The sequence below is a fragment of the Salmo trutta genome, chromosome 10 (assembly GCF_901001165.1).
Source record: "Salmo trutta chromosome 10, fSalTru1.1, whole genome shotgun sequence".
NCBI classification, from domain to species: Eukaryota; Metazoa; Chordata; class Actinopteri; order Salmoniformes; family Salmonidae; genus Salmo; species Salmo trutta.
Genome location: NC_042966.1, coordinates 15,182,839 through 15,292,188, shown reverse-complemented (window position 1 = coordinate 15,292,188; position 109,350 = coordinate 15,182,839). Strand labels below are relative to the sequence as shown.

Here is a 109,350-nt window from a genome sequence, read left to right as displayed (position 1 = left end):
ATTTCTCAGAACAAGAATAGACTGATGAGTTTCAGAAGAAAGTTCTTTGTTTCTGGCCATTTTGAGCCTGTAATCGAACCCACAAATGCTGATGCTCCAGATACTCAACTATTCTAAAGAAGGCCAGTTTTATTGCTTCTTTAATCAGCACAACAGTTTTCAGCTGTGCTAACATAATTGCAAAAGGGTTTTCTAATGATCAATTAGCCTTTTCAAATTATAAACTTGGATTAGCTAACACAACGTGCCATTGGAACACAGGAGTGATGGTTGCTGATATTGGGCTTCTGTACACCTATGTAGATATTCCATTAAAAATCTGCCGTTTCCAGCTACAATAGTCATTTACAACATTAACAATGTCTACACTGTATTTCTGATCAATTTGATGTTATTTTAACGTACAAAAAAGTGATTTTCTTTCAGAAATAAGGACATTTCTAAGTGACCCCAAACTTTTGAACGGTAGTATATATATATATATATATATATATATATATATATATATATATATATATATATATATATATACTACCGTTCAAAAGTCTACAAATCCACTATATATATATATTTAAAAATATATATATGAATATTAATAATATTAATAACAACAGATTAAAATACTTTTGGCCAAGAGATCCGTGGAATAAGTTTAAAGTGTGTAATACAATACAATACAATTTATATTAAATATCTACAATTACAATTCTTACATCTACAATTCTTAACATTGGGCAACATGGGCCTGGGAGACTTACAGGGATATTGGTATCCACAGTACTACATCAATTATCAATTTATAAACTCAATACTATTCCCCAAAATGTATTTGACATAAATGCACTGTAATTTAAGCTTTAAAACTGCAAAGTGTTCTCTCTGCCTTATAGTAAAATGTGCAGATTTGCAGGATATTATACTATATGGCCAAAAGTATGTGGGCACCTGCTCTTCAAACATCTCATTCCAAAATTATGGGTATGAATATGGAGTTGGTCCCCCATTTGCTGCTACAACAGACTCCACTCTTCTGGGAAGGCTTTCCACTAGATGTTGGAACATTACTGTGGGGACTTGCTTCCATTCAACCACAAGAGCATTAGTGAAGTCGGGCGCTGATGTTGGGAGATAGGCCTGGCTCGCAGTCGGCATTCCAATTCATCCCAAAGGTGTTTGATGAGGTTGAGGTCAGGGCTCTGTGCAGGCCAGTCAAGTTCTTCCACTCCGATCTCGATCAACCATTTCTGTACGGACCTCGCTTTGTGCAATTGTCATGCTGAAAAAGGAAAGGGCTGTCCCCAAATTGTTGCCACAAATTTGGAAGCACAGAATTGTCTGGAATGCCATTGTATGCTGTAGCGTTAAGATTTCCCTTCACTGGAACAAAGGGGCCTAGACCGAACCATGAAAAATAGCCCCAGAGCATTATTCCTCCTCCACCAAACTTTACAGGCAGGTAGCGTTCTCCTGGCACCCGCCAAACACAGATTCATCTGTCAGACTGCCAGATGGTGAAGCGTGATTCATCACGCTTTTCCACTGCTCCAGAGTCCAATGGCGGCGAGCTTTACACCACTCCAACGCTTGACATTGCGCATGGTGATCTTAGGCTTGTGTGCGGCTGCTCAGCCATGGAAACCCATTTCATAAAGCTCCCGACAAACATTTATTGTGCTGATGTTGCTTCCAGAGGCAGTTTGGAACTCGGTAGTGAGTGTTGCAACCGAGGACAGACAATATTTGCGCATTACGCGCTTCAGCACTCAGCGGTCCCATTCTGTGAGCTTGTATGGCCTACCACTTCGCGGCTGAGCCTTTGTTTCTCCTAGACGTTTCCACTTCACAATAACAGCACTTACAATTGACCAGGGCAGCTCTAGCAGGGCAGAAATTTGAAAAACGGACTTGTTGGAAAGGCAGCATCCTATGACAGTGCCACGTTGAAAGTCACCGAGCTCTTCAGTACGGGACATTCTACTGCCAATGTTTGTCTATGGAGAGTGAATAGCTGTGCTCGATTTTCTACTAATCCACTCATTTGAAGGGGTGTTCACATACCTTTGTATATATAGTGTATGTTTAAAGTTGCAACAACAAAAGATCTCTCTGCCTCAAGAAAAAATGTAGAGAATTGCAGGAAATTGCCTTGAAAACTGCTACATTTTCTCTCCAAATGCCAAGATTCAGGCTTTTTAAACGTTCTTTCACCGGGCCCGAGACTTGAGGCACGTTCCTCTGCCCAGGCGTTGCTGATACCTGCCAGACCTTACAACACCTGGATAGGTGTTTTAAGTATCAGCTAACCACATCATATGTTATAGCGATATGTCAGTCGATGACACAGTCGATGACACAGTCGATTTTACGTAGCATGCAACCATTGGTTTCTGCACGCAACGTCAAAGCAGGGGAACGTGACCACGGTTTGTCCAGCCATGCACTGCTGGCGTCATAGTAAAAATCCTCGTAGGCTATTTATTTTGCACTTGAGTTGTGTTCTGATTATGAGGGGGTTCCTGATGAGTCCCCCACCCCAAAAAGTTTGAGAATCCCTGGTCTAGCCCACAGGCCAGTGTTTGCTTTTGGTGAATCTACTTTATTGATTTTCAAGATTTTAGCATTTTGCTCTTTACAAGAAAAGAAAACAACTAAAGTTGGATTTCCAAAGGCCTGACTCCTAGGTCTCATTCTTAAACTCCGCTCCCCTGAAATACTTTATTCTCTCTATCATTCTGACCTCTATTCTCCATTCTCATCAATTCCTTCATCCATCTTTCTCTCTCTCTCTCTCTCTCTCCCTCTCTCTCTCCCTTTCCTTAAATCTCCCTATCGCAAGTCTCTCCGCACTGACACACGCACGCATGCGCCGTAACTGGGTTACAGCTTCAAATAGCACTGGCTGACAATGGGGAGAACCCAGAGTTCATTCTCCCCACTCTCTCTCTCTTTCTCGCTCTGTTTCTCTCCCTTTTCCCCTCACCCTCTCTTTCTTCAGTAATTCTCTGAGGTTCGCTGGCTAGGATCCTCTTTCTCTCTTTCTCAGTTATTCTCTGGAACCAGCCCCTCGCTGAAGCTCTATTCAGACGTTACATACGGAACACTCCATTTTAGAACATTTCATTCACAGAACAAGAACATCCCCCCCTTAAAATCCATTCTTTTCTATAATTCTATTTCAATTCATATCCAGACACACACAGCTTCAGAATGGAATCACAATGAGAGAGTTAGGCCAATGTCAAGCTGCCTCTCAGGACATCCCATACTTTCACAATGAACTCTCACTATAAGTAGTAGTTCTATTGACTCTGGAAATGCATTGACCTGTTATTGGTCCAAGTAGCCTACGCAGGAGTCACGCGTGTGTGCGTGCGTGTGTGCCGTGACTCGTGCGCGTGTATATACATATGCGTGCGTGTGACAGAGAGTAGAAGAGTGATCGAAGACTGAAACACCCCCTCAAGGTCATTCCCCCCCAGCTTATACACCATGTACATTACTCTACCTTACTAAAACACACACCCGCACACACCTGACTCACACACGCAGATTATCAGGCACGTGCACGTGCACACAGACCTGCTGCGAGGATGATAAAAAATATATGTTAATATGTTAATATATTCTCTTACATAATGTAATTCAAACACTAACCCTCACACGTTCTACTATTCACAGATTAGGGGGAGAGAGGGATAAAGAGGGACAGAGAGAGAGAGCGAGAGGCAAGGAAGGAAGGAAGGAAGGAAGGAAGGAAGGAAGGAAGGAAGGAAGGAAGGAAGGAAGGAAGGAAGGAAGGAAGGAAGGAAGGAAGGAGCGTGAATGAAAAAGTAGACACCTCTTCTCCTGTCCTCTCCCCATTTCTCCTCCTCTATCCCCCTGTCCTTTCCTCCAGCAATAAACAACTGTGACAACAATAAGCCAAAACCAGCCCATTAGGATTTAACTACAGCCTCCAAACCAAAGTGGAATTCCATCAGTTCTACCTGACCACATATTTCTCTTCAACCCACTGTCTGTCTGCTAACTGGTACCACTCTGTTCTGTTGAGTGACGAGAGAAAGAGACAGAGAGAGAGAGAGAGAGAGAGAGAGAGAGAGAGAGAGAGAGAGAGAGAGAATGCCAGAGAGAGCCATGCTTGGTCCAGACCGCAGCAAGGTGTCAGAACATGCATTGTAAAGAGCTGTGTGTGTGTGTGTGTGTGTGTGTGTGTGTGTGTGTGTGTGTGTGTGTGTGTGTGTGTGTGTGTGTGTGTGTGTGTGTGTGTGCTCGCAGCAGGGGTGTCCTCGGTGCTGGTATGAAGAGTAACAGCCAACATCATCTATCATAGAGACCAAACCGCAGCGGTAAATCAATACCCGGGCTGCGGTTGGCTTTCTATCAACAAGTCACCAGGGCCGTTAACCGCTAACACAAACCAGCTGTAATAAATTATAATAACCTAACGGAAAGGTTTATAAGCAAGTTCCAATAATCCGTTTAAAGCATTTGGTATCTATACAATATCTACCAACTCTGAAAGTGTCAATCTGGTGCTCAGAATCTCTAGCTGTTCTAAAATGATGGTAATGATGCACAAAGCTACACTCGTGGAGATGCTGATGCTGCCAGTGTGTGTGCCTCTGAGCTACCTGCGTAAAGGACATCGATTACATCCATTTCAACCATATGAACCATGCAGCGCTGCGTAATAAACACTGGAGAGAGAGAGAGAGAGAGAGAGAGAGAGAGAGAGAGAGAGAGAGAGAGAGAGAGAGAGAGAGAGAGAGAGAGAGAGAGAGAGAGGAGAGAGAGAGAGAGAGAGCAAAACCTACGCACAGTAGATGACATCTGGCCGCGCGGAAATACGCACATACTTTCGAACTGACTTTGCCGCGTGCGTTCTTTACTGGTGGATGAGTACCCGGTGTCCCTGCCTTAATCTCTCGTAGATGTAGTTTAAACAGTGCGTGCTCACCTCGGGTCCCGTTCGTGTCCCGTTCCAGTCTCGTGCTGTCCCGGTTAAAAAAGAACGAGGGAGAGGAGAGGGAGAAGAGGAGAGGCGTTCAATCCAACCTTCCATCCAGTGCTGCGGCCGCGGCACTCTGCTCTCGCGATAGCTGGCCTGTTATCCCGAGCTCACTTACAGTGAGTGACGTCAGACTGTGGGAATGAATAGCTCCTTGCCGCTCTCTACCGGTCCATGAGCGGGACTGCCTTGGTGATAACGTACCAATTACGTCATGGCAATAGCTACTGTAGCAGAGCAGACCTGAATTTTAATGTGTTGAGGGGATAGTGATCAATTGCAAATAAGCAGAGTTCATCAGCCAGAATTTTCTGTACAGGGAATGGTTTATTGGATAAAATACAGAGCTTACTAGAAACATCAGGTGTGTCTACAGTATCTAGGCTACATGTTCAACTGTCCAGGTTATTGTCATATCATCCTCATCACTTTCTTCTTCACCTTCATCATCACATCACCTTATCTACTTGGATTGTTACTACTTGACTTGTGGTTTAGATTTTGGGGGTTATTTGTGTATTTGTATTATACGGTGTTTGCGAGACATTCTACTTTACTGCAGGAGCTAGTGACAGAAGGATTTCCGTGCATCTGCCATAACACCTGCAAATCTGTGTACGCCGCCAATAAACGTTGAGTTGATTTGACTTGATCATCACCATCATCTTCTGTCTCTTTTCTCTTCAGGCATTTATGTTTCACGCAAGTAAATCAAATCAAGTTGTATTTGTCACATGCGGCGACATCTGTGTGTGTCTACAGTACATCAGTGTGTGTCTATATCAGTGTGTGTCTACAGTACATCAGTGTGTGTCTATATCAGTGTGTGTCTACAGTACATCAGTGTGTGTCTATATCAGTGTGTGTCTACAGTACATCAGTGTGTGTCTATATCAGTGTGTGTCTATATCAGTGTGTGTCTACAGTACATCAGTGAGTGTCTACAGTACATCAGTGTGTGTCTACAGTACATCAGTGTGTGTCTATATCAGTGTGTGTCTACAGTACATCAGTGTGTGTCTATATCAGTGTGTGTCTACAGTACATCAGTGTGTGTCTATATCAGTGTGCGTCTACAGTACATCAGTGTGTGTCTATATCAGTGTGTGTCTATATCAGTGTGTGTCTACAGTACATCAGTGAGTGTCTACAGTACATCAGTGTGTGTCTACAGTACATCAGTGTGTCTACAGTACATCAGTGTGTGTCTACAGTACATCAGTGTGTGTATACAGTACATCAGTGTGTGTGTGTGTGTGTGTGTGTGTGTGTGTGTGTGTGTGTGTGTGTGTGTGCGTGCGTGTGTGTGTGTGTGTGCACATGCGCGAGTGTGTGTGTGTGTCTACAGATTGTCCGTCTCGCCGTCGAAGGGCAGCATGTTGTCCAACTGCATGTGGATGTGTGAGTTGTCCTCCGGGTTGCACACCCAGCCGATGGGGGTGCGGTTGAACGAGGGGCGGGACCTAATGTCCGCCTGCAGGGAAGGGAGAGGCTCCAGCTCCAATGGGGCGAATAGGATCTCAGGAGGCTCGAAGGACATGTGGCCTCCCGCCTTCTCGGAGCCGCCATAGGGCAGGGCCGACCTGTCAATCAAATATTAATATCATAACGTACAAAATACATGTCTACATAGTAATAAATGCAGTAACCTGCTGAAGGTCTTGAATCTGGTTATATTCGACAGGTGTGTATGTGCGTGCGTGTTTGTGTGCATATGTGTGTTGGTGTGAATGTGTGTGCGGTACCTGTTGAAGCTCTTAAACTTGGGCATGTCGTGGGGGGGGTGTGGTCCAGCCATGCAGTGGTGCATGGTGGCAGTCAGAGACTCGTCTCCCCTCATGGCCCGTTCCCATGGAGACACATAAGTACGCACATACTGCTGCCTCCTCTTCTCTTTCTCCGCCTCCTTATCCAACACCTCCTCCTCTACTGTGGGGGAGATGAACATGACATCATCGTACTGTTTTCGCTTGTGTATAAGTTTCCCTGCTGTTGACATCAGAACACGCTTCAATACATATGAATGTCAAATAGTTTTACATACTTGAGGTGTGCTTGATTTATACTGAACAAAAATGTAAACGCAACATGTAAAGTGTTGGTCACATTTTTCATGAGCTGAAATAAAAGATCCCAGAAATTGTCCATAGCACAAAAAGCTTTTTCTCTAAAATGTTGTGCACAAATTTGTTTACATCCCAGATAGTAAGCATTTCTCCTTTGCCAAGATAATCCATGACAGGTGTGGCATATAAAGAAGCTGATTAAACAGCATGATCATTACACAGGTGCTCCTTGTGCTGGGGACAATAAAAGGCCACCATGAAATATGCAGTTTTGTCACACAACACTATGTCTCAAGTTTTGAGGGAGTGTGCAATTGGCATGCTGAATGCAGGAATGTCCAACAGAGTTGTTGCAAGATCATTTAATGTTAATTTCTCTACCATAAGCCGCCTCCAACATTGTTTTAGAGAATTTGGCAGTACATCCAACAGGCTTCACAACTGCAGACCACGTGTAACCACGCCAGCCTCATTCTGCTGCGCCCCTGCCCATTCATGTGAAATCCATAGATTAGGGCCTAATGAATTTATCTAAATTGACTGATTTCCTTCTATGAACTGCAAAATAATTTAAATCTTTTAAATAGTTGAATGTTGCATTCATATTTTTGTTCATTAAAACTTGATACAATGGAACTAATTGAGAAGTCCTAAAAGTGCATAGTCCTACCGTGCTCAGGTTCAGGCTCGGGTGGTGGGGCCATCATTTCACACCCCAGCGACGGAACTAGGCTCTGGAGATTCTGCTAGAGGAGACAGGACACACACACACAGCCAGATCAGCACACTCACACACACATGTACACTTACACCACCCCTCACCCCCTCTCCCCCACCATATTCTCGTTGGTGACGATGAAGCGCTCCACCCTCTGTTGTCTCCTCCTGAACATTTTGGATCCCTTGTTGGTCATAAGAGACAATTCCTCCAGCATGGTGTCTTTAGGAGTCTTGATCTTAGTGCCCAGATCAAACTCTGATGCCTCGGGGTCCGATTCTTCATCTGTAGAAGGGGGAAACACAATGTCATTGAATGAGATGACATGTACTGTAATTTACATATCCCTGATTGCATTGATTCCAATGCTAAGTTCACACAGCATCACAGTCCCACCTTTACTATGTAAAGTGATTTGAGCACTGGAAACGGGCTATATTAATCCATTCAATTATCAATCAATATTATCTTCCCAGACCCATATCACCACTAACTCTTTCACCCCCCGTCCTCTAGTCTAAACTCCCAAACCCTAAGCACTGTTAATCTGAAAGTGCAGATAGCTGCGAATAACATGGCAAAAATTCCAACTTCACCAATCTGAGAGCAAGGTGGAAATATTCAAATGTTACATGATCCTTCTGTCTCTCCATCTCCCTATTCCCTATATCTCTTTCTTTCTCTCTCTCTCTCTCTCTCTCTGATAAAAGTGTCAAATGTGTTTTACAGATAGCTGGCTGGTCTGCTCTCGTCCCCGTAAAACGTTCTCCTCATCATCCACTACACACTCTCTGATATCACTCATAATACCTGGAGCCCAGCCACACAATATACACACACACACACAAAGCTGGGAGCTGGCAAAGCAATCCTGTGCTGAGAGCTGTAGCTTGCAGTACCTTGTAAATCAGGACTCTGTGTGTGTGTGTGTGTGTGTGTGTGTGTGTGTGTGTGTGTGTGTGTGTGTGTGTGTGTGTGTGTGTGCGTGCGTGCGTGCGTACGTGCGTGCGTGCGTGCGTGTGTGCGCGCGTGGGTGTGTGTGCGTGTGCATGCGTCATACCGTCCTGGGTGATGTTGGTCAGATCAGTAATGATCTTGTTGGCCTTCTTCCTTTTTGGGGGGGCGGGAGTTGAGAGAGGCATGGCTAGAGCCTGCACCAATCAGAAACACACAGTTCAAATCAACAGCCAATCACAGAGCGATCGGTGACATCCACCAATCCCAATCAGACTGATAATGATAATGATAATGATGATGATGATGATGATACATGACTGACCTGATAAGGAAAGGTTTTAGGTTTCTAGGGAGCCACGAATCTGAGGCTCTGGGCCTGTGGGTCTAAATTCCATACTCTAGCTGGTGTAATTGGTTTAATCTGCTGTAATTGAAGCTCCTGTTGGAATCCAACACCCTGTAGCTATTATTACTTCATGTTCCACAGCAGCTCTGTTGAGTGCTACTGTCACCACACACACACACACACACACACACACACACACACACACACAGGGCAATTCCACAGTGACAGAGTAATTTTGGGACTAAGATTTTTCACTTTAAAATGTATGCCAAACTATTTGACCAATAAGGAGAGTGATGGAGTGCTGCATCAGATGACCTAGCCCCCACAATCACCTGACCTCAACCCAATTGAGAAGGTTTGGGATGAGTTGGACCGCAGAGTGAAGGAAAAGCAGCCAACAAGTGCTCAGCATATGTGGGAACACCTTCAAGACTGTTGGAAAAGCATTCCTTGTGAAGCTGGTTGAGAGAATGCCAAGACCGTGCAAAGCTGTCATCAAGGCAAAGGGTGGCTACTTTTAAGAATCTCAAATATAAAATACATTTTGATTTGTTTAACACTTTTTTAGTTACTGCATGATTCCATATGTGTTATTTCATAGTTTTGATGTCTTCACTGTTATTCTACAATGTAGAAAATAGTAAAAATAAAGAAAAACCCTTCTATGAGTAGCTGTGTCCAAACTTTTGACTGGTACTGTATATAAAATGGATTGCCTATATTGTACACAATAAAGACAATCAATTACAGGTCAACATCTAAATATTGCTCCCACTGAGGTGGGAGAACGCCAGGCTTATGGAGCTCCTGCTGGGTTAGCGTTGGGAAAAGTCCCCCAACTTCAGGAGAACGTGAGCCTGAATGTCTGGTTACCCCAAGCAGAAGGGACTCCTGTCCCGCTCGCTATTCCTGTTTTAGCTGCAGATAAATCTCACCGGAGGACAGCAAACATAATCAATCAGCACATTCCCAAACATCCCAATTCCCAAAACACTCCGCTCCTCCTCTACAACTCATAATCTCTCTTTCCATTTCTTTTTTTTGCAGACGCCTTTATCCAGAGCTATTTACAGGAGGAATTAGGGTTATATAGATCGATTTTTCACCTAGTCAGCTGGGGATTCAAACCAGCGACCTTTCAGTTACTGGTCCAACGCTCTTAACCACTAGGCTACCTGCCGCCCATCAACCTCCCATTCCTAACTCACTCTGGTCTGATGGACATGGAATGGTTTCGGAACAAGCAGGCCAACAGCATAGTTTGCATTCACTGACCATGTAGTCGTTCAACTTAGTACCCGGTGATTTAACACGGGGCTGTCAAAGGTGTATCGAGTAAGTGTTGAAGAGTTTATCAGTCTGCCAGCGTTGCGTAATCCGTACAGCTACTAGCCGATGTGAGTTGAAACGATGCCGTTGATACGTTTATTCATTCATTTTATGATGTGATATGATATGCTGCTGTATGGCGGATGACACATGATTCACACTGGCGGGGACTTCTCTCCCTGGCACGGCACAGCCTAGCACAGTGCAGGCCCTGCATGGCATAAACCCATGTTCAATCAACTCTCCAATTGGTATATAGCTCATTTCACTTCCTGCCCGGTAGCTTGTCCCTACCCTGGTGACATTTAGACCTGTATCAGTCCTGCATCCTTTCCCTATTATCACAACTATATACGCCACAGACATGTACTGCTTGTGTGTGTGTTAAAGACTGTGTGTGTGTGGGATTGCGTGGGAAGTGATGTCACAAACTCAGCCTTACCTCAGTAGAATCCTCAGGAATTAGAGAAGAAGGAAAGAAGGAGAAGAGTTGAAAGTATTCAAGAGAGTGTCCAAGTGCCTCCCCTCCTCTACACCCAAGAGGGAGTGAAACCCTAGCACAGTAAGGAGCTGGGCTATGGAGGCCTGGGTGGGTGGGTGGGTGGGTGGGTGGAGGTTAAGGGTTCAGGGGGGCTAGGAGCTTCTTAAGGGTCTACGAGGAGACTGATACTATCTCTCAGATGCTCCTGAGGTCTATGTATAGACCAGGAGAGAGAGAGTGAGAGAGCGAGAGAGAGAGAGAGAGAGAGAGAGGGAGAGAGAGAGAGAGATTTTAAGGGGTGTGTGTGAAAAGGGAGGGAGGAATAAAGTAATAGAGGATAGAGAAAGATAATTACTTATCCCTCTTCCCTCCGCTCCCTGAGCAGTGTGTTTCTCACCATACTGAAGTGTCCAGTCCATCCTTCAGACAGGATTTACACCTTTAACAGGGGTCTGTGTCCCCATATCAATCAGATCTCTGTTACACAACTGACCACCAAGAGAGCGAGAGGGGGGGGGGCATAGAGAGTGAGAGGGGGGAGAGAGACGGGGACATAGAGAGTGAGGGGGGGGAGAGACGGGGACATATAGAGTGAGAGGGGGGAGGGGGGAGAGAGACGGGGACATAGAGAGTGAGAGGGGGGAGAGAGACGGGGACATAGAGAGCGAGAGGGGGGGACATAGAGAGTGAGGGGGGGGAGACAGGGACATAGAGAGTGAGAGAGTGAGAGGGGGGAGAGAGACGGGGACATAGAGAGCGAGAGGGGGGGACATAGAGAGTGAGGGGGGAGATAGAGAGCGAATTGATTCTTCTGATGTCTGTTTAGAGTCCAGCACTCAGCACTCAACCAGATGACTGGAGATTAACAGGACTAAAAATAGGAGGGGCGCTCGTGATAGTTAGTGTATGAAGATTGAAAAAGGGCCTAACGCCAAGGGAGCCACAGGACTGAGTTCAGTACCAGTTATTACCACAAGTGGATGAAGGTAGAGACTGTCCCATATGATCATAATACAACTCTTACCCAGTCCTTCATATTCAAAATAAAATCAAATGTTATTGGTCACATACACATGGCTAGTAGATGTTAATGCGGGTGTAGAGAAATGCTTGTGCTTCTAGTTCCGACCATGCAGTAATATCTAACAAGTAATCTAACAATTTCACAACAACTACCTTATACACACAACTGTAAAGGAATGAATAATAATATGTACATACAAATATATGGATGAGCAATGGCCGAACGGCATAGGCAAGATGCAGTAGATGGTATAGAATACAGTATATACATATGAGATGAGTAATGTAGGGTATGTAAACATTATATAAAGTGCCATTGTTTAAAGTGACTAGTGATATATTTATTACAACCAATTTTTAATTATTAAGTGGCAAGAGATTTGAGTCAGTATGTTGACAGCAGCCACTCAGTGTTAGTGATGGCTGTTTAACAGTCTGATGGCCTTGAGATAGAAGCTGTTTTTCAGTCTCTCGGTCCCAGCTTTGATGCACCTGTACTGACCTCGCCTTCTGGATGATAGCGGGGTGAACAGACAGTGGCTCGGGTGATTCTTGTCCTTGATGATCTTTTTGGCCTTCCTGTGACATCGGGTGGTGTAGGTGTCCTGGAGGGCAGGTAGTTTGCCCCCGGTGATGCGCTGTGCAGACCACACTACCCTCTGGAGAGCCTTACAGTTGTGGGCGGAGCAGTTGCCGTACCAGGCGGTGATACAGCCCGACAGGATGCTCTCGATTGTGCATCTGTAAAAGTTTGTGAGGGTTTTAGGTGACAAGCCAAATTTCTTCAGGCTCCTTCAGCCTTCTTCACCACACTGTCCGTGTGGGTGGACCATTTCAGTTTGTCCGTGATGTGTACGCCGAAGAACTTAAAACTTTCCACCTTCTCCACTACTGTCCCGTCGATTTGGATAGGGGGGTGCTCCCTCTGCTGTTTCCTGAAGTCCATGATCATCTCCTTTGTTTTGTTGATGTTGAGTGTGAGGTTATTTTCCTGACACCACACTCCGAGGGCCCTCACCTCCTCCCTGTAGGCCGTCTCGTCGTTGTTGGTAATCAAGCCTACCACTGTAGTGTCGTCTGTAACTTGATGATTGAGTTGTAGGCGTGCAGGGCCACGCAGTCATAGGTGAACAGGGAGTACTGGAGAGGGTTGAGAACGCACCCTTGTGGGGCCCCAGTGTTGAGGATCAGCGGGGTGGAGATGTTGTTTCCTACCCTCACCACCTGGGGGCATCCCGTCAGAAGGTCCAGGACCCAGTTGCACAGGGCCGGGTCGAGACCCAGGGTCTCGAACTTAATGGTGAGTTTGGAGGGTACTATGGTGTTAAATGCTGAGCTGTAGACGATGAACAGCATTCTTACATCGGTATTCCTCTTGTCCAGATGGGTTAGGGCAGTGTGCAGTGTGATTGCGATTGCGTCGTCTGTGGACCTATTGGGGCGGTAAGCAAATTGGAGTGGGTCTAGGGTATCAGGTAGGGTGGAGGTGATATGATCCTTGACTAGTCTCTCAAAGCACTTCATGATGACGGAAGTGAGTGCTACAGAGCGGTAGTCGTTTAGCTCAGTTACCTTAGCTTTTTTGGGAACAGGAAGAATGGTGGCCCTCTTGAAGCATGTGGGAACAGCAGACTGGGATAGGGATTGATTGAATATGTCCGTAAACACACCAGCCAGCTGGTCTGCGCATGCTCTGAGGACGCGGCTAGGGATGCCGTCTGGGCCTGCAACCTTGCGAGGGTTAACACCTTTAAATGTTTTACTCACGTTGGCTGCAGTGAAGGAGAGCCCGCAGGTTTTGGTAGCGGGCCGTGTCAGTGGCACTGTATTGTCCTCAAAGCGAGCAAAGAAGCTGTTTAGTTTGTCTGGGAGCAAGACATCGGGGTCCACGACGGTGGCATGATGTTGGTGACATAGGTAGAGACAGACAGACAGACAACTGGAGAGTTTCACATCTAGTTTTATTTCTCTGAACCACAGAATAACAACTTAACAGCTCGCATATCAACAATCAGACAAATCATCACCACTACCTCCTACCCTTCCACCCCTCACCTCCCTTCCTTATAACAATAAAGGATGCACTTTATGAAGTGGGGAAAACATTTAACAAATGCATCTTGATGTACTACTGTGCAATACTCTTGACACAATCATATGAAGCCCCCCCCCCCAAATAAAACAGGATATTTTATAATATTCAGAATAAGAATATAATCACAATAATCATGACAATATAGTTGTAGCGGAGTCAGATCTCTATTTCAGATTCAGGCCTTTATGTGACCAACTGGGGTTTGAACCGGGGCCGTCTTCGCTCCACGAGACTGTGTTAGCCCGCCAAGCTAAAGCCACAACGGCAGCACACATCAGGCATATAGTCCATCCTAGTCTTTAACAGATCGGCATATTACGGAACAGTTTGTCTCTTAGAGAGGACTCTTATTTCCTCTCCTCTAATCTATCTCTCCTCTCCATCCTCCCTCACTCTCTCGTTCCACAGGCTTGTCTTTAGCACATCCTCCGTGTATCAGTTTATCACTCAACTTCATTCCTTATTTTCACCTCTATTCCGTCGACCCCATCGCTTTAAATAAACCTTATTAAACTTCACATCGTGTCCCATTTTCTCTCCCTGTCCACGTCTTTCTCATTTTAGATCACCCTTTTCCTTTCCGATTGTCATTAAATACTTATGTTACATTCATATATTTATACATATCAACTATATCAACAACGCGTATCAACTATACATCAAACAATATTTACGAAGAGAAATAGAGCTGGTCAAATGATCATAAGAAGAAAAGTGATGAAATGGGTGGTGTGATCCAAGAGTTGCAATAGTGCCCAAACAGGAAATCAATAAAAGCCTGCAATGCACCATACTAACATCTCCTTTGACGTGACAAAGACCAAAAACCAAAATCACAACAGAATGTGGGGGGATTTATATTCCTGTCACTTCGTGTCAATCCATGACCTGCAATCTCAGTGCATGGTGGATCCGGGGCGCCAGACGCTGGGTTGCAGACCCAGGTTAGAGGTGCTGAATCTGGGGCGAGGCACTCTGGAGGGCGTGGTGGAGGCGGGGCGAGGTGGGGTGTGGGCAAGAGGACTGAGATCAGGGGCACTCTTAAACTGCTTGTTACCCTGTTGAGGGGCATGGGGCTCGGAAGGGTAGGGGTGAGGGTTAGGGACATGGGCAGAGGGGAAGCTAGGGAGCTGAGGGAGGGGGCCTGTGGGGGCTGGAGGAGGAGGGACCCACTGGGGCTGAGGCTGGCAGGGGGTGTTAGAGGGGGATTGGTAGCAGGAAGTGGCTGTGGGCAGAGGGGAAATGATATCAGACCTCCACAGCGGTTCTCCCAGTGTGGTCGCTGACCGTGGGACAATGATCATAGGGGAGGGGCCTGTGGGAGGTGGCGTGGAGAAGCGCTTGATCTCATACACACGTGGCGTCTTATTTGGCCCGTAGGAGCCGCCCATCATGCGCGGCTGCTGTTGATAGGCCTGTGCTTGCTGGGGAGTCCCGCCCCCGTAACTGAAGAGGGAGGAGTTTAGCTGGTAGGGCTGGCGACTCATAAAGTCCAGAGCCTTGATGCCTTGAGCCTTCTGACCCCCAGGAGCGGCTTTATGCCCCGCTGGGCTCCCACCCTGCCCTGCTACCCCCACCCTCTGGCGCTGGGCCTGGGGAGGGCAGGAGGGGGAGAGGAGGGGGTTGTAGCTGATGGGAGGGGGGGCTCTGCAGCTGGAGGAGTATCTGAATTGAGAGGGGAGGGAGGGGGTGGGAGAGAGCTGGCAGGGGTGGCCGGGAGAGGGTTGGGGTGAGGAGGGGGTGCTCTCCACCACATAGCGATCCATCCTGCTCTGCCTACGGGCGAACAGCTGACCCCCCTTCCCCGCTAACTGGGGTACCTGTGGAGGGCTCTGCGTTTTAGGGGCCACAGGAGGGGGCTTGGGGCCTCTCCGGGCCTGCATGAAGTTACAGGCCTCGGCCCCCAGCCTCAACCAGTCCTCTTCAGGGCCAGACTCACCTCCAGTCTCCACACCTCCCACTCCTCCACTAGGCCCCATGGAGCCGGGACCGGGACCGGGGCGTGGACCCATCCTGGTTGGTGCGTCCGGGTTTTGGAGCAGCTCGAGCAGGGCCGGGTTGGGAGACACGTCCTTCTTGTTCTCCACAGACGGACGGAACATGGGCTTCTTGTTGCTGCGGCGACGTGCCTCCGCAAGTATGCCTGTTCTGGAGGCGGGGACGGCGATACGCTGCTCACGGGAGGACAGTGAATCAGAGGATGGGGGCTGGGCAGTGGAGGGGGTCGCTATGGCAACATAGGGGTTGAAGGTCAGGGGAGGAGGGAGTTGGGTCTGAGGAAGGGGGGGTGGGTGAGAGTAAGGTGTGGGATAGGAAGGAGAGAATGATTGATTAAGAGAAGGAGGAGCAGAAAAGGGCTGGGCAGCCACAGCAGAGGATGGATAGACTGGGGCGTCAGGAGGAGGGGAGAAAGGTTGTCGAGGAGGAGCAGAGAAGTGTTGAGTGGGGGCAGGAGGAGGTGGAGAGAAAGGTTGAGGAGCAGTCAAGGAGCAGAAGTGTTGGGTGGGTTGAGGAGGATGATTAGGAAGAGAATGGGAGGCAGAAGAGGGAGAGAAGGTGGCAATATGGACAGAGGGAGGAGTGAAAGGTTGAGAGGTAGGAGAGAAGGGAGCTGAGGCCAGAGAGGGAGGAGATAGAACAGGAGGAGGAGAGAGGACAGAGGGAGGAGGAGAGAGGATGGCTGCAGCAGGTCTAGGGGGGATGTAGAGAGAGGTACTGGAGACCGCTCTCCTTGCCTGGGGCCCCCCTGAAGGGCGAGGAGGGGCAATGGTCACCATGGATACCGCAGCGGTGGGTTTGGAAACCATTGTTACGGCAGGAATGGGCTGGACGGGTCGAAAGATGACAGGGGTGGCTGGAGGGCGAGATGGGGCGAGGCCTGAGGTGAAGGGGCATGCCGTGCGGTTATGGATCCCTCCAGGCGGGTTAGGGTTAGGGTTTAGGTCAGGCTGGAGGATAGGTGTGTGAGAGGGGAGGGTCAGAACCACACTGGCCCGACTCACCCCTACAGGGCCCCCATTTGACAAACCTGCGGCCGGGGAGGAGTTAGGGGCGGGGTTAGGGGCGGGGTTATAGGCGACATGGGTGGCCATTTTCCTTTGCTGCTCATACTGCTCCGTCTCTTTCCCCTGATAGGCAATGGAGTCCAGCCCTGGGCTCTGATAGGCAGGGGCATTCGTCACAGAGCCCTGATTGATTGACACATTAATCTCTGGGCTCTGATAAGCCGAGGAATCCAACCCTGAGCTGTGATTGGTTGGTGTTTGGGACCTTGAGTTATAGGTGGATGGACAGGCGGAGCTCCTCCTATCCAGCAGGTCTAGGTATCCGCTGTCCCAGGTGGGGTCAAAGGTTCCAGCGAAGCCCTCTTCATCCACCTCTGAACCCGATAGGAAGGAAATCCCTTCCTCCTCCTCTCCCTCCGTCTCTCCCCCAGTCTCAGGACCCACCTCCCCCTCCGCGCGGCCGAAACAGGTGAGGGTGTACTTCTTGGCACGCTGGCGTCTCTTCTTGAACATGAGAACTCCTTTAGAGTTGGAGTACGGAGCGTCGGTGAGCAGGGAGGCGATGGAACGACATTTAGTACGAGCCTCTTTCACCTGCTTCTCTACCGCACTCTCTCCTCTCTGCAGCTCTGGGAGACATGGGGAGGGATGTGAGGAGGGGGGAGGAGAGGGAGAGAGAGTAAGAGAGAACAGAGGATTAAATACAGGAGTGTCAATTGGGTATGGCAGTCACCATATCATAGCTCAACACCAATGATTTAAAATAGGCTATTAAAATCATTCCAATCTTGATTAAAATGCAAATGCAGTTTAGTGGTATTTGTTTGTATGTCTGGCTTTATATAGAGCAGAGATCTATAATTAATGACGAGATACTCATGTCTCTGCCCTAACAATGGGAGTCATTTTCGGGAAGGCAAGCGACAAGCTTAGGTCAAAATAAGCCCATAGAAACAGACTGGGTTTATTTTGGACAGATTTTGACGAGAATGAAACCTCTTGCTTCGCTTCTTTCTCTCTATGGAGAGCGCATCGATGCAGCTGCAGGGAACAGCGGGACTTTTTCTCAACACATTGCAGAGGTGAAGATGGCTGTAGTAGATGGCTTTGGTTAGGTAACTGCCAAAGCCATCTGACTTAACATGAAACTAAACTGGAGTTTTAATCCCGGCGCTGAGCTAGCGCATCAAATTTTAAGTACCTTTTTGACAGGTGAGTTAACTAACAGCAACAAGGTGATAATGGCTTGAGTCAATTTTGCTTGTTTCTGCTGTTCTACAAAATGTACAAACTCTAAAATGCAATTTGGAGATAAGCAGTAAATGCAGTCCCTTTTTTTTAAGAAATCCCTGTCACTTTGCCATAACCAAGGTTTAGCTGAAATGATGCCCCTGATTAAATAAGTAACTGAAATGAATAAGAACGGTCTGGTTAGAATTATGTCTGTGATCAACAGAATGACATCATAGCATCTGGAATGTCACTCAAATCCATGTTGACACCATGATAGGTGACACCATCAACAAGTAGGGAGGGGCTCAACCCTGACAGACAGGAGAGTGTGCTGGGGGGCTCAAAGCTCTAAATTCCCCCTACTCCCCAGTTGAGCAGTGACCTGTTAGACTGTCGGTCAGTATCCACATCCCTGTCTGCCAGGGCGTAACTTTGTGTTACATATTCGGTGGTCAGGGTTAATGGATACCGGGGTCAACACCTTTCTAGGGGGGTTCGGGGACCTGCCCCCCCAGGAGACTTAAAAAAATAGCTGTGAAATGGTTGTTCCTGGTGAATTTTGAAGAGAAAATACAAAATATTCATGATAATATGGTCAATATATCCCAATCTCATCTGAAATACCAATAATGTCCCTATTACTTTTTAACTGTTGGTCTAACTCTAAGGCTGTGTTTACACAGTCTGCCCAATTCCGATTTTTTGCCAATAATTGGGAAAACTATCAAAATCAGTTCCGAGAGTCACCACCATACCCCTTTAAATGCCATAACCGCTTATGCTTATTTGTGTACCCTTCACCACGCTTGGCATGTCATTTTGTTTGTAGAATGACTGTGAGAAAGTCAGTTCTGGCAACTTTTCCTTCAAAATGAATGTCCAGAAATGAGCCTAACAACATATTGGTCTATATTATCAGGCTGCTGTATTACTTAGCAATAGGCATTATCACCTGTAGCCTAACTGATGCTGCATAGTGCCAATAAATACATAGACTGAAGCATGGAGTTCCCCGTCTGTATTTGTGCTAATCATTAGCGAGATCAGCGCTTCCCAAACCTTGTTCAGTCATGCCCCCCTTTCATCATGGGGGAACATCCTTTGCACACCTGTCTGGGCACACGCACGTGCATGCACACACACAGTCTATCGGGTTCTCCCCCTTACTTCACCCGCCTCACATACGCGCAAGGAATGTCCACACAACAACCTTGTAAAAGGTGTGTGTGTGTGTTGTTCTAGGTCGTCAAGAACAACTTACTCATTACTCTTAGCTGTGTACGTGTGTATTATGAGAAAGGGCAGGTCACCTGTCCCCTCAATCAATAGTCTGTCACTATTGTCTTTGTCCAAGATGTAACCTTGCCTGAAACCTGAAGACTTGCATTAGCGCCTCAAACTAATGCCTAGGCTTTAGCTCAGCAGGCTAAAACCATGCTTGGGATGAAAATCAGTGAGTCACAACCAACTGCTATAGTTCAGGGTGAGGTAGACAGCTGTGAGACATTCATGTAGTCATCTAAGCAGGTCAGACATACAGTACGAATGTCTAGCTTCATGGGAAGAATGTTGTTTTTCACATAAAGTATCCTTGAAACCTTATTTACAGATTCAAATAATATAAATAGGGTATATATCATTGATCATGTAAATAGGGTATATATCATTCATCATGTAAATAGGGTACATATCATTGGTCATATAAATAGGGTACATATCATTCATCATGTAAATAGGGTACATATCATTGATCATGTAAATAGGGTATATATCATTGATGATATAAATAGGGTACATATCATTGATCATATAAATAGGGTATATATCATTCATCATGTAAATAGGGTACATATCATTGGTCATATAAATAGGGTACATATCATTCATCATGTAAATAGGGTACATATCATTGATCATGTAAATAGGGTATATATCATTGATCATGTAAATAGGGTATATATCATTGATCATGTAAATAGGGTATATATCATTGATCATATAAATAGGGTACATATCATTCATCATGTAAATAGGGTATATATCATTGATCATGTAAATAGGGTACATATCATTGATCATGTTTGCTGCCCCCTCCCCCATTGCACATTCAGCTGTGTGGATCACTAAATGTGAGGTCAGTTGTGTCCGTATGTCCATCAACGCTAGATGGGAATGCTAGCTGCCCAACTATAAATACTCTGGAGGAGACCAGGGCTTAGAATACTGACTGGAGAGACTAAGGGGCAGAAATAGGAGATGAAAATAGGAGATGAAGGCTTTGATTCATAGGATAGACAGCAACTGGAAATATCTCTTCCTCTCTTCCTCCCCCCTTCCTCCCTCTCTCTCTCTCTCTCTCTAACAACCCCCTCCTAGCTGACCACAAGGTGAGAGGCTGAACTTACAGCAGAACAACACCAGAGGGGGTCTTATCACAGCTCAGACACCTTTACTCCCACACACACTCAACACTCAGACAACCCACAGGCTTCGCAGAGACCGTTCAAAGCAGCCCGAAGGGTTCACGTGTAGGCCGTAGTGTGTATAGTGTGTAGGGTATCTGGTATAGTGCACTCACTGGCTTGCCTGGCCTTGTCCTTGTACGTAGTAGATAGATCATCACTGAGTGGGGTCAGCTGGGCGCCCACCATGGGAACCATCTGTCGGCTGGAACCCAGCATCATGGCTCCTTTAGCCCGCTCTGGAGACACCAGGGGTGAGCAGGCCAGAACCAAACTCCCCCCTGCCTCCTGGAAACCACTGTCTCCCTCTCCCTCCGCCTCTCTTCCCCCCGTCGGGTCCCCCTGCTCAGGATGTGGGACGGGCTGGGCTGGGTGGGTCCACTCTGGCTGGGACTGGGGGGGTTGGGGTTGGTAGACCACCTCCCTCCGTGGTACTCCAGGTTGAATCCCCCCTGTTCCCAATCCTGTTGGCTGCTCCCACTGTTGGATCACCCCGTTTCCAAATGTGGGTAGTTGCTCCCAGGGCCCCTGCAGGGAAACCCCTCCATCTGGAGCGCTCTCATACCTGGAGGAAGAGAGAGAGAGAGGGATTGGATAGGTGAAGATGTCATAGTACAAACCAGGAAGCAAGGTTGGGGATGATTATTGTCTCGTACCCGCTCAACTCCGAGGTCTCCTCCTCCTGCTGCTGGCGACCTGGAGAGCGTGTATGTGGAGGTGTGCGTCGCTGACGGCGGTGTGTGTGTGTGTGTGTGTCCGCGTCACTGTCCGTCTCTCCATAGTAGGCCTCACTGTCAGGGGGGGAGGTGATGGTGAGGCAGGCTGGCCCGTCAGTGGGGGAGAGAACGGGGTGTGTGGATGTGTATGTGTGTGTAGCTATATGTGTAGGTGTACGACCTGACACGGCCACAGTGTGGACCCCAGACCTAGACCTGGAGACAGAGAGAAATGGAGAAAGATAGTCAGGCTGTGTGTGTGTGTGTGTGTGTTCATGTCTGTATCTGCTTTGCTTATTATATACTTGTATCAGTCTAGTGTATGTGTGTATTTGCTTGTGTGTGTGTGTGTGCATGCGTGCGTCTGTGTGTGTGCTCTGACCTCTTGATCCTGAGGTTGAGTGTGTGCCGGTGGGAGTCGATGAGGGTCATGGCCTGAGCGTGGCTGAGCTCGGCACACACACGGTCGCCAATGGCAACCAACTCATCCTCCTCCCTCAGGCCAGCCCTGCATGCCTTACTGCGCCGTCGCACCTGCAACACACAACACACAAATTAACATATACACACACACACACACAGCCTCAATCCAGCAGCATGGAATCACAGGGGGGGACAACTCAGTTATGAGGTTATGGGGTGTGAGGTCATCATCGCTTCTGGGATATGAGGAGGGGGAGGGGGGCTGAAGGGTGGTACAATTTAGGCAATGATGTCATAAACCTATCTTTACTGAAGGGGGGTTGGGGGGTGGAAGCAGAGCTCTATAGACATGGAGAGAGAGAGAGGGGGGGGTGAAGAGAAGGGGTGAAGGGAGGGGGGGAAGAAGGAGAGAGAGAAATGAGGAGGATAGAGAGAGCCGGTTAAGAGAGACACAGGGAGAGAGATGGGGTGTGGAAGGAAAGGGGGGAGAGAGAAAGAGAGAGGGAGGGAAAGAAAGAGCAGGTGACAGACGACAGATAGCAGAGACATGTCATGCTAAACAGCCGAATATCTAAAGGACAAAGGACTCTCAAACCAACCACACACAAGCACGGTTAGTTCTACAAAGTTAGGTCACCTGTCGAGTGCAGTTTCTTCACACAAAATCTGGTACTACACAGACCATCCAATAAGACACCTCTACCCCATTGACACACACACACACACACACACACACACACACACACACACACACACACACACACACACACACACACACACACACACACACACACACACACACACACACACACACACACACACACACACACACACATCCAGCCACTGCAGGAGAACACAGTGAGAGAGGGGGTATTAGACAGATGCACCCCCCCTTTCTCCTTCCATACACACATTGCAGGCCCTGGGCAGAGGGCATGCCTCACATTCACCATGTGTTCCCCATACACCCCAAAATAAACCCCGGCAGTAGGACCAGCCACATTTCTAGACGGACCCACGGAGCAGCTAACCGGGGATGTAGCCTTTTAACACACTTTATATGGTGAATGTCGACCTCAAATTAGCATGGTTAGCATTAGCATTTACGTTACTCACCGCCTTTCACCTCTACCGGTCAACAACACCAGACAGTGTGTGTGTGTGTGTGTGTGTGTGTGTGTGTGTGTGTGTGTGTGTGTGTGTGTGTGTGTGTGTGTGTGTGAGTATGTGGAGGGCAGACGTGCCTCAGATAAGCCCAGCTAGGAGTAGAGAGGTCCGTAGGATCAGAATAGCTCATTTAAGAGGAGCTGGAGCAGGCCATGGAAAAAAAAGGCCTCTCTCTCTCTCACACACACACACCACTACAGATAAAACTAGAGGTGACCTTGTCTGGCAATGGCAACAGAACCGTGATTAGCTGCTCATCAGGACCTTGTTTAGCTGAAAGGTGTGATGGAGAAAAGGCCTGCATTTCCTTTATCTCTCCCATGGGGAGGGTTGGCCACCCCTGGTTTATAGAATAGAATAAAATAGAACCCAGTACGAACATCTATGCCAAGCAGAGTCAGGTCATGGCCCAGCGTTTCACGATATCTTTTCTGGTTAGATTAAATGCATTCTGCCCCGTCAACACCAATGTGTCTGCGTGTGTGTGTGTGTGTTTCTGTGCGTCCACTTAGAGAGCATGCCCTCAATTCCTGTGCTCGTGTTTTACTAGCATACGACACCGACAGAGACAACACAATAATTCCTGATCACACACCATCTCAAACACACACACACACACGTTAATACATAGAGATGAAACACACTTAAACACCAAGAAAGGTCATAGATCATGTGTCCATTAGGGTCAGCCCATGACCCACAGTCCCTAAAATCCAATCACCATGACAACCAAACAGACCAAACAAACAGACCAAACAGAGTTTTTTATGAAGGGTTACGTAGCCACAGCTAAGTAATGATAATAATGATGCCTTACAGAACTTGCCCAGCAGCTCAACGTGCTTTACATTACATGGGGGGAAGGGAGAACTTGCCGGCTTCTACCAATGTGTAGCACCCACCTGGCTGATGCCACAGCAGTCTTTTTGTGCCAGAGGGTTCAAGTTATGGTACCAGTAATGACCAGGCAGCGCACGACATGGAGAGGGCAGAACTCTGACGGCCCGAGACCACCATCTATATAGACCACCACCCGCTGTTCCCTAACCCTCTCCTGCAACTGTTACTCCATGATCTGCCCCCGTCCTCCACTCTTTTCCACACATACTCATCCCATCCTGTCTCCACAGCCCACCGTATAACAGACACATAACCTGTTGTTCCACCTACCCCGCTCTATCACACACACAAGTCGTACCTTGGACACCTGCAGTGGTGCTTGATGCTCTGCTCCTCCTTGCAGTCTGAAGCCCCATGGAGCCCCTCCTGAGAGAGAGACCACCACCTCCTCTGCTACCATCACTACTCAGTAACACACACACACACTAAATCACACTGCACACCGAGTGTATGTCTCTCTGCTTCTTCCAACTGCTCTGTGTATGTGCTGTCTCACTGGTCTGACATACTTCCTCTGTGACCCAGCCCACTCCACCCAGAGAGAGGGGGGGTTGAGAGGGAAGGGGGTAGAGAGAAAGAGAGAGAGAGAGCGAGAGAGAGAGAGAGAGAGAGAGCGAGAGAGAGAGGGGGGGGACTGGTTTCCGTCTGCTAACAGTGGAATGCTGTGTTGGCTGTCAGGGGGGGGCACAGGGGGTGAGAAGGTGTGTGTGTGTGTGTGTGTGTGTGTGTGTGTGTGTGTGTGTGTGTGTGTGTGTGTGTGTGTGTGTGTGTTTTATATCCACCACACGTGTCATGTCACTCTGCAGGATGCTGATAGATCCTCCCAAAATAACCCGCTGACCCCATCACACATACTGCTCTGACCCCCGAACCAGCCCTCTTCGAGGCTTTCTGTCCAACTGCCCTGAGTGAAGAGGACAGAGTGGAAAGGAGAGGAGAGGGTGAGGGGTATTTTAAGAGCAAAACAAAAGGCCTATATATTGTGATCCACATTCACAGTGTCATAGCGGGTCAGTGTTGCTAGGGGACGCTATTACACTGCTGTTATGATAACACCAGAGATGTGTGTCTGAAGCGATACCAGTTTTGGTAATTCAGTAGCCTACTGATCATATTTTTTACCGTCACGTCAGCAACTCGTGGCCACATTCAACTGGCCACACGTTTTTCGGATTTAAAAACCTGCGGTAAAATGCTATGTGATTAACCAGGTTTCCATCCAAACTTTTTCATGCGAGTAAATGCATGTCGGATGAAACAAATGTTATGACAGGCCAGGCCTGATGGAAACTTTCAAAATGTTCGGTAAACTTTCAAAATGTCGACAAAACAAAATACGCTAGACAAGGTGGAATCTTTTTGTGTCGGTAAAACGAATTATGCGAGAAATGTCGGTGGATATAATAACAATCACATCGAATTAAACTTGGAGTGACACGATGACGTGTGGTCCTCGCACTACGACTTGTCAGGACATTTTTTATTTATTTTTTATTTCACCTTTATTTAACCAGGTAGGCAAGTTGAGAACAAGTTCTCATTTACAACTGCGACCTGGCCAAGATAAAGCAAAGCAGTTCGACAACATACAACAACACAGAGTTACACATGGAGTAAACAACATACAGTCAATAATACAGTAGAAAAAAAAAAATAAGACTATATACAATGTGAGCAAATGATGTGAGATAAGGGAGGTAAAAGCAAAAAAATGCCATGGTGGCAAAGTAAATAAAGTATAGCAAGAAAAACACTGGAATGGTAGATTTGTAGTTTGAAGAAAGTTCAAAGTTCAAATATAAATAATATGGTGCAAAGGAGCAAAATAAATAAAATAAATAAATACAGTAGGGGAAGAGGTAGTAGTTTGGGCTAAATTATAGATGGGCTATGTACAGGTGCAGAGATCTGTGAGCTGCTCTGACAGATGGTGCTTAAAGCTAGTGAGGGAGATAAGTGTTTCCAATTTCAGAGATTTTTGTAGTTCGTTCCAGTCGTTGGCAGCAGAGAACTGGAAGGAGAGACGACCAAAGGAGGAGTTGGCTTTAGGGGTGACCAGAGAGATATACCTGCTGGAGCGCGTGCTACAGGTGGGTGCTGCTATGGTGACCAGTGAGCAGAGATAAGGGGGGACTTTACCTAGCAGGGTCTTGTAGATGACCTGGAGCCAATGTGTTTGGCGACGATTATGAAGTGAAGGCCAGCCAACGAGAGCATACAGATCGCAGTGGTGGGTTGTATATGGGGCTTTGGTGACAAAACGGATGGCACTGTGATAGACTGCATCCAGCTTGTTGAGTAGGGTATTGGAGGCTATTTTGTAAATGACATCGCCGAAGTCGAGGATTGGTAGGATGGTCAGTTTTACGAGGGTATGTTTGGCAGCATGAGTGAAGGATGCTTTGTTGCGAAATAGGAAGCCAATTCTAGATTTCACTTTGGATTGGAGATGATTGATGTGAGTCTGGAAGGAGAGTTTACAGTCTAACCAGACACCTAGGTATTTGTAGTTGTCCACAAATTCTAAGTTAGAACCGTCCAGAGAAGTGATGCTGGACAGGCGGGCAGGTGCAGGCAGCGATCGGTTGAAGAGCATGCATTTAGTTTTACTTGTGTTTAGGAGCAGTTGGAGGCCACGGAAGGAGAGTTGAATGGCATTGAAGCTCGTCTGGAGGGTTGTTAACACAGTGTCCAAAGAAGGGCCAGAAGTATACAGAATGGTGTCGTCTGCGTAGAGGTGGATCAGAGATTCACCAGCAGCAAGAGCGACATCATTTATGTATACAGAGAAAAGAGTTGGCCCAAGAATTGAACCCTGTGGTACCCCCATAGAGACTGCCAGAGGTCCAGACAGTAGGCCCTCCGATTTTACACACTGAACTCTGTCAGATAAGTAGTTGGTGAACCAGGCGACGCAATCGTTTGAGAAACCAAGGCTACTAAGTCTGCCGATGAGGATGTGGTGATTAACAGAGTCAAAAGCTTTGGCCAGGTCAATGAATACGGCAGCACAGTATTGTTTCTTATCGATGGCGGTTACGATGTCGTTTAGGACCTTGAGCGTGGCTGAGGTGCACCCATGACCAGCTCTGAAACCAGATTGCATAGCGGAGAGGGTGCGGTGGGATTCGAAATAGTCGGTAATCTGTTTGTTGACTTGGCTTTCGAAGACCTTAGAAAGGCAGGGTAGGATGGATATAGGTCTGTAGCAATTTGGGTCAAGAGTGTCACCTCCTTTGAAGAGGGGGATGACAGCAGCTGCTTTCCAATCTATGGGAATCTCAGACGACACGAAAGAGAGGTTGAACAGGCTAGTAATAGGGGTTGCAATAATTTCGGCAGATAATTTTAGAAAGAAAGGGTCCAGATTGTCAAGCCCAGCTGATTTGTAGGGGTCCAGATTTTGCAGCTCTTTCAGAACATCAGCTGAATGGATTTGGGAGAAGGAGAAATAGGGGAGGTTTGGGCGAGTAGCTGTGGGGGGTGCAGTGCTGTTGAATGCAGTAGGGGTAGTTAGGTGGAAAGCATGGCCAGCCGTAGAAAAATGCTTATTGAAATTCTCAATTATAATGGGCTTATCGGTGGTGACAGAGTTTCCTATCCTCAGTGCAGTGGGCAGTTGGGAGGAGGTGTTCTTATTCTCCATGGACTTTACAATGTCCCAGAACTTTTTAGAGTTGGAGTTGCACGAAGCAAATTTTTGTTTGAAAAAGCTAGCCTTGGCGTTTCTAACTGCCTGTGTGTATTGGTTTCTAACTTCCCTAAAAAGTTGCATATCGCGGGGGCAGTTCGATGCTAATGCAGAACGCCACAGGATATTTTTGTGTTGGTTAAGGGCAGTCAGGTCTGGGGAGAACCAAGGGCTATATCTGTTCCTGGTTCTAAATTTCTTGAAAGGGGCATGCTTATTTAAGATGGAGAGGAAGGCATTTTTAAAATATAACCAGGCATCCTCTACTGACGGGATGAGGTCAATATCCTTCCAGGATACCAGGGCCAGGTCGATTAGAAAGGCTTGCTCGTTGAAATGTTTTTGGGAGCGTTTGACAGTGATGAGTGGAGGTCATTTGACCGCTGACCCATTACGGGTGCAGGCAATGAGGCAGTGATCGCTGAGATCTTGGTTGAAAACAGCAGAGGTGTAATTAGAGGGCACATTGGTTAGGATGATATCTATGAGGGTGCCAGAGTTTGCGGCTTTGGGGTTGTACCTGGTGGGTTCATTAATAATTTGTGTGAGATTGAGGGCATCAAGCTTGGATTGTAGAATGGCTGGGGTGTTAAGCATGTCCCAGTTTAGGTCGCCTAGTAGCACGAGCTCTGAAGATAGATGGGGGGCAATCAGTTCACATATGGTGTCCAGAGCACAGCTAGGGGCCGAGGGGGGTCTATAGCAGGCGGCAACGGTGAGAGACTTGTTTTTGGAGAGATGGATTTTTAGAAGTAGAAGTTCAAATTGTTTGGGTACAGACCTGGATAGCAGGACAGAACTCTGCAGGCTATCTCTGCAGTAGATTGCAACACCGCCCCCTTTGGTCGTTCTATCTTGTCTGAAAACGTTGTAGTTAGGGATGATGATTTCACAGTTTTTGGTGGACTTCCTAAGCCAAGATTCAGACACAGCTAGGACATCCGGGTTGGCAGAGTGTGCTAAAGCAGTGAATAAAACAAACTTAGGGAGGAGGCTTCTAATGTTAACATGCATGAAACCAAGGCTATTACGGTTACAGAAGTCATCAAAAGAGAGCGCCTGGGGAGTAGGAGTGGAGCCAGGCACTGCAGGGCCTGGATTCACCTCTACATCCCCAGAGGAGCAGAGAAGAATAAGTATGAGGGTACGGCTAAAAGCTATGAGAATTGGTCGTCTGTGACGTCCAGAATAGAGAGAAAAAGGAGCAGGTTTCTGGGGGCGATAAAATAGCTTCAAGGTATAATGTACAGACAAAGGTATGGTGGGATGTGAGTACAGAGGAGGTAAACCTAGGCATTTAGTGATTATGAGAGAGATATTGTCTCTAGAAACATCATTGAAACCAGAAGATGTCATAGCATGTGTGGGTGGAGGAACTGAGAGGTTGGATAAGGTATAATGAGCAGGGCTAGAGGCTCTACAGTGAAATAAGCCAATAAACACTAACCAGAACAGCAATGGACAAGGCATATTGACATTAAGGAGAGGCATGCTTAGCCGAGTGATCAGAGGGTCCAGTGAGATTCAGACAGCTAGCCGGGCCATAGGTAGCAAGCTGGTGGAAGATGGGAGGGAGGTCTGTTTTTAGCCACCTCGTGCGTTTCCGTCTGTGGGTTAGTGGGGTTCCGTGTGGAAGGGGGGACCTGTCCAAGTTGGCAAAATAGTTAGTTATAGTGGCCCAAGAAAAGTGTCCGATAGACCTATTCAGATCGCAGCCGAAAAGACAGCTAACGATTAGCCGGCCGCAGATGGGCGATCAGGTTACGTCGCGACGGAGGGGCCAGTTGGATAACTCCCTCGGGCAGATAACGTCGGTGGTCCAGTCGTGAAGACCCGATGGGGCTCCGCATCGGCAGTAAAACGGGTCAGGATAGGTGAGTTGTAGCCCAGGAGACACTTCAGCTGGCTAGCTCAGGAACAGCCCACGAGTGGCTGACGGAACTCCTCAGCTGGCTAGCTGGCCAGCTCCGCAATAATGTGTGTTAATTCCGTGACCGACGTTGCCAATAGTCACTCAGGTAGCAGCTAGTTAGCTGCAAGATCCAGGTGTAAATGTCCAGAGCCTGCGGTAGAAATCGGGGAAAGGAGAGAGAATAGGTCCGATATGCTCTGGTCTGAGTCGCGCTGTACAAAAACTGGCGATAGCTTTTCGAGCTAATGGACAGCTGAGGACGGCTAACCGTGGCTAGCTGAACTTCAACGTTAGCCAGTGAAAAAAAATCATGCTGATTAAGATGAACTGTGCAAGTTGATGAGCTTGACGCTCCTTTCCAATAAATATCGAGGGTCTTATTCTGGTGACATGATCATCAATGCTGGGCTGCCGTTTGACAAATAAAAATAATCTCATCATGTAGACTTTACTGTACAGTTCGTGTATCTGCGCGCTGTTGGCTAGAGCGCCAATACCTGAGGCTCATTCTTTTCTTTTATATTTCGTTTTTCCGTTTTTTATTAATTCCATATACTAACTTATACATGCGAACAACAACTTACAGACTCACACAAACACACATGCTCACACTCCCATCCCTAGTGCCTGCACTATTGTTTGCCACTTGGCCTTAAATTGTATCAATTTATTTTTCTCGGTCGCCCATGCTATTTCAATAATAAATTATTCGATTTTTCCATTGTGTTAGTGATGACGGATTGATTCATTTCCACGTTTTCGGTCCCCCAAAAAATAAAGAGAATCGTCCCCATATTTATGCCATGTCTTGAAATATGCAGACAAACAGATTGAAATATACTGATCAAAAATATAAACGCAACAATTTCTAAGATTTTACTAAGTTACTGTTCATATGAGGAAATCAGTCAATTTAAATAAATTCATTAGACCCTAATCTGTGGATTTCACATGACTGGGAATACAGAATGGCCTACCTTAAAAGAAAAGTAGGGGCATTGATCAGAAAACCAGTCAGTATCTGGTGTTACCACCATTTGCCTCATCCAGCGCGACACATCTCCTTCGCATAGAGTTGATCAGGGTGATGATTGTGGCCTGTGGAATGTTGTCCCACTCCTCTTCAATGGCTGTGCAAAGTTGCTGGATATTGGCGGGAACTGGGACAGTCTGTCGTACACGTCGATCCAGAGCATCCCAAACATGCTCAATGGGTGACATGTCTGGTGAGTATACAGGCCATAGAACAACGGGACATTTTCAGCTTCCAGGAATTGTGTTCAGATCTTGCGACATGGGGCCGTGCATTATCATGCTGAAATATGAGATGATGGCGGTGGATGAATGGCTCGACAACGGGCCTCAGGATCTGCAATTGTGTTCGTTGTCTGTACCTTATGCCTGCCCATACCATAACCCCACTGCCACCATATGGCACTCTGTTCACAATGTTGACATCAGAAAACCGCTCGCTGCTTTCCTTCCTCCATCAGGCTCATTCTTGATCTACACAAGCAATAAGAGCGCATGTTTGATTCTACAGTCAAAACCAGGTAAAATAAAAATCTACTTTAGCTGGGGAGCAGCAATTTTCTCTGTGGTCAAAGAAGGGCACTTATCGTTACCGTCCTGTGCAGTTCCTCTAGTAATGTGACAGAGGGCAGTGCAGGTCAGATGAGGAGTGGATTGTCTAGCACTGCCACTCTCTCCCCCACACCTCCATTAGGAGAACTGGGTTAAGGTTAGGAAAAGGGTTAGGGCTAGCTAAAACGCAAAAGAAATTGTCCCTGAAGCGACTCGAACATTTCTAGCTCCAACCAAGCCTGCCATGAGAACAGCAGTGGTAGAAAAAGTACCCAATTGTCATTTGAGTAAAAGTAAAGATACCTCAAAAGAAAATGACTCAAGTAAAAATGAGTCACCCAGTAAAATCTTACTTGAGTAAAATTGTTGAAGTATTTGGTTATAAATATACTTAAATATCAAAAGTAAATGTAATTGCTCAAATATACTTAAGTATATTAAGCAAACCAGGCGGCACCATTTTCTAGTTTTTTTAAAAATGTATTTACGTATAGCCAGGGGCACGCTCCAACACTCAGACATCATTTACAATCGAAGCACGTGTTTAGTGAGTCTGCCAGATCAGAGGCAGTAGGGATGACCAGGTTTGTAAGTACTTTAAAGTATTTTTTACTTAAGTACTTTACACCACTGGAGAACAGTCTTGCTTTCCACTAATGTGATTCTGAGCTCATCACTCTTAGTCCTCAGCAGATGTCTGTCCAGCATACTCATTTAGCACCATGTCCAGAATTTTTTTGTGTTATTACATACAGCCAAAATAACTTTTGGATATCAGAGCGGCAGTAACTCACCAGCACTACGACCAGGAATATGACTTTCCCGAATTGGATCCTTTGTTTGTACCCTCCAGGGCAATTGAACTTATTGCAGAGGCTGCTCCAAAACACTGGCGGCGGAGAAGAGGTATTCGGAGTGGACTTCTAGTCCAATTCAGGAGGTGTGAACACCATCCACCGCTTCCAAGCATATTACTTGCAAATGTTCAGTGTCTGAATAATAAAGTAGACGAGCTCAAGGCGAAGATCTCCTTCCAGAGAGACATCAGGGATTGTAACATACTCTGTTTCCCGGAAACATGGCTCTCTCGGGATATACTGTCCCCATCGTACAGCCATCTGAGCTCTCAGTACATAGTGCAGACAGGAACAAAGAACTCTCTGGGAAGAGGAAAGCCGGGGGTGTATGTTTCATGATTAACTACTCATGGTGATTGTGATAACATACAGAAACTCAAGTCCTTTTGTTCACCCAACCTAGAATACCTCACAATCAAATGCCGACCGTATTACCTCCCAAGAGAATTCTCTTTGGTTATAGTCACAGCCGTGTATATTCCCCCTCAAGCCGATACTACGACGGCCCTCATAGAACTACACTGGACTTTATGCAAACTGGAAACCACATATCCTGAGGCAGCATATATTGTAGCTGGGGATTTTAACAAAATAAATGTGAGGAATAGCGCTACCGAAGTTCTACCAAACACATTGACTGTAGTACTCGCTCTGGAACAACATTGGACCACTGCTACTCAACTTTTCGAAATGTCCTCCCTTCGGCAAATCTGATCACGACTCCATTTTGCTCCTCCCTTCCTATGGACAAAAACTCAAACAGGAAGTGCCCGTGCTATGGTCTATTCAACGCTGGTCTGACCAATCGGAATCCATGCTTCATGGTTGTTTTGATCACGCGGACTGGGATATGTTCCAGGTAGCCTCTGAGAATAACATTGACGAATACACGTATACGGTGACTGAGTTCATCAGGAACTGTATGCAGTGGTGGAAAAAGTACCCCATTTTCATACTTGAGTAAAAGTAGACATTCCTTAAAAGAAAATGACAAAAAAAGTGAAAGTCACCCAGTAAATAGTACTTGAGTAAAAGTCTAAAAGTATTTGGTTTTAAATGTACTTAAGTATCAAAAGTAAAAGTATAAATAATTTAAAATTCCTTATATTAAGCAAACCAGAAGACACGATTTTCTTGTTTTTTAAATTTACGGATAGCCAGGGGCACAGTTCAACACTCAGACATAATTTACAAACTAAGCATTTGTGTTTAATGAGTCTGCCAGATCAGAAGCAGTGGGGATGACATGGGATGTTCTCTTGATATGTGCGTGAATTAGACACATTTACTGTCCTGCTAAGCATTCAAAATGTAAAGAGTACTTTTGGGTGTCAGGGAAAATGTAAGGAGTAAAAAGTACATTATTTCTTTAGGAATGTAGTGGAGTTAAAGTAAAAGTAGTGAAAAATATTAATAGTAAAGTAAAGTACAGATACCCCCAAAAACTACATAAGTAAGTTAGTACTTTCAAGTATTTTTACTTAATTACTTTACACCACTGTGTATAAGACATATTGTACCCACTGTGACTATTAAAACCTACACAAACCAGAAACCGTGGATAGATGGCAGCATTTGCGCAAAACTGAAAGCGCGAACCACCGCATTAATATGGCCAAATACAAACTGTGTAGTTATTCCCTCCATAAGGCAACAGGCAAATTGTCACTACGGAGACAAAGTGGAGTTGCAATTCAATGGCTTAGACACGAGACATATGTGGAAGGGTCTACAGTCAACCACGGACTACAAAGGGAAAACAAGCCATATCACGGATACCGGCGTCTTGCTTCCAGACAAGCTAAACACCTTCTTTGCCTGCTTTGAGGATAACACAGTGCCACCGACGCGGCCGGCTACCAAGGACTGTGGGCTCTCCTTCTCTGTGGCCAACGTGAGTAAGACATTTAAGCGTGTTAACCCCTGCAAGGCTACCGGCTCAGACGACATCCCTAACCGCGTCCTCAGAGCATACGCAGACCAGATGGCTGGAGTGTTTACTGACATATTCAATCTCTCTCTATCCCAGTCTGCTGTCCCCACTTGCTTCAAGATGTCCACCATTGTTCCTGTACCCAATAAAGCAAAGGTAACTGAACTAAATGAGTGCTACAAGCCCGTAGCACTCACTTCTGTCATTATGAAGTGCTTTGAGAGGCTAGTTAAGGATCATATCACTACCTTACCTGACACCCTAGACCCATTTCAATTTGCTTACCGCCCCAATAGATCCACAGATGATGCAATCGCCATCACACTGCACACTGCCCTATCCCATTTGAACAAGAGGAATACATATCATCAACGACATAAACCACACAAGCCCCGGCCTGTTCACCCCGCTATCATCCAGAAGGCGAGGTCAGTACAGGTGCATCAAAGCTGGGACCGAGAGACTGAAAAACAGCTTTTATCTCAAGCCATTAGACTGTTAAATAGCCATCACTAGCCAGCTTCCACCAAGTTACGCAACCCTGCACCTTAGAGGTTGCTGCCCTATATACATAGACTTGGAATCACTGGCCACTTTAATAATGGAACACTTGTCAATTTAATAATGTTTACATACTGCTTTACCCATCTCATATGTATATACTGTATTCTATTCTACTGTATTTTAGTCAATGCCATTCCGACATTGCTCGATCTAATATTTATATATTTCTTAATTCCATTATTTTACTTTTAGATTTGTGTGTATTGTTGGGAATTATTAGATACTATTGCACAGGGGGTCCCTATTGTAAACTGGATCTCTTTCCTCCATTGGAAAAGCCCATAAGACTGTCCAACCTCAGCTACTCCAAGCTGTCCTACTTTAGCTACCTACAGTATGATTGGTAAAGTGGGACAACAACAACAAAAAATGGACAACTTTATTATGTATTACATCACAATTTGGGACAGTGTATTATTTGACAGTTTTATAACCTTAACATCAAAAAAAGAAAAAAAGCTATGTCACTGATCTTGCCATGTGCTTTGCGGGGTGAGCTTCCTGTTTAAGGCTTGCTCTGCCCTCTCTATGATGTAACACCAGTTATGTGATTTTGGTCATGTGGTTTCTCTGCAAGGGCTTAATAACAATAGTTTAGATTTTCTCTTGTCAGACCAAGAAATAAACACCTCAGGATATATTTTTTTGAAGTTGTATAGCCATCTCTCTGTAAAGTTGTCAAGAAAGGAATATATACAGATGGGTCTATGAATGTACCTGAAGTAAGCCCCAAATACGCCAAGCTCGGTTAGACAGGGGCTGAGTTTGAGTGGCGTCCGCACTCTCAGGAGGAAGTTGTGAACAGGCCGGGCTGAACCTTGTCCATCAGAATATAAACCAGCCATACTCAACTGGCGGACTGCAGTCCGGATCTGCAACCAGAACAGGGTCAATACCAATTTATTTACAAATGTTTACTTTGTCAGGCTTTCAATATAATGCTGTTGAGAGCTGCAATAATAGAATGCACAAGGTGCAATTTCGAAATTTGGTAGTGCATGGGCAGTTTGGTAGTGCATGGGCAGTTTGGTAGTGCATGGGCAGTTTGGTAGTGCATGGGCAGTTTGGTAGTGCATGGGCAGTTTGGTAGTGCATGGGCAGTGGTCGTTTACTGACAGATGTGAAGGCTGGTAAATTAGGCTAACTAGCTATCTAAATCTTATTATGGCCAGATTATGTGCCCGTGGGGGCCCCAATTGATTGTGTTGAGTCACTCAGGTATTATACACACATAAGACATGACAACATGTGGAGAATTTCAGGAGATTAGCTTTAAAATTGCAAAAAGTTATCTCCGCCTCATGGCAAAATGTGTAGAATTGCAAGAAATTATCTTAAAAACAGAAACATTTTCTTTCCACCAACAACAGGGGTGTGAACAGTTTGGGGTTGAGAGGTTGGGGTTTGTTACTATGACGATAAATTACAACATCCATCCGTACCTTTTCCACCTAGGACCTTTTCCGATAGTAGTTGAGTAGGCTACCCCTGATATAGGCCATCCTCTCAGTGCTCTAGTTCACACCCTTCACACCCTCCACTAGTAACTGACTGATCTCAGCTACAAAGATGTTGTTGCCTACAGGAGAGGAATTCATCAGCAGACAGGCCAGAGCTTGACTGAGGGCACATTCAAGCAGAACAATTTTGTCTAGTCAGTGACCATCATTGGTCACCGCCTTTTAAAGTGTGAACTTTACAAAAACCATGTGATGAAAGGTCATGCAGTTTTTTGATGAAGTTGCCTTCAAGTCACAGCAGATGCTGCTCACCTACTTCTTTGTGTGGTTTTCCGGCAGACAAGACACTTTGTTGTACAGTTGAAGTCGGAAGTCTACAGACACCTTAGCCAAATACATCAAAATCAGTTTTTCACAATTCCTGACATTTAATCCTAGTAAAAATTCCGTCTTAGGTCAGTTAGGATCACCACTTTATTGTAAGAATGTGACATGTCTGAATAATAGTAGAAAGAATGATTTATTTCAGCTTTTATTTCTTTCATCACATTCCCAGTGGGTCAGAAGTTTACATACACTCAATTAGTATTTGGCAGCATTGCCTTTAAATTGTTTAAATTGTTCAAATGTTTCGGGTAGCCTTCCACAAGCTTCACACAATAAGTTGGGTGAATTTTGGCCCATTCCTCCTGACAGAGCTGGTGTAACTGAGTCAGGTTTGTAGGCCTCTTGGCTCGCACAGACACTTTTTCAGTTCTGCCCACAAATCTTATATAGGATTGAGGTCAGGGCTTTGTGATGGCCACTCCAATACCTTGACTTTGTTGTCCTTAAGCCATTTTGCCACAACTTTGGAAGTATGCTTGGGGTCATTGTCCATTTGGAAGACCCATTTGCGACCAAGCTTTAACTTCCCGACTGATGTCTTGAGATGTTGCTTCAATATATCCACATCATTTTCCTTGCCATCTATTTTGTGAAGTGCACCAGTCCCTCCTGCAGCAAAGCACCCCCACAACATGATGTTGCCACCCCAATGCTTCACGGTTGGGATGGTGTTCTTCAGCTTGAAAGCTTCCCCCTTTTTCCTCCAAACATAACGATGGTCATTATGGCCAAACAGTTCTATTTTGGTTTCATCAGACCAGAGGACATTTCTCCAAAAAGTACGATCTTTGTCCTCATGTGCAGTTGCAAACCGTAGTCTGGCTTTTTTATGGAGGTTTTGGAGCATTGTCTTCTTCCTTGCTGAGCAGCCTTTCAGGTTATGTCGATATAGGACTCGTTTTACTGTGGATATAGATACTTTTGTACCTGTTTCCTCCAGCATCTTCACAAGGTCCTTTGCTGTTGTTCTGGGACTGATTTGCACTTTTCGCACCAAAGTATGTTCATCTCTAGGAGACAGAACGCGTCTCCTTCCTGAGCGGTCCCATGGTGTTTATACTTGCGTACTATTGTTTGTACAGATGAACGTTGTACCTTCAGCCGTTTGGAAATTGCTCCCAAGGATGAACCAGACTTGTGGAGGTCTACAATTTTTGCTCCCAAATGATTGCCAACACATCGACTGTCTAACTCATGGACATTCTACTCTTGACCACTGCTAGACGCCTTTTCGTCACGGGTATAAGGCCCCCTTCTGTCCATGACTCTATCTTGCTTCTCCCGCCTACAAACAAAAACTCAAGATGGATGTTCCGGTGGTCAGGTCTGTACAGCGTTGGTCCGACTGGAATGTTCCATGTCGCCTCTGGAGATAATATCAATGAATGCGTTGACTCAGTCACCTGATTCATAAAAAAATGCATAGATGACATGATACTGATAATGTCTTTAAAAAAAATTCCCAAATCAAAAACCATGGATTGATAGCAGCCTTGTAGGAAAACTGAAAGAGCGAGATGCTGATTATAAACAGGGCAAGGCGACCTGGGAACAATAGTTTGGTTAAACAGTATAAATACAACCTACGCAGATCGATCAAGATGGCGAAACACGTATAGGGACAAAGTGGAGGAGCAATTTAGCGGGTTGGACACAAGGCGTATGTGGCTACTAACGATCACGGATTACAAAAAGAAAGCCAGCCACATCGCTGTCACCAACGCCACCCTACTGGAGGAGATAAACACGTTTTTCTCACGATTCGAGCACAATGACCCTGAGCTGGCGAGGAGAGCCCCCAATGACAACGCGGGTTGCACACTCACAGTCTCCACAGTGGACGTATGTAAGTCATTCAAACGTGTTAACCCTCGTAAGGCTGCCGGCCAAGACGGCATCCCTAGCCGTGCCCTCAGAGCATGTGCAGACCAGCTGGCTATTGTGTTCTTGGACATTTTCAATCTCTCCCTAGCTCAGGCCACTATACACACCTGCTTCAAGATGTCCATTATCATACCTGTGCCAAAGAAAGGGAAAGTAACTGAACTGAATGACTACCGACCAGTAGCACTCACTTCCGTCATCATGAAGTGCTTCGAGAGGCTAGTCAAAGACCATACAGTGAGGGAAAAAAGTATTTGACCCTCTGCTGATTTTGTACGAAATTATCAGTCTATAAATTTAATGGTAGGTTTATTTGAACAGTGAGAGACAGAATAACAACAAAAAAATCCAAAAAAAACGCATGTCAAAAATGTTATAAATTGATTTGCATTTTAATGAGGGAAATAAGTATTTGACCCCCTCTCAATCAGAAAGATTTCTGGCTCCCAGGTGTCTTTTATACAGGTAACGAGCTGAGATTAGGAGCACACTCTTAAAGGGAGTGCTCCTAATCTCAGCTTGTTACCTGTATAAAAGACACCTGTCCACAGAAGCAATCAATCAATCAGGTTCCAAACTCCCCACCATGGCAGAGACCAAAGAGCTCTCCAAGGATGTCAGGGACAAGATTGTAGACCTACACAAGGCTGGAATGGGCTACAAGACCATCGCCAAGCAGCTTGGTGAGAAGGTGACAACAGTTGGTGCGATTATTCGCAAATGGAAGAAACACAAAAGAACTGTCAATCTCCCTCGGCCTGGGGCTCCATGCAAGATCTCACCTCGTGGAGTTGCAATGATCATGAGAACGGTGAGGAATCAGCCCAGAACTACATGGGAGGATCTTGTCAATGATCTCAAGGCAGCTGGGACCATAGTCACCAAGAAAACAATTGGTAACACACTACGCCGTGAAGGACTGAAATCCTGCAGTGCCCGCAAGGGCCCCCTGCTCAAGAAAGCACATATACATGCCCGTCTGAAGTTTGCCAATGAACATCTGAATGATTCAGAGGACAACTGGATGAAAGTGTTGTGGTCAGATGAGACCAAAATGGAGCTCTTTGGCATCAACTCAACCCGCCGTGTTTGGAGGAGGAGGAATGCTGCCTATGACCCCAAGGACACCATCCCCACCGTCAAACATGGAGGTGGAAACATTATGCTTTGGGGATGTTTTTCTGCTAAGGGGACAGGATAACTTCACTCCATCAAAGGGACGATGGACGGGACCATGTACCGTCAAATCTTGGGTGAGAACCTCCTTCCCTCAGCCAGGGCATTGAAAATGGGTCGTGGATGGGTATTCCAGCATGACAATGACCAAAAACACACGGCCAAGGCAACAAAGGAGTGGCTCAAGAAGAAGCACATTAAGGTCCTGGAGTGGCCTAGCCAGTCTCCAGACCTTAATCCCATAGAAAATCTGTGGAGGGAGCTGAAGGTTCGAGTTGCCAAACGTCAGCCTCGAAACCTTAATGACTTGGAGAAGATCTGCAAAGAGGAGTGAGACAAAATCCCTCCTGAGATGTGTACAAACCTGGTGGCCAACTACAAGAAACGTCTGACCTCTGTGATTGCCAACAAGGGTTTTGCCACCAAGTACTAAGTCATGTTTTGCAGAGGGGTCAAATACTTATTTCCCTCATTAAAATGCAAATAATTTTATAACATTTTTGACGTGTTTTTCTGGATTTTTTTGTTGTTATTCTGTCTCTCACTGTTCAAATAAACCTACCATTAAAATGATAGACTGATCATTTCTTTGTCAGTGGGCAAACGTACAAAATCAGCAGGGGATCAAATACTTTTTTCCCTCACTGTACGACCTCCTCTCTCCCCGATCCTCTCCAATTCGCCTACCGCCCTGGCAGATCCACGGACAACGCAGTTGCTATTGCACTGCACACTTCCCTTACCTACCTGGACAAAAGGAATGCATATATGTGGATGCTGTTTATCGACTACAGTTCAGCCTTCAATACCATAGTTCCCTATAAGCTCATTACAAAGCTCACAGCCCTGGGTCTGAACTCCTCCCTTATGCAACTGGGTCCTGGACTTCCTGATGGGCGTCCCCCAGGTGGTGAAGATAGGCAACATTAACTCCTTGACACTGATTCTCAACACGGGTGCCCCACAATGGTGCCTCCTCAGTCACCTCCTGTATTCCCTGTATACACACGACTGCATGGCCTCACACAGTTCCAACTCCATCAGAAAAGCTGAAATGGTTTAAACACACGGACACCGTGGTGAAGAAGGCACGACAGCGAGCCTTCAACTTCAGGAGGCTGAAGAAATTTGGCCTGTCCCCGAGGGCCCTCAATGTCTACAGGAACACCATTGAGAACATACTGTCAGGCTGCATCACAGCCTGGTACGGCAACTCCATTGCCGTGAACTGCAAGCGCTTCAGAGGGTGATACGTGCAGCCGAACGCACCACTGGGTGCACACTGCCTGCCCTACTACAACACCAGGTGCTGCAGGAAGCCCAAGATCTTCAGGGACCCCAGCCACGCCCTGTTCTTCCCACTTCAATAATTCAGACACGGGCAGTACAGGAGCTTCATGGACAAAGCTGTAAGACTGGCCAATAGTTTCTACCCTCAGACCATCAGGCTGCCAAATAGCCACCACTAGTCAGCTACCTGCTCCCCACTCCCCCTATGTACATTTCCGCCCACACCCCCTCAACGGTAATTTACCTTACATGCTGCTCCTCCTATGGACCTTTTCCCCCCACCTCCCCAAATTACTTTTACTCTGCCCCCACCCCAATGACATTCATCCCTATTGCAGTTGTTAATATGTATATTGTGGATTTTGTAAAATTATAATTTTAGTTTTTACTTCATTTGGTCCCCACATCCCCTCAATGGTCATGCTGCTCCCCCCTATGGTCATTCCCCAACACCCCCTAAACAGTCTTTACTCTGCCTCCACCCCAATGGACATGTATATATTCATCACTGCTAGTTATGATGTATACTGAACAAAAATATAAACGCAATATGCAATAATTTCAAAGATTTGATTGAGTTACAGTTTATATAAGGAAATCAGTCAATTGAAATAAATTAGGCCATAATCTATGAATTTCACATTACTGGGCAGGGGCGCAGCCATTGGTGGGCCAGGCTGAGCCAATCAGAATGAGTTTTTCCCCACAAAATTGCTTTATTACAGACAGAAATACTCCTCACATTCATCAGTTTCCATGTGGCTGGTCTCAGACGATCCCGCAGGTGAAGAAGCCGGAAGTGGCGGTCCTGGGATGGCGTGGTTACATGTGGTCTGCGGTTGTGAGGCCGGTTGGACATACTGCCAAATTCTCTAAAATGAAGTTGGAGGAGCTTATGGTAGAGAAATTAACATTCAATTATCTGGCAACGGCTCTGGTGGACATTCCTGCAGTCAGCATGCCAATTGCACACTCCCTCACAACTTGAGACATCTGTAGCATTGTGTTGTGTGATAAAACTGCACATTTTAGAGTGGCCTTTTATTTTACCCAGCACAAGGTGCACTTGTGTAATGATCATGCTGTTTAATCAGCTTCTTGATATGCCACACCTGTCAGGTGGATGGATTATCGTGTCAAATGAGAAATACTCACTAACAGGGATGTAAACAAATTTGTGCACAACATTTTAGATTGGATTGGCCAAAAGAGAAATAAGATGTTTTGCATATTTTATTTCAGCTCATATATTTTTGTTCAGTATATGTAGTGCTGTTTCTATTGTTGTTGTTTTTTACCATCCTGAGCCTAAGATTTTCACACCTGCAACCCTGTATATGTGACTACTAAACACCCTGAATCTAAACCTCTGAACACTCAATGCCACCCCAGTTATCACTATTTTCAGCGGCTCTCTGTTTCGGAGAGCAAAGCAGAACACAGCTCTCGCCACAAAACGTAGTACCATCTCCATCTGTGCAGCAGACACACAAATCACCTTCTGGATACTTTGACAAAACTCCACTTTATCCATGAATCGTACTCCCACTGGGCCAGAGTAATCTCCGGCATTTTCCTGATCATTGGGGTGAGGCTCAGAAGTCTTCACCTCACCTGTTGCACAGTTCAATTTCCGAGAGTTCACTATCCTTCGACTGCTCGGGGTTTTTGGGACCTTAACATGTAATTATCTCTCATGTATTTGACTAAAAGGAGAAAGTATTTGGTTCGCAGATGTCAGTTTGGGTTTGAACCTCGCGCCCTTCTCCATGCCTCGCGTCATCTCACCCAATACTGCAAGTCACACTCCACCTGCTCATCTGTGCTAACACTTCCTTGTCACCTGAGTAGGCCTACCAAACATGTGACCAGTGACGTATGACTCCACATGAGTGTCCCTACTGTACAAAACAAGTTACACCTTTCCTAGACAGACAACAGATACATATTCAATTCGGAAATAAGCAGGCCTAAAAATATTTTACTCTTTTTGTTAAGTAGATAATAGGGACAGCACCATGATGAAGTACAATAAAGCTCTGAGACCGAAACAATAAAATGTTAGATACGATTTTTAGGGAGATTGATAACTGCAATACTAAACTTTACGTTCCATACACTGTTAAAGGTGTAATAAACCACTGATTTACATAATTCCCAACCTTAACCTCCCTGTTGTTATTGAGCGCTCAGCTGACGCAGTGTCCGGATGTGGACGTGGCAGACAGCTATCCACGACAGTTCCGGTGCGAATGTCCGCTTGGAGAGAAACCAGAGAGGAAAGGATTAGCGAAACACCCCAGGACGGACATCGGCAATAGTTTGACGGCCACTGGCCTTAGGAACCGGTTGTGAGCAGGGACAACCGATCTCTTGGCTAACTCGTTATTTTATCCAGTTTTGAGGTGAGTGTCGAGTTGTACCTTGAAGTATTTCAATTCCTTTAAAGTAAACATATATTAGACATCGTTGGTAGAATAGCTAGCAAACTTGGTAGCTAGCTACATGCTAACTTAGCTAGCTACCTAACGTCAGCAGGATACTAGCTATACGCTCCATTATTTAGCTGATTTAGTTGCTGTGAGTGCTGATTCTTGTCATGAATCAACTCCGTGTATGTAGGCCCAAAGTCGTCAACTGACATGAAGGTTAGCTAGCTAGCTAGTGGTGTTTTACTCAAGACCGTGTATAGAAGCTGATTGTTTCTCTGATCACAATAATGAATATTGAGTTAGCTACCGTAGCCCGGTGAAATGCGACATTGGTTGGCTAGCTAACTAGAACTAGCCTTAGTTACCCGCGCTAGTTAACGTAATGAGACTGCTTGTCTCTAGGTGGTAGTCAACGTTAGTTCACGGGATAACAACCTAAAATACCTCTCTCTTGTCCATTGAAGTTGAACACACTTTAATGGGCTGAATCGATCAAGCAAATGAGCATTTTGAACGATAACTAGTTGCTAAACAGACGTAAGCTATCCAATGAACTTGAGCTAGTCAGCCAGCGGTAGCTCAGCACGTTTGACAGTTTCTTGCTAACGCCGATACGTCGAAGTCATTCGACAGGCCCGTTACGCTAGCTCGCTAACGTTAACTGTTAATAGCTACAGTACACAGATCCAACGGTATTGTATTTCTAGCCGTAGCACCTGTTACCTTGAATTATTTAAAGAGCTGTGTTGAATGAACCCGTGTTTTGTCATCATATAATATTGCTACACCAGAGGTGGCTAGTTAGCTAAGGTAACCAGTGCAGTGGCTAGTCCTTAATCATGACTCTCAGTGCCATTACACTACACACAAGTCATTGGATGAAGGCTCCTTAAATGAATCACGTCCAATCTTTAATATTGACAATAAAAAAAAAAAGAATCTAAAAACAATAGGTTAAATTGATGCACACCTTTTTTTTTATATGGTTAGGGTTCCCACACAGACATATATTTCCATGTTACAGGATTGTTTAGGAAAAACAGATACAAGACGGAGTGGACTGCATGTGCTAGTTAATAACGTTAGCTATCTGCTTCATCCGAACACCTGTGTGTGTAAATGGCAGACTGTTGTCACCGAAAAATACTGTCGGCTGAAACTGTTAAAACAGTGTACACTAAGTGTGTATTTTGCATTTGTGAAATTATTTTGATAGGGATTTATGTTTCTGGAACCATATCGCAATTGAGAATCGAACATGTAAGGTTCTTGGACTAAGGAGTGACTTTAAGGCACCTTTTAGACCAATATTGGGCTAACCAGTGGCTAGCTAGCTAATAGATGCAAATTCCATTGGATGAGGCCAGCAAGTCAATGTGTTAATATCCAGGTCAGGTCTTGGCAGACTAGGTTAATGCCTTTAACCAGATTTTTAACCTCCTAGGTGTAAAGTTCCCTGTTTAGGGGACCTGTGTGGTTCTGGTACCGGTTCTGACTGTCATTTTTGCTTATAAATCGATCTGTGGACACCACAGCTTGCATTGAGCGACAGCCCTGGTTCCCACAGACACAGTAGTATATTTTTTTGTGCCTGTGTGACGTAGGATGTGAAATCAAAAACACTGGGATGTCCCTCCTACCATTTCATTTGCTCTTCCGACTGTCCAACTCCTGGCTGAACCTTACGTCACAACCACTGACAAAGCACATGCCTGCAATCCATACACCATAGTGCAGCAGGAGAGTGGTTTCATCACTATAGCACATTCAGAGATCGATTTGTAGCCAAGTTGAGGTCCAAAAGGCTCCTTAACAGCTTCTACTCCCAAGCCATAAGACTGCTGAACAATTAATCAAATGGCCACCCGGACTATTTACATTGACCCCCCCCTGTTTATAAACTGCTGCTGCTCACCGTTTATTATCTATGCATAGTCACTTTACTTAGTACTTAGATTATTTAGTACATATTTTCTTGACTCTGTTTTCTTAACTGCATTGTTGGTTTAAGGGCTTGTAAGTATTTGGCACATGTGACAAAGAATTTTATTTGATAAAAATAAGTCATAGATTTTAAACAAACACTTTCTGTTTGTCAGAGATGGACGAGATTAATATTAGGTGAAAGGTGAGTTCCTGGACGAGTTCAGGAAGCCAAGCAAGAGCTAGCTCTGTGTGACGTTCAGAGATCAGGGCAGATGTTTTGATCAAGAGAGACATTTAGAGAATATGCACATTTTCTCTAACACTGAACATGCAAATATGTATTTTACAGTTATAAGGAAGGGGAAAGCTTATAGTTGGTTTTATTTGCTTATGCTATATTTAGAAGGAATGTCATTTCAAGCCTTATTCATACAGTTTTTTTTCAATAGGAAATGCGTCATAAAATATTTCTTATTTTGATCATTTTTCTACTGTGTACCTGAGCTTGTGTCCTCCAAAAGTGGCTACACCTCAGCAATTCAAAACTATTTTAACCAGAAAGGTGAGAGTAACTTTATTGGAGTATGCAGCATTACTAGTTATTCTTTATGGCCCTCTCATGAGAAATAATTTGATACATTTAGATTACATGTAACTACATTTGATGTTTTAAAGTTGCACTATGCAGAAATCGCTCCTCCATTTCCTGGTTTCAAAAATTCAAGTAGTTCCCCTAATTTCAGTTTATTTGACAAAACAAGCAGTCATAAACAGCTGTGAGATATATTTTCCATAACCACAAACATTATGTTCTCAGCTGTTTGAAGCTGGTGGACAACACCGAATGTAAAATACAAAGTTTGAGAACAGGGAAGCATAGAAATAGCCCACATAGAACATATCTAACACTTAGACTGGCTTTCAATGAGAATGACAGATCTAGAACTCACATTTCTATGTGAATTTGGTTGGGTTGCCCAAAAACGTACATATTGCCGCATTAAAAGAAAGATGTGTTGTGAGGTAGCTAAGTGAATGGGTGCTCAATAGCTAGCTAACAGGCTTTTTGACAAGTGTGTGGTGTAGCTGTGTACCGAGGACAGGACACTAGTCTATCCATTATATGGCTGTCAGCTTGGTTATAGCCAGTCACATGATGTTTGATTGAGCCTTGTGTGTCAACAAGGTCTGTTGATTGATCCTACTTGTGCTGTATAGCTAGGGTTGTATTTCGCTCACATAAAGAGAAATTAGATGTGGTGTGTTTTTAAAGAAGGTGAATTGGGGAAAAACCTGACCTATTTGCCAAAATCAGATTGCCTTGTCAGGCCTGTAGTAGGGTGATGTAGGCGGGGCCAAGTGTGTACTAAGTATGGCTGGGCGATATGGCCTAAAAATCATATTTTCAACCTTATGGGCAATTTACGATACATATCTGAATTATTTTCATGTTTTCTCTAAGCTTTGTTGTAACAATTTAAAGGTCAAACACATGGCTGTCTGTGTGTAAATGGGATGGGGGACAGTCGCAGCAGAAGGAGCACAGGAGACGTGACCAAAAAGACATGAGAAAAGGGGGACATATATGCAAAAAGAGAGAACGTTTTCTGGTTGTGTAGGTTTGGGACTGTGGCTATTTAGCTAATGGTGCTGAGCAATTTAGTGCTTTTTGAGGTCTGTTTCGGTTCGATTATATACAATTTTAAAAATCAGTTATATTTTTTTAAACATTAAATGCATTATGAAATAATGACACTAAAATGATTTTAGAGCTTTTTCATGGAAATTCCAAAGCCCAAAATAGTGACTATTCAATTGGCAAAACAGAACATATTCCATTGTCTCTGTCTGGTTCACATTGGGTAGACATCAATAGGAAATTACTATAAAATAATTAAATATTTCAGTTGTGTATATTATCGGTTTTTATTTTGAATTCCTTAAAGTAATCATCTCTGTCTGGCTGGCTGGCTGCTACTACCTGCAATCTGTTATGTCTGTGCTCCCTGTACTGTCTTGGGTCATCCTATTTAGCAAGGCTAGCCTGCCTTAGAATGCTGCAGAGCTGTCTCCCAATCATTTGACTAGTTCTTCAAAGTAGATAAGGCTTTCACAAGCACTCTCTATCCTTCTCATCATACATTCCGGTCTCATGCAATCGGTCTGTGTTTATCTAAACTAACGTAGCAAGCATACAAGTGTATCCCTCCAGAGATCTGTATATAATGACGAGATGCTCATGTCTCCGCCCTAACAATGAGAGTTGTTGTCCCAAAGGCAGGAAGGCAGGCGACAAGCTTAGATCCAAAATAAGCCCATAGAAAAGCATTGGGCTTATTTTGGACAGATTTCGCCAAGAGTGAAACCTCTCGCATTGCTTCTTCCTCTCTGATCCGTCTCTGCCCGAGCCAGAAACGGGTGCAGTGGAGTATGGTCGTTGTAGTTAATTACCACGTTTCTGCACTAAACTAGGTTAAATATTTGCTTAATGAAAACGCCTTTCAGCCCAGCGTCCAACATATTTCTTGACTTGATTTCTCTTGAGAATGATTCAATGTCTCTCTAGAGAAACGGTGTTGGCTCACTAAAAACCTGACCTAAATGGAATTCAAGTATTTGAACAGATGTCGGTCAATTAGTAGTTTAAATGTTTTTTATTTTTGTACCTTTTATTTAACTAGGCAAGTCGGTTAAGAACAAATTCTTATTTACAGTGACGGCCAAACCCGGATGACGCCGGGCCAATTGTGCTCCGCCCTATGGGACTCCCAATCACGGCCTAATAACTGGGGGGAAAAGAAACATTTTGGTTAATCGCTCAGCACTAGTTGCTAAACAAGACCTGCATTTCATAACTCTTAGTGTCTTTCTCTCCACTGCAGTGATCTAACACATGATAGGTGGATGCTCTCTAGGAATTGGCTCTCAGCTGTCCAGATCGTTCACATCAGCACTGAAAGAGAGAGAGATGAGGACACTTGAGATGGAGCCCATGTTTTAGGTGTTGGCCCGGAGCCCTGCAGTACAGTACTATACTGACTCCAGTACACACGGGCTGGCCTGGTTGGGTTAGGTGTTGGCCCGGAGCCCTGCAGTACAGTACTATACTGACTCCAGTACACACGGGCTGGCCTGGTTGGGTTAGGTGTTGGCCCGGAGCCCTGCAGTACAGTACTATACTGACTCCAGTACACATGGGCTGGCCTGGTTAGGTTAGGTGTTGGCCCGGAGCCCTGCAGTACAGTACTATACTGACTCCAGTACACACGGGCTGGCCTGGTTGGGTTAGGTGTTGGCCCGGAGCCCTGCAGTACAGTACTATACTGACTCCAGTACACACGGGCCGGCCTGGTTGGGTTAGGTGTTGGCCCGGAGCCCTGCAGTACAGTACTATACTGACTCCAGTACACACGGGCCGGCCTGGTTGGGTTAGGTGTTGGCCCGGAGCCCTGCAGTACAGTACTATACTGACTCCAGTACACACGGGCCGGCCTGGTTGGGTTAGGTGTTGGCCCGGAGCCCTGCAGTACAGTACTATACTGACTCCAGTACACACGGGCTGGCCTGGTTGTGCTGAGTGGGCATATTTTCCCTCTAGGGGAACCTTTATGGATTCTACATCAACCTTCTTTTTTTTCCCACCTCGACTTTAAATTCTTCAGCTCAGATAGCCAGGGTTCACTTCCAACTACAGGGCACAAAGCAGGGCACTCCCTGGAACTTGAAAAGATCCACGTTGTCCCAGACTGGTGTTGTTAGGGCAGTGAAGTCAAAGGTATAAATCAAACCCTGCTTGGGGTGCTAAATGCATGTTAACCTCTCCCAGCTCCAGGTATGAACTGAGAATGAATGTGAACCAGCAGACTCCCATGGCGTCTCCGTACGGCCCACCCCAGCCTGGCTATGGCCAGCCCAGCTACGCTCCCCTGGGAGGGAGCTACCCTGGCCCCTACGGACCCTACAGCGGGCCCGCTACAGCCTACCAGCCTGGGGCTTCACCGCAAGGTAGTCTCTCTCTTTCCTTAACCCTAACTCACCTCTTCTGTCTCGCAAGGGACTCTGTCTCTGTTTCTCTCCCTCCGCCCACGAGCTAGCTTACATTCTGCAAGGTAAAACTTGTCTCTGTCCCTCTTTCTCTGAACCCATCGCAAAGTCCACCCCCTGCCTTTCCCACCATCGTTTTCTGGCAGCTCGTGTGTGTTTGGATGTAGTTGATTGTAGTGTGACTGCATCAACAACCATAGGGATTCTAGTTGCTCCTACTCCTGTGTGTGTGTGTGTGTGTGTGTGTGTGTGTGTGTGTGGACCTGCGTGAATAAACATATTATGCGTGTATGTGTTCCTCCATTCCCCCTGGCTTTCTGCATTTCTATTCCTGCCTCTGTGTGTGTGTGTGTGTGTGTGTGTGTGTGTGTGGACCTGCGTGAATAAACATATTATGCGTGTATGTGTTCCTCCATTCCCCCTGGCTTTCTGCATTTCTATTCCTGCCTCTGTGTGTGTGTGTGTGTGTGTGTGTGTGTGTGTGTGTGGACCTGCGTGAATAAACATATTATGCGTGTATGTGTTCCTCCATTCCCCCTGGCTTTCTGCATTTCTATTCCTGCCTCTGTGTGTGTGTGTGTGTGTGTGTGTGGACCTGCGTGAATAAACATATTATGCGTGTATGTGTTCCTCCATTCCCCCTGGCTTTCTGCATTTCTATTCCTGCCTCTGTGTGTGTGTGTGTGTGTGTGTGTGGACCTGCGTGAATAAACATATTATGCGTGTATGTGTTCCTCCATTCCCCCTGGCTTTCTGCATTTCTATTCCTGCCTCTGTACACGGTGTCTCCCTCCTTTCTTGTCTTTCAGGTTACTCTCCCTATGCCAGTTTTCCTTCTAAGGCTGTGGCAGCTAACCCTGTCTCTGACCTGTCCTCTCCTCTTGACTTAGGTAACTGCTCTCTCTCTTTCTCTCTCTCTCTCTCTCTCTCTCTCTCTCTCCGCCGCCCCTCTCCCCTACCTACATGCTTCTACAGCCTGCTGATCATTTGGTTGAGAGCAATGGTTCCCATGGCCCACTTGAAGTTCAAAATCTAAGGTGTAGGTTTCTCACGTGAGAAGACTTTAGCTTCAGGATGACTCATTTGACCAACGAGTGGCGTGAATCTATGCAGGTTTTTCTGTCTGGGAGTAGGCCTGATCATATCTTTAACGTTGATGACGTAATGGTCGTCCTAGCCGATCACAACGTTCTGAATGCCATCCGCTGTGCTTCAAACCTGTGGTCATTTGCAGGCAGGTGCCTAACGCCCCCCCCCCGCTCACTCTCTCAGGACCTGCCAGAGGCCCCCCTACCTCTGCCCCCCGTCCAGTCTCCACCCCCCAGGCGTACTCCCAGTATCCCCAGGGAGACTCTCAGAACGGACCACCACCTATGGATCACTCTATGGCCCAGCCAGCTCACAGGTCAGACCACACACACACAGTGTATATACTAGACAGCGTTTTGTGTGTGTGTGTGTGTGTGTGAAGGTGTGTATGTGACAAGTTGTTTGTGTGTCCAGGTCGCCAGTGTCTCAGCCTTATAGCCAAGGTGCTATGAACTTGTCCGGGCCACACCCCTCCTACTCCCAGCAGTACGGTGCTCCACCCCCCATGCAACAGGTTACCAATCAGATGTCAGGGATGCAGATCGGGTCCGGTCCCCCCACCTCTGTTGGGCCGGGATATGGTAAGAAATGGATTGATTGAATTTCGTGCCAAACTTTGCACCTGCTAAACACAATCCTAGTTACCTGAATTAATTTTCTTTCTCCAGCTCACCATCCCAGCTCCCAGCCTCCAATCAGTGCTGCATACTCCTCTGCAGCCCCACCCTCCTATACGCAAGCTCCTCCCCCATTGTCTGCTGCCCCCTCCCAGCCTCCCCCTCCCAGTGAACCTGCAGCCCCCCAGCCTTACTATGGTGGCCCCCCTCCCCCCCAACAACAACCATTCCCCTCTGCCCACCATCTCTCCCAACCCTTCGTCTCCTCCTCTCCATACTTGGGCCCTCCCCCTCCCAGCCAACCTCAGGCCCCTCCAGTCTCCCAACAGCAGTCCTTCCCACCTGGCCCCTCTGCTCAGCAACCCTTCCCCAACTCCGCCCCTCCTCCAGTCTCCCAGGCCTCCTATTCTGGCCCCCCTCCTCCCACCCAGCACTCTTTCCCTCCCTCCTCCCAATCTGGCCCCTTCCCACCTATCTCCATACCCCCTGCCCAGTACCCAGGTCCCCAGTCCCCGTCCCAACCCGGACCCCCTCCCTTCCACTCTGGGCCCTCTCCTCGAGGCCCCATTCCACCCCCCTCCATGTCCCAGCAGCAGGCCAACCACCTTCCCCCCGGCCCCATGCAGCAACAGCACCCTCCTCAGCCTGGCATGCAGGGAGGATACCCAACCCAGCAGAATGGTGAGTACACCATGTTCAAACCCCTGTTCAACTTCTGCTAGACCACTAGCTTGATTTTGGCAAGTCTGGAGTTTTTGTAATAAAATGTATTTGGCAGTCAGAGTGGAAATGAAATGTCATTCTAGTCAAATCAATCAAATCTAATGTTATTTGTCACGTTCTTTGGAAAACAACAGGTTTAGACGAACAGTGAAATGTTTACTTACAGGACCATTTCCAACAATGCGGAGTTAAAGATATAAAATAAAACATAGAAATAGTGACACTATGAATAAATACATGGTGAATAACACTAGAGTAAACATGGCTGTATACAGGGAGTACCAGTACCAAGTCAATGTGCTGGAGTACTAGGTAATTAAAGTATATATGGTAGGGGTAAAGTGACTAGGAACATAATTACAAATCATTTGTAGACTGCAAATTGACCGCAAGAAGCCCAAACAGATATGTTCCCTAAATCATAATCATATTAAACCTTTCTTACATTTGTATACAATCACATCTCTCTATTGTGCATGGGAATACTTGAACAGATTTCTTAAATTAAAATCACTTGGAGCTGATTTCCTGGTGTTTTTAGTCTTTGTTCAACAATAATAAAATGAATAAATATTTATTATTTTTGCACAAAATTGGGGAGCCAAATAAACCACCCGCGGGCCAAACGTTTGGCCCTTCCTCTGACAACGCCTGGTATAGAGGTCCTGGATGGCAGTTAGCTTGGCCCCAGTGATGGTCTGGGCCTTACTCACCACCCCCTGTAGCGCCTTGCGGTCGGGTGCCTTGCAGTTGCTGTACCAAGTGGTGACGCAGCCCTTCGAGATGCTCTCAATGGTGCAGCTGTAGAATGTTTTGAGGATCTGATGACCCATGCCAAATGTTTTCAGCCTCCTGAGGGTGAAGAGGTGCTGTTGTGCCCTCTTCACAACTGTGTGTGTGGACCATGTTAGTTCCTTAGTTATGTTGACACGGAGGAACTTGAAGCTCAGAGGGAGGTGTTAAGTCCCAGGGTCCTGAGCTTAAGGATGAGTTTGGAGGGGACTATGGTGTTGAACGCTGAGCTGTAGTCAATGAACAGCATTTACGTAGGTATTCCTTTTGTCTATGCGGGTGAGGGCAGTGTGGAGTGCAATATCATCTGTGGCTCTGTTGGGACGGTATGCGAATTAGAGAGTGGGTCCAGGGTGTCTGGGACGTCACATCTGCCAGCTAATGAACGTAAGCCCACCCTGTAGAGTTTCTAATCGATCAATACTTTCCTCAGGTGCGTTTGGGCAGCCTAGAGGGCCCCAGCCCGGCTATGCAGGCCCGCAGTATTCCGGGCAACAGAACTACGGAGCAGGCCCTGCCCCTGCACCAGCTCCCCCTGCACAGAAGAGACTGGACCCTGATTCCATCCCCAGCCCGGTAAGGCACACACACACAACCCATCCTGGTAACACGTGCTCACTTTGTCTTGTGATAGTGTATTGGTGATAATGATGTTAGGTATTGGACTGTATGTTGTGTGTGTGTGTGCACGCAGTCTAACAGTTTAACCCAGTCTGTTGAGCATGTGCATCAAACACAGATGATCTGCTTGCCTTCTCTCTGATGACTGACTAATCTATAACCAATAATCACAGAATCAGTCGGGGAGCTAATAATCCTGCTACTGAGTTATTTACATCCTCTTCTCTCTGTCCCCTGTTTTCTTTTGGTTTTGTTTGATTTGATCATTTGCTGGACAAATCTCTGTTGTGAATGTAAAGCAAGCGTCTGAGCTGCCGGCTGTGCAGAAATCGAGACATAGAATAGACCCAGACGCTATCCCCAGCCCAGTAAGTCCTGTCTACCTCCTAACCCCTATGCCCTTCCCCTTAACCCATTATCCTTAGTGCTGAGCGATTAACTGAAATTTGTTTATTTACGTTTTTTAAATAACTAATTGACTGACATTGGTTCAATTATTTGAATTCCATTTGTTTTATATTTTTTTCTGAGCTCAATGTGCAATATCTCTATAAAGATTTCATGTTGTCCAACTCATCATAGTTAAGCGCGGAAAACGTAATTAACTACAATGACCAGAATCCAATGTGCCTCCAGCTGCCTGTTCTCATTGGTTCTTGCCCCAGGCAAGCCTGTGGGTCCAGCAGAAAGACAGGGAGAGGAAGAGCAATAGACACGAGGGATAGAGAGCAGTTGCTTAGGTATCTCTACCCGACAATGCATCTAATTGATTGATGGTTCTTATTTAGCGGTCTTACAAATATTCACTATGCTGTCCAACTCATCCCAAACCGTCTCAATTGGGTTGAGGTCAGGTGATTGTGGAGACCAGGTCATCTGACACAGCACTCGCCTTCTTGGTCAAATAGCCCTTACACAGCCTGGAGGTGTGTTGGGTCATTGTCCTGTTAAAAAAACAAATGATAGTCCAACTACGCGCCAACCAGATGAGATGGCGTATCGCTGCAGAATGCTGTGGTAGCCATGCTGGTTATGTGTGCCTTGAATTCTAAATAAATCACTGACAGTGTCACCAGCAAAGCACCATTACACCTCCTCCTCCATGCTTCACGGTGGGAACCACCCATGTGGAGATCATCTGTTAACCTACTATGCGTCTCACAAAGACACAGCAGCTGGAACCAAAAATCTCAAATTTGGACTCATCAGACCAAAGGACAGATTTCCACCAGTCTAATGTAAATTGCTCGTGTTTCTTGGCCCAAGCAAGTGTCTTCTTCTTATTGGTGTCCTTTAGTAGTGGATTCTTTGCAGCAATTCGACCATGAAGGAAGGCCTGATTCACACAGTCTCCTCTGAACAGTTGATGTTGAGATGTATCTGTTACTTGAACTCTGAAGCATTTATTTGGGCTGCAATTTCTGAGGCTGGTAACTAATGAACTTATCCTCTGCAGCAGAGGTAACTCTGGGTCTTTCTTTCCTGTGGCGGTCCTCATGAGAGCCAGTTTCATCATAGCACTTGATGTTTTTGCGACTGCACTTGAAGAAACTTTCAAAGTTTGACATTTTCCGAATTGACTGACCTTCATGTCTTAAAGTAATGATGGACTGTCGTTTCTCTTTGCTTATTTGAGCTATTCTTGCCACAATATGGACTTGGTGTTTTACCAAATAGGGCTATTTTGTCACAACACAACTGATTGCCTCAAATGCATTAAGAAGGAAAGAAATTCCACAAATGTACTTTTAACAAGGCACACCTGTTAATTGAAATGCATTCCAGGTGACTACCTCATGAAGCTGGTTCAGAGAATGTCTTGATGACAGCTTGACACTCTCGGCAAAGGGTGGCTACTTTGAAGAATCTGAAATATAAAATATATTTTAATTTGTTTAACACTTCTTTTTTGGTTACTACATGATTCCATGTGTTATTTCATATTTGTTTTATGTTTTCACTATTCTACAATGTAAAAAATAAAGGAAAACCCTTGAATGAGTAGGTGTGTCCATACTTTTGACTGGTACTGTATATACACAAGTAAGCTGCCCCAGGTCAACTTTAAGTCATGTCATTGTGAAGTGGAAACGTTTAGGAGCAACAATGGCTCAGCCACGAAGTGGTAGGCCACACAAGCTCACAGAACGGGACCGCCAAGTGCTGAAGCACGTAGCGTGTAAAAATTCCCTGTCCTTGGGTGCAACACTCATTACCGAGTTCCAAACTGCCTCTGGAAGCAACGTCAGCACAATAACTGTTAGTAGGGAGCTTCATAAAATGGGTTTCCATGGCCGAGCAGCCGTACACAAGCCTAAGATCACCATGCGCAATGCCATGCGTCGGCTGGAGTGGTGTAAAGCTCGCTGCCGTTGGACTCTGGAGCAGAGGAACCGCCTTCTCTGGAGTAATGAATCACACTTCGCCATCTGGCAATCCGACTGACGAATCTGGGTTTTTTCACATGCCAGGAGAGTGCTACCTGCCTCAATGCATAGTGCCAACTGTAAAGTTTGGTGAAGGAGGAATAATGGTCTGGGGCTCTTTTTCATGGTTTGGGCTAGGCCCCTTAGTTCCAGTGAAGGGAAATCTTATCGCTACAGCATACAATGACATTCTAGACGATTTTGTACTTCCAACTTAGTGGCAGCAGTTTGGGGAAGGTCCTTTTACTGGTTCAGCATGACACTGCCCATGTACAAAGCGAGGTACATACAGAAATGTTTTGTCGAATGGTGTGGAAGAACTTGACTGGCCTGCTCCGAGCCCTGACCTCAACCCCATCGAACACCTTTGAATTGGAATGCCGACTGCGAGCCAGACCTAATGGCCAAACATTAGTACCCGACCTCACTAATGCTCTGGTGGCTGAATGGACGCAAGTCCCTGCAGTAATGGTCCAACATCTAGTGGAAAGCCTTCCCAGAAGAGTGGAGGCTGTTATAGCAGCAAGGGGGGACTCCATATTAATGCCCATGATTTTAGATTGAGATGTACGGCAAGCAGGTGTCCACATACTTTTGGTCATGTAGTGTAGATGGCTGGCTGCTACTACCAGAGCACAGATGATATTGATGACTTGGAATGAACTACTAAGTCTTCAAATAAAGTGACAGAAAGGTAATCCCCCGTTGAATAAAGTAATGTGAGAAAAAAAATGCTTATTAATAAGTGACAAATGTAATGGGCAGTCTGCTCTCATTGGAGTTTCATGAAATAGTCATCATTCTAAAAACAAATGTGTAATTTACAGTGCATTCGGAAAGTATTCAGACCTTGACTTTTTCCACATTCTGTTACGATAAGGCCTTATATTCTAAAATGGATTAAATTGTTTTTTTTCCCCCCTCATCATTCTGCACACAATACCCCATAATGACAAAGCAAAAACACATTTTTAGACTTTTTTTGAAAATGTATAAAATGAAGTGGAATATTACATTTGCATAACTATTCAGACTTTTTACTCCGTACTTTGTTGAAGCACCTTTGGCAGCGATTACAACCTTGAGTCTTCTTGGGTATGACGCTACAAGCTTGGCACACCTGTATCTGGGGAGTTTCTCTAATTCTTCTCTGCAGAAGCTCTCAGGTTGGATATGGGGAGCATCGCTGCACAGCTATTTTCAGGTCTCTCCAGAGATGTTTGGTTGGATTCAAGGCTGGGCTCTGGCTGGGCCACTCAAGGACATTCAGAGACTTGTCGCAAAGCCACTCCTGCTTTGTCTTGACTGTGTGTTTAGTGTCGTTGCCCTGTTGGAAAGTGAACCTTTGCCCCAGTCTGAGGTCCTGAGCGCTCTGGAGCAGGTTCATCAAGGATCTCTGTACTTTGCTCCGTTCATCTTTCCCTCGATCCTGTCTCTCAGTCCCTGCCGCTGAAAAACATCCCCACAGCATGATTCTGCCACCAGCATGCTTCACCTAAGGGATGGTGCCAGGTTTCCTCCAGATGTGAATCTTGGCATTCAGGCCAAAAAGTTCAATCTTGGTATCATCAGACCAGAGAATCTTGTTTCTCATGGTCTGAGAGTCCTTTAGGTGCCTTTTGGCAAAGTTCAAGCAGGCTGTCATGTGCCTTTTACTGAGGAGTGGCTTTCGTCTGGCCACTCTACCATAAAGGCCTGATTTGGTGGAGTGCTGCGGAGATGGCTGTCCTTCTGGAAGGTTCTCCTCTGTGGAGATAGAGCTCCAGAGTTCCTGTCAGTGACCGTCGGGTTCTTGATCACCTCCCTGACCAAGGCCCTTCTCCCCCCGATTGCTCAGTTTGGCCGGGCAGCCAGCTCTAGGAAGAGTTCCGAACGTCTTCCATTTAAGAATGATGGAGGCCACTGTGTTCTTGGGGACCTTCAATGCTGCAGAAATGTTTTGGTACCCTTACCCCAGATCTTTGCCTCAACACAATCCTGTCTCGGAACTCTACGGCCAATTCCTTCAACCTGGCTTGGTTTTTGCTCTGACATTCACTGTCAACTGTGGGACCTTATATAGACAGGTGTGTGCCTTTCCAAATCATGTCCAATCAATTGAATTCTACAATCAAGTTGTAGAAACATCTCAAGGATGATCAATGGAAACAGGATGCATGTGAGCTCAATTTTAAGTCTCATAGCAAAGACTCTGAATACTTATGTAAGGTATTTCTGTTTTGATTTTTGTATACATTTGCAGAAATGTCGACCTGTAACACTTTTTTTAATGTAACAAAAGGGAAGAGGTCTGAATACTTTCCGAATGCGCTGTACACAACCAAAATATTTTATTTAAGGAAAGTAATGTGAATAAGTGATTTGTTGGAGCCTAATAAGTTGTTTTACCATCAATTGTTTTATGCTATGCTGTTACAGCATTGAACCCACATAATGCATTATTTTTGAGGGGGAACTAAAATTAAAAACCGTGATTTTTATTTTTTAAATGAAACAACCTCAAAGCACACAGCTCAGCACTACCCTGTCTATATCCTAACTTACACCCTATCTCTAGCCCAGCAATCTCCTGTGTGTCTCTTCTCTCTAACTGCTACACCCTAACCTTTGAACCCAGACCCTCTGGAGCCTACCAATGTTTCTATGTCTGACCAACAGGTCATTGGTGTGTTCTGACCCCCCCCCCAACCTCTTCTCTTCCTCCTCGCATGCCAGCCTGCAGTGTCTCTCACACGACTCACCCATAATTCCTTGCTTTCTGAAATTTGCCCACAATTCCTAGCACCCTGAAATTAGCCCAAATTCCTTGCATTTTTTGGGTTCACAATCATGCTACATTTGCATATTAAGCCCTCCCTAGTAGTGTTGCTGTGTCATTGTGTTTATATTATAGAATGGCATTACTGGTTTTTGGTTCATCTTCTCTGTTCTCTTTGGGAGATCAGTTTTTTTTACTCTCCTGCAGGAGAATAGGTTTGTGTGTGGTGGATAGATTCTTCCCCTGCATGTCTTTTATACTCCACCCTCTGTCAAATTAACATTAGTGTGTCTGTAAAACTCGCTTTCTCTTTCTACCTCAGATTCAGGTGATTGAGGATGACCGGGTCAACAAGAGCAGTGAGCCGTTCACCACTGGGGTCAAAGGTCAGGCTCCACCCCTGGTCACCACCAACTTCCAGGTGAAAGACCAGGGCAATGCCAGCCCGCGGTTCATCCGCTGTACAGCCTACAACATGCCCTGCACCGCCGACATGGCCAAACAGTCCCAAGTCCCCTTGGCCGCTGTAATCAAACCCCTGGCCATGCTGCCCCCCGACGAGGTGAGACACACACACACACACACACACACACACCCCTTATCTCCTCTGGTCTGTTCGCCTCCTCTCAAAACACTCTCTGACCTCTTGCTCGCTCTCTCGTTTCTGTTCATTTTTCGCAAGAATTGGAGGCCACTGCCGTTTCTGGGTTGGAACTACGGTATGAGATGTTTAACAGACCCCCTCTCTGTCTCTCAGACCCCTCCGTACATTGTGGACCATGGGGACGGCGGTCCTATCCGCTGTAACCGCTGTAAGGCCTACATGTGTCCCTACATGCAGTTCATCGAGGGCGGACGCCGCTTCCAGTGTGGCTTCTGCAGCTGCGTCACAGAGGGTACGTGTGCGCGGGTGATATTGTGTGTGTCTGGCGTCAATGTTTATTTTTTTTGTTATAACACCCCCTCTTTCTCTCTCCATAGTGCCTCCCCACTACTTCCAGCATCTGGACCACACAGGGAAGAGGGTGGACTGCTACGATCGGCCAGAGCTCTCTCAGGGCAGCTACGAGTTTGTGGCCACCGTCGACTACTGTAAGGTAGGTGTCTACTTTTAGAGAAGACTGGAGGCCCGTAGCGTTGCGCTATTTCGGACCAGGAGATTTTCATGAAGAGCCCGATTCTGTCTGTCGTCACAATGACCAGGTTTGGCACATAGCAGAGATTCTCGACCAAAGAAAAGCTGTGCCCTTATGTAACGTGCCAACTGTCTCGTCTAAATACTTCTCTCTTTCACGCTCTCTCTCTCTCTCTCTCTCTCTCTCTCTCTCTCTCTCTCTCTCTCTCTCTCTCTCTCTCTCTCTCTCTCTCTCGCTCTCTCGCTCTCTCGCTCTCTCTCTCTCGCTCTCTCCTCCTTTCTCTCTCTCTCTCTCTCTCAGAACAATAAGCTCCCCCAGCCCCCGTCGTTCATATTCTTCATCGATGTGTCTTACAACGCCGTGAAGAGCGGCATGGTTAACATCGTCTGTCAGGAGCTCAAGGCTCTACTGGACTACCTGCCCAGGTACACACACACACACACACACACACACACTATTCACCCATGTAAACACACACCCACTAGCTAATTAATTACATTTGCTCTCTCCTCACCCTCCAGGGAGAATCCAGAGGCAGACTCGGTGGTGCGTGTGGGTTTTGTGACCTACAACAAGGTGTTACACTTCTACAACGTCAAGTCCAGCCTGGCCCAGCCCCAGATGATGGTGGTCAGTGACGTCAGTGACATGTTCCTCCCTCTGCTCGACGGCTTCCTGGTCAGCGTCAACGACAGCCGGATGGTCATCGAGAGGTACGCAACACATACATCTACACCAGGCCTCCAGACTAAGGTTCCTGTCGTGGCACCAGCCCGTGATCTGATCTCACAGCACCAATGTTCTGTGGAACGGTAGGAAGTCACAATATCGGTTGCGATAGAATCACAGAGTGTCACAGAGCACAATAAGATTGTGTCCCCGGTCCTTGTACCTCCGGTCTGGAGTCCATCACTATCAACAGATATGACAACAATCATAACATTCAGTTTAATGTCTAAGTGGCCATAAACCTGTACACAAATGATCGTCTCAAATAGAACACTGGAAATCATGTGTATTACGTGAAGTGAAAACGGATCTAAATATGCTAAGCATTGTGTAAATTACTCTTAACTGAATATTAACTTATTCCATTACATGAATCATCTTATAAAGATCTTATAATTCAGTGTTTTTATTAAGGACTGTAATCAACAACTGAGATGGTATTTAAGAAATAAGTTTTTTCTTCGAACATGTGTGATTCAAAATATTTTTATGCGCATCCTAATCCAGTGGTTGTCATGTATTTCGGATTGACAGTTAGGCTATTGTTATATTTTTCTGTTAAAATAGGTTCAATAGAGATTCATTTGCCTACATCTTTATGTGCACTAATATCATTGGTTACTTTTGGGGGGGGGGGGGCTAATTCACCGCCTACGTGGAAACTCAAAACACATTTTCTAGATCGCTAACTCGAAGTTTAAAACCCACTGCTAGTAGGCATGTGTTAATCTAACAGCAAAATGCAATGTCCTAAAATAAAAAACTGCAGTTGTAGCCTACTACCAGAAACCTGTGCAAATGCAATGGCCGATCTCAAAGCCATATCAAATATCAGGGTTGTAAAATAGTTGCTGTTTAGCTCAATAGTCAAAGTTGAGAAAGTGGTACCTACATAAAGCTCAGAACCTCCTGTCTTCAGCGTCATACAGGATAGCTGTGTTTTACTCTGCAATTGGATTTTGAAATGTTATACAATCAGAATGCTTTTTATTTTTTTCTTCTCTCTCCCGCGAAAGGCAGTGAGAGTGGTTCGCTCGTCACAGCGTCAGCGAAACGAGTCGGGAGGGGCAGCCGCAGGGCATGAACTTTCATTAGATGAATCATCAGGATAATGCACTTTACTGTCTGACCAAATCATGGCTTAAGCCTCCCCAAAAAACAGCAAGATTGAGATATATCACATTTTTATCTAATCACACAGCCAAGCAACAGGTCACTGTCTGGAGCCCTGGTATTCACCCATTAACATTTATATCCATCACATGTATTAAAGCAGACGTCTCATCTGTCCAGACTTCGCAACTGGTTTAAGTTGTGTAGACTCATTTTGTGTGTGTGTGTGTGTGTGTGTGTGTGTGTGTGTCAGTTTGCTAGACCAGATTCCAGAGATGTTTGCAGACACCAGGGAGACTGAGACGGTGTTTGGACCAGTCATTCAGGCAGGACTGGAGGCACTGAAGGCTGCAGACTGTGCTGGGAAGCTGTTTGTGTTCCACTCTACTCTGCCCATCGCTGAGGCTCCTGGGAAACTGAAGAATAGAGAGGACAAGAAACTAGTGGGAACAGACAAGGAGAAGGTACCAACAAATACACTGATACACTCATACACATATATTCTCATACACACTAACAAGGACAAGATAAACTGATATGGCAACTGTGTGGCAGATAGTGTTGCAATTAGACACAGAACACATAAAGAACCCTCATTCTGGAGAAAGTGTTCAATCTGCTTTTGGTTGGGTCATTGACTCTGTCTATGCGTCTCTCTCTCTCTCCAGTCTCTGTTCCAGCCCCAGTCTGGTTTCTATAGTAACCTCTCTAAGGAGTGTGTAGCACAGGGCTGCTGTGTAGACCTCTTCCTGTTTCCCAACCAGTACGTCGACGTGGCAACGCTTGGCGTGGTGCCCGTCTCCACCGGGGGTTCCGTCTACAAATACACCTACTTCCAGGTGAGAGAGACACCTCTCTCTTGATTGATGGATGGTATCAATAATATGCATATCCTTGCTTCAGGTCCTGAGCTACAGACAGTTAGATTTGGGTCATTTTAGGTGAAAGTTGGGGGGGAAAGGGGTGGATCCTTAAGAGGTTTTAAGACAATTGAAGATAATGTCACGCATCAGATTGTCAATTTAATCTCATCTTTAGGCTACATCTATTATAGGCCTGTGTGTGAAATTAGTTTGGATATGGTTTCCGTTTAGTTTCAGTGGACCATTGACAGATGGCAGCCAACTATCGGGGTGAAGGGCAGGCAGGGGGGTAAATGGCTATGTCCTCCTAAAACTGCTTAGAACACATCTGTGTTATTGAAATTCTAGCAACGACCGTGTTGAATCAACTTATTTAGGACAAGTCATGGGGGAGACATGACTTTGAAAATTAGAGTAATTCTTAACCTCAATGATGCTCCCTGAGCTTCTAGTGTTAATCCACAGATAAAAGGTGAAACCTGGTTAGTTTTTAGTTAGTTGTCTGTAGGGCTGTTGTGGTGACGGTGTTACCGCCACACCGGCAGACATGACCACAGTCAAATTTCCACGTGACTGGGCCTCGCAGTGCTTGAGGCTTCATTACAGACCCGGGTTGGATCCCAGGCTGTGTCGCAGCCAGCCGTGACCGGGAGACTCACAAGGCGGCACACAACTGGCCCAGCGTCGTCCGGGTTAGGGGAGGGTTTGGCTGGCCGGGATGTCCTTGTCCCATCTCTCTCTAGCGACTCCTCGTGCCGGGCTGGCCACATGCACAGGGATTTCGGTCGCCAGGTGTACGGTGTTTCCTCCAACACGTTGGTGTGGCTGATTTTTTTCCAGGTTTAGTGAGCAGTGTGTCAAGAAGCAGTGCTGCTTGGCAGGGTCGTGTTTCGGAGGACGCATGGCTCTCGACCTTCTCCTCTGTAACTACCATTTGGATATCACAAAATTGGGGAGAAAAAGGGGTAAAATATTTTTTTTTAAATGTGATATCCCCCCAAAAATATATAATTCTAATTAAAATCATGTTACCTGTAAAATCACAGTCATCTCCTCTTATGCACTCTGGATGTGTTGGTAGTACCCATCTTGATAACGACCAGCTAATGGACTGGTACTCAGGGCTCTATTGTCCCTCTAACCACTCTGACATCAATGCAAATGCTATTGAAATTCACATCGAACTATTATCAAAACAGTATCATGATTTTAAAATGCAGTTAGCCTACTTTTTTTTTTTTGACCTGACTGTGAATATCAAATTGAAGAAAATAGTTCAACAACAGGTTGAAACTGAGCGAACAACATGGTCGTTGTGGATGTTTCAAAGTCAAACACAACTAAATGGACAACGCTTTCTAAGGTGACGATTAATTCAAAGCATTCAAGATGTTGCATTTAGAACCGTATGCATATCAGAGCTTTAGGCCTATATGAGCCCAAGCCCACTTACTTTTTGTCTTCATTAAAATAATGATCGTGCAGTTATGCAATACAGTGCGTTCGGAAAGTATTCAGACCCCTTTTCCCACATTTTGTTACGTTACAGCCTTATTCTAAAATGGATAAAAAAAATAATATAATAATAATAATAATCCTCATCAATCTACACACAATACCCCATAATGACAAAGCAAAAAACGTTTTTTAGATCTTTTTACCAAGTTATAAAAAATAATATACCTTATTTACGTACGTTTTCAGACCCTTTGCTATGAGACTTGAAATTGAGCTCAGGTGCATCCTGTTTACATTGATCATCCTTGATTTTCTTTAAATTGTTCCAATCAAGTTTTAGAAAGTATTTAGTCCATTTTAGAATAAGGCTGTAAAAAGTGGTCTGAATACTTTCTGAATGCAATGTATATGTCCATTGCCTAATGGCCTACACATGGTGGAAAAACATGTCAAACAAATTGGTCTAGCCTATACTCACATTAAACAAATTCTAGCAATCTGACTATTATTATGCATACTGGATGGACTGGTTACCTCATGCTACACTCCAAACTTTCTATCCATGAATCTGGGAGAGAACGTAGGCCTAGGCGATGCTGTTGGTTCATTGATTGTGCAGGGCGGCTTACAGAGTTGGCCTACAATAATTCGATTTTGAATAGCCTAGTAATAGGGCATTTTTATATCTTCATAATTAATATGCGGACTAACTTCAGCTATACAGAATCTCACCTCCGTTCGTTTCCATGTCCTCTTTCCTTCATTCCTTTCTCGAGCGTGCAGAGAGAGGGCCTGTCAGCAGTTTATTTATGTTTCGTTGTGAAAACGTGTTAGTATTGATGCTTCCGAACAGATTTCAGTTGCTTTCCCAAATTTAAGCACTGGATGTCTTCAGGAACATGGTTGGAGAGCCCTTGGCATACATATTTTGTGCGGTATATTACCTGTCACGCAGCGAGAGGCTGCAGGCTCCTCAAACAGTGGTCGATGCGTGAACTGAAATAAGTTTTCTTATAAGCCCAGACATTTCTATATGCAATCCTGTGTGAAAGCAGAGTTTTGGTGGTTGCTACTAAAAGAGGATCCCAGCTGCTACTCTATTTATTTCTCAGCTGCTCCGCTATAAAACCAGAGTACCCAACTGCGTGAAAGCAGCCTCCATTTGCTATTCCAGTGCATACAGATGACATGTATAGTTTTCACCTGCCCCGTTCCTGCCCATTTTGATAATTTGGCTTTTCTAAATTGAAACAAATGTTACATATTAGTAAAGACAAGATTACGTTTGAGAATAGTCTGTTGGGTGAAACTATGATCACTTGAGAGAACAGCGTTTGCGGTCTGAGTCAAGGAACAGAGCGCAAGCTTATTTGTCAATAGCCTATTGTTGCAGCATGCACCCATACAGTATTTATGTTTTGGTTTCTAAGACATTCTAAGGTTTGTAGAGGTCGGCCGATTATGATTTTTCAACGCCGATACCGATTATTGGAGGGCCAAAAAAAGCCGATACCGTTTTTTATGTATGTATGTATGTATGTATGTATGTAATAATGACAATTACAACAATACTGAATGAACACTTTTATTTTAACTTGCATAAATAAAATCTATTTAGTCTCATAAATAATGAAACATGCTCAATTTGGTTTAAATAATGCAAAAACACAGTGTTGGAGGAGAAAGTAAAAGTGCAATGTGCCATGTAAAAAGGCTAACGTTTAAGTTCCTTGCTCTGAACATATGAAATCTGCTGGTTCAATATTCCCAGTTCTTCAATATTCCCAGTTAAGAAGTTTTAGGTTGTAGTTATTATAGGAATTATGACGCATCGACTATTTCTCTCTCTACCATTTATATTTCATATACCTTTGACTATTGGATGTTCTAATAGGCACTTTAGTATTGCCAGCCTAATTTCATGAGTTGAGAGGCTTGAAGTCATAAACAGCACTGTGAAGCAAGCATTGCTAAGAGTTGCTGGCAAAACGCTTTAAAGCTTGAATGAATGCTTACGAGCCTGTTGCCGCCCACCACCGCTCAGTCAGACTGCTCTATCAAGTATCATATCATAGACTTAATTATAATATAATAAACACAGAAATACGAGCCTTTGATCATTAATATGGCCAAATCCGGAAACTATCATTTCGAAAACAAAACGTTTATTCTTTCAGTGAAATACGAATCTGTTACGTATTTTATCGAGCGGGTGGCAACGCTAAGTCAAAATATTGCTGTTACATTGAAGGTCGTGCAATGTTATGTCATAATTATGTAAAATTCTGGCAAATTAGTTCACAGTTCGCAACTAGCCAGGCGGCCCAAACTGTTCCATATACCCTGACTCTGCTTGCACTGAACGCAAGAGAAGTGACACAATTTCCTTAGTTAATATTGTCTGCTAACATGAATTTCTTTTAACTAAATATACAGTTTTAAAAAAAAATATATACTTCTGTGTATTGATTTGAAGAAAGGCGTTGATGTTTATGATTAGGTACGATTGTGCTTTTTCCACGAATGCACTTTTTGTTAATTCATCACCCGTTTGGCGAAGTTGAAGTAGGCTGTGATTCAATGATAAATTAACAGGCACCACATTGATTATATGCAACGCAGGACAAGCTAGTTAACCTAGTAATATCATCAACCATGTGTAGTTAACTAGTGATTATGTGAAGATTGATTGTTTTTTACAAGATAAGTTTAATGCTAGCAGGCAACTTACCTTGGCTCCTTGCAGCCACAAGGTCCTTTTGATGCTGCACTCGCGTAACAGGTGCTCAGTCTGCCACGCAATTTCCTCGTGGATTGCAATGTAATCGGCCATAATCGGTGTCCAAAAGGGCCGATTACCGATTTGTTGTGAACTTGAAATCGGCCATGCCGATTAATCGGTTGACCTCTAGTTTGTATCATTCACAACTCAATCTAGCATATAGTACCTGTTTCAAATTATCACTTTTATGGTCAACATAGGCACTTCATATGTGCACTCGCTCCGGAATAGGGAAAAATATCATCATGTTTCTTTAGACGTGCCTAAAATACATGGATTTATTGTGATGGACTTTTATGTAGATTTCCAAAGGCGTGCGTCAGCGGCTTGTGTGCATGGAGGTCTGGAGATGCTAAATATGTTAATTAATGGTCAATTACCATGAGACTGGCGGTCATTTTCGAGACAATAACCGGCTGACAAAATTTTGTGACCGCCGTAGCCCTAAGTTATCTACGATTTAATCACTCCTCGTTCATCTTTCAAATACCCACGTGGGTTTGTATGCTCCTGAATACCAATGATTAGATGGGAGAGGTGGGACTTGCAGTGTGCGTCTCAAATGGAACCAAGTTCTATTTTACCACAAGGTTGTTGACGCGCACGAGCGGTGTGGATGAAATGATTGAATAATATTTGAATACATTTTATTTTACAACTCTCGTGCACGCAACGCGGCGGGGCTCGTTTGGGTGTAACCGCGTCCACCCTTCACCTGTTACCTGCCTTCACTCACTGTCTGTGTGGTTTTTCAGGCCGAGACGGACCGTGAGCGGTTCCTGAATGATCTGCGGCGAGACGTTCAGAAGCCGATGGGCTTCGATGCTGTCATGAGGGTCCGAACCAGCACAGGTAAGTGTCTTGCTCTTTCTCACTTGCTCTCTCTCGCTCATACTGTCTCACACACTCACAATTGTTCTAATATTATTTTTTTCGGGGGGGGGGGCTAGATCAGCTGTAACCTAACAACTGTGGAAAAAGTTAAGGGGTCTGAATACTTTCTGAAGGCAGTGTGTGTGTGTGTGTGTGTGTGTGTGTGTGTGTGTGTGTGTGTGTACACACACACACTTTGTTTTCCTTTATGTTCCCCTAACCCAACAACCCTTCCCCTAATTGCAGTAAACTAGGCTTCAACTTCCAGCTTATCCATACTATATATGTTTTACGGACACAATGTAATAGTTATCTTTTTTTTATCCTTCAACTACCCTCAACCCCTCCCATCGCTGAAGAACATCTCGTTTTCATTTCTATTTTTTGCAATATATTTTTTACTGTGCTGTTTCATAAAAGTTCTGAACCTATATGCATTTTACGGACCCAGTACAATTTACATTTTAGTTATCTTGTTTTTAGTCCCACCCTTCAGCTCCAATCAACTCCTCCCATATATTTCTGAACACCATCCAGTTTTGATTTCTATTTGCCAAATATTTTTCAACTGTACTGTGATGTTTCACAAAAGTAAATTTAATGAAACATTTTTGCTAGAAGTATTATTGATCGATTGACTATGACTTTTTAAATCACCCAGCAGTGCTATTTACAGAGTTAGCTCCATATAAATGTTGCAATTCTTCAGCCATTCTTGAACCTGCGACCAAAAATAAGCTACATATGGACAGTACCAAAACAAATGATTTCAGGATTCTCTTCGCAGCAAGATCTGCAGAGCTGGGCAGATTGTATTCCCCATATCTATAACATTCTGTTGGTTGCAAGAATTCAGTATAAGTTAATTTAAAAAATTATATTTTTTGAATCCGGTGTTTTGTGTATCAGCTCATAAACCATGTGCCATGGAATTGGTACGTCAAATCTCTTACCAACTATTTTGCGATCTATAAGGCACAGCTGTCCAATTTTTTTGGTCCTTAAATGAAACTGGTATACTTTATTTATTTTTTAACAATTTTGGTCTTTAGTGCAGGGCCGACAGACGAGTTCCTAACTTTTTCCCCCTTCCACTTGCATCTTCCATTTTTGCGGTAATGCTGCAATTAGTTGGTAGTAATTTTGGATGGAGCAGACATTTCTATTTATTTGTGTTAGCTGCATGTGACAACTCCACCAGTCCTATTTATATCATTTACAAAGATATTATACCTTTTTTGTAAAAAAAATGTTTTATTATCAATTAGTATGTTTTGAGTTTAACCATAATATATGTATTATTTGATGGACTAAACAAATAACTGAATGTGAGAGGTTGTAATCTGAATAAAGGGTCAAAATGGCAGACTTGGCACAGAGTAACGGTTGGAGTTCTACCCTGTTACTGTCATTTTGAGCTTTGGATAGGTTAAGCAAAGCTTCTATTTAATTGAGATATTTCAAGTGTCTTTTTCATGCATTTCTAATTCAAGCCTGTTTTTATGAACTGATTCTTGAACAAGGTGTTAGACATTCTTTCTAATCTGCTAGAGAACCAGTTGGGTTTAAGTATACCTTCTGTATGACTGACACCTTTAGTGAGAGGTCTAATGCTTTAATATTTAATCATTTCTGCCCTCTGAATTCATATTCATTATATTAATAGGCCAGTTTTAATTGTATCTAGCTTGCCGTCCCAAATAAAATATATATATTTTTGTGTGTGTGTGTGTGTGTGTGTGTGTGTGTGTGTGTGTGTGTGTGTGTGTGTGTGTGTGTGTGTGTGTGTGTGTGTGTGTGTGTGTATGAGATCATAATTTGGTTGTAACCCAGAGGTTAGAAACAGTATCTAGATCATCTATGATGCTGTGGAGGGATCCAAATTGTGGATTAAAAAGAGAACATGAATCATCAGCGTACATTGACACCTTTTGTTTTTAATAGCTAACATTTCGCTGGCCATAATAAATGGATATGCTGATTAGTGGAAAACCTTGCACTACTCTTCTTGACAGTTGAATACTTTCTGAGAAGTAGCCATTATTTACTATTTTACACCTAGGGTAACTATACATAACTTTAACCCATTTGTATGAGATTCTCCAAAACTTAAATATACCAGGCATTTGTATATAAATTCCAGTCGTAGTTTATCAAAAGCCTTTTCAAGTCCCCTATGAACACCAGGCCTGGTTTCCCAGATTTTTCATAATGTTCTATTGTTTCCAGTACTTGTCTTATATTATCTCCAATGTATCGTCCATGTAAAAAACCTGGCTGATTAGAATAAATAATATCCGACAATACCCTTTTTTAATTATATGCGCTATGCATCACAACTAGGGGTGTGGCGGTTACAAAGTCGTCAGCCGTGGATTGTCTAGCAAGTAACTGTCGGTCTCACGGTAATTGACCGTTAATTAACACATTTATCATCTCCTGGCTTCCACGCACAGCCAACAAGCCACTCATGCACACCTTTTGGAACATCTACATTTGAAAAGTGTAATAAATCCATGTAATATAGCCTACACCTTCACAATATATCCAGTATTTATTACAGACAGGTCTAAAGAAGCATGATATGAAGAAAATGTAGTCTATTTCAGAAGAACAGAATAGCATACTCTGAATTGTTAGGCACCGATCTGGCTATGTCATATGGCTGTGGACTACACTAGTTCATTTAGCAGACACTATTTGGTTAGAATTCTGTGGCTTTCTTTTATAGTAGGAAGAATACAATTGAACAAAGCTGAATAAAATAGAAAGGATATTTTCTCCAAACGATTTGGAGTGCGCACATGCGGCTATTCTGTGTTGAGCGTTAACAAATAAATAGTTATTTGTATATGCTTAATGTAGTTAATGTAACTTTAGTTGTTCTCCAAACAACTAAATGAGCTCTGCTTTGTTTTTTGCGCCGGCTGTACACACATCAGTCACTCATTTACAATTTGACAAGCACTTGATAATGCCTAGAATTTCACGGTGGCATCCCCTTTGTGTGGCTGCAATGCACCCTAAAAAAATCCATACCTTTTGCGTTGTGCCCTTCTCAATGCGCTGCGAATCACCTCTCACTCATATGGCTATCCATCACGTGATTGGGTCTTTCTCACAGGCTACAAGTGAAGACCCACACATTTTACATTTACATTTTAGTCATTTAGCAGACGCCCTTATCCAGAGCGACTTACAGTAGAGTGCATACATTTTATTACATTTTTTTTTAAATACTGGTCCCCCGTGGGAATCGAACCCACAACCCTGGCGTTGCAAGCGCCATGCTCTACCAACTGCACGCTTCCTTATCCAATTCCGAGGTGCATATTGAAAATATTGGAAGAACTGTCCACATTTTCTTTTCGTTAGACAACTTGATGAGTAGGCCTAACGAACAGCATGTCAATCTACTGTCCCCCATAGTAGAAAAGTCGACATTCTATGCGAGAAATAAATATTCCAAACATAGTCTGGAACCGTTGTGGGTTGCAATAGAGCCCAAATGAATACAACCACTAGAATCAAAACTTTTTTTATGCAATGTGGCTGATGCAACAGATCTGACCGTTTAGCTTAAAATGTTGATCAACTATTAGGCTATTTCTTCACATTATAAGTGCAGCAATGCTATAACCCATTATCTAAAGTGACCGCAAATGCAATTATCCATGTGATGCTTTTATTATAAAGGGGGGGGAAATACATGTAATCTATGCACTTAAATAGCGAATGGAGGAAGCTTTTCCCATGGTTCATTTTCATGCCAGCCAGGTAGGCTATACTCCTGTTGTAAAAGAAGCAATGTGCTTATTATACGGAAAGTTGAGAAATTAATATAGTAGGCCTAGCCTATAGAAAACTGATAGGATCCTCACTCTGTTTTCTCTCGCAATTGCATAGCCTATATAAATGTTGCGCAACATGAGCTCTTGTGCTCTCAGTAAGGGTTTGATTAGATTTTGCATTGATGTCAGTGACTAGAGGGTCAATAGAGCCCTAGCTTGTTTTGGTAGGCTACTAATGACCAGCATCAGAGCTTGGAGAAGCCTAATTATCGTGACTAAACGGTCACGTGGAATTTGACTACCTTCATGACTCGTGACCGCCGATGTGGCGGTAGTACGGTCACCGCAACAGCCTTAGTCACAACACTGAAGTGTAAGGGGCCTCCAAGTCTTTATTTACCACTTGGTTTCTGTTTCAGTAATAATGAAATCAGACCTTGTTGAGTATCTGATCATCTACTATTTTTATAGGAGTGGTTAAAACATGCTTACAACGGTCCTCTGAGTACATCAACAAAGGATTGGTATACCTCCACTGGTATGCCATCCAGCCCCAGACTTAAAGGCTTTAATTGCATCTAAGTTCATCCTCTATAATTTGGCCTTCACATGAGTCTTTCTGTACATTTTACATTATTAATAGAAGAAATAAAATTGATACAGTTAACTTTGTTTTGTGGAGATGGAGGAGACTGAAAAGAAAACGTATGCTTAAAGTACTTTGCTTTCTCTTTCCAAATATTGTTTGGTGAATTTCATGAAATGTTTGGTGGCATTTCTATGATGACAACTTTATTCTATGTCTCTCTGGAACAATTTGTATTGCCGTCTGTCTGTACACACACTCACTCTTCACCTAGTGGTGTTATTCACTGCCGTCATAACATCCTCTCCTCCTCCAGGTATCAGAGCGACGGATTTCTTCGGCTCGTTCTTTATGAGCAATACGACAGACGTGGAGCTGGCAGGACTGGACTGTGACAAGACTGTTACCGTGGAATTCCGCCACGACGACAAGCTCAGCGAGGACACCGGGGCGCTCATGCAGTGCGCGGTGTTGTACACCAGCTGTAGTGGTCAGCGGCGTCTGCGGGTCCACAACATGGCGGTCAACTGCTGCTCCCAGCTCGCCGACCTCTACCGGAACTGCGAGACGGACACAATCATCAACTTCTTCTCCAAGTATGGTCAGTATCACACGCTCACTATCCGTCTGTCCCCCTATGCCTCCGTCTATACAGCCGTGAAATTGGATAGTATGTTTCGAGATTACGTTACCAAGAGAAAGAATGTATAAAGATCAGCAGGGGTCCAATCACCGAACACCTACATCTACGTTCGATGTGAGATACTGTAGATGTGATTGATACCAGTAGGATTCAAACCAACTTAAGGGCTTTTCTTTATGTCCGGAAATGGAAACCAACGGTCCTTTTTCTCTGTGTCTGTGTGTAGCGTACCGCAGCATATTGAACACCCCCACCAAGACAGTGAGAGACACCATGGTGAACCAGTGTGCCCAGATTCTGGCCTGCTACCGCAAGAACTGTGCCAGTCCCTCATCTGCCGGACAGGTCAGTGACACATGCACGATACACACATTCCCCCCCCAACACCATTCACAAACACTGTACACATACATACACAAACACTATACATTCACCTCATTACCACCCACACACTGCACCTTCTATGCCAGTCAGATCGGTCACTCTCACACACCCCACCCACCCCAAAAACTTACACACTCAATCCCTTCCCCTCTCCTTTTGTAGCTGATCCTACCAGAGTGTATGAAGCTGCTGCCGGTCTATCTGAACTGTGTGTTGAAGAGCGACGTGCTGCAGCCGGGAGCTGACGTCTCATTGGACGACAGAGCCTACCTGAGACAGCTGCTCAGCTGTATGGACGTATCAGAGAGCCACATCTTCTTCTATCCCCGCCTACTGCCCCTGGTGAGAGACCCTGCTCTCCAACTCGCTCTCTTTCTGTCTCTCGAATTCACTTCAATCAGCCTCATTTGGCATGACAAGGCACCATCTTACTTTGCTGAAGCAAACATGTAAGAACATATTACGTCAATGTGAAATCAGTTTAAATCGTGTGTTAATCGAGTACCTTTCCATCTCAGGTGAAGTTGGATGGAGGGTCGTTGCCAATGGCAGTGCGTAACTCAGAGGAGCGCCTGTCGAAGGGCGGAGTCTACCTCCTGGAGACAGGGCTCCACCTCTTCCTGTGGGTGGGAGCCAATGCTCAGCAGGAGCTGCTTAGCAACATCTTTGGAACGCCCACCTTCAGCCAGATAGACCCCAACATGGTGAGACACACACACACACAGACTTCAACTTCTTACAAATCATTGTCTTGATTTTAAGTGTGTGGGTGTGTTGCTATCTCCTAAACGTGTGTGTTGTGTTCCAGACGAGTCTGCCGGAGCTGGACAACCCATTCTCCCAGAGACTCAGAGAGATCATCGACTCCTTCAGATCACAACGGTCACGATACATGAAGGTCAGACTCCACTACCTCTCTTTGTCTCTGTCTCTCTCTGTCTCTCTCTCGCTCTTCTCTTTCGTTCCCTCTGTATCTTTCCGTCTCTATTTCTGTCTTGTCAGGGTTCAATACTGCGACCAAAACAGTCACGTTGCAACCGTTTGACTTGTCAGTGCAACACACATTTTTAATTGGCATGCATTACACCTTTTGTGAGACTAACTACCTACCACATGGACACACTTCATACGTGTGTTTGTTTGGATAAAGCTGTCTATTTAATGCATGACAACTGAAATCTCTTAACTCATTTCTACCAGCATGTCATCTGTACAACTAGAGGCAAAAAAACTCTAGATCACCTTTACTCCACACACAGAGATGCATACAAAGATCTCCCTCATTTGGCAAATCTGACCATAACTCTATCCTCCTGATTCCTGCTTACAAGCAAAAACTCAAAGGAAGTACCAGCGACGCTGAATCATCAAACAGGCAGTGTCAATACAGGACTAAGTTCGAATCGTACTACACCGGCTCTGATGCTCGACGGAGGTGGCAGGGCTTGCAAACTATCACAGATTACAAAGGGGAAACCATCTTGCGAGCTGCTCAGTGACGTGAGCCTAACAAACAAGCTAAATGCCTTTTTTATGCTCGCTTCGAGGCAAGCAACAACAACCCATGTATGAGAGCACCAGCTGTTCCGGGCGACGGTGTGATCACGCTCTCTGTAGCCTATGCAAGTAAAACTTTTAAACAGGTTAACAGACGGATTACCCTGATGCGTACTCAGAGCATGCGCTGACCAGCTGGCAAGTGTCTTGACTGACATTTTCAACTTCTCCCTGACCCAGTCTGTAATACCTACATATTTCAAGCAGACCACCATCGTCCCTGTAACCAAGGTAACCTGTCTAGATTGCTTTCGCCCAGTAGCCCTCGCATCTGTAGCCATGAAATGTTTTGAAAGGCTGGCCATCCCTTACATCAACACCATCATCCCAGACACCTGAGACCCAGTCCAGTTCACGAACCACCGATGACGCAATGTCTGTTACACTCCACACTGCCCTTTTCCACCTGGACAAATGGAACACCTACGTGAGAATGCTGTTCATTGACTACTCAGCGTTCAACAGCGTAGTGTCCTCCAAGCTAAGGACCCTGGGACTGAACACCGCCCTCTGCAACTGGATCCTGGACTTCCTGACGGGTCGCCCCCAGGTGGTGAGGGTAGGCAACCTCACCTCTGCCACGCTGACCCTCAGCACAGGGGCCACACAGGGGTATGTGCTTTGTCTCCTCCTGTACTCCCTGTTCACCCATGACTGCGTGGACACGCACAACTCAAATACCATTAAGTTTGCCAACATTCACGACGGTGGGAGGCCTGATTGACGATGATGAGAGCCTATAGGGAGGATGGCAGTGTGGTGCCAGGACAACAACCTCTCCCTTAATGTCAGCCAGACAAAATAGATGATCGTGAACTATACGAAACGGCGGGCCGAGCACGACCCCATTCACATCGACACAGCTGTGGTGGAGCTGGTCGAGAGCTTCAAGTTCCTGTGTCCACATCACTAAGGACCTTTCATGGTCCAAACACACCAACGCCATCGTGAAGAGGGCACGACAATGCCGCTTCCCCCTCAGGAGGCTGAAAAGATTTGGCATGGGCCCTCAGATCCTCAAACAGTTCTACAGCTGCACCATTGTAAGCTTCTTGACAGGCTGCGTCACCGCTTGGTATGGCAGCTGCTTGGCGACCGACCTCAAGGCGCTGCAGAGGATGGTGTGTACGGTCCTGTACATCACTCGGGCCAAGTCTGGGACCAAAATACTCCTGAACAGCTTCTACTCCACCCAAGCCATAAGACTGTTGAACAGTTAATCAAATGGTTACCTGGACTGTTGGCCTTGACTATCTTTTTTGCACTGACTCTATACACACTCACTGGACTTGACCCACACACACATACTACTCTGACACATACGCTCACACACACATGCACATTTTGTATTACTTTTTAACTCTGCATTGTTGGGAAAGGGATCATAAGTAAGCATTTCACTGTAGAGTCTACACCTGTTATGTCCGGTGCATGTGACAAATAAATTAGATTTAGATTTTTAGTCAGGCAATGCTCGCATTATTCTAACAGATTCAAATCATGTGAGTGTCAATGCATAATGCTGTTAAGTCCTATTTAAAACGAGCATTATTCTTAGTGGGAATGCATACAATTTGAAGGGGGGGTTTTCTTATTTTTTTCTGTAGGCTATTACAACATTTAAATATAAAATGTAGGACCTTAAATTACAAATCAATGACTCAAATGTATTTATAAATCCCTTTTCTACATCAGCAGTTGTCACAACTAAGTGCTCGAAAAAGTCCTAAAGTCCTTGACTTTGACTTGCCAATGTCAGTATGAACCCTGTATAGGCTAGTTGCCCAGCCCGCAAATGAAAAATAAAATCACAGGCTATTGAGATGATGCACGCATCATTCGCTTTCCTGTAAGATTTTTAAAATGTATTCTGGCCAGTAGTTTTGTTGGCACTGGCCCGGGTGGGTCACTAGTAAATTTGAATGAATGTTAGGCCCTACTCGCACACGCAGGGCTCATGTCTACTACGTTGTGAAGCCGTTAGCGATGCTGCTAATGATCGCCTGACCGTTTTCAGGTAGATGGGGAAAAGCAATTAAAAGGTAACTACAAAGTAGCCTATGCATTCCTGGCAGATTCATGATTATTTGCATCATCCAGTCACCATTTGTTTTGAAAACGCCACAAGTGCCCTACAGAAACATCACTTCGCTGAATTAAAGGGTAACTACACTGAAATGGCTACATTTCTCAGCTTTTTCCCCAGACCTACAAAATGGTCCCCTGATGTGGTTTAAGCATTGTTGTGGACTTGGAACATCCAATTTTGTGGTTTTTCTATTAAAGTGAGATTTGAAAGTGAAAACATTAAGGAAAAAAAGAGGACAATCGGTCCTCCTCCCTAGTTTTACATTTTTTTTCGAAAAAGGAGATCCCTGGTTGTAGTACAGAAGCATAAGGTTGTGTGTGTGTTAACATCTCTTTCTCTCTCCACACGTGTCTGTAGTTGATGGTGGTGAAGCAGGAGGACAAGGCGGAGCTAATCTTTAAGCACTTCCTGTGTGAGGACAAGAGCACCAGCGGAGGACCTTCCTACGTCGACTTCCTGTGTCACATGCACAAGGAGATCCGCCAGCTACTCAGCTAGGACCCTGATTTCTGATCCTTCAAACCTGACCCCGGCACCTCTCAACCCCCCCCGATGCGCTTTCTTTTATTTACCTAATAAACTTAACCCCTCCCCCTCTGTCAGCGAGAGGCCGGAGACACATACACAGCCTCGTGGCAGATTCCGTGTGTGTGTCCTCATACGACTCTACTATTCCTAACGTCAGGCTCTAAAACAGCTGGAGCTGATCCACTGGCCAATGGAGGTGTGTGTGTGTATTTTGTGAGAGTGTGTGTGTGTGAGGGAGAGAGTTGCTGTTGATTGTAGTAGGTGTTCTGTCTAACACTAGCACTGAAAGGCTGTTGTGGGTGTACCGGCCGCTGGTAGAAACTCTCTTTTTGTATGATTCAGACCCAGTAGAGCTGAAGATGACAAACTATACATGACATGAAATAAATGTTTTTTTTTTTTTTCCATCTCTAGAATTATTTTTCTATTTGTCTTATTCTCTCTCCCTCAGACATGGCCTCGTGTGTGTGTGTGTGTGTGTGTGTGTGTGTGCGCACGCTCTGACTTACAAACACTATTGAGGCAATAGGAGAGAGAGAGGAGTATATAGAGAGAATCTGTGATTTGAGGTTAAACTCCCAATAAAAGTCTATGCATCTAATCATCCAGAGGCGAGGGGTTTGAATGTTCAACCAGCGTGGGGGTCCCACTATGACTCACACAGTATAGACTGTTTGGTTGAGGTGTGTGTCATGTTGTTAACGTGTGTATCAGCTCGACACCATTCTCTGACATGATGCCTGTTTGTCTTCCTGTCTGTATTGTCCTGTTGTGAAGGGAAGGAGTGACTGGCTGTGCTTCTCAAAAATGAGGTCAGCCAGAGAACGAGTGATGAGAATAATGGTGGGTCGCATGGTCATGTTCAGTAGGCACGAAACAGGAGAAAACGATTTGAAACGGGGAAGTACTTTTGTTTTGGTTTCCGTTGCAGAATGTTTTTGCTACGTTGTACCCTGCTGAACACGACCCTGCGCTCCACATACAGCTGTGTCTGAGTTGTCCCACACTGTGGACTGTCTGCTATAGAACCTCAGTTCATATTTACACATATAACCTACGTCTATAACCTGTACAGAATTAAATCCTCCGTTTTAAACACCTGCGTCAAATGCTGTGGTTTGTCAGTCCTATCCGTCGCTGCCGCTCACACAAAAGCAGTCCCGCTTTTTGTTTCCCGTCTAGGTGTGCAGCTTAGTCTGTGTGTGTGGCGGTTCTGGAGGCAGATCCTGGTGAATTTCTCTAAACGAAAGGAAAAGAGGGATCCGTCGATACAATACTGACTTTCGCATTTATTTTCATTCTCATGTCTTAACACAGTGTTGGCGTGCTGCCCTCTTCTCTGACCCATCTCTCTGTTGAATGGACCTTCTTTCTGACTGACTGATCTTAAGTTTTCCTTTTCTGTTTTTTTTGTCAGTGCCTCCTGGACTGTTAATAAAGTTATTGAATCACCATGCCATGCTTCTCGCATGCCTGCTCTCATTGGCTTGTCGGTGCTATGGTTACAGTAAGGGAATTTTTTCCTAGCCAAACTGGTTGTCACTCATAAATTGCACCTGATTAAGACTGATCAAAAGTTGTGCACTATATACAGTTGCAGCCAAATATATTGACACCCTTGAGCTTTTCTTAAATAATTCCCTATTCTAAAGTGTTGGTTTCCACACCTTTTATTGGATTTTCAACATTGCAGAACCAAATTTATTTTTGTCTGCTTAAGGTATTGGTAACCCGGAGATAGTATTTGGTTGCACAGCCTTTGGCCAAGAACTGCAGACAAATGTTTCTTGTAACATCAATGAGCTTGATGTGCCTTACTACTGGCAATTTGTCCCACTCTTCAGCAGCAAACTGTTCTAGGGATGCCCTCCACCAACTGCTGTTTTCAGCTCTCGCCATAGATGTGATTTACATCTGGACTCTTGGCTGGCCACTCTAGAACAGTCCAGCGTTACTTCTTGAACCATTCCTGGGTACTTTTTGATGTGTGTTTGGGGTTGTCCTGCTGGAAAACCCAGAGCCTTCAATGGAGACACATGTTTTTGGACACAGGGTTGAACATTGGACTCAACACCAGATATTCTGCTGATTTTCAAGATGCCTTGCTCACGTTTAAGGCCCCCAGTACCAGAAAATCAACCCCACAGTATTACCAAACCACCCCCATGTTTGTTTGTTTGTTTGTTTGTGTGTGTGTGTGTGGGGGGGGGGGGGGGGGGGGGGTTCAGAAGTTCAGCAGGAGGGGCTTCCTATGTCTACCAACGACCAAATTTTTTATTTTTTTATTTCACCTTTATTTAACCAGGTAGGCAAGTTGAGAACAAGTTCTCATTTACAATTGCGACCTGGCCAAGATAAAGCAAAGCAGTTCGACAACATACAAAAACACAGAGTTACACATCGAGTAAAACAACATACAATCAATGATGCAGTAGAAAAAAAATAAGACTATATACAATTTGAGCAAATGAGATGAGATAAGGGAGGTAAAGGCAAAAAAGGCCATGGTGGCAAAGTAAATAAAGTATAGCAAGTAAAACACTGGAATGGTAGATTTGTACTTTGAAGAAAGTTCAAAGTTAAAATATAAATAATATGGTGCAAAGGAGCAAAATAAATAAATACAGTAGGGGAAGAGGTAGTAGTTTGGTCTAAATTATAGATGGGCTATGTACAGGTGCAGTGATCTGGGAGCTGCTCTGATAGCTGGTGCTTAAAGCTAGTGAGGGAGATAAGTGTTTCCAGTTTCAGAGATTTTTGTAGTTCGTTCCAGTCATTGGCAGCAGAGAACTGGAAGGAGAGACGACCAAAGGAGGAGTTGGCTTTAGGGGTAACCAGAGAGATATACCTGCTGGAGCGCGTGCTACAGGTGGGTGCTGCTATGGTGACCAGTGAGCGGAGATAAGGGGGGACTTTACCTAGCAGGGTCTTGTAGATGACCTGGAGCCAATGTGTTTGGCGACGATTATGAAGCGAAGGCCAGCCAACGAGAGCATACAGGTCGCAGTGGTGGGTAGTATATGGGGCTTTGGTGACAAAACGGATGGCACTGTGATAGACTGCATCCAGCTTGTTGAGTAGGGTATTGGAGGCTATTTTGTAAATGACATCGCCGAAGTCGAGGATTGGTAGGATGGTCAGTTTTACGAGGGTATGTTTGGCAGCATGAGTGAAGGATGCTTTGTTGCGAAATAGGAAGCCAATTCTAGATTTAACTTTGGATTGGAGATGATTGATGTGAGTCTGGAAGGAGAGTTTACAATCTAACCAGACACCTAGGTATTTGTAGTTGTCCACAAATTCTAAGTTAGAACCGTCCAGAGAAGTGATGCTGGACAGGCGGGCAGGTGCAGGCAGCGATCGGTTGAAGAGCATGCATTTAGTTTTACTTGTGTTTAGGAGCAGTTTGAGGCCACGGAAGGAGAGTTGAATGGCATTGAAGCTCGTCTGGAGGGTTGTTAACACAGTGTCCAAAGAAGGGCCAGAAGTATATAGAATGGTGTCGTCTGCGTAGAGGTGGATCAGAGATTCACCAGCAGCAAGAGCGACATCATTTATGTATACAGAGAAAAGAGTTGGCCCAAGAATTGAACCCTGTGGTACCCCCATAGACTGCCAGAGGTCCGGACAGCAGGCCCTCCGATTTGACACACTGAACTCTGTCAGAGAAGTAGTTGGTGAACCAGGCGACGCAATCGTTTGAGAAACCAAGGCTACTGAGTCTGCCGATGAGGATGTGGTGATTAACAGAGTCAAAAGCTTTGGCCAGGTCAATGAATACGGCAGCACAGTATTGTTTCTTATCGATGGCGGTTACGATGTCGTTTAGCACCTTGAGCGTGGCTGAGGTGCACCCATGACCAGCTCTGAAACCAGATTGCATAGCGGAGAGGGTGCGGTGGGATTCGAAATGGTCGGTAATCTGTTTGTTGACTTGGCTTTCGAAGACCTTAGAAAGGCAGGGTAGGATGGATATAGGTCTGTAGCAATTTGGGTCAAGAGTGTCACCTCCTTTGAAGAGGGGGATGACAGCAGCTGCTTTCCAATCTATGGGAATCTCAGACGACACGAAAGAGAGGTTGAACAGGCTAGTAATAGGGGTTTCAATAATTTCGGCAGATAATTTTAGAAAGAAAGGGTCCAGATTGTCAAGCCCAGCTGATTTGTAGGGGTCCAGCTCTTTCAGAACATCAGCGGAATGGATTTGGGAGAAGGAGAAATGCGGGAGGCTTGGGCGAGTAGCTGTGGGGGGTGCAGTGCTGTTGAATGCAGTAGGGGTAGTTAGGTGGAAAGCATGGCCAGCCGTACAAAAGTGCTTATTGAAATTCTCAATTATAGTGGGCTTATCGGTGGTGACAGAGTTTCCTATCCTCAGTGCAGTGGGCAGTTGGGAGGAGGTGTTCTTATTCTCCATGGACTTTACAATGTCCCAGAACTTTTTGGAGTTTGAGTTGCAGGAAGCAAATTTCTGTTTGAAAAAGCTAGCCTTGGCGTTTCTAACTGCCTGTGTGTATTGGTTTCTAACTTCCCTGAAAAGTTGCATATCGCGGGGGCAGTTCGATGCTAATGCAGAACGCCACAGGATATTTTTGTGTTGGTTAAGGGCAGTCAGGTCTGGAGAGAACCAAGGGCTATATCTGTTCCTGGTTCTAAATTTCTTGAAAGGGGCATGCTTATTTAAGATGGTGAGGAAGGCATTTAAAAAAAATAACCAGGCATCCTCTACTGACGGGATGAGTTCAATATCCTTCCAGGATACCAGGGCCAGGTCGATTAGAAAGGCTTGCTCGTTGAAATGTTTCAGGGAGCGTTTGACAGTGATGAGTGGAGGTCGTTTGACCGCTGACCCATTACGGGTGCAGGCAATGAGGCAGTGATCGCTGAGATCTTGGTTGAAAACAGCAGAGGTGTATATTGAGGGCACGTTGGTTAGGATGATATCTATGAGGGTGCCAGTGTTTGCGGCTTTGGGGTTGTACCTGGTGGGTTCATTAATAATTTGTGTGAGATTGAGGGCATCAAGCTTGGATTGTAGGATGGCTGGGGTGTTAAGCATGTCCCAGTTTAGGTCACCTAGTAGCACGAGGTCTGAAGATAGATGGGGGGCAATCAGTTCACATTCATTTGGTGTCCAGAGCACAGCTAGGGGCCGAGGGGGTCTATAGCAGGCGGCAACGGTGAGAGACTTGTTTTTGGAGAGGTGAATTTTTAAAAGTAGAAGTTCATATTGTTTGGGTACAGACCTGGATAGCAGGACAGAACTCTGCAGGCTATCTCTGCAGTAGATTGCAACACCGCCCCCTTTGGTCGTTCTATCTTGTCTGAAAACGTTGTAGTTAGGGATGAAGATTTGAGTTTTTGGTGGACTTCCTAAGCCAAGTTTCAGACACAGCTAGGACATCCGGGTTGGCAGAATGAATGAAACATTCAAGAAAATAACACCCTCCCTACAATCAAGCACAGGGAAGAAGGTTTGATAATGTTGAGTTTCTTTGCGGTCTCTGGTACTGGGGGCTTTGAGCATATGCAAGACATCATGAAAACAGCAGATTACCAAGGTGTTTTGGAGTGAAATGTTCCACCCGGTGTCCAAAAACGGTGTCTGTTGAAGGATGGAGTGGCCAGCGAAGAGTCCAGATCTAAATCACATCTATGGCGAGAGCTGAAAAAATCAGTTGGTTTTGGACACCCCGCAAACATTCAAGAATTAGAGCAGTTTGCTGCTGAAGACTGGGACAAATTGCTAGTAGAAAGGTGCAACAAGCTCATTGATGGCTACAAGAAGCATTTGTCTGCAGTTATTTTTGCCAAAAGCTGTGCAACCATGTACTAGCTACAGGGGAGCCAATGATTTTGTCCATGCCAATTGTCTTAAGTTTACCATTTTAATTTAGAAAATAAAATGGTTCTGTGAAGTTTTTTTTTTTCAAGTTATTTGAAAAGAAATACGGAATTATTTTATAAAAGTGTCAATCGGTGAGCTCCAAAAGTATTGAGACTGACCATTTTTGTTGTTTTGGCTTTGTACTCCAGCACTTGGGATTTGAAATGATACAATGACTGAGGTTAAAGTGCAGACTGACAGCTTTCATTTTCATCCATATCTGGTGAACCTTTTAAAAATTACAACACTTTTGTACATAATCCCCCCCTATTTTAGGGGATCAAAAAAAAGACAAATTCACTTGTGTTTGAGTAGTCAAAAGTGTATTATTTGGTCCCATATTCCAAGCATGCAATGATTACATCAAGCTTGTGACTCTACACATTTTTGGGATGCATTTGCTGTTTTGGTTGTCTTTCAGATTATTTTTTATATCCAATAGAAATGAATGGGAAATAATGTATTGTTATTTTGGATTCCATGTGTGTTATGTCATAGTTTTGATGTCTTCACTATTATTCTGCAATGTAGAAAATAGTCAAAATAAAGAAAAACCCTTGAAAAGAACAAAAGGGGGATACCTAGTCAGTTGTCCAACTGAATGTATTCAACTGAAATGTGTCTTCCCCATTTCAACCAATCCCTCTGAATGAGTAGGTGTGTCAACTTTTGAATGGTACTCTACAAAGAAGTGAATTTGTCCCAATACCTTTGGTCCCCTAAAATGCGGGGACTATGTACAAAAAGTGCCGTCATCTCAAAACGGTTCGTCCGATATGGATGAAAATACCCTAAAATGAAAGCTGACAGTCTTAGCTTTAGCCTTGTATTCATTGTATCATATCCAAAGTGCTGGAGTACAGAGCCAAAACAACCTAAAATGTCTCACTGTCCCAGTACCTTTTGGAGCCCACTGTATTTGGCTGCAACTGTATAGGGATCCTAGTAGGTAACGGCTGGGTGAAAGGTCAGGCAGAGCACTGCTACTAAAGCCAACACTAGTCCAGGACCAGGTGGAGCTAATAAACAATGTTACAGAACAATAGTAAAACTCTTGCTTCGTTAAAAGCATGTACTTTAATCCGATTATCATTCATTTATCATCACATTATCAGTCGGGTCTAGTGTGGTTCAAAGCACATATGTGAATATAGGTTTAGGGGTTACGTTATCTTTGTCATCTCCCTGAAGTCTCAGGTGTTCCTCCAGGGAGGCTATTCTACCTGACACGGGGACACTGACGAGTCCACCCAGCCTAGCCTAAACCCTGGATAGAAGGGCTCAGTGAACGTGGAGTGGAACGTGTGCAGGTGGGTCAGTGTGTTAGAGGAGACACTGTAGAAGGACAGAGTGCCAGTCTAGATACACTCCTACTATTTTTAAGAGAGAGGAGACGGTTATGGCAGTGCTCTTGTCATTGTGCCATGTAGTGTAGCTGTCATTAGAGCAGTTCAGACTCCAGGACACAGGGCTTCATCCAAAACCAGCAGTCATGTCCCTCCTCTCCTGCTGATCCCACTCCACTCTGTCTCCCGATAGCAGCGCCCAGTCAGACCCTCTCTACACAGCAGCTTCCTCCAGTAGTCAAATCTCCCTGGGCGATCAGGAAACGGCTGCTCTTTCCCTCGCGTCACCTTCCTGTTCTCCGCAGACAGCGAGAGCTCTCTGTGTGCTGTGTTTGGGTCCAGTCTGAGGTCACAGGTATCTGGGAAAAAAATATGAAACTCATAGTAGAATATCACATACCCATACTGTACATACTCACATCTCTGTGGTCCTGGTCTGATCCTGAACTCAGCGCAGTACGCCACACTGTCAGAGAGAGAGGCAGTAAAACAGGGCTGGGATTCACAGTCTCACTCAATCCCAAACTGAGTTAATGGCTTTTTTTTCTTTTTTCTTTACACATTCATTCTTTCCTAAGTTTCCTCAGTTTACAGTGTGGATCTTCCATTACAGAAGAGAGAAGCTTCACTCCTGAGTCTCCTGTGTGATTGTAGCTCAGGTCCAGCTCTCTCAGGTGTGAGGGGTTGGAATTGAGAGAGGACGCTGGAAAAGCACATCCTTCCTCTGTGAAAGTACAAAGTGAAAACCTTTAAACAAAAAGAGAAAAACTTTTAACATTTTAGCTGCCTCTAAAAGTGGTGACAAGCAAATATTACATTTATATACTTGTTTTCTTATCAGTATAACCAGACTGTTTATAAAACACTCACCTAACTATCTCCAGTTTACTGTCTGGACTGCCCAGTGTTTACAGTTTACTGTCTGGACTGCTTAGTGTTTACAGTTTACTGTCTGGACTGCCCAGTGTTTACAGTTTACAGTCTGGACTTCCCAGTGTTTACAGTTTACAGTCTGGACTGCCCAGTGTTTACAGTTTACAGTGTGGACTTGCCAGTCCAGAAGAGAGCAGCTTCACCCCTGAATCCTACAGGTCATTGTCACTCATGCCCAGCTCTCTCTGGTGTGAGGAGTTTGTACTAAGAGCTGTTGCCAATGCTTCACAGCATCTCTCTGTGAGTTTGCGTCGATTCAGCCTAAGAAATATAATGGATAAACTCAACTCTTAACCTGACTAAACCGAAAGAGTGAGAAGAGTGTGTGCAGTGTCTGTTGATGTGATCCGAGGTATTGCTGTTGATTTTGTACTCACAGGGCTGTTCTGGAGGCTTTGATTACCGGCAGCAGCCTCAGAAGACCCTCCTCTGATCTGGAGTATTTCTTTAGGTCAAACTCACCCAGTTCCTCTTCTGAAGTCAGCAACACAAAGACCAGTGCTGACCACTGTGCAGGTGAGAGTTTGGCTCTAGATAGACTTGAGCCCAGGTGGCTTTGGATCTCCTCCACTAGAGAATGGTCATGTAGTTCATTCAGACAGTGGAATAGATTGATGCATCTTTCTGGAAAGGGATTCTCCTTGAAATTATCTTTGATGTGCTTGACTGTTTCCTTGTTGGTCTGTGATCCGCATATCCTCTGAGTTAGCAAGTCTCGTAGGAGAATCTGATTGGACTCCAGTGAGAGGCCCAGAAGGAATCGGAGGAACGGGTCCAGGTGTCCATTCACTCTGTATGGCCTTTTCCACTGCTGCTTTGTAAAAGCTGGTTGAAGATGAATCTCTGAATGGAACATTTTTAAAAAAGGATTGCTGTTTGGCTAATAGATTCACATTGTCACTGAAGAATATGAGAAACACATACAGAGCAGCCATAAACTCCTGAATACTGAGATGGACAAAGCAGAAAACATTTCCCTGGCTCAGGGTCAGTTCCTCACTGAAGATCTCAGTGCACACTCCTGAGTACACAGACGCCTCCCTGACGTTTATGCCACACTCTTTCACGTCTTCCTCATAGAAGATCAGGTTGCCTTTCTCCAGCTGTTGGAAAGCCAGTTTTCCCAGGGACTTGATGCTCTTTCTCATCGAGTCAGGGCCAAGGTTTCCTCTTCTGTGAAGCATATGACACGTCTTTCTCTTGAAATACCAGGAAATGTGAGTACATCTGTGTCAGGTTCTTGGGCGTCTCTCCACTCTCTGCTTTTACCAGATTTTTCTCCAGAATGGTGGCTGCGATCCAACAGAATACAGGTATGTGGCACATGATGTAGAGGCTTCTTGATGTCTTTATGTGTGTGATAATTCTGCTGACCAGGTTCTCATCACTGATTCTCTTCCTGAAGTACTCCTCTTTTTGTGGGTCATTGAACCCTCTTACCTCTGTCATTCTCCTCTGTCTGATTGTCTGCTGCAAGTCGGGAGGTTATCCAAAGTTGAGCAGAGGGAAGCAGATTCCCCTTGATGAGGTTTGTTAGCAGTACGTCCACTGAGGTTCTATCAAACAATACGTCATTGTTGTGGAAGTCTAGAGGAAGTCAACACTCATCAGGCCATCGAACACAAAACCTGATACTTCTTAAAAATCAGTAGAGAAGCTCTATAAAACTCGTTTTTTTCTTGCTCATCAAATTCAGCTCTCGAAAAGAAAGAGGAAATATCAACTGTAGATCTTGATTGGCTTTTCCTTCAGCACAGTCCAGAATGAACTTCTGCACTGAGACGTTTTTCCCGATGTCAGCAACTCCCTTTTGTCAGAACAGTTCTGATAGGTTGATCGTGTCCAGGTGAAGGTTGAAAGATGTCATTGCATTTGATTGATGTTTCTTGTGTTGCTGGTCTCCTGGATGCTGTCTCACCTCATGTTCATTACTGAGCTTTGTACGTCTGTGTAGACCAGTGGCGATTTTTGCATGTACATCTTGTTGGGGCAAATTCCCCAACACATGGTTTGATGCATGCTAGCAAAGCCACTACACAACACTAAACAATTAATGAATTGCACTATAACGGTGACAAACGGTGCCCACAAACGGTGCCCACAAACTGTTAGGGCCCACATAAAGCTGTCCCAACAGCAGAGTCCCAACAGCAGAGCTTTCTTTTCAGCACCATGGATTGAATCCTTACCACCGCTACACCTGGCTATCAGCGGAGCCTTGTCTGGCAGCGAAATAGTTCATTCAGCCTCATTTACTGCCTTTTAAAAAAACATACCTGGTATGGCTGACTTGCTTAAACAAATGTGGCTTCTACTGACAATTGAGATGTACTAACTATGGCATAAGGGAACGATGAGCGGATAAGAGGCAATCCGTAATTTTGATTAAGACATTAACGAGCGAGCTAAGATATATTGACTACGTCTAACTATTTTTTTCAGCACTTTTGAAATGTACAGCAACATAATTCAGAACATGGGCCATTCTTACAGTATTCTCCCTGTACACCAAGTCAGAACCGTAGGATAAATAAAGTGGGCATATGAGCAGACAGTGAAAGCTCTTACAATATTAAATGATGACATTTCTCTAAAACAGGCTATAGGCTACATTTGCACCACCAAGTCAGAACAGTAGGCTAAGTTATGAGGGGGAAGGGGACCAAATTATTAGGGTGAGGCACATGGGCTACTAACAGCTTACTACACAACATACATTTAGTATTACTTTCTTAGCTACAGTATATATATCTCCCTGGCATATTACATCATTTATGCAGCAGCATACAAGACATTTCTGGACCCACCTAAAATGTCTTGTATGCTGCTGCATAAATGATGTAATATGCCAGGGAGATATGTATACTGTAGCTAAGAAAGTAATATGGCAGTCCTTCTTGTAGGCAAATTTTGTCATCAAAGTCTGGCATTGTCTGGATTTATGGCGCTTTTAAGACAACTGGGAACTCTAAAAAAACAAGGTTGAATCATGACGTAAGTGATCTTCAGATCGGAGCTCTTAAAAGAGGCCTGAGTTCCCGACTTGGAATTCCGAGTTGGATGACCGTTCAAAATGTATTTTCCCAGTCGGAGCTCGTTTTCTTCCTAGTTCCCAGTTGTCTTGAACTCACTGAAGTCTGAGATTTCAGAGTTTCCAGTTGTTTTGAACACAGCTAAAGTCATAATGGATTGATAGCACAGACAATGTATCCAACCTTTTCTGGCCCATGTTTCTGTTGCATGTGAATGTTTATCCTTTTAAGCTTGGAAAGAGACCCTTAAACCCAGACTTGGACCACACACCCTCTCCACTGAATAGCAGGCTAATGATTGCTTTGCAACGCTTGCAGTTAGCCACTGATTCCTTCCAAACCACTCATTGTTGAATTTGCGATGGCCGATGAGCACCGATACGTTTTATCTATAATTTCTCTTCATCTGACAAAGATTGAAAAGGATTTGCTAGTAGATTGTTGACTTGATTCATGACGATGACAGTTAGCCTAGCTTTCTAACTAAGATTTTTGACATGATCAGTCCAATCAAAGCTGCGGTAGATATAGTGGGATTTGACGTAATTTTATCTGTGGCCAATGACCTTGAGCCTTCTTGGATAGGCACTTCTAATGTAAATTATGGCAGTACCCAAGGGGCTTGAATTTTCGAGCTCTCCCCGTAGATTTTGTGGTGACGTAGTCTCCCCATGAGTGACAGAACACAGAGCCAATCACAGCGCAACTAGAGAACATGACCAACCCCTATGCTCCGTATTTTCCGCTGGTTTCCCCCACCACCACAGAAAGCACTGAGCTAGGCTGAAACACCTGCATTTTGTAGCTGCCTTACTCAAGAAAGCAAAAAAGAGACCATGTTAGTATGCAGCTTTATTAACTCAATTATTTTTTTCTGACATTGTTTGCAAACTGATATGTGACAGGTATTAATGCCAAAATAACATGCAAAACAGGCTTCAAACACACGGTAGAACCACCTTTTCAGATTGAGTTTGAGTTTTAGTTGGCACCTCTCCATGTATGTAAAATGTGTATGTAAAATGTGTGTACATGTAGCCGAAAAGCTGTAAAAAATTAAAATAAAAAAGCTGTGTCCTCCCTGATGGGTTAAAATATATATTTTTAAATAATAATAATACAAAAGTTGGCACCTCTCGATTCGCTCATCTGGTAAAATAAACAAGTGACAAACACAGTATACAAAGGTTCCTGTGTATGTACAATAGATGGTTCTGTGCATTATCCTGTAAATATTCCGCTCAAACTGAAACTGTTTCGAGACTGCAGTATAATAATGCATGTTTAGGGTTGTTTGATCTTTACATTTGACATTTTAGTCATTTAGCTCTTATCCAGAGCGACTTACAGTAGTGAATGCATACATTTCATACATTTTTTATTTTAATTATTATTATTTTTATTTTTTTTCCTGTACTGGTCCCCCGTGGGAATCGAACCCACAGCCCTGGTGTTGCAAACACCATGCTCTACCAACTGAGCCACACGGGACCACACATCTTGCGCTCTCTAAATACAGGTTGCTGGACAACGTTGCAATCTTGTGGTTCTTCATACCAAAATCAACTTCAGTCCCAAAGCGTTTCCCTGATCTTACCACTGCCGATCAACCTTCTCTACACAGATCTACAGTAAGACTGCAGGAACAGGTTGTAACATGGTGAGACGGGCAGGTGATGAGAAGAGAGACAGAGAGGTAGAGAGAGGAAAGAACAAGATAAATGAGTTGAAATACTTAACGCAAGGGGATTTACATTTTTAGAACTCATCAATACTTTAGAAGGATGTAGGCTACTGACCGTCTATGGAGTTTGACTCTGATGTTGAAGTGAATTGGACCATCAATATAGCAGCCGGGATGTGAAGGGGCCACAACATGGCCGCCAGTCTGAGATTTACAGGTGAGGTTGACCGGAGAGGCAGGAACCGGAATTGAGGCAGCTGCTCCGTCAATCTCAGCCTTTACAGAGAGCGAAAGATCAATTTTATTCTCAACTCCTACACAGATTTTTCCAGCATATTTCTTTTCTCAAGCAATACTAAGCAGTGCAGGAGTGAAAGAATACGGTATACCCACCTTGGTGATCTGCCATTCCCTTCTGATTCATCTTCATGATTTCCATGGAGATCGTCATAGCTCCATCGTGGCCGTGGGAGTTCACCATGGTACCCACGGTGTCTTGCCTGTCGGCGTTCTCCAGATGGCCCTTGGGGATGAGATGAGAGCCATCTGGTACGTTCTGAGTCAGGTACCAGTGAAATGTCCAACCAGCTCCTTCAGAGTAGCCAGTCGCAGCTCGGGGACAGGAGCAGGTGTCGCCATCGTAGAGCACAGTAAGTTCCACTTCAGACACGGACATGTTTAAAACACGTTGAACTGAAACGTTGTGTATATTCACACGGCTTCTCTGCAGAAATGGAACAGTTATTTCTCGGTCTAGATTCTGAAATGTCCCTCACTCCTTTACTTTGCATCACTACATCTCCCTCTCTCTCTCTCTCTCTCTCTCTCTCGCTCTCTCTCACCCTCTCTCACCCTCTCTCACCCTCTCTCTCACCCTCTCTCTCACCCCTCTCTCACGCTCTCTCTCACCCTCTCTCACCCTCTCTCACCCTCTCTCTCACGCTCTCTCTCACCCTCTCTCTCTCTCTCTCTCACCCCTCTCTCTCCTCTCTCTCTCTCTCTCTCTCTCTCGCTCTCTCTCACCCTCTCTCTCTCTCTCTCTCTCCTCTCTCTCTCTCGCTCTCTCTCACCCTCTCTCTCTCTCTCTCTCTCTCTCTCGCTCTCTCTCACCCTCTCTCTCACCCTCTCTCTCTCTCTCTCTCTCTCTCGCTCTCTCTCACCCTCTCTCTCTCTCTCTCTCTCCTCTCTCTCTCTCTCTCTCTCTCGCTCTCTCTCACCCTCTCTCTCTCTCTCTCACCCTCTCTCTCTCTCTCTATTAGTCATCTCTTTGTTTTCTGTCTCATGCAAATGTCATTTCGTGCCAGTGTACCAGTCAGTGAAACAGTTTCCTGTATGATGGGCTTGGTGGCGTGCTGCAGATGAAAACAGGGAGCTGTCTGTCTGTGGTTTGATGTTCGTTGCTAAAAAACTGTCATTTCCCCAGACTCTACCATGTTTTGTTGAGTCATGGGTGTCTTTTTCATGTCCTCACATGCCCGCAGATCCAAACAGCTCTACCTTCTTACCTCAGTTAAGCTAGTATCCCTCTGATAACTTCCCAACTGGGCAATTCAACGTCTATTCCACGTTGGTTCAACGTAATTTAATTGAAATGACGTGGAAACAACATTGAGTCAACCAGTGGACCCAGTGGGTCCTTTGGGCTGCTGTGGCAGAATAGAACACAACCTGTGTCAAATCGTACTCTGAGGACCTGAGATTAGTAGAACTGTCTCACATTATCGAAACCACAAATGTCATTCCTTGTACACAGGAATTCAAATGCTATTTACACAAGAAAGTGGCAAAGGATCCATTTATCCATATTGTGGTTTGCACAAACACTGATTTTGTTTCTTTTTGGCTCATTTAATTGAAATCAATTATAGTCAAACAAACAATTATACACTGAGTGTACAAAACATTATGAACACCTTCCTAATATTGAGTTGTACCCCCTTTTCCCTTCAGAACAGGTCAATTATTCGGGGCATGGACTCTACAAGGTGTCTAAAGTGTTCCACAGGGATGCTGGCCCCTATTGACTCCAATGCTTCCCACAGTCAAGTTGGCTGGATGTCCTTTGGGTGGTGGACCATTATTGATGCATATGGGAAACTGTTGAGCATCAAAAACAGCAGCGTTGCAGTTCTTGACGCAAACCAGTCCGCTTGGCACCTACTACCAGACCCCATTCAAAAGCAGTTAAATGTTTGTCATGCCCATTCACCATCTGAATGGCACACATACACAATCCATGTCTCATTTGTCTCAAGGTTGAAAAATCCTTCTTTAACCTGTCTCCTCCCCTTCATCTACACTGATTGAAGTGGATTTAACAGGTGACATCAATAAGAGATCATAGCTTTCACCTGGTCAGTCTGTCATGGAAAGAGCAGGTGTTCCTAATGTTTTGTACACTCAGTGTAAGGGACGTTATTGTTACTCAGAAATGATTTTATGTGGAATTTATTACCACTGTGCAGCACCTTTAAACACACACACACACACACACACACAGCTCAGTTAGAGAGAGTGGGAGAGAGGTAGTTTCATGTTGACAGTTGAGTATTTATTATAAGCAGACAGACAAACCGACACCCCTCCTGCTGTTACACTACATTTGGCACAGTGAAATAGTGTGACCAGGAACAATTTTACCCGGGGGTGCACATAGCATCACTACATCGCCTCTAACAGGCCTGCTATATGAACCACCTCTGTATTTAACACTGTACACTATACACAATTATTCTTAGAGAGTGTGTGTGGATGTGCGTGTGTGCGCGTCTGTGTGCGTACATAAAGTAGTGCACTATATAGGGAAGGGTGCGATTCCCTCCACTAGCTACTGTTGACAGTTTACAAAACAGAACATAAAATGGAAAAAGCTGTAGAAAAGCAGCAGGAACTAAAAGTGGTTTTGGCTGAGAGAAATGGCTTCTGGGAGTAGGGGGGGGGGGGTACTATGGGAACGAAAGTCACAAACGCACACACACCGTACACAAATATAGAGACACACACACACACACCGTACACAAATATATAGAGAGACACACACACCGTACACAAATATAGAGAAAGACACACACACACACCGTACACAAATATATAGAGAGACACACACACACCGTACACAAATATAGAGAAAGACACACACACACACCGTACACAAATATATAGAGAGACACACACACCGTACACAAATATAGAGAAAGACACACACACACACCTTACACAAATATAAAGACACACACACACACACCGTACACAAATAGAGACACACACACACACACACACACACACACACACACGGAGTGTGAGGTAGTCTGTACTACATTGAGGACTACTCGTCTCTGATTGGGTGAAAGTAGTTGAAATGAACCAGTGGGACGCTGACGCATAAGCAAATGAAAAACTGTACAATCAAATACATCTCCAGTCAAGAAAAGAAACAATACATCTCCAGTCAAGAAAAGAAACAATACATATCCAGCCAAGAAAAGAAACAATACATATCCAGCCAAGAAATAAACACACCGATAAAATATATATAATCAGGGTCAGGCGGTGCGTTTGTTTCACATTGGAGTTTGCCATTTTGGGACTATTCTATTGGTTCCTTTGTACCAGACAAACCAAATAAAGCACAACACAGGTATTTTACGAATGTATTTGACAGATGTACTTGACCCAAGGTATAGTTTTTCTCACTACAGTGGACAGTAGTAATAATAGTAACCAGTAGCACCGGTCCATGCTTCAGACTTCTCTACAGACACAACACTTTGTAACCAATCAACACAGGCTTTATACACACACCTAAACCGTAGAGTTCTCAAGTCTGTATCTCTGCACAGAAAGAGAAGCCTTTAAAGTCCTCCTGGTTGATCTGTCTGATAACAGCCTCGTCTGTGGGAGTCAACACTGGGTCTTCTCTGGTGAAGTCCTGGTCAAAGTTATTCACATCACGCTTCGTCTTCTACACAGAGAGAAGGAGAGAGAGAGAGAGAGAGAGAGAGAGAGAGAGAGAAGGCGGAGTCATCCAGGAGACACGTGTTTGTGTGTGTGCATGTGCGTGTGTTTGTGACTTACAATGCGTGGTTTGAAGGGGGGTTTGAGTCGTCTCTGCTCCAGCAGGGTCCAGTCGATGTCTTTGAAGAATGAGTGTTTCTTAATGGCCTCGTCGCAGCCCTGAGACAACACACACCCTAACCTCTGGGCTGGAGCCTTTGTCATAAACTACACACACACACACACACACACACACACACACACACACACACACACACACACACACACACACACACACACACACACAGACACACAGACACACAGACACACACAAACACAGTGAGAGAGAGATCAGTACAGGCACAAAGATGCTAGAGAAAGACAGAAAGAGAGAGAAAGAGAGAAATACAGAAAAACAGAAAGGGAGATATCCGTTCACACAGATGTAAGAGGGATGGATGGAGGGATGCGATAGATAAAGGTGTATAATGATGGAGGGATGGTGCGTACAGCTCTGAGGATGGATACAGCCTCCTTGCTGAGCCAGACGGGGTAGAGGACGTCGTCATGGAGGATAGACTCAAACAGGTCGTCTTCGTTGTCGGCTTCAAACGGAGGCTGGCCAGCCAACATCTCATACATTAACACTCCCAGAGCCCACCAGTCCACTGATGGACCATACTCCAACTCCTGCAAGATCTACACACACACACACACACACACACACACACACACACACACACACACACACACACACACACACACACACACACACACACACACACATCGTTATCTTTAACATCTGAGGCGCTAAAAACACCATAGGGGACAGAAATGTGTGTAACACTGGCTCAGCTCACCTCAGGGGCTATGTAGTCAGGCGTGCCACAGAATGTGGTGGTGGTGACTCCATTGATGATGCCCTCCTTACACATGCCAAAGTCTGCCAGCTTACAGTGTCCCTCTGCATCCAACAATATGTTATCTAACTTCAGATCTCTGAGAGAGGGAGAGAGAGGACATGGTTGCCACCAACAACAACAAAAAAACGTAACACTGGTACAACAGCAGCAGTTGCCATGATATAATTCTCATGTTGTGCCGGCACGTGTGGGCTGCGGTTCAAGGTCAGGGGTTAAAGGTCAGCTGTTACCTGTAAATGACCCCGTTGCGGTGCAGGAACATGAGTGCAGAGGTAACTTCAGCGGCGTAGAAGCGCGAGCGAGCCTCGTCAAACTTCCTGGAGCGTTGGATCTGAAACATCAGGTCTCCTCCGTTCACGTACTCCATCACGAAGAACAGACGGTCCTGGAGAAGCAGGGAGAGGGTTGGGGTGTGTGTGTGTGTGTGTGTGTGTGTGTGTGTGTGTGTGTGTGTGTGTGTGTGTGTGTGTGTGTGTGTGTGTGTGTGTGTGTGTGTGTGTGTGTGTGTGTGTGTGTGGATGCATGTGTGGATGCATGTGTGGATGCATGTGTGGATGCATGTGTGGATGCATGTGTGGATGCATGTGTGTGTTTAGTGTGTACCCGGGTCTGGAAGCAGCAGTAGAGCTGACAGAGGTAGGGGTGTGTGCGTGCCAGGGCCAGGATGCGCTTCTCCGTCAGGGTGCAGTCCACATCGTCATCCTGCTGGATCACATCCTTCTTCAACACCTTCACGGCAAACACCTCCTCACTGCCTTTCAGCTCTGCTAACATCACCTGCAGAGGGAGGGGGGGAGAGAGAGAGGAGAGGGGCGAGAGGGAGGGGGGGAGCGAGAGAGAAAAAGAGAGAGACTTACGCCTCCTCACAACCCTTAAACATCAGTTCCGTCCCCATGTCCATTCTCCATCCCTTCCTCCTCTTTCCCTCCTCCTAGGGCTGTTACGGTGGCCAGTTGAGTCACGGGAACTAGGGTTCTCCAAAACTGCACTCTGATGCTGCTAATGGTCATTAATAGCCTACCGAACTAACTCGCTAATGGTACTCAGCGCTCTATTGTCCCTCTAATCACACTGACATCAATGCAAATACAATCATCAGAGTTTGAGCGGAATAGGATCACCTGTTGAGCAGCAAGAGCCAGCTCCTCGTAGCTGGTTGATGGAATTCAATTAATGTTCCTATAAGCGTGTTGTGCAACATTTATATAGGCTATGCTATGTAATTGTGTGACAAAACAGAGTTTTGATGGCCTCCACTAAAAAGAGGAGGCTCCCATCGGCTTTCTATAAGCTAGGCCTACAATATTAATTTCTCAACTGTCCTAATATTAAGCACGTTGCTTTGCTTTACAACAGAGTAGCCTACCTTGATGGCATGAAAATGAGATGTGGGAAAAGCTATTCAAGTGTATATGGATGACATGTATTTTTCTCCATCAGTAAATTGGCATTGTGTTGTGTGACAAAACTGCACATGTTAGAGTGGTCTTTTATTGTCCCCAGCGCAAGGTGCATCGGTGTAATGATCCAGCTGTTTAATCAGCTTCTTGATATAACATACCTGTCAGGTGGATGGATTATCTTGGCAAAGGAGAAATGCTCACTAACAGGGATGTAAACAAATTTGTGCACAAAATTTGAGAGAAATAAGCTTTTTAGTGTATGGAACATTTCTGGGATCTTTTATTTCAGCTCATGAAACATGTGACCGACACTTTACAGGTTGCGTTTGTATTTTTGTTCAGTATAATTTCACACATATATTATTTAGTATATGTAAAGACAAGATTAAATTGAGAATAGTCGGTGAGAATATTATCGCATGTGAATGATGCCCAGCGTGTGCAGTCTAAGGCCAGAAACAGCGCGACCTATAGGACTATATGTTCTGATAAGGTTTGTATCACAACTCAAGTGGCCAAATAACTCCAAGTGTAACCTAAAGGCCTAGGAACAGGGTTGGAGAGCCCATAGTCTACAGAGAGCCTAGTGCAGGGTTCCCTAACTGGGGGTTTTATTTGGCCCCACAAGTTTTCTGAGCAAAAAATAATAATAACACTTGGAAATCAGCTCCAAGTGATTTTAATTTAAGAAATCTGTTCCCAAGTATTCCTAAGCATAATAGAGAGACACGTGATCGTTTACAAATGTAAGAAAGGTTTAAAATGATTATATTTGAGTCAAACATATCTGTTTGGGCTTCTTGCGGTCAATTTGCAGTCTACAAATGATTTGTAATTACAGTACCAGTCAAAGGTTTGGACACACCTACTCATTCAAGGGTTTTTCTTCATTTGTACTATTTTCTACATTGTAGAATAATAGTGAAGACATCAACACTATGAAATAACACATATGGAATCATGTAGTAACCAGAAAAGCGTTGGGGCGGTGTGCAGCCTGAAAAACCTTTCATGCGACTTTTTTCAAATCATCATTAGAGTAGCATCATGCAGCCTTATAATGTATTAGAAATCCAAACATACAGCCCAACGTTTGTTTCACAACTAAAGTCACATAAATAACTATAAATTAAGAATATAGGAGGACCTGTTTCTTTGTTCACCGCTCAACACAGAATAGCCGCGTGTGCATTTGGAGAAAATATACTTTCTATTTTATTCAGCTATGTTCAATTGTATTCTTCTTACTATAAAATAATATAAAATATTGCCACGGGAATTATAAGATAATATTGTCTGCTAAATCAAATAGTGTAGCCCGTAGCCATACGGCATAGCCAGATCAGGGCCAAACATAAGAACGACTCAGAATATGCTATTTTGTTCATCTGAAATAGACTCCATTTTCTTCACATCATGTTTTCTTTAGACCTGCCTAAAATAAATGACGGATTTATTGCGACGGTGTAGGACAGGGATGGGCATCTTCAGTCCTCGGGGGCCTGATTTGTGTCACACCTTTTTCCCCGGCCCCAGCTAACACACCTGACTCCAATAATCAACTAATTATAGATCTTCAGATTAGAATGCAATTAGTTTAATCGGCGGTGTCTGCTTGGGATGGGGGAAAAGTGGAGTTTCCAATCTCTGGTGTAGGCTATATTATTAAATGGATTTATTACACTTTTTAAAAATCTGGATGTTCAAAAGGTCTGCATCAGTGGCTTGTAGGCTATGCCCGGAGATGCTAAATGTGTTTATGTTAATTAACGATCAATTAACCGTGTGACCGGCAGTTATTTGCATGACAGATACCGGCTGACAAAATGTCGTGACCGCCACAGACCTACGCTCCTCCCTCTCCCTCCTCCTCCTCCTCCTCACCTTTCCGAAGCTTCCTTTCCCCAGGACCTTAATGAAACTGAAGTCTTTGAGAGTCCTCTTCACTGCTCCGTTCTCCCGCGAGACAGAGGAGGCGTAGGAGGATGTGGAGGAGGAGGGAGAACCTTGCATCTCTAGCGACGTCCCCTGTTGTAGCCGCTCCAACTCGGACGGCTCTGCACACGCGCACGTAAAGGAAGTCAGACAACTCTGTGTCTTCGAGTATGTTTGTGACCGTGTGTGTGCCTGTGTGTGTGTGTGTGTGTGTGTGTGTGTGTGTGTGTGTGTGTGTGTGTGTGTGTGTGTGTGTGTGTGTATGTGTGTGTGTGTAAGTGCGTGCGTGCGTGCGTGTCTGTGTGTGTGTGTGTTACCTTGCTGTGAGGGTGAGGTGAGGGGAAGCTCGTCTGAGAGTTCTGAAGGTGACTGGGAGCCTAACCCTGGGGGTAACTAAAGAGAGAGGGGAAAGAGAAGGTTATCGTCAACATCGTCATTGTCATCATTGCCATCGTCAGTGTGTGTGTGTATACCTTTTTCCTGCGCTGTGCGGTAGTGGAGATCTTATCAGGAGTGACTCCCATTTCAGCCAGGACTTTGGCGATGCCTTTGGCATCCACCCCGCAGTTGGGAGCTACGTTGGCCTCACACCTCTTGTGGACATTCATCTTACACACTACACACACACACACACACGTCATAGTTAGGAGCTACATTATACTCACACCGTCTGTTGACAATGAACACCCACCTTGCATACTACCACACACACACACACACACACACACACACACACACACACACACACACACACACACACACACACACACACACGTGCCATACCCTTGCATTGCAGGCCCTGCCTCATTAGTCCCCATAGTAGAGATCCACAGTGGTCACAGAAGGTAGGGGCCTTGTAGTTGTGGTTGCTGAACTTATGAGGCATGTTGACACTAAACCTCTGGGCACCAACCTGGAGAGAGGGAGGAGTGACGTAGGGAGGGAAGGAGGGAGAAAGGGAAGGAGGGTGGGAGAGTTAGGGAGAGTTTGGAGCTGTGATAGGAATCTACACCTAGTATATAGGAGCATCTCTCTACACACAGCTATGCCCAGCGCTCAGAGGAATATAGGCCTATAGTTTATAATAGACAGAATTTGGCATTTGTGTTTCCCAACCAAAATACATCATGATAACTCTACGGTGGCCATGTTGACCAATAACAGTCCACAATACCTCCTCTGGTGTATCCTCCTGCTTCTTCATCCCGGCACACTTGGTGATGATGTGCTCATGGCAGCGCTTGTGGACCACACACGTGCACACTGCAATAAACACACAATTACACACTTCCACAATTGCACACTTAAGTGGACACTGAACAACACACGATATGAGTACAACAGAAAGACAACTCAAAAATGTCTCGACTCATTCTAGAATGTGCAGGTATCACTAGAACCACCATAATAATTCAAGAACCCAGACAGAAAGACAGACACAGATAACTTGTACTCACCCTGGCATTGGTAACCCTGCTTTCCGAGTACTCCCCTATCAAATCAAAGAGAGAGGGTGAGAAAGAGAGAAAGTCAGCATTTTGTAGAGAAAACAGGGATATTGGCGGCAGGTAGCCTAGCGGTTAAGAGCATTGGGTCAGTAACCGAAGGGTAGTTGGTTTGAATTCCTGAGCCGACTAGGTGAAAAATCTGCCGATGTGCCCTTTAGCAAGTCACTTAACCCTAATTGCTCCTGAAAGTAGCTCTGGATAAGAGTGTGTGCTAAGTGACTAAAATGTAAATACACTATATCGCCAAAAGTATATGGACACGCCTTCAAATTAGTGCTACAGCATGCAATGACATTCTAGACGATTCTGTGCTTCGAACTTTGTGGCGGTGGTTTAGGGAAGGCCCTTTCCTGTTTCAGCATGACAATGCCTCCGTGCACAAAGCGAGGTCCATACAGAAATGGTTTGTAGAGATCGGTGTGGAAGAACTTGACTGGCCTGCACAGAGCCCTGACCTCAACCCCATAAAACACCTTTGGGATGAATTGGAACGCCGACTGCGAGCCAGGCCTAATTGCCCAACCTCACTAATTCTCTTGTGGCTGAATGGAAGCAAGTCCCCACAGCAATGTTCCAACATCTAGTGGAAATCCTTCCCAGAAGAGTGGAGGCTGTTATAACATGTCCACATGCTTATGGTCATGTAGTGTATTCTATGATCATTACTGGGGCTGATTACTGAGCTGCTTTATCTGGGTCTCACCAGCAGAGGAAGCTCTAGGATGGAACAGAGGGCTGATGCTGGTGTGTGTGTGTGTGTGTTTCTCACCAGATGAAGTCTCGGCAGTGTGAGCAGTAGGTCGGTTGCCGTAGATACGTGGCCATGAACTTGTGTCCGTTAACCTGGTGAACACGCCTCCGGACGGCCCCCTGCCGCCGCCGAGGACCAATCCGCTCTCGGAACACACGCTCCTCATTCTCATTGGCTGCCGGGGCTAACAAACAGACAGGCAGCATTAAAGAGGGGTCCAATTCGCAAATCACCATATTACTTATCCTGTAAGATCTCCACCTGTGCCTAAGGGAGGTTGGGGTAGAGGCTAGGGTCCGATTGGGGATTGGGCACACGAGATCGTTCCTAAAAGTACAGTATCTTTCTCCGTTCTCCTCTACCTCTCTTTATGTCTTTCTGTGTGGGCACTACAACAAAGGACAGAATATGAAGATATTTACATTTTCTTCTCTTCCAGTCCCATCGTTTTACCTCCATCCATCTCTCCCTCTCTCTGTGTCCCTAGGACCGAATTAGCCTTATGAGACAAGAGAACCACCTCCACTCCTCCTACTCTCTCTGTCGCTCTCTCTCTCTCTCTCTCTCTAGGTTGTCTTGCAGAGGTGGTTACTGTGTGTGTACAGTATGTATGTGTGTGTGCGTAAGTGCGTGCATTTGTGCGTGCATTGTTGTGTACGTGTATGTGTGTGTGTGTGTGTGTGTGTGTGTGTGTGTGTGTGTGTGTGAGGGAGAAAACGAGAAAGTGGAGCAGCTAAACAGGCCATTACTGAGATCAGTGTGTTTTACATAATACATCATCCATCTGTTCACACACACCACACAGAGGGGCGGGGTTAGGCAGGTGTGAGTGATTGCCGTGGAGACGGGTGTACTATGAACTCACAGAACACTTACTGACCAATCACAGCACACACACACACACAAACATACACAATCACAGAGGATCTCAAATAAGGAAAAGTGAGAGAGGAGTGTAGGGGGGAAAAGTATAGAAAAGCTCAACAACCAGGGTAAAGGGAGTGAAGAGGAGCGGATGGGGAAGTAGAGGTAGAAGAATTCTAGGAGGATACGCAGCAGACGAAAGAGAGATGATGGAGGCAGGGGAAGGGAGGGGACGAGCGAAGGCCCCTGAGCAGCACAGAACAGATTGCAGAGAGAATAACTCCTAAAAATACCTCCTCTTTCTCTCTTCACCCACCCTCTCTTTCTCCTCTCCCCTCTCTCTCTCTGTTATTCTTTTTGACTCCCCAGTTCCTGCCCGTCCTTATATACAAATATAGTACAAATGAATAATAAGCATATATTAGCATAAATTAGCTAGCTGAACTGGGAGGAAGTGCAGGTGTGAGAGGGGGTCAGGGAAGCAGCTGCACAAATTAACCAATGATTAAACGCCACAACATCTAAATTACCAGTCAGGCATCAGACTGCAATATCATATTGATCTAGTCACTGACATGTTGAGGGAGATCGAGAGAGAGAGAGAGAGAGAGAGAGAGAGTCAGAGCTTGTGTGAGACGGGGTGTAGGACAAAGGGGTGAGAATCGATTTAGACACACACACACACACACACACACCTCTGCTGACTGGCCTTCCAACAATAGCCCTAGGGCTGGTGTCTGACCTCACTCTCTATGGGTAGAACAGTAGGTTGTGGGGGGAGCAGAGGGTTGTGGGTAGAACAGGAGGCTGTGGGTGAAGCAGAGGGTTGTGGGTAGAGTAGTTTTACCTTCAGTAGAAGATCCTGACAGATCGATAATCACATAGACCTTCCCCTCTGGTTCTAAATCAACCTGGAGAGAGAAAGACAGTCCGTTTTGATGTACAACACACTGTATGCACTCACACACACACACACCAATGACATCATAGAATAGTAGTATCGTCCACCTGTTATGACGGAAATGCATCTCCAACATCCAAACACATATTATTGAGAGGAGCACCTATAGGTCCTGGAGCCAGGTAGGTGTTGTCAGTTAACTCTCACATGTTTTATTACCCACACGAGGATTTGAACCTGCTTCTGTAACCTAGGCTACCTGCCCCCCTTCATAGCGTCAATGGCAGCTGGCCTCACAAGTATTTTACATTTTCCAAATGGAGAGGGGGGGGGGGGGAAGAGAGAGAGAGAGAGAGAGAGAGAGAGAGAGAGAGAGAGAGAGAGAGAGAGAGAGAGAGAGAGAGATTTAGAGAGGGATGGGGGTTAAATCCTTGGTTAAGCTCTGGACAGCCGTAGATCCTCTTACACAACACTCTGCCTGTCATACAGCAGATCTGCCACCTTACACAGACACACAGAGCAATACATAGGTAGACCTATTATAAATATAATATAAACACACACAGAACAAGATGGCTAAGTTAGAATCACACACTCAGAGACACTGCCTGGCTGAGACTTTAAGTACTTTACTGTCGCCATGGACATGGAAAAATGAGTTCACCTCATTAATCCGGCTAGCCAATTAGGATGCAGGGATACAGCCCTAGCCACACACACTGTATCATTGAGTGTGATCTGTAAGTGTCTGGTGTCTAGGGAACCTAAAGTAGGTTGGAGACTGAGGCCACCATTAACTACACATCTGAGTTCTCACTACCTGACACACACACACACACTGGCAGTTCACACACATACACACACACCTCACGTTACACTTCCACTGTGTCTGCACCCCTTCCTGTCATCATCTCTCTGTCCCTCTTCTTCTCCCTCCAGTCCAGCCACTTCTCTCCCTCCCTTTATCTCAAATCCAATATGCTTTATTGCCATGACATGGATAGGTAAACTTTTCCAACATAAGGGAGTTTCAAATGCTATTTATTAATAAAATCACTTTTTAAAAATCACAGTGAAATCCCAATAACATCCCATTAAAATGACATGCATTGTTACTGATGACTAGTACATCTCGAGATGTAATAGGGCAATTCATTAATGGGTACATTTGTAATAATGGTAACAGAAATGTTGATACATTGTTTAAATAGATCAATTAAAATGTCTGAATAAAGATCTATCCTTTCCCTCTCTCAGGAGAGTTTGGGTTCGATGACAGTCTCCAACGTCAAAGAAAAATTCTCAGAATTGAGATTTCAGCCTTTTCAGCAAACACACACACACACACACACACACGTACGTCAACTCACACCGAAAGAGAGTTCTCAAATTTCACCCTATTGCTTCCCTTTCACTAAGGCCATATATGACACACAGTAGATACACACACACTAGATACACACACACACACACACACATACACACACACACACATTGTATTGTTGATCAGGTTTCCTTTTCCAGTGCCTTTGTGCTTGTGAATGCACTGGCCCATTTGTGTGTGTGTTTACAAGGGCATCTTAAGCCCAGTCTGCCCTACTTCTACAGAGGGTCACTGAGGGGCGTAGCCAGTGATGTCACTGCCCGGCAACCATCCAGTTATTACCCAGGAGGCCACAGTCAGTGATGTCACCACAGAGACAGGAGAGGAGGGGAGAGGGTAACTAGCTGTAACAGTACAGAGAGAGAGTATTGACTTGGCTGGCTCATCAATAAAAACTGATCGATCATCGGAGTGATCCATTGATCTGTTCACTCTGACCTCATACTGGTTGACGGAGCAGGACAGGAAGCCCTGGGGTGTGTGTGCGTGTGTGTGTATGTGTGTGTTACAGTGCCTTCAGAAAGTATTCACACCCTTTTTCCACATTTTGTTGTGTTACAGCCTGAATTTAAAATGGATTAAATTTAGATTTTGTGTCCTTGGCCAACACACAATACCCCATAATGGAATTATGTTTTTAGACATGTTTAGAAATGTATTCAAAATGAAAAGCTGAAATGTCTTGAATAAATAAGTATTCAACCCCTTTGTTATGGCAAGCCTAAATAAATTCAGGAGTAAAAATGTGCTTAACAAATCACATAATAAGTTGCATGGACTCTGTGTGCAATAATAGTGTTTAACATAATTATTTCATGTCTATCTCATCTCTGTACCCCACACATACAATTATCTGTAAGGTCCCTCAGTCGAGAAGTGAATTTCAAACAGAGATTCAACCACAAAGACCAGGGAAGTTGTCCAATGAAGGGCATCTATTGCTATATGGGTAAAATGTAAAAAAGCAGACATTGAATATCCCTTGGTGAAGGTATTGATTACACCTTGGATGGTCACTACATGGATGATCACACCCAGTCACTACAAAGATACAGGTGCCCTTCCTAACTCAGTTGCTGGAGAGGAAGGAAAGCGCTAAGGGATTTCACCATGAGGCCAATTGTGACTTTTACAGAGTTTAATGGCTTTGATAGGAAAGAACTGAGGATGGATCAACAACATTGTAGTTAATCCACAATACTAACCTAAATGACAAAGTGAAAAGAAGGAAGCCGGTACGGAATAAAAATGACAAAACATGCACTAAAGTAAAACTGGAAAAAAAATCCTGAATACACATCACTGAGTACCACTCTCCATATTTTCAAGCATGGTGGTGGCTGCATCATGTTATGGGTATGCTTGTCATCGGCAAGGACTCAGGAGTTTTGGGGGTTATAAAGAAACGGAGCTAAGCACAGGCAAAATCCTAGAGGTAAACCTGGTTCAGTCTGCTTTCCAACAGACACTGGGAGATGAATTCACCTTTCAGCAGGACAATAACCTAAAACACAAGGCCAAATAGACACTGGAGCTGCTTACCAAGAAGACATTGAATGTTCCTGAATGGCCTAGTTACAGTTTTGATTTGAATCAGCTTCAAAATCTATGGCAAGAATTGAAAATGGTTCTCTAGCAATGATCAAAAACCAACCTGACAGAGCTTGAAGAATTAAAAAAATGCAAATATTCTACAATCCAGGTGTGCAAAGATCTTAGAGACTTACCCAGAAAGACTCACAGCTGTAATCACAGCCAATGGTGATTCTAACAGGTATTGACTCTGGGGTGTGAATACTTACGTAATGAGATACTATATTTGTGTATTTAATTTTCAATACATTTACAAACATTTCTAAAAACAGCTTTTCACTTTGTCATTACGGGATTGTGTGTGCAGTCAGTTTCAATCCATTTTGAAATCAGGCTGTAACACAACAAAATGTGTACTAAATCAGGAGTATGAATACCTTCTGAAGGTAGTCTACATACTCATCAGCCCTGTCCTCAGCAGGCCCCCTCAACCTCTACACGTCACACACAGGTACGGACAGACACAAATGTTACAAAATGAATTTAGCCTGTGTGCCACCAACTGTGTTAGCCTGCTGAGCTAAAGCCTACGCATTAGCTTGGGGAGCTAATGCATGTCTTAATGTTTCAGGCAAGGATACTCATCATGCAAGCATGATTCTCTCTCACTCACACACACACACACACACACACACACGTCTTCCTACCCAGGCCTGGTAGTGTGTGCTGCCGTTCTGCAGTATGTCCTCCAGCTGTATGGTGCAGTTAGCCACAAAGTCGTCATATCCGATTGGTGCATCATGGAACACTGACATCTCCAATTTCCGTCCGTCCGTCATCTGGGCTGTAAAGTCCTACAACAAAATAGAACAGAGTAATATCATTTTTGTCAATCTATATCCAACTGCAAACTTTTGTTGGCCAGATTTACACCAGCCACCTTCTGCCCATGAGTCTGCCTCTGTAACCTTTAGGCTAGCCCTAAACTGAAGCGCATGATTAGTTCAGGTGTTTGTGTTGGGCTGAAGCAAAAGCGTGCCACCAATGCTGCCCTGCCCTGGAGAAGTGGATCTGGTACAGTACCTGGTTCCATGCAGGTGAGTTGCTTCTGTTCTTGGTGCAGGTCTGTCCCAGGTGGGTCTGGTCCAGGTTGAGGGTGAGGTAGGGGTCCAGGAGGAATGAGGATGAGTTCTTCCCCCCTGCATGGCGGAGTGCCCAGGGGGTGGGCTTCAAATCCACCGCCTCACACACACGCACCTTCAACACCCCACTGAACACTGGCATGGTGGCGTGTTGGTGTGTGCAGATGGTCCGTCTGTCTGTAAGTCTGTTCTTTCTAACTAGCCACCATATTAGATAGGTAATCCTACATCCCAGAATCCATTCAAACAGTCAGACATTTACAACAAACACACTGTCACAGATACACACACATAGCCTACACACACTGTCATGTTAAAACGTAAACATGGGTAAAAACAAAAACACCCCTCTTCGCCCTTAATATAGTCTATAGGACACACCCCACAGTCAGGTACCGAGCCCTGCTTGCGCCAAACCAGGTCGGGCCAGACGACAGACGGTGCCCTCCGTGTTTGTTTACAGTCCGTCCCGTGCAGATGGCAGAGATAGCGAGGGTTGTCGTTAGCAGAAATAACGAATAACGACGCTATAGAATAGGTCTCGGTGGTGGGAGGAAAGGAGAGAAGCCCGGTGATGAATCACAGAGAACGGCTCCGGTCCTGATCATCTGATCAGAGACTGTACCCGGTAGAGCAGCTGCTGTCCCGGGCTCAGGGCGGGGGAGGAGACCTAGACATCCGCGATCCCTCCACGGTGTCTCGTGCCGGCTGTAAAAGCAGCTCGAACTCAGTAAACAGCTCCGACACAATCTGTCTTGAACAGCACTGGTTCTCTTCTTTCCCGGGATGTCTGTCTGCTTATCCGGTGGGTCCCACGGTTTAAAGAGCTAACCAGTGACAGGCTATCGGTCCCCCTCAATCTGTCTGTCGTTTTCCTCTCTCTCTCTTTCCCTCCCTGTGCGCGTTCACCCGTTTCTCCAGCCAGCAGCGGTTTCCCAGTGTGAGCGCGAGCTTCAGGAAATGCGCAAAACGCGTCAGCCGCGCGGCTTGCCCTCTGCGCCGGATAAGGGATTGTGTGTGTGTGTGTTTGTGTGTGCAAGATACCACACCCAATATGGTCAATCAGACAGCCTCTCTGTCCAACGAAACGATACACACTCACACACACACACACATACACACACGTGTAGAAGAGATGGTTCGGTACACTGATGAATAGCCTAATGGTTTGGCTTTAGCTCAGCGGACTAACAGTCTTGTGGCGCACTGACTGCGCAGACAACCACGGTTCAAATCCAGTGGTTTACCTAAGGACACAAGAGGAGTGTGTTGATGAAAGCTTGACTGTGTCCTTGCTATGATGTCATACATTTTATCCGTGTTGTCAGTGATGTCTACTGTCATGCGCGCGCACACACACACACACACACACACACACACACACACGGAATCCGCAAAGGGCTTTTAGTGCATCCCGTCGCTGTTGGATGAAAACCATGTTACTCAATTTTTGCCTATTTACATTTTTTACATGCAGGGATAGGCTATTGAAAGCAGTTGGCTGACTCCCCTCAAATGTAGCCTGCTCTGAACATGTCATGACTCTGGGACCAAGAAAATGTAGGCCTATTTGAAATAGCTTCTGAAGTTTTATAATTGTATATTCGTTCATGGGAAAATATTGCAGTTTTTTTTTATTTCCTGAAAAGTTTCTGTTTTGGAGATTAGATTTTCATCTGACAGCGATGTAAATGGCCAAGGACATTCTACTGGAGCTATGCATGTGTGCAGTTGCGACCCGTCATTAAGGGCAGATGGGTTTGAGCCCCACATTTTAAGCAACAAAAAAAAGAAATACACTACCGGTCATAAGTTTTAGAACACCTACTAATTCAAGGGTTTTTCTTTATTCTTACTATTTTCTACATTGTAGAATAGTAGTGAAGACATCACAACTATGTAATAACACATATGGAATCATGTAGTAACCAATTTTTTTTTAAACAAATCGAAATAGATTGTATATTTCAGATTCCTCAAATAGCCACCCTTTGCCTTGATGACAGCTTTGCACACTCTTGGCATTCTCTCAACCAGCTTCATGAGGTAGTCACCTGGAATGCATTTCAATTAACAGGTGTGCCTTCTTAAAAGTTAATTTGTGGAATTTCTTTCCTTCTTAATGCGTTTGAGCCAATCAGTTGTGCTGTGACAAGGGTCAGTCAATACGGAAAATTTCAAGAACTTTGAAAGTTTCTTCGAGTGCAGTCGCAAAAACTATGGTGAAACTGGCTCTCATGAGGACCGCCACAGGAATGGAAGACCCAGAGTTACCTCTGCTGAAGAGGGTAAGTTCATTAGAGTTACCAGCCTCAGAAATGACAGCCCAAATAAATGCTTCACAGAGTTCAAGTAACAGACACATCTCAAAATCAACTGATCAGAGGAGACTGTGTGAATCAGGCCTTCATAGGCGAATTGCTGCAAAGAAACCAGTACATTTTTTTTGTTTGGTTTTTTAAAATGTATTTAACTAGGCAAGTCAGTTAAGAACACATTCTTATTTACAATGACAGCCTACCCCTGGCCAATTGTGCACCACCCTATGGGACACCCAATCACGGCCGGATGTGATGCAGTCTGGATTCGAACCTCTTGCACTGAGATGCAGTGCCTTAGACCGCTGCACCACTTGGGAGCCCAACTAAAGGACACCAATGAGAAGAAGAGACTTGCCTGAGCCAAGAAACATGAGCAAATGACATTAGACCGATAGAAATGTGTTGTTTGGTCTGGAGTCCAAATTTGAGATTTTTGGTTCCAACCACCATGTCTTTGTGAGACGCAGTGCGGATGAAGAATGATCTCCACATGTTTGGTTCCCACCGTAAGGCATGGAGGAGGAGGTGTGATGGTGTGGGGGAGCTTTGCTGGTGACACTGTCAGTGATTTATTTAGAATTCAAGCCACACTTGGCTACCACAGCATTCTGTAGCGATACGCCATCCCATCTGGTTTGGGCTTAGTGGGACTATCATTTATTTTTCAACAGGACAATGACCCATCACACCTCCAGGCTGTGTAAGGGCTATTTGACCAAGAAGGAGTGTGATGAGTGCTGCATCAGATGACCTGGCCTCCACAATCACCGACCTCAACCAAATTGAGATGGTTTGGGATGCGTAGGACTGCAGAGTGAAGGAAAAGCAGCCAACAAGTGCTCAGCATATGTGGGAACTCCTTCAAGACTGTTGGAAGCTGGTTGAGAGTGCCAAGAGCATGCAAAGCTGTCATCAAGGCAAAGGGCGGCTATTTGAAGAATCTCAAATATAAAATATATTTTGATTTGTTTAACACTTTTTTGGTTACTACATGATTCCATATGTGTTATTTCATAGTTGCTATTATTCGAGAAAATAGAAAAGAGTAAAATGAAAGAAAAACCCTAGAATGAATAGGTGTTCTAAAACTTTTGACCAATAGTGTATATACACTACCGGTCAAAGGTTTGGGGTCACTTAGAAATGTTCCTGTTTTAGTCCATTAAAACAACATCAAATTGAT

At 44.9% G+C, this 109,350-nt stretch overlaps 5 protein-coding genes and 1 long non-coding RNA gene across 20 annotated transcripts in view; 1 reads left to right on the top strand and 5 right to left on the bottom strand.

Annotated features, from left to right (window-relative positions):
• LOC115201197 (inactive ubiquitin carboxyl-terminal hydrolase 54) overlaps positions 1-5,073 on the bottom strand; it is a 32,170-nt gene extending 27,097 nt beyond the window's left edge. For 6 of the 7 annotated variants that reach the window (XM_029764615.1, XM_029764617.1, XM_029764613.1 and 3 more), the window contains exon 1: positions 4,958-5,073. The gene's annotated coding sequence lies outside the window, so the exon portion shown is untranslated. Of the gene's footprint in view, positions 1-4,818; positions 4,932-4,957 lie in introns of those variants that run through there. The other variant, XM_029764616.1, reaches the window with a different exon arrangement.
• Positions 5,074-6,331: 1,258 nt separating this feature from the next.
• myoz1b (myozenin 1b) lies at positions 6,332-11,004 on the bottom strand. Of its 4 annotated transcripts, XM_029764610.1 has the most exons (7): positions 10,870-11,004; positions 9,072-9,251; positions 8,853-8,943; positions 7,911-8,077; positions 7,745-7,820; positions 6,754-6,937; positions 6,332-6,591 (listed from the first exon to the last, which is right to left on the bottom strand). In XM_029764610.1, the coding sequence occupies exons 3-7, from the start codon at positions 8,932-8,934 to the stop codon at positions 6,351-6,353; spliced, it is 750 nt and encodes a 249-aa protein (XP_029620470.1). In that variant the 5' UTR covers positions 8,935-8,943; positions 9,072-9,251; positions 10,870-11,004; the 3' UTR covers positions 6,332-6,350. The 4 variants fall into 4 exon arrangements, with proteins under 4 accessions (XP_029620470.1, XP_029620468.1, XP_029620472.1 ...); XM_029764608.1 differs by lacking the exon at positions 9,072-9,251; XM_029764612.1 differs by lacking the exon at positions 9,072-9,251 and having other exon boundaries at positions 6,754-6,934.
• A 2,871-nt stretch (positions 11,005-13,875) lies between these two features.
• On the bottom strand, positions 13,876-24,442 carry LOC115201195 (synaptopodin 2-like protein). 3 transcript variants are annotated; one of them, XM_029764605.1, is made up of 5 exons: positions 24,231-24,441; positions 21,825-21,976; positions 21,383-21,658; positions 20,843-21,291; positions 13,876-17,660 (listed from the first exon to the last, which is right to left on the bottom strand). In XM_029764605.1, the coding sequence occupies exons 1-5, from the start codon at positions 24,330-24,332 to the stop codon at positions 14,923-14,925; spliced, it is 3,717 nt and encodes a 1,238-aa protein (XP_029620465.1). In that variant the 5' UTR covers positions 24,333-24,441; the 3' UTR covers positions 13,876-14,922. The 3 variants fall into 3 exon arrangements, with proteins under 3 accessions (XP_029620465.1, XP_029620466.1, XP_029620467.1); XM_029764606.1 differs by lacking the exon at positions 24,231-24,441 and adding an exon at positions 22,982-23,081; XM_029764607.1 differs by lacking the exon at positions 21,383-21,658 and having other exon boundaries at positions 24,231-24,442.
• An 18,419-nt stretch (positions 24,443-42,861) lies between these two features.
• Positions 42,862-78,086, top strand: sec24c (SEC24 homolog C, COPII coat complex component). Of its 4 annotated transcripts, XM_029764601.1 has the most exons (22): positions 42,863-43,075; positions 48,855-49,033; positions 49,882-49,962; positions 50,345-50,477; positions 50,576-50,742; positions 50,830-51,459; positions 52,727-52,869; positions 53,214-53,282; positions 58,421-58,660; positions 58,856-58,994; positions 59,080-59,195; positions 59,535-59,659; positions 59,756-59,947; positions 61,330-61,540; positions 61,745-61,915; positions 66,935-67,031; positions 71,746-72,030; positions 72,299-72,417; positions 72,619-72,798; positions 72,975-73,160; positions 73,265-73,354; positions 76,460-78,086. In XM_029764601.1, the coding sequence occupies exons 2-22, from the start codon at positions 48,874-48,876 to the stop codon at positions 76,598-76,600; spliced, it is 3,675 nt and encodes a 1,224-aa protein (XP_029620461.1). In that variant the 5' UTR covers positions 42,863-43,075; positions 48,855-48,873; the 3' UTR covers positions 76,601-78,086. The 4 variants fall into 4 exon arrangements, with proteins under 4 accessions (XP_029620463.1, XP_029620461.1, XP_029620464.1 ...); XM_029764603.1 differs by lacking the exon at positions 49,882-49,962 and having other exon boundaries at positions 42,862-43,075; XM_029764602.1 differs by lacking the exon at positions 53,214-53,282 and having other exon boundaries at positions 42,865-43,075.
• Positions 78,087-89,227: 11,141 nt separating this feature from the next.
• LOC115200849 (uncharacterized) lies at positions 89,228-89,828 on the bottom strand. Its single transcript, XR_003879614.1, has 2 exons — positions 89,625-89,828; positions 89,228-89,462 (listed from the first exon to the last, which is right to left on the bottom strand). It is a non-coding gene; the product is annotated as an uncharacterized LOC115200849 (long non-coding RNA).
• A 3,067-nt stretch (positions 89,829-92,895) lies between these two features.
• Positions 92,896-106,838, bottom strand: LOC115201192 (protein kinase C epsilon type). Its single transcript, XM_029764600.1, has 16 exons — positions 105,788-106,838; positions 105,412-105,558; positions 101,734-101,797; positions 100,041-100,206; positions 99,221-99,255; positions 98,938-99,026; positions 98,547-98,676; positions 98,237-98,379; positions 98,081-98,156; positions 97,713-97,885; positions 95,029-95,202; positions 94,656-94,810; positions 94,363-94,501; positions 94,013-94,201; positions 93,584-93,730; positions 92,896-93,470 (listed from the first exon to the last, which is right to left on the bottom strand). Exons 1-16 carry the CDS (start codon positions 105,986-105,988, stop codon positions 93,327-93,329), a joined length of 2,172 nt encoding a protein of 723 aa, XP_029620460.1. The 5' UTR covers positions 105,989-106,838; the 3' UTR covers positions 92,896-93,326.
• Between the last annotated feature and the right edge of the window lie 2,512 nt (positions 106,839-109,350).

Bases quoted from the DNA above. Each gene is read 5' to 3' on its own strand.
- myoz1b (XM_029764610.1), bottom strand. From the start codon at position 8,934: ATGCCTCTCTCAACTCCCGCCCCCCCAAAAAGGAAGAAGGCCAACAAG. The intron at 8,078-8,852 runs GTATGACGCATG...CCCCTTCTACAG, and splicing joins GACCAACATCACCCAGGACG to ATGAAGAATCGGACCCCGAG. The intron at 7,821-7,910 runs GTGGGGGAGAGG...TGTCTCCTCTAG, and splicing joins TCGTCACCAACGAGAATATG to CAGAATCTCCAGAGCCTAGT.
- LOC115201195 (XM_029764605.1), bottom strand. From the start codon at position 24,332: ATGGTAGCAGAGGAGGTGGTGGTCTCTCTCTCAGGAGGGGCTCCATGG. The intron at 21,659-21,824 runs GTCAGAGCACAC...CTCTGTCTCCAG, and splicing joins CTCAACCTCAGGATCAAGAG to GTCTAGGTCTGGGGTCCACA. The intron at 21,292-21,382 runs GTACGAGACAAT...CTCTTCCTCCAG, and splicing joins GAGACCTCGGAGTTGAGCGG to GTATGAGAGCGCTCCAGATG.
- sec24c (XM_029764601.1), top strand. From the start codon at position 48,874: ATGAATGTGAACCAGCAGACTCCCATGGCGTCTCCGTACGGCCCACCC. The intron at 58,995-59,079 runs GTACGTGTGCGC...CTCTCTCCATAG, and splicing joins CTGCAGCTGCGTCACAGAGG to TGCCTCCCCACTACTTCCAG. The intron at 73,355-76,459 runs GTCAGACTCCAC...ACGTGTCTGTAG, and splicing joins AACGGTCACGATACATGAAG to TTGATGGTGGTGAAGCAGGA.
- LOC115201192 (XM_029764600.1), bottom strand. From the start codon at position 105,988: ATGCCAGTGTTCAGTGGGGTGTTGAAGGTGCGTGTGTGTGAGGCGGTG. The intron at 99,256-100,040 runs GTGAGAAACACA...TTGATTTGATAG, and splicing joins CACTGCCGAGACTTCATCTG to GGGAGTACTCGGAAAGCAGG. The intron at 93,471-93,583 runs GTAAGTCACAAA...CTCTCTGTGTAG, and splicing joins CCCCCTTCAAACCACGCATT to AAGACGAAGCGTGATGTGAA.